Source organism: Neomonachus schauinslandi, chromosome 14 (assembly GCF_002201575.2).
Source record: "Neomonachus schauinslandi chromosome 14, ASM220157v2, whole genome shotgun sequence".
NCBI classification, from domain to species: domain Eukaryota; kingdom Metazoa; phylum Chordata; class Mammalia; order Carnivora; family Phocidae; genus Neomonachus; species Neomonachus schauinslandi.
In genome coordinates this window covers 66,097,478-66,226,944 of record NC_058416.1, presented here as the reverse complement: position 1 = coordinate 66,226,944, position 129,467 = coordinate 66,097,478, and the positions used below count along the sequence as shown (strand labels likewise).

The 129,467-nt window shown below is 42.8% G+C and overlaps 1 protein-coding gene across 2 annotated transcripts; it reads left to right on the top strand.

Moving 5' to 3' along the window:
• The first annotated feature begins 7,929 nt into the window (after positions 1-7,929).
• MAPK1 (mitogen-activated protein kinase 1) lies at positions 7,930-114,819 on the top strand. 2 transcript variants are annotated; one of them, XM_021687870.1, is made up of 9 exons: positions 7,930-8,246; positions 67,659-67,841; positions 69,637-69,826; positions 79,562-79,678; positions 86,786-86,900; positions 87,183-87,314; positions 101,019-101,128; positions 104,219-104,344; positions 110,880-114,819. In XM_021687870.1, exons 1-8 carry the CDS (start codon positions 8,125-8,127, stop codon positions 104,333-104,335), a joined length of 1,086 nt encoding a protein of 361 aa, XP_021543545.1. In that variant the 5' UTR covers positions 7,930-8,124; the 3' UTR covers positions 104,336-104,344; positions 110,880-114,819. The 2 variants fall into 2 exon arrangements, with proteins under 2 accessions (XP_021543545.1, XP_044777090.1); XM_044921155.1 differs by lacking the exon at positions 87,183-87,314.
• The last annotated feature ends 14,648 nt before the right edge of the window (positions 114,820-129,467 follow it).

Below are 129,467 nucleotides of genomic sequence, written 5' to 3'. Positions count from 1 at the left end.
GGACTCCAGGATCATGACCTGAGCCGAAGGCAGTCGCCTAACCAACTGAGCCACCCAGGCGCCCCCTTAGGATACTTTTTTATATTTTATGTAGGCGTAGAATTCAGCCTGTATTTTTATGCCTTATCAAGTCTATTATTGAATTGATCTTTATTGTTGTTTTATATGTCACAGTCTGAATGGTATAGAACATAGTTTACAATAACTGTGTTTCTATTGTATTTTAAAAAAGATTTTATTTATTTATTTGACAGAGAGAGAGAGAGAGAGCACAAGCAGGGGAAGCAGGAGAGGGAGAAGCAGGCTCTCCGCTGAGCAGGGAGCCTGATGCAAGGCTCAGTCCCAGGACCCCCGGGATCATGACCTGAGCTGAAGGCAGACGCTTAACGGACTGAGCCATTCAGGTGCCCCCATTACTTGTATTTCTAAAGATTATTGTTTCCTGTTTGATGTTGCTATGTTTTTTGGTACATTTGGTTTCACAATACCATTTTATTTTATCTTATTTTATTTTATTTGTTTGTTTTTAAGTAGGCTCCATATCTAGCATGGAGCCCAATTCAGGGCTTGAACTCACAACCCTGAGATCAAGACTTGAGCTGAGATCAAGAGTCGGATGCTTAACCGACTGAGCCACCCAGGTGCCCAGTGCCTTTCTTTACTATATGTATTTTCTAGCACTTTTTTTTTTTTAACAACAGTGCATATTCAGAGTTTGTCTTTTGATCCATTCTGAGATTTTCCTATTTTTATATGAGAACATTAGCTACTTACATTTTTCTTTCTTATTTTTTTTTTCAAGATTTTATTGATTTATTTGACAGAGAGGGAACACAAGCAGGGGGATTGGGAGAGGGAGAAGCAGAATTCCAACGGAGCAGGGAGCCCGATGTGGGGCTCGATCCCAGGACCCTGGGACCATGACCTGAGCCGAAGGCAGATGCTTAACGACTGAGCCACTGGGGTGCCCCTATTTACATTTTTCTATTTATTTACATTTGCCTTATTTGTTACACCTAGTCTAACTTCCATCATCTAATACTAATATTCTGGTGTTTTGATTTTTTTTTTTTTAACTCTTCATTCTGTGGTGAAACTCTGTCTTCAGTGATTTAAAAAAATTTTTGGGGGGGAGCGCCTGGGTGGCTCAGTCCATTAAGCGGCTGCCTTCGCCTCAGGTCATGATTCCAGGGTCCTGGGATCGAGTCCCACATCAGGCTCCCTGCTCAGAGGGGAGCCTGCTTCTCCTTCTCCCTCTGCCTGCCGTTCCCCCTTCTTGTGCTCTCTCTCTCTTTCTCTGTCAAATAAATAATCTTAAATAAATAAATAAATAGATAAATAAATAAATAAATAAATAAATAAATAAATATTTTTTTGGTGCCTGGGTGACTCCGCTCAGCAGGGAGTCTGCTTCTCGCCCTCTCTGCTCCTCCCCACCCAAGTTGTGCTCTCACTCACTCTCTCAAATAAATAAATGAAATCTTTACATATAAAAAAAGTCTGTTTTTTTGTCTTTTTTATTTGTTCATTCCTTTTGGTTCTTAAATTCCCCATATATGAATGAAATCATATGGTATTTGTCTTTGACTGACTTATTTCACTTAGCATTATACCTTCTAGGTCCATCCATGTTGTTGCAAATGACAAGATTTCATTCTTTTTTATGGCTGAAGTAAGATTTCCATTATTCCAGTAGTGGAATTACTGGATCATATGATAATCCTCTTTTTAATTTTTTGAAAAAGATTTTATTTTTAAGTAATCTCTACACCCAACACAGGGCTTGAACCTAAAACCCCAAGATCAAAAGTCACATGCTCTACCAACTGAGCTAGCCGGGCATCCCTCTTTTTAATTTTTTGAAGAACCTTTAACTTATACCATTTTCCAGCATAGCTGTACCTCAATTTCATTTCTACCAGCAGTGCATAAAGATTCCTTTTTCTCTACATCCTTGCCAACACTTGTTTCTTGTGTTTTTTATTTTAGCCATTCTGACAGGTGTGAGGTAATTATCTCATTGCAGTTTTGATTTGCATTCCCCAGATGATGAGTGATGTTGAGCATCTCTTCATGTATCTGTTGGCCATCTGTATGTCTTCTTTGGAAAAATGTCTATTTATGTTCTCTATTTTCAAATAAGATTATTTATTTTTTTGGTGTTGAGTTGTATAAGTTCTTTTGATATTTTGGATATTGACCCATTATTGGATATATCATTTGTAAATACCTTCTCCCATTCAGTAGGTTGCCTTTTTGTTGTTGATGGTTTCCTTTGCTGTGCAAAGCTTTTTATTTTGGTGTAGTCCCAATAGTTTAATTTTGCTTTTCTTTCCCTTGCCTTGAAGTCATTTTTTATGATTCTTTGCTATTTCTTTTCCATTTACAATGTGACAAAAGTGTCTGGTACACTTCTTGGTAAAGGCTCTTGATTTTTGCTGCATGAATTACATTTTCCCTTTTATCTGTTATAATAATTTATAAAACAGACGTATGGCTTCTTACAGTGAAAAATATGTGAAATTATACTATTTTTAAAATAACTTTTGGGGCGCCTGGGCGGCTCAGTTGTTAGACATCTGCCTTCGGCTCAGGTCATGGTCCCAGGGTCCTGGGATTGAGCCCCGCATTGGGCTCCCTGCTCTGCGGGAAGCCTGCTTCTCCCTCTCCCACTCCCCCTGCTTGTGTTCCCTCTCTTGCTGTCTCTCTCTGTCAAAAAATAAATTAAAAAATTAAAAAATAAATAAAATAAAATAACTTTTATATTCACTGTATGTAAAACAAAGACTTAATGACTTGCTTTTTCTACCCTATTTCTTCCTTTCTGGTTTTCATTGTATTAATCTGAGGTTAAAAATCCAATTTTTACAAAATCCTCTTACTCAGTTTTTTCTTTTGCAGTTTGTTACCATAGCAACAAAGATTATTTCAACTTATCAGCATCAAACAGTCTCTACTGAGTGGTGTTTTTATTCCGTTATCTCTCTATCTTTAGCTAGTTTCAAGGCTTATTGCCAGTTCTTTCCCCTCATTTAATCATTCATGAGTTTCTGATTCATGTCTCAGTGGCTTATTATACAATTCTGAGCAATTTTTGCAGAAAAGGGAGTTAATTGGGTAGTGTATTAATCAGAAACTCTTGTGGTTTCAAGTGACAGAAACCTACTTCAAACTGACTACAGTAAAAAAAGGAATATATTGGCTCATGATCCTGTGAAGTCCAGATTCAGTTGAATATGGCCTCAAAATGTGTCATCAGGAAATTGTCTCCATTTCCGGACTCTGCTTTCCCTATCTTGCCTTCATTCTCAAAGGGCATTTTTCACATCGTGGCATGTTTTGCTCCAACTCATACTCACTGCCCTAGAACCCCAGCAGAAAGGGAGCACTCTTTTTCCAATTGTTTCTGTAAAAGTCTGAGCCAAGTGTCATTGGCCTGGATTAGGTCACATGCCCATCCTTTGAACCAATGTCTGTGACTCTGATTGGGGAGCCCTGGGTCACATGCTTATACTTCATTTGGGGGTGGGGCCAGCCCTCCAAACCATATAAGAGTATAGAAGGGACAGTTCACCAAAGAAAAATTGGGTTGTTGCCTCCACAAGGAGGAGTTGATGCTGGGCAGGCAAAAATAACAGACACCCATGGTTTTCTAAGATTCTACAGATCTGTGAATTGTCACCACTCTAGACAGACAACATAGAAGACATCCAGGTGGTCAGCTGCCCATCTAAGCAGGGTTTTGTTGTTGTTTTTTAAAGATTTTATTTATTTATTTGACAGAGAGAGAGCATGTGCAAGAGAGCACAAGCAGGGAGAGTGGCAGAGGGAGAGGGAGAAGCAGGCTCCCCCTGCGCAGGAAGCCCGATGTGGGGCTTGATCCCAGGACCCTGGGATCATGACTGCAGCTGAAGGCAGATGATTAACCGACTGAGCCACCCAGGTGCCCCTCTACGCAGGGTTTTGTACTTAGATAGTGATTTCATATGGTCTCACAGTGTTCCAGAACCTAGTTCTCAGCTTTGTGCTTCCAAATATTTGTTGCTGTCAGTGTAGCTAGATGGTTGTTCCCTCTGGGCCTGGCTCATGCTAACCTGACTCAGCAGAGACTGATGTATATCTAATTCCCATCTTAAAATAAATAGTAATTGCCAAAGGACCTGAACAGGGCTGTCCTCTGGTTAGTGGACTTAACCTGTTGAAAACCACAACAGGCCAAACTCTCATCATAAGTTTACTGAGCACCCATGGAACCAGGCAAGAGAAGTTCTCTGGAGAAAATTAGTGGTCAGATGCATCATGCTATGATAGTGTGGTGGCTTTAAAACATCCACGAATGCTGGAAGACTAAAAAGAGAACATGTTACAGGAAGAGAGATTGGTATGTGGTGAGAATGAAAGAAAAGAGAGAACTGAGAGTAGTCCAATCTGGCCAAAACATGGAAGGTAAGGAGATTAAGCTGAGCTGGGGTGGAGGGGTGGTCGGCAAAGGCCTCACTCTGAGGGCAATGGGGAGCCACTGATTTGCTTTAAGAGGGAAAAAGACATAGTCAAATATGTCATGGAAAGATTGATCTGGGTACAAAGAGAAGCAATTGGAGATGGGCAACACTGAAAGCAGAAGGACTGAGGTTATCGTGGTACTCTAAGGTGAGAGAGTTGATGCAGCAGGCTTTAAAGTAGCAGAATGGCAGTGGGGATGAAGTGGGTACGTTTAAAACAGTGCTTTTCAAAAGTCTGTAACCATGTGTGATGCTTGGAGTTAACTAGACTTACGGTGATCATTTCACAGTATTTATACATATTGAATCATTATGTTGTACGCCTGAACTAATGTAATGTTGTATGTCAGTTATACCTCAATAAAAATAAATAGTGCTTTTCGAAGTTTAATATGCACACAAACCACCTGGGGATCTTGTTAAAATGCAGATCCTAATTCAGTAGTTCTGGGGTACGGCCTGAGATGCCACATTCCCAACAAACTCCCACATAATGCTGATGCTGCTGGTCTGGACACCATACTTTGAGTAGCAAGGATTTCAGAAATATTATTATTATCTTTATTTTTAAAGATTCTATTTATTTGTTTATTTTTAAAGATTATTTATTTATTTATTTGCCAGAGAGAGACACAGCGAGAGAGGGAACACAAGCAGGGGGAGTGGGAGAGGGAGAAGCAGGCTCCCCAGGGAGCCTGATGCGGGACTCGATCCCAGGACCTTGGGATCATGACCTGAGCCGAAGGCAGACACTTAATGACTGAGCCACCCAGGCACCCAAAGATTTTATTTTTAAGTAACCTCTATACCCAATGTGGGGCCTGAACTTACAACCCCGAGATCAAAAGTCGCATGTTCCACCAACTGAGCCAGCCCCAGGGTTTCAGAAATATTAACGAAACAGAATTACAGGAGTTTGTGATTGATTGGTTGGATGGGGGGAGAGTTGGCAACGAGGGAAAATGAGTTGTTCAGGATCATACTCAAATTTCCAGTTTGAGTATCTGGGTGGTGATGCTATCCACAGATACAAGATGAGGAACAGGTTTGGGTGGGGTACATAACAATAATAGATAACATTTATTAAGTACTTGCTATGTGCCAGGTTCTTTACATATTTATTCTGTACAAAAAACTTATGAGGTAGGTACTATTGTGATTGTCATTTTAAGAGTGAGGAAACTGAGGTCAAGGTCATACAAGTAGTAAGTGGAGCAGCCAAGATTGAAACCCTCTGGCACTCTTCCTGCAGCTAACCATGGGCAAGTTGGATATGTGGAGCTGAAGCACCCGTGGAGATATCACATAAAGATGTTCAGGTAGACAAGCTGGCCTGGAGTTCAGGAATGGGATTCTGAGCAATGGTTGAAGACCTGGGAGGAATTCAGGATTGGAGAGAATGAAACCATCCAAGGAAGGTTACAACCTACCACCTCAGAGTGCTGTCAGTCTTGTCCCATTTTCCTTTTGCTTATTACAAAGGAAGAATCTGAAAAAAACAAAGTTTTTAAAATAAATATATTTTTTTCTTATTGGATACTGTGTTTGTTCTCTATCCCTGAAATATAAGAAATTTTCCAGATTACGTCTTGAAGTTAGTTTCTGCTTATTAATTTTTCTAGATCCCAGTGAATTTACTCAAATTTCTACCTGTACTCAGATCTTTTTAGACCTAAGGAAAATTTTATTATCATATAAATTATTGCCTGTAATTGATTTACTCTGTCTTCTTTTGAGGGACGCCTATAGCTTGAATCTTCATGACGTTCTCCTACTCATTTTTTCTCAAAGAATTCCACCACTTTGAGTATTTCTTATGTTTATCTTCTATATTGCTGATTTGCTCTTCTGCATTGTTAAATCTACTTTTTACTGCATTAACTATTGAATTTTACTTTGGTTATTGTGGTTTTAATTTCATAGTACTCCCCATTTATCTTGGCCTGTTCTTTAAAAGATGCAATGTTCTCTTATAATCAAGAATAAAAATTAGGGAGCGCCTGGGTGGCTCAGTTGGTTAAGCGACTGCCTTCGGCTCAGGTCATGATCCTGGAGTCCCTGGATCGAGTCCCGCATCGGGCTCCCTGCTCGGCAGGGAGCCTGCTTCTCCCTCTGACCCTCCCCCCTCTCATGTGCTCTCTCTCTCTCATTCTCTCTGTCTCAAATAAATAAAATCTTAAAAAAAAAAAAAAAAAGAATAAAAATTAGGTGTATTCTAAAACTGGGTTCTGCTTAGTGGACTAAATATATTTCAAAGGAGTAATTTTTGGCGCTAGCACTTTTCTTATTTCATGTGTCACATATTTTTTTCCTACCAGGTTTTTACATGATTTGCCTATTTACCTTTGAGACTGAACTTTGCTGACATCTAGAAGTCCAGAGTTGAGGGCTTTCAAGATCACAGTGTTGGATAATTGAGATGCAGGATCTTACATCCCTATTCCCCCTTCAAAGATGGCCTGGGAAATGCTCAGAAGCAGTGGCTGTTTCATTGTTTTATTGTCTTAGCTATTCTTGGTATTCCCAAGCTTTAGGATTTATTTTTATTTTTCATCCTCTGCTGTTTTTGAGTACTTCAGGGCCCCAGTGTTTCTCATTTTCTCTAGATCTTAATGTTTTGGTTTTGGTGTTTCCACCTTTGCATTCATGTTTTGGTATGTCCTGAGATTCTGCCCATCTGTACCAATCTGGGTCTCAGTCTCTGATTCTCCACTACCCTCTGACCCCTTACCCTGCTTTATATTTCTTCACAGTACTTACTACAACTTGAATATTTTTTTTTACCTCTCTTCCTTCCTTTCTTTCTTATCTACCTGTCTATATCCTCACTCTAGAATGTGGATGCCCAGGAACGTAGATGCTCAACAACCCTGGTTCCTGAGTCTCTCGCTTTAGTCTCAACCTTTGTGTTTCACACTTTCTCAGTATGCAAATATCTTTCGCGGTCTCGGTCTTGCCTTTCGATTCCTGTCCTTGTCTCGAAGCCTCTAAGTTTGTGTGTGGGGTACGGAGTCGCGGAGGCCTGCCGCAGGCCTGCGGCCGGTGTGTGGCGCGTCGGCGTCCCTCACGCGCGGTCCCAGGTCGTTCCCCGGCTCAGTCAGTACCGCGCTCCGGGGTTTTCCCTGCCCCGACAGTCTCTCAGGCTCAGTGTTACGGCTCCCGTCCCGAAGCCTCGGTGTCCTTCGGCGTCTCGAGAGCCGCCTCCCGCGCCAACGCCCCCGCGAGCGCACGTGACCAAGCAGGGCGGTGACTCTGTCGCCGCCGCAGTGCTCCGCCCCGACCTCCTCGCTTCCGCTGGCCCGCGCAGCCCCGCCCCCAGACGGCGGGGAGCCAATCCGCGTGCACGCTTCTTGGCTCCGCCCCGGCGCCCTCCTCGGCGCGCGCCCCTCCCTCCGCCCGCCGGCCCGCCCGTCAGTCAGTCAGGCAGGCCGGCAGTCGGTCCGAGTGGCCGTAACCTCTTCGGCTGTCCTAAACCGTGCCCTCCTTGCTCCTTCCCGGTCGGCGTCCGCAGCTGCATCCGCAGCGGCGCGGTCCCTCCGGGAGGTGCGGCGTGGGCCGAGCGGCGGCCGCGGAACGTCGAGCCCTTCGCGGCGGAGGCGGCGGCGGCGGCCCGGCAGCCAACATGGCGGCGGCGGCGGCGGCGGCGGGCGCGGGCCCGGAGATGGTCCGCGGGCAGGTGTTCGATGTAGGGCCACGCTACACCAACCTCTCGTACATCGGCGAGGGCGCCTACGGCATGGTGTGGTGAGTGTCCGCGCCCGCCCGCAGGCCCGGCCACGCCCGCCCACCCCATCGCCCGGGGACGCAGAGGACGCAGCCGTGGCCTCGTCCGCGCCCCGGCCTCCCGGGCCGCCGCGACCCCAACTCTTGGTTTCACCGTCGTCGGTGCGCCAGAGGCCTCGGGCGGGGCCCGGGGGCTGGTCGGGGTTTGGGTGTTGCTCGCGGCGTTTCGCGGGCCGGCCTTCGCTTGCCGCGGGGAGGGGCATAGGGGGCGGAGGCCAGTACCCGGGGACCCCCAGATTCAGGCGCAGCGCGGATTTTAGAGCCAGGACCCCGGGAAGGGAACGGAAGGGGTCCCGCGTCCCCTCAACCCCCCGGTTTGCTAGCATCGTGGCCTTCTTTTTGACATCCAATTGTAGAGCTGGGAATTCCTTCAGAAGCTTGGTGGTGGTGTTGGCCGCGGTCTTAAAAGCGCTTCGCCTCGGCATGTGTGCAGAACGCCGAAATAATTACCTTCTTCCCTTCGCCTGTATTTTGAGAACGGCTTTCATTAAATATCTTCAGTAGTGCTAACGGTATTCTCCTGCGCAGACTTTCTATAAAAAGCGTCAGTAGCATCACTGTTAGTTGTGAAATATTTTAATCTTGAAGTTTTTAAAATGGATTTTAATACCCTACTGTTTGCGTTTCAGGAAGGATAAGCCCGCACTGCTCTCTTGATTTATTAAAGAGTCGTTTGGAGTTGGGCCTAATTTCACTTTTTTTCTTTACCCCGAGTGAGCTCTCTTAACAGCGTAAATGTATTCAGACGTTTTAGCACAATTGTTGTGGACTTTTCCTGTTAATGTTTTAGTGGTCAGTATATATGCAGCTTTAATGGAGTTCTTGCAGAATTACATGCACCCTCCCTTATCTTGATCCATATCCTCCAGAAACGTTCCTGGTTCTTTTTATAGAATTAGCTGTATTTTGTGCTGATGAAGACTTATGGAAGTGTAGACTCCCTTACACCTATTTCTTCTTGTGAGTGTGTCTTGTGCTGAGTGAAGGAGGCAAACTAATATTTATTGAACACTTGGTGGCAGGTACTGTACTAGGTATATTATCTCATTTTATTTGAACAGCCACCTCGAAGGAGGAAAGGTGGTGATATCCCTCTTTCAGGGGAGAAAGTATTTCGAGGTGAAGCAAATTCTTCAGGTCATACAACTAGAGAGACTGGAGATCGTAGACTGAGATCCTGTCTCAAGTGCTGCAGCTCTTTCCATTATACCCTGCTGTCTTTAAATAGTGTTATTAATAGCTTTAGAGTTTGGCATATTTTACTGTTGTAAGCAAGTCTATTTTAGAAATGTATTCAAATTTGAATGATTGTGATTATAGAAATGCCATAAAGGGCATGTTTTAATGAGTATCTTAGATAGACTAGTTAAATTTTAAAAAGAGTAATTGAATCTTGACTATTTTCATTCTCTTGAGCAAAATGCTTCACATATACAACTGTGAAAATTAATGTGAACTCAGAGGTTTAGGAGCCAAAAGAGGAATTAAATTAGGTCTAAAAGAAATAAGGCCCTAGAAAGTACTGCCCACAGCATCACTTCTCTGTCATACATCTGATTGCTATTGCACCGGCTGGTAAGTATGCTAGTAAACACGTGTCAGGAGAGGTTCAGAATTGTCCATAACGTCCTTCAGCTTTCTTAAAAAATTTAACATCTAAAATGTGGACTGAAAGAAAATCTTTAGGTTTAGGATACTTTAATTGAAAGGGTTTTTTTCTTTTTTCTCCTGAGAGATTCTTACTAGTCTGAAGATAATTTAGATAGGGTAGCTATTTCTGTCATTGCTGTAGACATACTTGATCTTCCAAGTCTCTATCGGGGGAGATGCTGAGTACTTTTACAGTAATTTTCCTTTCCTAAAATCCAAAAACAAGTATAATTGGAAGTAGAATCCTCGGTCCAGGTTATAGCTTTTACTCCTCATCTTAGTAAGAATGTAATCTATGTTGCACATTATTAGCATTTAATAAATGTTGATTAAGAATGCTGGGTTTGGGGCGCCTGGGTGGCTCAGTCTTTAAGCGTCTGCCTTCTGGCTCAGGTCATGATCCCAGGGTCCTGGGATCCCCTGCATCGGGCTCCCTGCTCCATGGGAAGCCTGCTTCTCCCTCTCCTACTCCCCCTGCTTGTGTTCCCTCTCTCACTGTGTCTCTCTGTCAAATAAATAAATAAAATCTTAAAAAAAAAAAAAAAGAATGCTGGGTTTATGGAGGGTTTCTTGAATGAAATGTTATTTAAATAGCGATATTTTTAAAAATGTAACGCTTCCAGACATTTGAAGATTTTCAGGCAATTAGGAATTTTTCCTTTTTTGTGCAGAGCCCTTTCCTAATCATTGTATGGAGGGTATTAAAAGATGAAGAGTGGAGTTTGAGTTGGGTATTTTAAGAGTGGTTATGATTTTGATGGATAATAGGCTCAAGTGACAGTTTGAGCTGTGGAATCTAATCCTGGAAAAGTAGGTAGCAAATGGTAGAGGACTCTGAAGGCAAAACTGAGTTTGATTCTATATTTGTGCAATGAAGAAGCATCAATGATTTTGAAAACAGGCAGTCATATGGTCAATTCTGAGATTTTGGGGGGGGGTAGATCAACACTGGTGGAAGTGATCTAGAAAAAACTGTGATGTTACAATTAAGCTATTGTAACTGTCTAGAGGTGAAGTGATATAGTGGTATTGGAAGGTAATAGATGGAGATGTTGAGAGACCTTATTAAGATAGAATCCATGGGGGGTGCCTAAGTGGCTCAGTTGGTTAAGTGTCCAACTCTTGATTTCAGTTCGGGTCTTGATCTCAGTGTCATGAGTTCATGCCCAGCATGGAGCCTACTTTAAAAAAAGAAAAAGAGGGGCGCCTGGGTGGCTCATTTGTTAAGCATCTGCCTTTGGCTCAGGTCATGGTCCCAGGATCCTGGGATCGAGCCCCGCATCGGCTCCCTGCTCCGCGGGAAACCTGCTTCTCCCTCTCCCACTCCCCCTGCTTGTGTTCCCTCTCTCGCTGTGTCTCTCTCTGTCAAATAAATAAATAAAAATCTTTAAAAAAAAGAAAAAAAGAATTCATGGAGTGCCTGGATGGCTCATTCAGTGGAGCATGTGACTTTTTATTTCATGGTTGTAAGTGTGAGCCCACCGTTGGGTGTAGAGATTACTTAAAAATCAAATCTTAAAAAAAAAAAATCCATATGGGCTCTTTATCAGAAGAATGGTAGAAAGACTGAATTATGGCAAGTATGGGAGGAAGCAAAGGATGATGAGATCTAGAAGGGTAAGAGTCTTAATGAGGTGGGATTTGGATTTAAGAGGGATTTCTGAGACAAGGATTTTTGAATTTGGATATGGGTATATTTGTTAATTCCAAGGCTTCTATTTTGGGAGCCTGGGAGGATGGTTTTGCTGTTATCAGGGAAGAAATACTGCAGACAAAGCAGGTTTATTAGGGAGAAATAGTGAGTTGAGACTTACTAAGTTGTGATGACTGTAGGCCATTTAGCTATTTCCAGGAGGCATCTTGAAATTTAGAAGAGGGAAGTAGAATCTGGAGATGAAAATTTATGAAAGTGGTAGTCTTGCATGGAAGAGCACATTCTTTTTTTTTAAAGATTTTATTTATTTATTTGAGAGAGAGAGAATGAGAGGGGGGAGGGTCAGAGGGAGAAGCAGACTCCCCGCCGAGCAGGGAGCCCGATGTGGGACTCGATCCCGGGACTCCAGGATCACGACCTGAGCCGAAGGCAGTCGCTTAACCGACTGAGCCACCCAGGCGCCCCGGAAGAGCACATTCTTATCTGAGGTGACCAACGAGGTGAAATTGCAAGCAGATGTGTATATTCATCTTTTTAGTAAACACTCCATACATTCAGTAGATTTTCAAAGGGATCCATTGTCCCAGAAAGGTTAAGAACTGAGGTAGAACAGGAAGACCACAGAGGTAAACCAAATTTTTTTTAAAGATTTATTTATTTATCTTAGAGGGAGGGGAGAGAGTGAGTGCAAGCGTGCGCAAGGGGGAGGGGCAGAGGGAGAGTCTTAAGCAGACTCCTTGCTGACTGGGAGTGTGACTCAGGTTTCAATCTCACGACTCTTGAGATCATGACTTGAGCTGAAACCAAGAGTTGGATGCTTAACCGACTGTGCCACCCAGATGCCCCCTTGACAAATATTTTTTTTAAGATTTCATTTGTTTATGAGAGAGCACGATTAGGGGGAGGAGCATACTCCCCATTGAGCAGGGAGCCCAATGTGGGACCTGATCCCGGAGCTCTGGGATCGTGACCTGAGCTGAAGGCAGATGCTTAACCCACTGAGCCACACAGGCGCTCCCCCTTGACAAATATTTTTAAGAGGTAGGCAAAGGAATGAGAGCCTTAGGACTGGTGAGACATATTAGAATCAGGAAAAAAAAATGTATGAGAGGAGAAACTGAAGCTGTATATGCTTGATCATTTATTAATTAAGATAAGTATTTTGAGTAAGTTGAGTTTGAAACACTTTCTGAATATGATTGCGAGATCATTGGGTTATCTCCATAGAGATACTAATTGAAATAGAGATACTTTGAGAGTGGATAAGATGGGGGCGGGGGGATGTGAGAACTGAGCCAAAGGAATGCCTGACTTTAGGTGTCAACAGAGGGCCAGTAACAGAAGAGGACAGAGGAAGTGTGGCTAGAGAGACCAGACAACCAGGAGTGCATATCATCAAAGGAGCCAAGAAGACTGTGGTCATAAGGGATTGACCTTGGATACTATAGAGGACAGACAATGCAACTTGAAGACAAGCTATTGGACTTGTTGATTTTCAACTCTCCTAAAAAAAGATGGTTGCAAGCAAAATTTCAGTGTGATCACCTTCCAAATGGTACAATATCTTGTCTTATTAAGGCTTTTTGATTATGGCAGACTAGTAGAACTACCATTTAGTCAACACTTTGTTTTATATGGGTCAGTTAATCCTCACAACCACACTGCAAACATGGTTACTTTGTACAAAAGTGAGGAAACTTGAGACAGAGAGATTAGTTAACTTGCCCAAGGATACACAGCTAGTAAGTGATAGTGCATCCCAGTCTGTCTGGTTCCTAAATGATACTCAACCAAAGGTCAAAGTTGAGAAAGTGTATGTTTTCATACACTTTTCAATAGGAAATACCTATTACCTGCTTTTGCTTGTATCACATTTTAGCCTTGTATTTTATTTTTTAAAGATTTTGCATTTAGAGAGCGAGCGAGCACAAGTGAGGGGGGCAGAGGGAGAGGGAGAGAGAATCCCAAGCAGACTCTGCACTGAGCCTGTAGCCCGACGTGGGGCTCAATCTCAGGACCCCAGGATCATGACCTGAGCTGAAACCGAGTCAGGTGCTCAGCTGTGCCACCCAGGCGCCCCGCTTTTTAGCCATTTATTTATTTATTAAAAGATTTTATCTATTAGAGAGCGAGTGCATGCGCACACACACAAGCAGGGGGAGGGGCAAAGGGAGAGGGAGAAGCTGACTCCTTGCTGAGCAGGGAGCTTGATGGAGGGCTCCATCCCAGGACCCTGGGATCATGACCCGAGCCAAAGGCAGATGCTAACCAACTGAGCCACCCAGGCGCCCTCTTTTTAGCCTCTTATTTTATTTTAAGGTTTTTAGTTTTTTTAAGATTTTACTTATTTATTTGACAGAGAGAGACACAGCGAGAGAGGGAACACAAGCAGGGGGAGTGGGAGAAGGAGAAGCAGGCTTCCTGCTGAGCAGGGAGCCCGGTGTGGGGCTTGATCCCAGGACCCTGGGACTTGGGACCATGACCCGAGCCGAAGGCAAGGTGCCCAATGACTGGACCACCTAGTGCCCCTCTTTTTAGCCTTTTATTTTTATTTATTTATTAAGATTTTTATTTATTTATTTGACAGAGAGATAGCGAGAGCAGGAACACAAGCAGGGGGAGTGGGAGAGGAAGAAGCACGCTTCCCGCGGAGCAGGGAACCTGATGCGGGGCTCGATCCCAGGACCCTGGGATTACGACCTGAGCCGAAGGCAGACAGTTAATGACTGAGCCACCCAGGCGCCCCTCTTTTTAGCCTTTTAAAAAACTTTCCACTCGGGGCGCCTGGGTGGCTCAGATGGTTAAGCCTCTGCCTTCGGCTCGGGTCATGATCCCAGGGTCCTGGGATCGAGCCCCGCATCGGGCTCCCTGCTTGGCGGGGAACCTGCTTCTCCCTCTCCCTCTCCCTCTCCCTCTACTGTTCACCCTGCTTGTGCTCTCTCATTCTATCAAATAAATAAATAAAGTCTTTAAAAATAAATAAATAAAAAATAAAAAACTTCTCACGCAAGGTCATTCACTCAAAATATTTATTGAGCACCTATTATGTGCCAGGATTTACACAGTCCCTGCCTTTTAGTATCCTTTAGTCCAAGTGGTTGGATGGAGTAGTAAAGAGAATATACCAGTCCATTCAGAAAGAATGTGTGTAGTGCTGTGAGAAAAAGAAGGCCTGAGTGATATGGGACTGTCTTTGTATGGCTTCATAGACTTTTGACCTGGGTGTTGTAGTATGACTAGGAATTCACCTTGAGATGTGCATTCTAGGTAGAGGAGAATGTACATGCAAAGGCAGCACATCAGGTCAGGAAAACCACAAGTTTTTTGGGATGGCAGGAGTGTAGCGTGTCTGAAGGACAAAGCTGTTGACAGCTGGGATGGACAGGGCCAAATCCTAAAGGACATTGTTTACTGAGGAGTAGACTTGATTTTGTAAGTGAGAGTTATTAAAAGATGGCCTTGTCTCTGCCAGTTCCTCGTCAAATTTTGTGAATTATGTTCCCCTCTTTGTGTCTCTTATGCTTTCCACCTGCTGTGCTTACTTTCTCTTCCTTCTTATCTTGGGTTACTCAGTGGGTGTAACTTCTATCCCTTTTCCAGGGGCATTTTGAAATGTATATGGGTTTTGTTTTTTGGTTGTTACATTGATTGGGGAATATTTTTTTTTTTTTTAAATATTTTTATTTATTTATTTGAGACAGAGAGAATGAGAGAGAGAGAGCACATGAGAGGGGGGAGGGCCAGAGGGAGAAGCAGGCTCCCCGCAGAGCAGGGAGCCCGACGCGGGACTCGATCCCGGGACTCCAGGATCATGACCCGAGCCGAAGGCAGTCGCTCAACCAACTGAGCCACCCAGGCGCCCTAATTGGGGAATATTATAGGCCTTCCATGTGTATATGGTGGAGGCAGGTATGCTAAACAACCTACAGTGCATGGTACAGTCCCTGTGCTGGAGAATCATCCTGTCAAGATGATAGTTGTGCACCCCTCCAGCCCACCCCCAAGAAACATTGGGCCCTGATCAGGTCCTGTGTTCCTCTAAGGCTCATCTTCTCCATAAACTTACCCTTACTACTGTCGGCTGCAGCACTCCCTCCCTTCCTGAAACTGCTGGGTATTCGTACCACCTGTTTGAAAGGCAAGACCAGCAGTAGTGTGTATCATCTCTAGAAGCTCAAGACTTAAAAGTGGATCTGGATTCAGATTCTTAGTTTTGCTTGTTAACATTTAATAAAGAAGTGTCTTGTACGATTTTGGGAGCTCAAAGATCTGAGTACACCATTTTACATGAGCAATGAAAATTCAATGTTTCTGAACAGTTTTGAGTACAAGTAGCTCAATGAAATTAATTTTGATATTAATAACATCCCTGTTGATGGTAGAAATCTGGTGGTTAGCTATAACTGATAAGCCATTTCCATGAATTTAATTTGTAGGTTTTCACTTCTCAAGTATTTATGAAAAGTTTTTTATGAAAAGCATCCAAGTTTTCTTAGAAACCATACATAATTTATTCTCTACCTTGTTCACATTAAGGTACCTGCTAATTAAAAGCTGATTCCTCGGGGCGCCTGGGTGGCTCAGTCGTTAAGCATCTGCCTTCAGCTCAGGTCATGATCCCAGAGTCCTGGGATCGAGCCCCGCATCAGGCTCTCTGCTCAGCGGGAAGCCTGCTTCTCCCTCTCCCACTCCCCCTGCTCGTGCTCCCTCTCTCGCTGTGTCTCTCTCTGTCAAATAAATAAATAAAATCTTAAAAAAAAAACAACAAAAAAACTGGTTCCCCAACAAACATCCAGATCTGTTTCACCCTGTATCCAGTTCACTCTACCCACTCATCTAACCCTGAGATGCTGTTTTTTCCCTTTTGTTTCTCTTTCACTACTTGGGGCTTCCTCACATTGGAAAGCCAGCAGGATAGATATTCTCCAAGGTCCTTTTCGGATTCTCAGTCTTAGGACAGTCTCTGTGTTCTGAATCCATGGCCAGTAGGAGCTGGGAAGTAGGGTGTAGGGGTGTGCCATGATCAATTAACTGACGTTAGTTGCATGCCTACCTTGTTTTAGGTCATTGTGGTTCCAAGTTCATTTTCATTCTCATCTTTGAGGTAATTTTTTTGTTTTCACTTTATAGATAAGGAAACCAGGTCTCATGTAATTTGTCCAAGGTTCACAGCCAATAAATATATAGCAGAACTGAGATTTATCTCGACCCCAAACCTGTGAGTGGGTTATTTATTTATTTATTTATTGGGCTTTACTCTGTTACACCAAGCGACCTGGAAACATGCTTCCTATAGCCCAGATTCTTTTTTTTTAAAGATTTTATTTATTTGACAGAGAGAGACACAGTGAGAGAGGGAACACAAGCAGGGGGAGTAGGAGAGGGAGAAGCAGGCCCCCTGGGGAGCAGGGAGCCCGATGTGGGGCTCGATCCCAGGACCCTGGGATCATGACCTGAGCCGAAGGCAGACGCTTAACGACTGAGCCACCCAGGCGCCCCCTAGCCCAGATTCTTGAATGCATTGGCACCAAAGTATGAAATGATAATCGTCATAGATGACTTGGGCCTGTAGAGAGGTAGAAGAGGGAAAAACTGGATACCTGGAAAGGATGAGAGAGGTAGGGTCAAACTTACTTTTTATCCGGAAGATAGTGTTGATTTCTTCTCATCCATTCTGCTTACCTCCGTCCGTTTCTTGATTTCCATTCACTTAATAGTATCAAGTGGGTAGTTGACCTATGTGCTAGGCAATAGGATCAAAGTGGTGAACAGAAGAGGTAGTTTTACTCTGTGGTGTTTACTGCAACAGGAAAGGAATAACTTTTACTGAGTTTGATGAGGTGCACATTGCTACTGGAGAGTATAAAAGGTGGAGCTAGGATGGTTTTTGTGTTTTTTTAAAGATTTTATTTATTTATTTGAGAGAGAATGAGAGACAGCACGAGAGGGAGGAGGGTGAGAGGGAGAAGCAGACTCCCCGCTGAGCAGGGAGCCCGATGTGGGACTCGATCCCGGGACTCCAGGATCATGACCTGAGCTGAAGGCAGTCGCTTAACCAACTGAGCCACCCAGGCGCCCTAGGATGGTTTTGAGCAGTCCAGGAAGATGTCCTTGAGGAAGCGGTATTAGCTGGGACCTGAGGAATGACTTGGAGCTAGCTAATTAAAAGGTGGTGTAAGGTGCTGGAGTGTCTCATGTACTATCTTGTAGAAAATAATTGTGGAAAGTGAGTTTATGATTAAGATTCAGGGATCTTTCTCATGGTACTGCAGGGATGGGAAGTGCAGTTAAAGCTTCAGGATACGGTTTTAACCAAGAACTAGAAAATAGACCAACTCCCCTACCTCCCTCTATCTTGATGTTTACAAAATCTTCTTGCACTCTGTATCTCTGCACAGCTGGGGATTTTTTCTTTTCTCTTTGACCCCATCCCCATGCATTTGGCAGAAGAGCGCTTATCCTAGCTTCCTCAAGGTATGTGTCTTTAGTACATTGACAACCAGAGGCTGAGAGCATTCTGAATCCAATTCCTGGGAGAGAATTTGATCCAGCTTGGGATAGTGTCCATCTCGGGTCCATTCAGCTGGTGGAGTCATTTGAAAAGGCTGAACTTCTCTAAGGTATGAGGAATGAGGTAGGGGTAGTCAAAAGATGTTTCCTATTGACTGCTGACTTGCCAGGTTCAAGTTCTTGGTGCTGCTTCCCCTGCTGTTCTCCAGGCTGGAATTTTCCCCTGCTTTTTGGAGCCTGTGGGGAAGGAAGAGAGGAGAGGAGAGGGAGAAGTAGTTGAGACAGAAGAGCTTTGCTTTGCTTTTAGGGTTCTTTTGTTTTTCTGTCTCTGATATTATGGGGTTGGCAGCTAAACTGGGTGGTATCTTTAAACTTTATTTGTTATTTGATACATATGTAGCATGTGTAAGTTAGGTAGCCTAACAGTAAACACTTAAGAACCTACCACTCCCTGAGTGACTTTTTTTTTTTTTAAGATTTTATTGATTTGCACAGCGGCGGCGGGGGGGGGGGGGGGGGGGGGGCGCAGGGGGAGAGGGAGAAGCAGGCTCCCCACTGAGCAGCGAGCCCAATGCTGGGGGGCTCAATACCAGGACGCTGAGATCATGACTTGAGCCAAAGGCAGAGGCTTAACCCACTGAGCCACTGGGGCGCCCCTCCCTCAGTGACCTCTTGACCATATTGTCTGAGGTCAACATTCTGATCTTCGGCCACAGCCTTCACTCCAAGGTTTAATTTCTTTCTGGGAGCCTGTACAGTGGAGCGGGTAAGGGCATGGTTTTTCACCATTTATATATGTGGCTATGGCAGGTTATCCAACCTGAGCCTTGTTTTCCTCATCTGTAGAAAGGGAGTAGTGCTGTACACCTCAGTATTGTGAGGATTAAATGAGGTATGTAGGTGAAGTGCTGAGTGCTCAGTATCTGGTTAATGCTCTAATTATTCCCTTGAAGTAAATGGGCCTGGCAAGACCTGGATCCTTTCTCACCTCAGTCTCTTTGAATATCCTTTTCTTTTAAAAAATATATATAGAGAGAGAGAGAGAGCGAGCGAGTGAACGCATGAATGGGGGAGGAGCTGGGGGAGGGTAAAGGAGGGGGAAAGAATCTGAAGCAGACTCTAAGCTGAGCTCATGGAGCCCGACGCTGGGCTGGATCTCATGACCCTGAGATCAGTCATGGCCTGAGCTGAAACCAAGAATTGGATGCTCAACCGACTGAGCCAGCCAGGCACCCCATGCACAAGCCTATTTTTTAAGTGGGTTATTCTTTTTATTATTAAATGAAAATAAAGCATCTCTGAGCAGTTTTTATACTAAGCAGATCATATTTGTTTTTTTCTCACATGTCCCCTAAAATAATTTTTGAGAATTTGAAGCCATCTCAAAGTTGTCCTCCCTATTTAAGAATCATATTCTATTGTAAGAAATAAAACTGTGGTTGACAACTAAAAGTTGGTAGGATAGCCTAAGAAAATTAATAGTTTTTTTCTCAGCCAGTCAGTATCCTGTACACAGATTCAAACTCCTTAGCTCAATTTTGCAACATTATTTCAATTACTAGCATTAATGGATTTGTTTTTCCAAGCATAGGTACTCCCAGAATCTCTTATCCTAGGTGTTGGAGAGATGGCCAGGTATGAATCTGATGCAGATTCTGAGAATTCCCTTTAAGGCCAACTTTGAGGGGTCAAACAAATGGACAGAATATGAGGGTTGCAGCTTCTACTAATTATTAGGGTCTCAGGTTTTGCAGTTTGGACCTTAATTTGGCTTAACAAGCTCTTTTAAAATGTTGATAGCCCCTTCCAGGATGTAGCCCTGTTCATCCTTTTATATGACACTTGATTTTTTTTTTTTAAATTGACCAAACAGCAAGCAAAAGGAGGCTGTGTCTAGCTTTCGTTCTACCTTTTATTTTTTTAAAAGATTTTATTTATTTATTTGACAGGGAGAGACACAGCGAGAGAGGGAACACAAGCAGGGGGAGTGGGAGAGGGAGAAGCAGGTTTCCCGCTGAGCAGGGAGCCCAATGCGGGGCTCGATCCTAGGACCCTGGGATCATGACCTGAGCCGAAGGCAGATGCTTAATGACTGAGCCACCCAGGCGCCCCATCGTTCTACCTTTTAAAATAGCTATATCAATATACTATAAAATTCATAATATTTTAAGTGTTCAGTTCAATCATTTTTAGTACATTTACTGAGTTGTGCAACCATCACCACAATCCAGCTTTAGAACATTTCCATCATTCCAAAAAGTTCCTCCTTGTCATTTGCAGTCAGTTCCCACTCCCACTCCCACCCCCAGGCAACTCCTGATCTGTTTTCTGTTTTGCCTGTTTTTGAACTTTCATGAAAATGGAATCATGCAAGATACGGTTTTTTGTATCTGGTGTTTTCTTCACTTACAGTGGTTTTGATATTCATCCGTGTCCTTGCCAGGATCTGTAGTTTATTGGGGGTTTTTTTTGGTCATTAAATAGTAATTACTTGGATAGATATACCAGATTATGGACATGTGGAAGTTTTTGGGTTTTGTCTGTTATGAATAATGCTGTTATACATTCATCTATAAGTTTTTGTGTGGACATTTGGTTTTATTTCTCTTGGTTACTTGGGAGTTGCTGGGTCATAGGACAAGCTCTGTGTGTGTTTTTGGGGCAGAGGATGGTAAAATGATTTTAGTTTAAACCATAATAAGAGTACAAATTAATTCATTGAACAAATCTGAATACCCTATGTACTGGCCTTATTCTAGGTACTGAGAATGGTGTGGTAAACAAAACTTAGTCCCTGACCTTGAGGAGTTAGCTCTTCAGTGAAGGTAGACTAATGTTTCACTTACTGATAAGTGCTATGAAGAAAACTTTTATAAAATACGTTAATAGTATAGAGTGGAAAGGGGAAGGCATTTTTTTTTTCTGTAAACATTTTTAATGCTACACACTTAAATTTTTTTTACATGTAACTTTTTAAACAATCTGAAATGTTTAGAAATATTGTAAGGACAGTACAAAGGTTTTTCCCTGCACCAGTTGAGAGTAAATGGTTGATACAGTGCCCCATTCTCACCAGAACACTTCAGTGTGTATTTTTACCAAACAGGGAATGTCTCCTACCTAACCATAATATAACCATCACTATCAGGAAATTAACACTGACACATTATTACTTCTTACTCTTGAGACCCTGCTCAGCAATCTTGTTTCATTTAGTTGTCCTGTCTCTTTGGTCTCCTTCTGGCTCATCAGTTCCTCAGACTTCCTTTGGCTCTAATACCTTAACACTTTTGAAAATTGTTGTATTTTTACTTTTGAAGAAACCATCAAACTATTTTCCAAAGCAGATACACCATTTTACATTTTCATCAGCAGTGTGTGAGGCATTTCATTTCTTCACAGCCTTACCAAAACTTGGTTTAGTAAATCTTTGATTATATCCTATCTATTGAGTTTATAAGTGGTATTGCATTATAATTTCACTTTTTATTTTCCTCCTGATTAATGATGATTTTTTTTTCTGTGCATATTAACCAGTTGTATATCTTCATTGATGAAGTGTCTGGTCCTAACTTTTGCCCACTTAAAAAAAAAAATCATGTCTTTCATTTGGTTTTGGTATATATAGCTCTGCTCTCTCCATGTTTTCCTTTAGAACAGGGACAGCTAAAATTTGAAGGATAATCCAAATCTAATCATGAGGCAACACCAGAAAAACCTGGTATAGGGATATTCTACAAAATAAACTAGCCTATAATCTTTGAAGATGTTAAGGTCATGAAAGTAAAAAAAAAAAAAACAAAACAAAAACCCAAGGAATTGTTCCAGACTGAAGGAATCCAAAAAGATGTGACAACTAAATATGATGGGTGAATCTGAATAGGCACAATAGAATGGGGCCTGGATTGTAAGAATGTATCAGTGTTAACAATTCTGATATTTGCAAATTGATTATGTAGGAAAATGGTCTTGTTTGTAGGAAATACACACTAAAGTATTATGGGTAATGAAGCATCATATTAGCAAATTTACTTTCAGATGTTTCAGAGTACAAATTTGATGAACTAAATTTACAATTTTTCTGTAGTTTGAGATTTAGTTCCTTTTCACCGAAGAGTTCGGTCTCTGGAAGGTGCTTGTGTGAGGGTGTGCTGAAATTTGGGGCAAGTCACGAAAGGCATCTTTCAGCCAAGTGAAAGAGTACTGGCCGGGGTGTCAGGGGACCAGAGTCTCCATCCCTGCCATCATTGGCATGTTTCGTGGGCTTATGCTAGTCACTTTGCTTCTGCAGATTTTAGTTTTTCTCATCTGAAAATTAAGGGATTAGTAAAACTCTATAAAGTCCTTTTCACCTCAAATGTTGTCATTGCCCTCAGAGACCTTCCGTGAAGTTAGCGCATATATATATACATACACACATATACGTGTACATACACATATATAAAGAAGACTCATGCACAGATTATTTCCCTGTTATTGGAAAGCTATCTATTTTAGTGTAGTTTACTGGAGAAACCTCTGGGTAGTCATTACTGAGATCTAAAAGAAATGGGGAAACTTCCTATTAAAAACTAACAAAATAGGGCAGTCAGTAAGTGGTTGCCTTCGGCTCGGGTCATGATCCCGGGGTCCTGGGATCAAGCCCTGCTTTGGGCTTCCTGTTCAGTGGGGAGTCTGCTTCTCCCTCTCCCTTTTCTTCTGCCACTCCCTCTGCTGTGCTCTCTCACTCTCTCTCTCTCTGTTAAATAAATAAGTAAAATCTTAAAAAAAAATGGAATTAAAAAAAACACCCAACAAAATAATTTCCTTTAATGTTAAGCTCAAAATTAAACCCTGAGGAAAATGATTATTTTTGTGCTCTTAAGTTGGAACTTTCTATACAGAGTACTGGTTTACCTCAAGTGATTAGATTATTCACGTGTGTTTGAAGAGAGAGTTTTTAAAAACTTGGTGACTGGGATGAATGTTAATGCTGTCATAGGCATTGGGAACAAACGGGTAATGAAAATGTAGAGCTTCAGAGATAGGAAATACTTAAATAGAACTGAGTATAAGTAAATCTTTTTTTTTTTTTAATTTTTTATTTTGGGGCATCTGGGTTGGGTGGTTCAGTCCGTTAAGCGTCTACCTTTAGTTCAGGTCATGATCTCTGGGTCCTGGGATAGAGCCCTGCAGTGGGCTCCCTGCTCAGCAGGGAGTCTATTTCTCCCTCTCCTTCCCCCCCCCGCCCCCCCCCACTTCGTGTGTGTGCGTGTGCGCTCTTTCGCTTTCAAAATCTTTAAAAAAAAATTTTTTTTTTATCTTTAAGTAATCTCTATATCCAGTGTGGGGCTCAAATTTTTAAGTCTGAGATCAAGAGTCACATGCTCCGCTGACTGAGCCAGCCAGGGGCCCCTGATTACAAGTAATTCTGAAAAAGAGAAAAGTTAGTACAGTCTTATTTATAGAAGAAATAGTTTTAACTGAACAGCGAAAGAAAATAAAGCAAAACCAATACATTTTCCCAATTAATATCTAAATTTCCACTGAACACAGGTCAGGCTTGCAAAATAGGGAGCAAAACCTACAGAATTTACTTTGGCCACGGGGTTTTATCTTGACTCAGTAACTGAGTTGAGGGTACTGCTATTTATTGTTTCAGTAGAAATGTGAAAATGTTTAGTTTGGGGCTTATTTGAAATGTTCCTTCTCTTTTCAATCTAGCAATGCTGAACTTACCTTCAAATAAAATTTTATTTCCTTCATTAAATCATCTTTGTTTCTGTCCCATAGTTGAAGCAGATTTTTTTTTTAAGATCAATGTAATCCTTTCCCGTAAGTTAATTTTTGCAAGACCACATAGGCATATAAAAATATTTGATATAATGTTCCACATAGTGAAAAACCAGTTGACAGCAATACTAGATTAATCTAAGACTTTTTTTTTTTTTTTAAGATTTTATTTATTTATTTGAGAGAGAGAGAGAGACACAGCGAGAGAGGAAACACAAGCAGGGGAAGCGGGAGAGGGAGAAGCAGGCTTCCCGTGGAGCAGAGAGCCCGATGTAGGGCTCGATCCCAGGACCCTGAGACCATGACCTGAGCCGAAGACAGACGCTTAACGACTGAGCCACCCAGGCGCCCCTAATCTAAGACTATTGCCAGGAACGTTTATCCCCTTTTTGGGCCATTCTGCCTGTCATGTATTTTGCTAATGTTTTCAAGCGTCGTTTTAGGACAACTCTGATTCCTTACCATCCATGTGATAAAAGTGATATTCTTTAGAAGTGTTGTAAATTCTTTCTTTAGTCCACGAGGAGCTGGAAAGAAAGAACATTTATGATTCTTTGTCCACTCTGATGTAACTGCTCGGAAGAGCCATTTATTTCCTGCCACCAAGAAAGTATAACACAGACTGGTCGTAAGAAGTTTATAGAAACTTCAAGAATGTGTCTGGTTAACCCAGCAGGCAGAATGTAGCTTTCAAGAACTGGTAAATGTGTGTGTAGCATCCTAGAATTTAATACTAATCTATACAAATGTAAATTGGATAATATTTTGGCCTTACGTGGTTTCTGACTTCAACAGGAAAGTCTCATGTTTCCCTACTAAGTAAGCTGCTGGCATTGGGCCAAGGTATATTTTATTTATATAAGGAAGTACCCATCACTTCCTTTTTTTGTTGGTTTTTAACATAAATGAGTGAATTTTGTCGAATGTCTTTTCTGCCTCTGTGAAGATGATCATGTGATTTTTTTTTCTCTTTAGCATTATTAAATCCATATTAATGGATTTCCTTATATTGAACCTCCCTTATATTCTTAGAATAAATTCTGTTTGGTTAAGCTGTATTCTTCTTTATAATGTACTGTTAGATTCTGTTTGCTAATGTTTGAAGATTTTTGTGTTGATATTCACAAGTGATGTTAGTCTACATATCTTTTTTTTGTGCAATCTTTTGGTAGGTGTGGGGGTTACTGTTACACTTTCTTTGTAAAGTGAATTTGGAAGTTTTCTTTTTCTGTGTTCTGAGATAGCATTGGGATTGCCTTATCTTTAAGTGGTAGAATTTCCCTAAGAAACCATTGGCCTGGTGCTTTTTTGTGTTTCCTTGAGGTTTTGTTTCTGTCTGGTCTCTTTGCCATCACTCTTGCTCCTCCAGTTTGTTCTGCACAACTACCACCATGACTATCATTTTTTTGAGAGCTTATTATCCATTAAGCACCATCATATGTATGAGTGGAATCATACCATACATATTTAACTAGCTTTTTTCACTCATTGTTATGTTTTTCAGTATAGTTACTCATTTTCATGGCTTAATAAGTCTCATGTATAAATATACTACAATTTACCCATTCAGGGATTAATGGACATTTGGGTTGTTTCTTGTTAGTACAGTGGTTCTGGTGTATAAGAGTTTCTTTAGACACATCTCCAGTAGTAGAATTGTTGGGTAGTAGGGCATATGCATAACATGTTCACTAGGTAATGCCACCTTGTTTTCCTAGCAAATTTTTGTGCTGTTATTTTGTACATCATTTGAAATGATGTGCAAAAATAATAGAAAATGATGTAAAATGATGTACAAAATAATTTTAATAAGTTAAATTTATTCCTGGGCTCCTGGGTGGCTCAGTCGGTTAAACATCTGCTTTCGGCTCAGGTCATGATCCCAGGGTCCTGGGATCCAGTGCCGGGTAGGGCTCCCTGCTCAGCAGGGGGTCTGCTTCTCCCTCTCCCTCTGCCCTCCCCCCCATTCACATTCTCTCTCTCTCTCTCAAATAAATCTTTAAAAAAAAAAATTAAACCACCCTTACAATATTGAGCAGACGCTCAACAACTGAGCCACCCAGGCGCCCCCTGATTCAGAGTTCTTAAAAGAATGGTTAGATGACTTTCCATTTTCTATTTCTTCTTAATGATTCATATTTTTCTAGGAATTTGTTTCTGTATTAATTGGAGTATTGTATTTTCTTACCTCTTAATTTTATTTTGAGGTATTCAAACATATGTACTGTTTGAAGAATAATAAGTTAAATATACGTAACCATGCAAATTATAAGCTAGAACATTGTCGGTACCTTAGGAATGCCTCCTAGGGGGCGCCTGGGTGGCTCAGTTGGTTAAATGGCTGCCGTTGGCTCAGGTCATGATCCCAGGGTCCTGGGATCGAGCCCCCCATCGGGCTCCCTGCTCGGCGGAGAGCCTGCTTCTCCCTCTCCCTCTGTCTGCCGCTCTGCCTACTTATGCTCTCTATCTCTGTTAAATAAATAAATAAAAATCTTAAAAAAAAAAGAAAAATGCCTCCTAAAATCCCCTTCTGGAGTCAACCACTATCCTCAAAATTTTGTGATAATTGTTCTTTTCAGCCTCCATCCCCTTTTTATCTTTTACTTTTATTGAAGTATAACATATATTCAGAAAAGTGCACATATCATAAGATTACAGCTTGATAAATTTTCGCAAACTAAACACAATCATGTAAATAACCAGTGTCCAGATCAACAGTCAGAACCCCAGCAACTCAGAAGCTCCCCTTGAACTCTTCTTCCCATCAGTCCCCATAGGTACATAGTAGGTGACCTGTATCCTGACATGTAGTATAGATTCATTTTGTTTTGTACTTTGAGTAGAATCATATAACATTTTTTTAAAAAGACTTTATTTTTCGACAGAGAGACAGCGAGAGGGGGAACACAAGTAGGGGGAGTGGGAGAGGGAGAAGCAGGCTTCCCATGGAGCAAGGAACCCGATGCAGGGCTTGATTCCAGGACCCTAGGATCGTGACCTGAGCCCAAGGCAGACACTTAACAACTGAGCTACCCAGGCGCCCCAAATCATATAACGTATTTGTTTTCTTTTTTATCTGGCTTCTTTCATTCAGCATCATGCTTTTGCAGTTGTGAATTATTCATTCTCATTGTAGTATTAGTATTCCATGGTGTGACTGTACCACAGTTATTCATCCTGTTAATATTCATTTGGATTCTTCCTCGTTTTTGATCATTATTAGTAGTGCTACCGTAAACATTGTAGTGCAATGTGGTTTGGTGAGCATATGTGCACATTTCTGTTGGGTACATACCTGGGAGCAGAGTGGCCGTGCCTAGGGATGCATAGGTTCAGTGGGGAGTCAGCTGTGGCTGTTGCCATACAGTTTTCCAAAGGGGTTAAATCATCTTCACACCCACTAGCAGTGTATTAAGTTTGGACCACTCCACATCCTCAACAGCATTTGATATTTTCTAAAACTGAGGTTTTAGCCATGCTGGTGGGTGTGAAATGGTATTTTGCACTGTGGGGTTTGTTTGCCATCTCCCTGATAATTTTAGCTCTTCAGATTACTTTTTGCCTAATAGTCTTTTAGCCATCTTCTTTTTTTTTTTTTTAAAGATTTTATTTATTTGACAGAGATACAGCGAGAGAGGGAACACAAGCAGGGGGAGTGGGAGAGGGAGAAGCAGGCTTCCCGCTGAGCAGGGAGCCCGATGCGGGGCTCAATCCCAGGACCCCGGGATCATGACCTGAGCCGAAGGCACACGCTTAACGACTGAGCCACCCAGGCGCCCCTTTTAGCCATCTTCTTGTGACGTGTTCAGGTTTTTTGCAGATTTTTATATTGACATTTCTTTTTTTTTTTTTTTTTTTTAAGATTCTTTTTTTTCAGGGAGAGAGAGAGTGTGCACACAAGCATGGGGAGGAGCAGAGGGAGAGGGAGAGAGGGAATCTCCAGCAGACTCTATGCTGAGCTTCATCTCAGGACCCTGAGATCATGACCTGAGCTGAAACAAAGTTGGACACATAACTGACAAATTTTTGTCTTTAGTAAATAACAGGAGTTCTTTATAGGTCCTGGACATGAGTCTTTATAGATTTATGAATTGCATATACCTTCTCCATTCTGAGAGTTGCCTTTTCATGCACTTGATGGAGTCTTTCTGATTCTGTTTTACAGATTCGGGTTCTTTATTGAACTTCATCATCTTGTCATCTATTTTCTGCTGGCTAGTTTGGTGGTGTTAGAAGAAGGGATATTTGTGGGAAGAAGGCCCCAGCGAAGGAAGAAGGAACAGGCCTTTAACAGTTGTACCTCCATTATCTCTCGTGCAGTTTTGCAGGGTGCTGTGGGAACAGATGTCACTGTAAAACCATGCCAAACTGAGTATATGTAAGAGATTTTTTTTTTTTGCCAGATAGCCTTAGCTTCTGAGACCAGTAGGAGGTAAGGTCAGGCATCTGTTAAGAGTGCATTGCATGAAGGGTCAGAGGCTTGGAAAGTGGGAAGAAAGTTTGAGACCGCTGTTTTGTGCTTGAAAGTCAGCTAGAAATGAATCAGTGGACTGGCCCTACTCCTTGAGAGCGACGACTTTGTTCCCTGATGTATCCCCAGCACCTAGTACACATATTGCACATAGTAGGTGCTCAGCAAATACTTGTGGAATCAGCCAGATATAATAGTACCAGTGATGATACATTGAGGCTGGCTAGCTCTGTGCTGTCCTTACAGTTTCCACCTTCTCACATTTCCATTCATTTCCCTGTATTTGAAAATTCCCTCAATTTGAATTCAGCGAAGAAATAAGTTCCTTACTCAACTATAAGTCTCTTTAAGAGAGCAGGGAACAGGGGCACCTGGGTGGCTCAGTCATTGTCTGCCTTCAGCTCCGGTCATGATCCCAGGGTCCTGGGATCGAGCCCCGCATCGGGCTCCCTGCTCGGCAGGGAGTCTGCTTCTCCCTCTGACCCTCCCCCCTCTCATGTGCTCTCTCTCTCTCATTCTCTCTGTCTCAAATAAATAAATAAAATCTTTAAAAAAAAAAAAATCAGCTTAGGCATTAATAGCTGGGTGACTTAGAGCATGTCATTTAACTTCTCAGAGTCTCATTTCACTTTTCAGTGAAGCAGGGATCATGCCTTATGAGTGTTGAAGTGAACACATCAACTAAATCACTATATAATCCTGCGAGCAATTTTTCTTGCATCCCAATATGAGACCAGAGAATAAAGCATTGAAATGAAAACTGGGGGATATAGTCTGGACATCTGTATAAGTAGGTAACTTGTAAGGTTGGTTTGGGGGTTTTTAAATTATTGTTTTTTAGTGGTAAAATGCACATGACATAAAATTTACCATTTTAACCATTTTGGGTTAAAAAGTATATATATAAAAGTGTATATATATAAGTATATTCACATTATTGTACAACAGATCTTAGAACTTTTTCACCTTGCAAAACTGAAACTCTGCCCATTAAACAACTGCATTCTCCCCTCCTCTCAGCCCCTGGCAACCACCATTCTACTTTCTGTTTCTGTGAATTTTACCTCATAAATGAGCATAATGTCCTCAGGGTTCTTCCGTGTTGTTGCAAATGGCAGGATTTCCCTCTTTGTTATCCATTCATCCACTCATGCACACTTGGATTGCTTCCACCTTTTGGCTATTGTGAGTAATGCTACTTTTAACATAAATGTACAGATGTCTCTGTAAGACCCTGCTTTCACTTTTTTTTTTTTTAAGATTTTATTTATTTACTTGAGAGAGAGAATGAGAGAGAGCACATGAGAGGGGGGAGGGTCAGAGGGAGAAGCAGGCCCCCCGCCGAGCAGGGAGCCCGATGCGGAACTCGATCCCGGGACTCCAGGATCATGACCTGAGCCGAAAGCAGTCACTTAACCAACTGAGCCACCCAGGCACCCTCACTTTTTTTTTTTTTTTAAAGATTTTATTTATTTTTTAACAGAGAGGGAACACAAGCAGGGAGAGTGGGAGAGGGAGAAGCAGGCTTCCCGCCGAGCAGGGAGCCCGATGTGGGACTCGATCCCAGGACCCTGGGATCATGACCTGAGCCGAAGGCAGACGCTTAACGACTGAGCCACCCAGGCGCCCACTTTTTTTTTTTTTTTTAAGATTTTATTTATTTATTTGACAGAGAGAGACACAGCGAGACAGGGAGCACAAGCAGGGGGAGTGGGAGAGGGAGAAGCAGGCTTCCTGCCGAGCAGGGAGCCCGATGTGGGGCTTGATCCCAGGACCCTGAGATCATGACCTGAGCCGAAGGCAGACGCTTAATGACTGAGCCACCCAGGCGCCCCCTGCTTTCACTTCTTTTGGATATGTAGTCAGAAATGGAATTGCCAGATTGTTTCATAGTTCTAGGTTTAATTTTTTGAGGAACCACCATACTGTTTTTCAAAGCAGTTGCACCATTTTACATTCCCACCCAAAGGTTCTGATTTCTCCACATTTTCACCATCACTTATTTTCTGTTTTTTTTGTTTTGTTCTGTTTTGTTTTCTTTTTTGTTTTGATAGTAGTCATCCTAATGGGTGGGAGGTGGAGAGCTTGTTTTGATGGGTCTTGTGCCCTGTATGTTTGATGTGCTTTCAGTCAGCAGTGGCTATTTGGCAGTTAAATGGGAGTGACTCTTTCAATAAATAGTGTTAAGCACTTGCTGGGATAAAAATATGAGTCAGGCACAACCCTTATCTCAGAGGAGCCTTTCGTAAATCAAGTTAGGCCGCTTAAAATTTAGAAGTCTGTGTGTGTATGACTGTGTGTTTTCCCTAGCATGTCCTTTGTTCCTAGACAATTATAAAAGTACTTCTCAAAGTAGTGGTCATATAGTATCACCGTGGTTAGTGAATTAATGACGTTAAACATTGAAAGTTAAGGAATATTTTATTCCTTGGGTTTTCAATGGAATTTTAAAAGACCTTATGATAAATTTTCCAATTATTCAGACTGTACTTCATAAATACTCTGAGACTCATAATCTTAGAATTTCCATTTTCCTCAGCCTTGTGATGGAGCCTTCAGGGCTTACAACCTCCCTGAGGGTGGAGAAGGTAGGCATTGCCCTCAAGTTCTTTATTATCACTTAATGGGGCAGAGGGAGAGGGTAGTACCCAGAGGGTAGTACATATTGAGAGGGTAGGGGAAAGCCCAGCCTGCTTTATCTGGGGGATGGCGGGTGGGGGGTCCAGGTAGAGGTGGAGAGGTACTACTTTCTTCCCTAAGTCTCAGAATTTTCTGCATAGAAAGCATTCTCCTTGCTGCTATAGTAAGTATGAACTTGATTATTTTTTATGGCTTCATGCATAGGATGAAACTGTCAAATTCCTTTGTGGTAGTCAAGTTTTTTATGAGAAGCCTGTAGCTGAAGAAAAGCATTAATTATGGGTTCAGTATTATTTCTAGTAACAGTAATAAATAATATTTTATCTGCTCAAAGATTTTTTCAATGATGTTTTATTGAAATACACAGTTAGCCAAGTGCTAGACGTATCTTAATTGTTCAGCCCAATGAGTTTTTGCAAACTGAACCTAGGTAATCAGTAGTCAGATCAAGAAACAATGTAATTGGCATTATAGAAGCCTGCTTGTGTTCCGTTTCAGTCACTACCCACCCCTCACCCACCAGAGTAACTATTATCCTGCCTTCTAACATGCAGATTAGTTGCCTGGTTTTGTACTTTTCTTTTTTTTTTTTTTTTAAAGATTTTATTTATTTGACAGAGAGAGACAGCAAGAGAGGGAGCACAAGCAGGGGGAGTGGGAGAGGGAGAAGCAGGCTCCCCACTGAGCAAGGAGCCCCATGCAGGGCTGGATCCCAGGACTCTGGGATCATGACCTGAGCCGAAGGCAGACGCTTAACGACTAAGCCACTCAGGTGCCCCTGGTTTTGTACTTTATGTAGATTGGTCCTACAGTATGTTTTCTTTTGTGTCTGTTTTGTTTGTTTTTTATTCAGCATTGTGAGAATCATCCATATTGTGTATGTCTGTAGTTCAAAATTATTTTACTTTTTAAGGCATACTGCTGACAGCCTAGGAAAAGTTTTTCTCATTTTTCTGTTATTGATCCTGTGGCTTTGCAGTGCTGTTAATGTTCCGTATCTGGAGGAAGTTCTTGGGTACTCTTCATATTCTTTCCCTTTCTTTTCCAGACCACATTGTATCTATAAAGTTTTCCATTATCTTGTTTTCCTCATTCCATTGCTGTGTTGCTAATCTAATGCTATGTAATAAATGCCCTACAATTTAGTGACTTAAAACAACAATAAATATTTGTTACCTCACACTTTCTGTGGATTAGGAATTGAGGAGTGGGCCTAGCTGGACAGTTCTGGCTCAGGGACTCATGACATTGCAGCCAGTTGCAGCCAAGATCTCAGTTGGGGCTACAGACATCTGAGGGCTTGCCTGAAGCTAGGAGATCTGCTTCTCACTCACATGGCTGGCAGGTTTTTTTGGGGGGGGTGGGTAGGAGGTTAGGCCTCTGTTTCTCCCCCTGGAGGCTTCTCCCTAGGCTGTTTGAGTGCCCTCACCACATTGTGGTTGGCCAGGCTCTCCCAGAGGGAAAGAATACCTTTATGACCTAGCCTGGAAAGACTTACCATCACTTCCACCCCCCAACCCCCGCCCCTTTTGTTGTTAGAGGCAAGTTACTGAGTTTGGCCTGTATTCCTTTGGAGGTTAGGACAGTCATCCACTGTAAGATTGTCATGTAATGGAATTGTAACTAACACAGCAGCTATATTTGTCTTTTTAAACTCTCCTAAATAGAATAGAGGTTTCAGAGATTGTTGGAAATATAATGTCCACCACCTTGAGTGGACACCGCATTGCTGGTTGTAGCAAAGCCATGTTAAAAAGTAAGCCTAGGGGCACCTGGGTGGCTCAGTTGTTAAGCGTCTGCCTTTGGCTCAGGTCATGATCCCACGGTCCTGGGATCGAGCCCCATGTCGGGCTCCCTGCTCAGTGGGAAGCCTGCTTCTCCCTCTCCTGCTCCCCCTGCTTGTGTTCCCTCTCACACTGTCTCTCTCTCTGTCAAATAAATAAAATCTTAAAAAGACTATTGCAGGGACGCCTGGGTGGCTCAGTCGCTTAAGCTCTGACTCTTGATCTCAGCTCAGGTCTTTTTTTTTTTAAGATTTTTATTATTTTTGAGAGACAGAGAGAGAATGAGAGAGGGGAGGGTCAGAGGGAGAAGCAGACTCCCTGCTGAGCAAGGAGCCTGATGTGGGGCTCAATCCCAGGACCCTGGGATCAATGACCTGAGCCGAAGGCAGACGCTTAACGACTGAGCCACGCAGGCGCCCCCTCCCACCTTTTTACTTTGATATTATCTTTTGAAGCACAAAGGCTTTTAATTTTTTTAAAAAAATATTTACTTATTTGACAGAGAGAGACACAGCGAGACAGGAAACACAAGCAGGGGGAGTGGGAGAGGGAGAAGCAGGCTTCCCGCTGAGCAGGGAGCCGGATGTGGGGCTCGATCCCAGGAGCCTGGGATCGTGACCTGAGCCGAAGGCAGACACTTAATGACTGAGCCACCCAGGCGCCCATCATCTAAGAATTTATTGTCAAGTCTGGGGTCATGAAGATTTACTCCTGTGATGGTTTGAATTTTTGTGTCCCTCCCTTAACCCCCAATCCAAATTTATTTGGTGAAGTCCTAATGCCAACTGTAATGGTATTCGGAGGTAGGGCCTTTGAAAGGTGGTTAGTTCATGAGGGTGGAGCCCTTGAGCTCTCCTGAATGGGATTAGTGCTCTTAAAAAAGAAACCCCACAGAGCTCCCTAGTCCCTTCCACCATGCGAGGATACAATGAGAATTCTGCAAACCAGGAAGAGGGCTCTCACCCTGATCTCAAACTTTGAGCTTTCAGAACTGTAAGAAACTGTAAGAACTTTCTGTTTATTAGCTACCCAGTCTGCGATACTTTGTTTTAGCAGCCCAACTAGACTAAGGCAACTATTGTTTTATTTTAAGAGTTTTATAATTTTAGCTCTTAGATTTAGGTCTTTAATCTGTTTTGGGTTTTGTTTTGTTTTCTCAGGATTTATTTTTATTTTTTAGTTATTTTTTAAAAAGATTTTATTTGAGAGAGAGAGCATGAGGGGGGGAGAGAAGAGAGATTATGAGCAGGGGGGAGGGGTAGAGGGAGAAGCAGACTCTCTGCTGAGCAGGGAGCAGGACTTGGGACTTGATCCCAGAACCCTGGTATCATGACCTGAGCTGAAGGCAGACGCTTAACTGACTGAGCCACCCAGGCACCCTGAAGATTTTATTTGTCAGAGAGAGAGCAAGCACAAGCAGGGGTAGTGGCAGACAGAGGGAGAGGGAGAAGCAGGCTCCCCGCCAAGCAAAGAGCCTCATATGGGACTTGATCCCAGGGTCGTGACCTGAGCCGAAGGCAGATGCTTAACCCACTGAGCCACCTAGGCGTCTCTGGGATTTCCTATATACAAGATTTTGTCATCTACAAATAGAGATAATTGTATTTCTTTTCTACTGTGGATGCCTTTTATTTATTTTTTCTTGCCCAATTGCCTTGTCTAGAGCCTCAGGTATAATGTTGAAGAGAGATGGTGAGGCCAGACTTAGACATCCTTGTCCCTTCCTATCCTTTCTTTTCCTTCCGTCCGTCTGTCCTTTTCACTTAAGTAATTTACATACCTGGTGTGGGGCTCAAGCTCACAACTGTGAGATCAAGAATTGTATGCTTTTCCAACTGAGCCAGCCGAGCACCCCTGACATCCTTGTCTTGTTCCTGATCTTAGAAACCTCCTAAGTGACTAGGGATTTGTACAATATTTCTTTTTTATTTAAGATAATAATAATTATTTTTAAATTATATTCTTTTTCAGGGGCGCCTGGGTGGCTCAGTTGTTAGGCCATCTGCCTTTGGCTCAGGTCATGATTCCGGGGTCCTGGGATCGAGCCCCACATCGGGCTCCCTGCTCAGCGGGAAGCCTGCTTCTCCCTCCCCCACTCCCCCTGCTTGTGTTCCCTCTCTCGCTGTGTCTCTCTGTGTCAAATAAATAAAATCTTTAAAAATATATATATATTCTTTTTCTGAAGTTGTGTTAGCCAATTTTATGGTGAAAAAAATTTAAATCAACAAAACAAATCTTTTGCTGTAAAACACTTATTGAAAATATCAGTTTTTGTTATTCTATCCAGTACTTTTTCATTGTTTAATTTAGTCTTGAACTTTCTTTCACTCTGCCCCAGAATCTGGAAGATGGAGAAAGGGAACCTTTTGTTCTTGCTACACTCAGATTCTCTCAGGAATGGTCTACTTCTTCCTTGCTTTCTGATACTTTGGGCTTGCTTCTTGTGTTCACTGCAGCCAGACTTCACACCCAGCACTTCATTCAGAACTGATGCTGTGTACATTTTTTTTTTTTTAAAGATTTTATTTATTTATTTGACAGAGACATAGCAAGAGAGGGAACACCAGCAGGGGGACTGGTAGAGGGAGAAGAAGGCTTCCCACGGAGCAGGGAGCCCAATGTGGGGCTCGATCCCAGGACCCTGGGATCATGACCTGAGCCAAAGGCAGAGGCTTAATGGCTGGGCCACCCAGGTGCCCCTGATGCTGTGTACATTAAGAAATGTGCAGTATTTTTCAGGGGCGCCTGGGTGGCTCAGTCGTTAAGCGTCTGCCTTCGGCTCAGGTCATGATCCCAGGGTCCTGGGATCGAGCCCCACATCGGGCTCCTGCTCGGCGGGAAGCCTGCTTCTCCCTCTCCCTCTGCCCCTGCTTGTGTTCCCTCTCTAGCTGTCTCTCTCTCTGTCAAATAAATAAATAAAATCTTTAAAAAAAAAAAAAAGAAATGTGCAGTATTTTTCAATTTTGATCCTTCTGGATTTGGTGGCTTTTTCCAGAAGGTCCCCATATCTCCCTGCCAAGATTTTGATCATTCTGGAGATGTGATGTTGTAAACCATTTCCTTTTTAAAAAGTTACCTGCGCTCTTTCCTGAAATACACTGTTTTTTAGTCTTTGACCTTTTGTTCTTGGTTCTTGGGCTTTCACGTGTTCCATACAATCTGGGTGACTTCATCCAAATTCCTATGTATTGGTGACTCCTCCACTCCTTTTAAAAAAGGTAGGAGAGCGGGCGCCAGGGTGGCTCAGTTGGTTAAGCGATTGCCTTCGGCTCAGGTCATGATCCTGGAGTCCCGGGATTGAGTCCCACATCGGGCTCCTTGCTCAGCAGGGGGTCTGCTTCTCCCTCTGACCCTCCCCCCTCTCATGTGCTCTCTCTCTTTCTCTCTCTCAAATAAATAAATAAATAAAAATCTTAAAAAAAAAAAAAAGGTAGGAGAGAATCATGCTCCCAGTTCCTTCCAGACACTGCTGTGCTTCTCTCTTCTCCAGGTCCTGCCTCCTGTTCTGCTCTCCTTCCCACATCGGGCTTTACCTCCCTCTGCTGTGCTGGACCTGTTCTCAGCAAGGTCTTTTTTTTTTTTTTTAAGCCTGCCTTATGCTTATACTATAGGATTGTGTCCTTTCCTCCCCCCCTTTTCACGTATCTATGAATCCAACATTTAATGTCAACGTAACATTAAATTTTAAAAAAAATCTTTAAGAAAAGATTTTTTTTTTTAAAGATTTTATTTATTTGTTTGACAGAGACACAGCGAGACAAGGAACACAAGCAGGGTGAGTGGGAGAGGGAGAAGCAGGCTTCCTGCAGAGCAGGGAGCCCAATGCGGGGCTCGATCCCAGGATACTAGGATCATGACCTGAGCCGAAGGCAGATGCTAAACGACTGAGCCACCCAGGCGCCCCAAGAAAATATTTTATTTTTAAGTACTCTCCACATCCAATGTGGAGCTTGAACTCACAACCTCAGAGATTAAGAGTTACATGGTCCACTGACTGAGCCAGCCAGGCACGCCAACATAACATTAAATTTTATTAAAAACAGGTAGTTTATGTAACTGTTACCTAGGCATTTGGATTGATTCAGTTTTTAACTATTTTTAAGTAATGCAGCTTAGAAACGTTTTTAGTGCAAACCTCCTTTGAGGAATTTTCTTGAAATCTATTTTTCAAAAATGGGATGACCAGGTCAAAAATAGGATTCTAGTAGTATGTGGCTAGATTGCTCTCTAGAAATAGCATTTAAATTAATGCTTTTACTATTAATCTTCTAAAGTTCTTCTCCCCTCCCCTTCCCTTCCCTCTTGCAGTGGGAACATGGTATTATTTTTTTACTTAAAATGTAATAGAAATAAGCTAGAACCTTATAGTTTCCTTGTCTGGTTTATTTTTAAGGCAAATAAACTTTTTTTCTAGGTTTTACTTATCCGGTGTTTCAGCTGTATTAAAATAATTGGACTATTTATGCACAACAAACTGGGTATTAATCCTTATTTTCTGAAAGCTTTAAAAAATTTAATCAAATTCATCAACTAATTCTTTCATATGTTGTTTTTATTGCTTCAGAATTAGTGAACTACGCTAAGGCTTTTAACCTTTAACCAACCAGTGGAGAAATTACTGTGGAGAAAAGTACTGCATTTAGATGCTTAATTTTATTTATTCCATTTAATATTTTAGGTTTTATTAGTATTTACTGCTTTCAACATAGTTGACTTTCAGTTTTCATATTAAACTTATAGATACCCTTCACTTATTATGTCTTTCTGGAACCTGTTTGTTCTATCGGTGTAGTTTATTATTTTGAACTATACCTGGTATTATAAGGCTTTTTACTCTTATTTCTCCCAGATACCTTTTTTTTTTTTTTTAAGAACTTTTATTAATTAGCCTGAGAGCACAAGCAGGGAGAGGTTCAGAGCGAGCGGGAGGGAAAAGCAGACTCCCCGCTAAGCAGGGAACCAGATGCAGGGCTTATCCCAGGACCCCTGGATCATGACCAGAGCTGAAGGCTGATGTTTAACCCACTGAGCCACCCAGGCACCACTCCCCGCTGCCCCCCACCCACCCACCCCCTGCCGCAAGATGTCTTTTTTAAATTTCTTAGCAGGGCTTCTACCTTGAGTCCTTGTCAATTTCTCTACCCTAGTGAAATGGTCTGCTAAGATTAAAAAATAGCATGAAGAGGTCTTTTCTCTCCCTTTTCCCTACCCTCAAAACTCAGAGCTGGTTTGTCTTCTTGCTTCAGGCTCTTGTGCCTTATATTGGTTGCTGTTAGCTGTCCAGAGTGGAGAGGTCTCTCACATTTAAAGTGTTGTTTTTTTTTTTTTTTAATTTGAGAGCGAGTGCATGCATGAACACAAGTGTTGTGGTGGGGGGGAGGAAGACCTGAGCCCAGGGCAGACGCTTAACCAACTGAGCCACCCAGGCGCCCCTGAAGATGGAATTTTTAAAAAAATGAGACCATGCTTTTGTGGGGTGGGAGGACATATCTGATATGAGAACATTTTCATCGCCCCAAAAAGAAACCCTGTACCCATTAGTGGTCACTCCCTTTTTCTTCCCTAACAGCCAACCCCTGTTTCTTTAATAGTACAGAGCCTGCCCTGCTGCTGTGGAGCTCTTTGAGTTTACTGTGTTACCCTTTTGCACTCTTGCTTCTTTATCTTTCCACATGCTTGTCAGGATTTACTTGTTACTTGTTTTTTGTTACTTGTCAGGATTTACTTTTCAGAGTCATTAGTTACTATTTGTCAATGACTCCATAAAATCTACTTGGAGAATAATCATCACACTTGCTTTTAATTTTCTTTAGTTGGGCAGAGGTGTGTTGTCTTTCAATTCTCTTTTTACATTCTCAGATCTCTCCCCCGCCCCCGCATTTAAACTTTGTTATTTTCCCCTTTTTTGAGCTTCTTTCTCTTAGGTTTAACCCTGATTGGTAGGCACACCCTGTCTTTCATTCTTGCCAATGATGCCCTTTGTTTTTTTTGTTCAAATTTGAAAAATATTTGATTATTTTCTTTGTGAGTCTAAGCAGTTAATCTTCATTTTGTTTATGGGCCTCTGTTATTGTAGGTTAATTCTTTTTTTAGTGATTTCCAGCTCTGATGGTTTCACTTGCTTTGTCTTCTATTTAGTTGCCTGATTTCTGTCATTGTATAAATTGTCATCTTAAAATTTTTTTTTATTTTTTTTTAAAGATTTATTTATTTGAGAGAGAGAGAATGAGAGACAGAGAGCATGAGAGGGAGGAGGGTCAGAGGGAGAAGCAGACTCCCTGCCGAGCAGGGAGCCCGATGCGGGACTCGATCCCGGGACTCCAGGATCATGACCTGAGCCGAAGGCAGTTGCTTAACCAACTGAGCCACCCAGGCGCCCTGTCATCTTATAATTTATATTCTACTTGGCTCATTCCTTTTTTTTTTAAATCCCATTCTGCTATTTGCTGCCTTCAGAGGTGTTTTAAATTATTTTGTAATATGTCATGATTCTGCAAGATATATTGTGGTCTGTTTTTATTTAGCATCCCCCTTACGTGTAACACTTTAAATGTTGTTAGTGAATCCCATTCTTTCTTTATCTCCATTCTTGTAGACTTGACTCTGCCAAGCCTTCTCCTTTTCTCCTGGGCCTTTATAGTTTGTACTTCGTTACCCCTCCCAGCTCCTGAGTTGCCCTTTAAAATATGCTTGCTGTGTTCCTTCATTTGAGTCTCATCTTTGTTCTTTGTTTGTAACATGTTTATTTATTTTCTTGGGTTTTGAAGGAGGCATTCTGTACCATTTCTCATTTAGCGCTTCCCAAAGTTCTGTTGTGTAAGACTTTCTGAGCACATTCTTGTATAATGGAAAGAACACAGTATTCAGAGAAAAGACCAAGTGTTGATCCTAGCCCTCTGGTTGGGTGACTTTGGCTGTCACTGAGACTCATCATATGATAGGACTTTAGCTCTTTTAAAGTTCTGTATTGTTGTGTCCTTAAAAACAAGTGTATTTTTTATATTTAATGGAAATGTAATGAAAATTAAAATATGCAGAGTTTATTTACAATGGCCAACAGAAAATTGATACTATTAGTAAGTGATTTAATGGTTATTTTTAAATGATAATAAAATAATAACAGATTGTTGGGGCTGGGACTCTGATTAAAAATGTTGTCTTCTAGGTGGCAATGGTATTGTTTGCATATGTACTGAATTTATGAAGTGAGTTCACAGATACTTATTCTTCCAAATAACCCTATACAGTATGTGAGAGGTAAGTAGTATTTACATTTTTCAAGGGAAGATACTGAGGTTCAGCAAGGTTAAGAGACTTGACCAGTGTTACAAGTGTGGAGTTGTGGGGCACCTGGGTGGCTCAGTCATTGAGCCTCTGCCTTCGGCTCAGGTCATGATCCCAGGACGCCGGGATCACGACCCGAGCCGAAGGCAGACGCTCAACCGACTGAGCCACCCAGGCGCCCCAATAAATAAAGTCTTAAAAACAAAAGAGGTGTGGGGGCGCCTGGGTGGCTCAGTCGGTTGGGCGTCTGCCTTCAGCTCAGGTCATGATCCCGGGATCCTGGGATCGAGCCCCGCGTCGGGCTCCCTGCTCAGTGGGGATCCTGCTTCTCCCTCTCCCTCTGCCACTCCCCCTCTGTCCCTCTCCCTGCTTGTGCTCTCTCTCTCTCTCTCAAATAAATAAATAAAATCTTAAAACAAAACAAAACAGGTGTGGAGTTGTGACAGTGCAAGATCTGGAATTCAGATTTCAGGACTTCCAAGACCAGCCTTTGTAACTTGACCCAAAATAAAACTTGGGTAGTTTTAAGGTTATTTCTTCAAATATGTGCCGCTCTATCATGTCAGTAGGTTTTCTGGAGTGAGTAAAGGCAGGAGTTTCAGCCATTGTCCTGTAGATCATCAGTTACTTTGAATGTGCTGTGGGTCAGTATTGGGAGTTATCTGGGGGCAGCCACTCTCTGGCAGTATTTCCCTGCCTTGATCTTTGATTGTATTTGGGCACAGATATATTTATGGCTCAAAGGTGAAAGTGAGGAGATAATATGGAGAGAAAAGGAACTGATTTCAGAAATAAGATTTCCACAGTAACTTGAGCAATGAAGAATTTGAATAATTTCACAAAATTCATAATTCTGCTGACCGGTATCCTACGGAATTCTTGTAGGTCTCTGAAGTCCTCAGGGGACCCTGTGTGTACACTCTCAGATTATTGAAACAAACTCAGGCCAGGACCTGAGGGATGGAGGACTAGATTGAGGAATTGGGAAGTCATCAGGAATCAAGGCAGTGCTCTTGTCATTCTCTCTGGAGCAGCCGGCCCTTTCTCTGTGGCTCTGTCTGCTTCATACTCCTCTCTCTGCAGAATGAATTGTGAGTATGCGTGGCCCGTCCCAGCATTCTCCACCCTCCAAACATACATTTTCTCAGAAGAGAAGCTAGTTGGTCCAGCTCAGCCTTTGGATGGTTTCTCCGTATGCTGGGTATTACTTCGTCAGCCTTGGCAATGGGGCAAATCTGCATAGGTGAGGGGAATGTGAGCTGGCTGGGTGCCCCTAAAAGAGGTCTCACAGAAAGTCACCTGGGGGAACTTTGTGCAAAGAGTTCCAGGCTCCACTTCCCAGACATTTTGTTCCGTTAGTAGGTGTGGGATAGAAACGGGGTGCCCACACTTTTAAAAGCTCCCTCGGTGACTCTTAATGCCTACTTAGGTTTGGAAATCACTTTATTCCCAATACATGTAAATAAATCAATATGTGTTTGCATAAGGAAATAATGGAAGTATAAACAGAAAACTCAAAGGTTTATGGGGTAGGAGTGGATAAAGACAGGCATGGGAACAAACAATTAGAAAACAAAACCCAGGGGGCATCTGGGTGGCTCAGTTGTTAAGCGTCTGCCTTCGGCTCAGGTCATGGTCCCAGGGTCCTAGGATCGAGCCCTGCATCGGGCTCCCTGCTCTGCGGGAAACCTGCTTCTCCCTCTCCCACTCCCACTGCTTGTGTTCCCTCTCTCGCTGTGTCTGTCAAATAAATAAATAAAAAATCTTAAAAAAAAAGAGAGAGAGGGAAGTATCTTATTCCTTCCTCATCTGTATCACCCTGCTCCCAGTCTTTGCTTTGTCTCTTTCCCACTCACCCCCTATAGGTAGCCTGTCTCTAGTTTCAGGTTTATCCTTATATTTCTTGTATAGATAAATAGATACATGTGTATTTCCTTATAACCCATCTCCTCTTATATGAAGAATAACATAGTATAAATTGCTTTTGTACTTGCTTTTTTTTCTTTAACTTTATATCTTAGAAACCATTCTATGATCAGTTCTTAGGGATCTTATTTTTATAGCTGCATAGTACTCCATTGTGTGGATGTACCATAATTTATTCAGTGTTCCTCCAGTATATATGGGTATTTAGGTTATTTCCAGTATTTTGAAACTACAAGTAATGCTTCCACAAATAACCTCTAACATCTATATTTTCATATTGTTGGAGGTGTATCTCCAGGGTAGACTATTAGGAGTGGGATTGCTGAATCAAAAGATAGGTATAGATACATAATTTTGTGGGTATTGCCAAATTCCTCCCCAGAAGATTGTACAGTTGGCATCCCCTTCAGCAACATAGAGTTAATTGCATACATTTTATAACTTGACATACATGTGAGAGATTATCAAATTTTGCCCAAGGTATTCCTTTCCTTGTCTGCTGCTTTTATCATGATGGGTTTTGTAAAAAAAAAAAAAAAAAAAACAGAGACAAACTTTTAACTGCAGAAACTTTTTTAATGAAAAAAAAAGTAAATTAGTTTTCTAGAGCTGACTGGAGATTTTCTGACTGACATTTTAGTTATAATTACATGTTACATTTTTCTACTTTACCTACTTTAGCATCTGTTATATAACATCTCACCACCTGCTTAGTTGTGCAGGCAGCTCCTTTCAGTTTAGATAATAATACTGTATACTTCAAGCTTAAACATTTCCCCATCTTAGTCATTTTTTTTTTCCCCATCTTAGTCATTTTCCACATGTCTGAGGCAGGTGTTTGATATTTCTGACAGTGACAGTTCATAAGAGACTTGCATTTCTCGACTCTGAAAATTAATAAAGGCACACCTTGCTAAAGTGGAGTTGGGAGGCTAGAGCCAGACAGTACTACTGGATGTCAGTTACAGGAAGAATTATCAATTACAGATCCCAACAGAAGAACTAGACAGGAAAGAATGCTTAGAAGCCCCAGCAGAGAAATATACCTCGCATCTCCTGTAAGAAAGCAACTACCTCTGCAATCAGCCAGTGAGAAACCATCCTCATCCTGGACTTTTGCTTTTCTCAAATAGACTTTTGTTCAAAACAACCCTTCCAACTTCCTGCTCCATAAAATAAAGTTTCTCTCCTTTGTCTGATTTGCCTGTGGTCTTACTATAGTTTGTATGTCCCAAATTATAATTCTCTGCTATTCCTGAATAAACCCATTTTTGGTGGTGAATTGACTCACCATTTTATTTTTAAGGGTAGCAATTCCTTTATGTTTTAGTGATGGGGACAGTCTTCTGAGCTTCTTTTTTTTTTTTTTTTTTTTTTTAATTTTTTTTTTTTTTTTTTAAGATTTTTTTTTTATTTATTTATTTGAGACAGAGAGAATGAGAGAGCATGAGAGGGAGGAGGGTCAGAGGGAGAAGCAGACTCCCTGCCGAGCAGGGAGCCCGATGCGGGACTCGATCCCGGGACTCCAGGATCATGACCTGAGCCGAAGGCAGTCGCTTAACCAACTGAGCCACCCAGGCGCCCTGAGCTTCTTTTTCTTTGACTTGACTCGTCAGGGTCCAGCTTACAAAGGTGTGCAAGGGTTGCCCTCGTGAAGTAGGTCATCCTCTTGTAGACCGTAGCTCTGTTGTGCCTTCTTTCCCCTGTGCCCCTTGGCTTGAGATCTCTATGGTTTTCCCTGTATATTAGTCTGGTCTGGCATTGGTTTGGATTCTGTCTGCTGACCTCTCTGACCAGATTCTCAACTTCTTATGATCTTTCCACTCCCATTTTACAAGAACCCACCTGTTTATTTGCCTGATCTTGCACAGGGGTAGTATGATAGATGCTAGAGACAATCACTTAATTGTCATGATTGGCACCACTGAAAATCTTTGGATTCTAATTTCTGTGGTTTTCAACATGATTTTTTTGCTTGTATCCATTCAGGCCCCTTTCTCATCTCCCTTGTGTCTGGTTTGCCTTTCTGTCTTCTGCCTTCAAGTCTACTCTCCCACCCCCACACCTCATTTTCAGCATATATTTGTCTGTTATTTCGGGGAGATGGATTTTGGCTCATCCCAAAGAACATCTAAATAGCCATAACCATCAAAACAGGTAGACCACTTTGGGAAGCAGAGCATTTTCTGTATCATAATCATGATCATTATTTTTCTTGTCTTCATTGTCTGCCTTTTTTTCAGTTGACCTGTCACAGTCTGGCTCAATTGTGGCCGTAATTTTGGTTCATCACCACTAAGAGGGCATGGCTAGTGGAGGACTATTGGTCCTTGTTTGGTGTAGTGGCTGAGAACATGGGAGGTCAGCTCACCTGGGTTTGAGTCCCAGTTCTGTTAACTATTGGTTAAGTAATTACACACAACTTACTTGACTCTTCCCATCTGCTTCAGTTTCATCATCCATAAAACAGGGGTTACTTCATAGGGTTGTGGTAAAGACAATATGTAAGGAATTTTTTAAAGCTCTTAGCACTGGGCCAAGTGCTAAGGACTATGGTCATTATGAGTAACGAGGTCCTTTCTCCTTTTCTTAGTCTACTTCAAGTCCAGAGGCACATGGAGCTGCCTGTGCTACCATTCAGTGCTTATCATTCGAAGAGACTTGATGCTCTTGGTCTTTGTTGATGACTTCTAGCTGTTATCATAGCTCACTACTAGTCATCTTGACCTGAACCATTAAAAAATTCTTGCCTATGAAGGTAGGAGAGAATAACTGAGGAAGGAAATGTAATAATCAAAAAGTAATTGGCCCATTTGCTTCATCAACGTTTCTGTCTCTTTGTCATGACAAGTTCAGAGCACAGTGGAATTACGAAGATGACTTTTTTTTTTTTTAAGTTCAACACAGGGCTTGAACTCACAACCCTGAGACAGACAAGACCTGAGCCAAGATCAAGAGTCGGATGCTTAACTGAGCCACCCAGGCATCCCGAAGATCACTTCTAAATAGCACTGCTTTCGATTAGAGTATCTATTGCAAAGAATACTAACTCTGATTTTGTGTTACCCTAACATGCTTCAACTTAAACAAGATTTCTTGGTTGTGAATTTTTAGGATGATGATAGTCACGTTGGTACCTATTACAGTACCTTAGATCTGGTAGCATAGACTCATTTTTCCTATTCCTGAGGAGAGAAATGTTAGTTTTTTGTACTCTTTTGGTAATTTGTGTACTTTTTTTTTAAGATTTACTTATTTGAGAGAGAGAGAGAGAGAATCCTCAGACTTCCCGCTGAGCATGGAGTCCAACATGGGGCCCAATCCCAGGACCCTGAGATCATGACCTGAGCTGAAACCAAGAGTTGGACGCTTAACCAACTGAGCCACCCGGGTGCCCCAATAATTTGTATACTTCAGTCCACCCAACATTTGAGGAAACTTTACAGACTATAAGTCACTACAAATCTCCCATCTTTCTTTTTTTTTTTTTTTTTTAAGATTTTTACTTATTTGACAGAGAGGACCATGACCTGAGCTGAAGGCAGACGCTTAACAACTGAGCTACCGAGGCACCCCCAAATCTCCCATCTTTCTATGTTTATTTCTATGCATACATGTGTATATACATCCATATTATTAGGTGTGGGGTTTTTTTTTCTATTCTCTTGTATGCATATTAGTTTTTTCCACTTGCTATGTTTAGAAGAAGCCTGAACACAGAATAATAGAATCTTCTCTTTTTTGTAACTTGTCCCAACACTGTCAGAGCAGACATGTAGGGCATAGCCAAGTTAGGACTAAAACTCAGACCTCCTAATTTGAAGTCTGGTGTTCTTTTCTAATGTTATTTCTTTTTTAGGATTCATGTGATAAATATAAAAAATATATATATACATATTATTTAAATATAAGTAATAAATATAATGAATAATATAATAAAGTAATAAGAATGACTTTACTTTTTTTTTTTTGAAAGCCTGATATCTTTTAGGCTTTGCATCTATTTCTGCAATCTTCACAACCCTTGGCCTTTCCTCATTTTTGATCCAAACAAATGGTTGTTCAGAGATACATGTTAGGTAACTCAGTGATGTCTCAGGAAGGGATAGGGCCAGAATTGATATTCTTTGGCTCTTGGCTCCTGTTTTATTATTGAAGAGTGAAAAATGCATATATAGACAGCCAAACTTTTTTAAGCTCTGGACAGTCCAGAGCACCTTTTCTTGAGAGGTTGCATATGTGCTAATGATATCAGATCCTAAGCTGTGATACTATATTGGAACACTGTTTTTTTTAAGGGCGGGGAAAGGGGGAAGGGCAGAGGGAGAGGGAAAGAGAGAATCTTAAACAGGCTCCACACCCAGCATGGAGCCTGACATCTCGATCTCACAACCCTGAAAGCATGACCTGAACCGAAATCAAGAGTCAGATGCTTAACCAACTGAGCTACCCAGGCGCCCCTGGAGCCTTAAAATGATGATGGTTTTATAGCTGAAATGACTTTAGACTAGCTGTTTTTTGCTCACCTAATGATTTGCACCCTCTTAAAATCTTTGCACTGGCTTTCTTGGTTAGTAAATTATGAGAGAATCAAGCTGAGGTAAGGAATACATTTTCTTTTAAAGCAGTCATTTGTATTATCTGTCTTTTTATTTTTGGAACATTAATTTGGATCAGTCTAACTTACTTAGCATCTGAAGACAAGTTAATTTTTACCTGTGAAACGAAATGAAATACTGTAGTTTTGTTCAGATAATTAAAGTTCACCAAAATGGGTAGCTTGGAGAACAGCTTAATAGCTTTCTCTAAAAATAACCCATTCACAGTTGATAGGTAGCATTTTAGTTGCTTAACAGTGTGTACAGTATATGGTGCTTGTGCATGATAAGATACCTACTTTATTTAGACAAACTTATTATCCACAAATATTATTGAGCTTCTGCTAAGAAATGACTATAATGACAGGGGATTGGGGAGGATGAGAAAACCTGAACATACCAGAAATTTTATATATATATTAAAGCCTCAGAAATGACTATGGAAGGCTGGGCATTTATTCTAATGATCCTGCCATTGCCCAAAACCTGTTTGGAACATTTCCCTTGGAATTGCCTTCAATATGAGCATATGAACCGTGAAAGAAAACCAACCATATAATTTTGTAGTACAGCTCCATTTTTTAAATCACCTTTGAGGTATAATTTATATATAGTAAAATGCATCTTCTCTATATATACAGTTCAGTGAATCTTGGCAAGTGGATATACTTGTGTAGCCACCATAGGAAAGCTAAAGAACATTACATAACCCTAGAAAGCATCCTTGAGCCCCTTTGCAGTCAGTCTTCACCTCAGGTAACTACAGATCAGCTATCACTGTGGCTCAGCTTGAGCTTTTCTGGGAGTTCATGTAAATGGAGTTTGAAAGTCTGTACTCTTGGGGCACCTGGGTGGCTCAGTCAGTTAAGCGTCTGGCTCTTGATTTCAGCTCAGGTAATGATCTCAGGGTTGTGAGATCAAGCCCAGTGGGCTCTGTACTGGGCGTGGAGCCTGCTTGGGATTCTCTCTCCCTGCTCTTTCTGTCTCCTTCTCAAAAAAAAAAAAAAAAGAAAAGAAAAGAAAAAAAAGTCTGTACTCTTTTTGTGCCTGGCTTCTTTCACTTTACATGGTGTTTTTCAGATTCATCTTTGGTGTTACATATACCAGTGCTGTAGGTGTTTCCTTTTTTTGTTGCTGAGTACACTTCCATCATGTGGAGATGGAGCAGTTTACCCCTTCCTTGTTTTGAGGAACATTGGGTTGTTCCAAGTTTGTGGCTACTTGCATAAAGCTCCTACAGACATTTGTATACAAGTCTGTGTGGACGTATATTTGCATTTCTCTTGAGTAAAGGTTTAGCAGTGGAATTGCTGGATTGTATGATCAGTGTACATTTAACTTTTCAGAAACTGCTGAACTGTTTTCCATGGTGGTTGTAAAGTTGCACCTGCAGTATGTGAGAGTTCTAGCTTTTATACATCCTCCTCAGCACTTGGTATGACCAGTCTTTTTTATCTTAGCGATTCTAATGGTTATGTGGTTTTAATTTGCATTTTCCCCTATGATTCATCAGTCATTTTTTCATGTGTTTATTGTCACAAAAAATGTTTATTTTAAATACTGGGTTTTGTCCTCTTGTTTTGAAGTTGTGAGAATTCTTTATATATTCTGAATACAAGTCCTGTGTGTTGCAAAGTTTCTTCTTCCATCTGCACAGCTTTTTTTTTTTTTTAAGATTTTATTTATTTGACAGAGAGAGACACAGCAAGAGAGGGAACACAAGCAGGGGGAGTGGTAGAGGGAGAAGCAGGCTTCCCGCGGAGTAGGGAGCCCGATGCGGGGCTCGATCCCAGGACCCTGAGATCATGACCTGAGCCGAAGGCAGACGCTTAACGACTGAGCCACCCAGGCGCCCCTGCACAGCTTCTTTTGGACCCCAGTGGTATTATCTGGCTTGCTTACCCATCTCGTTGGCCAGATCATACTTGGCAAACTTTTCAGTCTTGCGAACTTCTTCTGTCTCTGTGCCGTTGTTCTTGTACATTCGTGGGGCTTTACCGTTCCCCTGAGAAGGTGTGGTGGTTTTTCTTTTTCTTTTTAAAATTATTTTCCTGGGGTGCCTGGGTGGCTCAGTCGTTAAGCATCTGCCTTCGGCTCGGGTCATGATCTCAGTGTCCTGGGATCAAGACCCGTCTCGGGCTCCCTGCTCCGTGGGAAGCCTGCTTCTCCCTCTCCCACTCCCCCTGCTTCTCCCTCTCCCACTCCCCCTGCTTGTGTTCCCTCTCTCGCTGTCTCTCTCTCTCAAAAAATGGATAAAATCTTTAAAAAAAAAAATTATTTTCCTGACTTGGGAATGCTGCAGGTTCATAGTGCCCTTTGGCCTGGGATGCTAAATGTCCTGCAGTAGGTGGCACGGTTTTACACAGTAACTGACCTGCTGAAAGTGCCACTGATACGCTTGTTGCTTAGTCCAAGCTGCTGTTCTCTCTCACTGGTACCATTGGAGTGCTTCAAATGGTTTCTTTTTTTACTTTTTACTTTTTACAATTCATTCTGCGTATTACAGCTGGAGAGATTGTTTAAAAATATAAATTGGGCACTTTTAGTTCCCAGATTAAAGTGGAAGAATACTTAAGTTAAATCTTAAATCCTTAGCAGAACTGCCAGGTCCACTGCCTATTTCTTCAGCCTCATCCTGAAGTATACTGTCTGTGCTTAGTATGCTTCAGGCACAGTGGCCTTCCTTTGAGTCCACAAATACTCCAGCCTAACTCCTCTCTGCTTGTAGAATACTTGCTTTCTCTGCCCTTCTTCAACTTGCTTAATTCCCGTTCATCCTTCAGGTCTGTTTTAAATGCTGCTTCCTTAGAGAGGAAAAACCTTCTCTAAACCATTTAAACCAAGTTGTCTAGTTATCCATGACAACATTAATTATACCATTTGCATTTTTCCTTGGTATTCATCATAATTTATATGGTCATATAATATGTATCCTATTATGTAAATATATATTAATGCAGTCTCTTTATAGTTCCCCCATATTGTATAAGGTTAATGATAGAAGGGAACTTTCTATTTTCACTGCTGTTTCCATAGCAGTCAATGCATTGTGGATGGTTAATAGATATTTGATGAATAAATAAAATTAATTTTAACATTTGAATGTTAAACACATGTTTTTAAGGTTATCCAGTATGCCTCCTTCAAGATCCTAAACTGTCCTATCTTTCTCTCTCTTTTTTTTTTAAGATTTTATTTATTTATTTGAGAGAGAGCATGGGGGGGAGAGGGAGAAGCAGACTCCCCACTGAGTCGGGAGCCCATTGCAATGCGGGGCTCAATCCCAGGACTCTGAGATCATGACCTGAGCCAAAGGTGGGGGCTAACCGACTGAGCCACCCAGGTGCTCCTGTCCTATCTCTCTTGAATATAAATTTCTATATTAGTTTTCTATCTTTGTCACTTCCAGTGAATCTGTAAATTGCCATAGTAACAAGACTTCTTAATCTTTTTGTGCTGTGAATCTTTTAGGGAGTCAGTGGAACAAACTATGTAAGATTTTATTTTAATTCCAGTATAGTTAACATGTGTTATATTAGTTTCAGGTGTACAGTACAGTGATTCAACACTTCTATCCATTACTCAGTGCTCATCATGATAAGTTGTACTCTTAATCCTGATATATGTGCTTTTTTATTAATGCCTTAAATAACAAGATCAAGCAGCAGGTCTAATAACTACTGTAATTTCAAAGTAGTGAAGAGTATAAGTATTTCAAGAATTACAATTGTAGTCTTATCATTGGTCTTCCTGTTTCTAGGTTTAGCCCCCTTCATCACTTTATTTATTTTTAGAATTTATTTATTTATTTATTTATTTATTTGTCAGAGAGAGAGAGAGCACAAGCAGAGGGAGAAGCAGGCTCCCCACCAAGCAAGGAGCCCAATGTGGGACGCGATCCTAGGATCCTGGGATCATGACCTGAGCCAAAGGCAGATGCTCAACCTACTGAGCCACCCAGGCATCCCGTTCTTCACTTTTATACCATATTTCTGATAGTGTCACTCTCAGGGCCTGAGGATTCAATTAGAAGAAGAAAGTATAGATTTCTCAGCTTTCTCAGTCTGACATCACCCTTTGCTCTTTCCTTAGTTGGGTCCTAAGCTCCAGCCATATGGAAGGACTCAGCACTTGTACTCAGCCTTCCATGCTTTAGCTCCTACAGCTCCTTCCTACAAGCCCTTCTCATATACTGCCTATTTTTAAATTCTGCCTGCTTTTTTAAAAAATACCACCTTCTGAAAAAGATCCACAGATAGTAACACAGAGCAATGCCTGACATATAATAAGCACTCAATAAATTGTAGCACTTATTAAAAAAGAATTGTTCATAAACTTTTCATTATCACCACCACTTAGTTCCTAGTATAAGTAAACTATAAACATTTTGAGTGATGTACATGAAGGAAACAAGGCAAAGCAATATATCAGTAAGTATAAGCAAGCATAATGTAAAGTGAGTGCATAAATGATTAATACTTAGAATATTGTTTTGATCTTGGTTTGAATGGTTATCAGTTTTACATCAGAGCACAAGAGCACAATGAGAAAATGATTTAGTAGATATTTCTTATCCTTTATACTTGGTCACCCAAAAACCCACCTTGAATCCTGATAGACATGGTAGATTTAGAGTACTCTCAGTCATTTAAAAAGGCTCCACGTCCAGCATGGAGCCCAACATGGGGCTTGATCTACAACCCTGAGATCAAGACCTGAGCTGAGATCAAGAATCAGATGCTCAACCAACCTAGCCACCCAGGCATGCCCATTTTTTTTATAAAACAAAGCCATCAAGTTCTAAGAATTCTTTTTCCTCCACATTTTTAATGTGCTTTAATTGCTGATCAGTACTTACTGCTTCAAATATAACATACACCGAAAACAGAAACCTTGAGGTGGGGCAAGCAAGAGTTGAAAGTACTGTAGCAACAATGTTAACTGTTGTTGCTTTTTACACCATAGTAAATACTACTGAGAACGGAGAGGAGATGTGATCAGAAGCCGGCGGTATGAAAAGTTCTGCGGAGCAGTTCAAAGCCTAGACAGCTTGTGTTAAGAATGCAGTTAGCGAGCAGTATTGGAAGTGTAGCTGTAGGGATCAAGTTGGCTTACTGCTTGCTGAGCTTATACGGGCACTACTAGCACTAGAAAGTGGTAATAGTGTGGAGCACCCTACTTTCAGGCCCAAATGTACTTAGGAAAAAGCAGGTACATTCAAGATAGCAAGGGGGAGGGATACTAATATTATAAGAAACAAAGAAATACTGTCAGTGAAAGGAACTATACCACAAAGGTAAAGCTATCCAAATGAATAACGTCTTAAGAATAAAATTTAGTTCCTAAACTCTTAAGAACCAAATACTTAGAAATCTGAAAATATTTTAAAGATTTATTTATTTATATGCGAGAGAGCGGGAAGGGCAGAGGGAGAGGGAGAATCTCAAGCAGACTTCTCCCTGAGCATGGAGGGGGCTCGATCCCAAAACTGCAAGAGTAGACGCTTGACTGACTGAGCCACCCAGGCGCCCCTAGAAATCTTGAGATTTTGAAGTAATGCTTTTTTAAAGTATAAAAGGTACAGTTTTCATATGGCAATTTAGAGAAGGCTGTATTTTTTTTTTCTCCACTTGTTTTTCCCCCCAAAGAAGACTGTTGCTGTCAGTCCTAGTTGGCAAACAGCAGATTTGAAATGGTTCTTCTGTTTCTCAGAGTCCAGAATATATAAAAGTATTCCTGTGTGTCCAAGTGGGAATCTGTAAATAATTGTTTCCTTTTATAGTCTAAGATACATATTTTAAGTATGCAGCTGCAGCCACTCTGGGCTTTTACTTGGACGTCAGAATACATTTTCACTCTCTGTTGTAATGACATTGTCTTTCCTCTTTTAGCTAGTGCCTATTGCTTAGTTTTAACCAGTGTTGAGAGAGAACTTGTGTTTCTTTTTTTCAGTACTTTTATAGAAATAAGTATTTACTTTCTCTCAGATTTTATACTTGTGAAGGTGTTAGATTCCAATTAAATGTATGTGAAGCCACTTGATCTTGTCCCACAGTTAACTGGTGCTGTTTTTCCCCCATGCCCAGTCTTTTTTCTCTTGGTATTACATTTTGACTAGTTTCTATTGCTGTGTCTGCTAAGTCACCAGGTTTTTTTTAGTGTGTGATCTGTTCCTAATTCCAACCATTGTATTTTTTTCATCTCTAGAAATTCAGTTTGAGTCTTTTATACCTTCCATTTCTCTTTGTCATGCTCTACTTTCTTTTTCTTGTTATTTTTATAATTGTTTATATTCTTGTCTATTCTATCACCTCTAATTTCTGGGTCTTTTTTTATTATTGGCTTTCTCATTATGGATGTATTTTCCTACTTTTTTGAATATTGGTAAGTTTTGATTAGATGTAAGACATTGTGGATTTTACATTACTGAGTGCTAGATTTTTTTGGTATTACTTTAAATATTTTGGGGCTTTTTCTCTGGGATGCAACTAAGGTACAGTTCAATTCTTTCAAAACTTGCTTTTAAGCATATTTTTGGGCCTGTGTGGCTTCTTCCCCAGCCTTGGAATTTCATCATGCATGTGCTTCTGATCATTACTCAGCTGAAGACTCGAAGGGAACCCATCTGCTGATCTCCTCAACCTTCTCTGAGGTTCTCTCCTGTCCTAGACTTTGCCTGGCAAATTCTTACTTGACTTTTCCAAGTTTGAATTCTGTCCTAGACTCACCCAGGCTCCATTGGGCTTCCCCTCTATGCATTGCAGTCTGGAAACTCCAGGCAGTAAGCTGCCCTGTGTTGGCCATTGTTGGATGTCCAAAAACTTGTTTCACATACATACTGTCTGGATTTTTTTCATTGTTTAAGGTTGGAGAGTAAATCAGCCTGTGTTCCTTTGTCATGGCTAGTAGCAAAAGCCTGTGAAGGTATTTAGAACTTTAGGAATTCATTTAAATCTCAGGTTATTGCCTTATTTTAAGCTGTCTTGTTTTATATAACCTACACTTTATTGGTTATTTTTTTCTCCCAATGGAGAAGACAGAAATGGTGAGACAAAAGACAATTTAAATTATGTCTTAAATCACTCATGATGCCATCATCTTAGCTTGTTTCATAAATTGCCTCCTCTAGATATTTTTAAGCTTCAGTCTTTGATTTTTTTTTTTTTTAAGATTTTATTTATTTATTTGACAGAGAGAGACACAGCGAGAGAGGGAACACAAGCAGGGGGAATGGGAGAGGGAGAAGCAGGCTTCCCGCTGAGCAAGGAGCCTGATGCAGGACTCGATCCCAGGACCCTGGGATCATGACCTGAGCTGAAGGCAGAAGCTTAACGACTGAGCCACCTAGGCGCCCCTCAGTCTTTGATTTTATTTTGAATCTTACCTCTAGTTAATACGGTATTCATACTAGGCTTAATAGCTGCACAATGACCTGTTAATATTCCATAATGTATTAATCCTTATGTTTGGCAATACAAGCTTTGTTCTTTTAGGTAGTGCTGCAGTATATATCTTCACTTATTGTCCCTATTCTTTTTTTTTTTTTTAAGACTTTACTTATTTAACAGAAAGAGAGAGAGCACAAGCAGGGGGAGAGGGAGAAGCAGGCTCCCCACTGAGCAGGGAGCCTGATGTGAGGCCTGATCCCAGGACCCTGGGATCATGACCCGAGCTGAAGGCAGCCGCTTAACCGACTGAGCCACCCAGGCACCCTATCATCCCTGTTCTTAAGGATGCTCAAAGGGAGAAAGACAAGGTGGAATGTTTTATTTATTTCAATTTGCAATGAATAGGCTATGTTAGATATATTTATTAGTAAACGTTTATCAAATGATTGAGGTGGAATTTAACTTACAAAGTTCAATTAGGGTAGGTAGGGGTGCCTAGGTGGCTCAGTAAGCGTTTGCCTTCAGCTCAGGTCATGATCTCAGGGTCCTGGGATCAAGCCCTGCAGCGGGCTTCCTGCTCAGAGGGAAATCTGCTTCTTTCTCTCCCTCTGCCCCTCCCCACCGTTCGTTCTCTCTCTCTCAAATAAATAAATAAAATCTTTTTTTTTAATAAAAGTTCAGTTAGGTAAAGTTTTCAGTTACCTTTTTAGGAATATTTTAATTCTGTCAAACATTCACTTACAGGAGGTTAAAATATGTACTTATGAATTACTTATTAAATTTAGCCCATATTATCTACATGCTAATCACTTCATTAGCTTTGGAGTTATCATTTAGTGGAATACCTTTTTCAGATGAACTTTTTTTTTTTTTTACTTTTTCAAATAAATTATTTTTATTGAATTATACTTGATAAACTTTTATGTTGGAATAAATTTAGGTTTGCAGAGAAGTTGCAAATATAGTACAAAGGGTTCCCATGTGCCCCCACCCACTTTGTTTCTCCTGATGTTGACATCTTACATTTCTGTTGTAAGTTTATCAAAACTAAGAAACCATCGTTAGTATGTTCTAGCTAAACTCCAGACTTTATTCAGATTTCACTTTTCTGCTCTGTTCCCAAGATACCATATGCATTTAGTTGTCATGTTGGCTTCATCTCCTCGGGGCTGGGACTGTTTCTCACACTTTCTTTTCCTGACCTTGATGGTTTTAAGGAGTACTGCTCAAGTATTTTCTAGAATGTCCCTCAATTTGGGTTTATCTGATGTTCTCATTATTAGACTGGGGTTATAGGTGTTGGGAAAGAATATCACAGAGGTGAAATGCCCTTGTTTGACAATATTCATGTGTTACCACTAAGGGTATGAACTGTTATCACTTGGTGTAGGTGGTATCTGTCGGATTTCTCCACTGTAAAGTTACTGTTTCCCCCATACCAAATTCTGTTCTAATCTTATACCTCCAGCCTCAACCCCAGCATGTCCCCCCATACCCCACACTCCATTGCCCCAGGTTCCTTCAGGCCTCTGTACCTTTGCACATGCTTTGCTTGAAAAGCACTCTCTCTCATCACCCTGGCTAGCTCTAGGGGGCCTTTTCCTTTCACCTCACCTGGTCCCCCAGCCTCCGACCACCCACTGCTTTCATAACACCCTGTGCCTCTCAGTTGTTCACCTGGATTTGCTAGTTGTTCTCCTCCTCCTTGCCTTCTTTAAAAAACAGTCAGCTGGGGCGCCTGGGTGGCTCAGTCGGTTAAGCGACTGCCTTCGGCTCAGGTCGTGATCCTGGGGTCCCTGGATCGAGTCCCACATCGGGCTCCCTGCTCGGCAGGGAGTCTGCTTCTCCCTCTGACCCTCCCCCCTCTCATGTGCTCTCTCTCTCATTCTCTCTGTCTCAAATAAATAAATAAAATCTTTAAAAAAAAAAAAAAGAAGTCTCTGAGATCTTCTCTCAGGCTTCTTTAAAAAAAAAAAAAAAACCAGTCAGCTGTACTTTTCCCACTGCTGTCACCATTCCCCTCCATTTACTTACTTACACCCACATTACCACACATCATCTCATTGCAGATTCAGAAACTGCTTTGCAGTTTTTACATTTCTTAGTCTCTCCTGTTTGGAACTCTTTCCTTCCTTAGCTTCTGAAACACCACCCTCTCCTGGTTCTTGTCTGTGGTTTAGCATGTGGTTTTGGAGTTTTACAACAAGGGTTCTCATTCCATTATTACTTACACTACTTTCTCTCTTTAGCCAGTTCCTCTTCACTGTTCTGAATTCTATCCTCAGACCTCTTTTCACGACATCTCTCTCCTTAGTGCTGCCCAGTTGGCTTTTTTTTTTTAAGATTGATTTATTTGAGAGAGAGTATGCATGTGTGCTCGTGAGCAGGGTGAGGGACAGAGAGGGAGAGAGAAAATCTTAAGCAGACTCCCTGGTAAACCAGGAGCCCGATGTGGGACTCGATCTCACGCCCCTGAGATCATGACCTGAGCTGAAACCCAGGGTTGGATGCTTAACCCATGGAGCCACCCAGGTGCCCCTACCCAACTGGCTTCTGTTAAAGATTCCCATACCTTATTCTCAACTTTGATCTCTCCTTAATGCTCTTGGAAGAAGAGAACTTTCATTTCTCCATCTGAATCACTCACAAGCATTCTTAGATCTTTCAGATCAAGAAGTTCAAGACTGTCCTTGAGCCCCCCCCCCATCTTCATTGTGTACTTCTCAAACCCAGCTCTAATGTGTGCAAGACCTGTGTCAAGAATACAACTGGGGGCGGGGAGGGGAGGAACCTGGGTGGCTCAGTCGTTAAGCGTCTGCCTGTGGCTCAGGTCATGATCCCAGGGTCCTGGGATCGAGCCCCACATCCCTCTCCCACTCCCCCTGCTTGTGTTCCCTCTGTCACTGTCTCTCTCTGTCAAATAAATAAATAAAATCTTAGAAAAAAAAATACAACTGGGGGAAAAAATAATACAGATGGGAGTCCCATGTACCATATACATCAAATTAAGAAACCTTAAATATAATATAGTCTCTCCTCCTATCACACAGATAAACCTTTTAAAGACCTGTAAGGTCAGCTTCAAATTGGGGCGCCTGGGTGGCTCAGTCGGTTAAGGTCTGCCTTCCACCCGGTCATGGTCTCGGGGTCCTGGGATTGAGCCCTGCATTGGACTCCCTGCTCAGTAGGGAGTCTCCTCCCTCTGCCCTCTGCCACTTCCTCTACTTGTGCTTGTGCTCTCTCTCTCAAATAAATAAATAAAATCTTAAAAAAAAAAAAAAAAGATCAGCTTCAAATGGAAAATTCTTGAGCTTCTTGGAGTCCCGTGCCAGCAGTTCCAGGAAAGCAGGCCTCCAGCACAGCCCTTTTCTCTTCCCAGCCCGAGCCTGCCCTGCCATGAGCTTGAGCTTGTGTGTGTCTCATAAATGGGACACCCAGCTTGACATGACAGTCCAGGTGCAGTGCACACCCTGCAAACAGCTGCCCTTTGGCCACTCTGTGGTACAGAAACTGGAGGAACATTCTCCTCTCAGCAGAGCTGCTGTGTAAGAGGCTTGCACAGCCTTGGAAGCAGACTCAGGCAGTAGGGAATTCTGGGGCTTCGGATGGGCATGTTCTCCAGACCCCATAAATACCTCCTTGTGGAGAGGGGCTCAGTTGGGTGAGGGCCAGGGGTTCCCATAGATGTTCTGCTTGTTTTCCTCTCCATGTGTTACCTCTTGCCTTTCTTGGTGCCCTTGCATCTCTTTCAGAAGCCTGCTCATCCTTCAGGATATGGTTTCTATAGGTCTCATCTTTTAATCCTCTCCTAATACCCTTGTTTCCAAATCCAGCTTTGCCTTTTGTTTCAGAAGTGCTTTACTATGTTAAAGGCAGTCTATGTTGTCTGTTCCTGTTCATGTTTCTTAGCTTCTTAAGGGCAGGATCGTTACTTGTTTTTGTTACCAATCCTAACATGAAATCTCATAAATGGGAAGTACTTGACAAGTGTGGCTTGAGTCCACCACAGCTCTGGTGTCATTCTCGTGTTGTTGTGGTAACCCTATCAAAACAGGAAATGAAGTTAGTTTAGCATGACTTGTTCATAATTGACTCATGCTGGTTCCCTTTTCTTCCCTAAGTGATCACAAAACATCTGTTAAATAACCTACTCCAGAATTTTGTGGGCTTCTACTTCCACATTCACTGATCAGATATGTTTCTGGAATCTATCTGTTCCCATCCACCTGTCCCAGGAGTTGACCACATATCCAGGGAGCACATATTTAAAGTGTACAGTTTATATTTTGACATATTATACACCCATGAATCTATCAGCACAACCAAGATAAGGAACATATTCATCACTTCCAAAGTTACTTGGTCTCCATTTGTGTAGTTCTTCCATCCCACCAGCCCCCCTCCTCACCAACCCCCAGCAACCCCTATGATCTGCTTCTGTCCCTAAAGATTAGTTTGCATTTTATATGAATGGAAGTACTTTTCTGGTAGTCTGGCTTTACTCAGCATAATTATTTTGAGATTCCTCTGTGTTGTTTATATCAAGTTCATTCCCTTTAATTGCTGAATAATAGGAATTTGTTTTGAATATTGAGTGTGCTCACCTCCAGCCTTGACCTATGCCTATTCCCCACTATTTATGGATCTCAGGATTCATCTGGAAATTGAGGCTACATTTACTTAAGATGACGGCTGTCAGTAGCTTGAGTTCCTCAAGAACAAAGTACTATTTAAAATGTTTCTATACTGTTAAAATAGTCCTCGATACATAGCAAATACTAACCCCAGACTGGATAAAAGTTCCCCCTTTTTGGGGGGAGGTGTGAAAGAGAGAGAAATAATATACCCAATTCCAATTTTTTTGAAGATTTTATTTATTTGAGAGAGAGAGAGCACACTATTCTCTCAGGTGGGAACAAGGTTAAGTAAAGATATTTTGCACCTTGGGGCGCCTGGGTGGCTCAGTCGTTAGGTGTCTGCCTTCGGCTCGGGTCATGATCCCAGGGTCCTGGGATCGAGCCCCGCATCGGGCTCCCTGCGCCGCCGGAGGCCTGCTTCTCCCTCTCCTACTCCCTCTGCTTGTGTTCCCTCTCTCTGTGTGTCTCTCTCTGTCAAATAAATAAAATCTTTAAAAAATAATAATAATAAGGGCGCCTGGGTGGCTCAGATGGTTGAGCGTCTGCCTTCGGCTCAGGTCATGATCTCAGGGTCCTGGGATCGAGTCCCGCATCGGGCTCCCTGCTCCTTGGGAGCCTGCTTCTCCCTCTGCCTCTCTCTCTCTGTCTCTAATGAATAAATAAATAAAATCTTTAAAAATAATAATAATAATAATAAAATAAAAAGATATTTTGCACCTCTTTCCAATAATTATTTTTCAAGTATTTTTGTATTGGTCAGGAATTTCAAATAATTGTGCTTCCTCCTTTAAAGGTATTCCAGTATTCCACTAGTATTTCTCCTGTACGTTTTCCCCCCTAATTAAGAAGTTTGTTTGATTTGAAGAGGTTCACATGGCTCTTCAATCAAGAGGTGTACAATGAAGGGTTTTGCATAGCCTGGCATTCTGTGTCTACACCACCACTCGTATACTTCCTTGTGTATCCTTCCAAACTTCCTTTATGCAAACACAAGCAAATGCTAATATATATCCTTTATTATTTACTAGAAGAATATAGCATGTTATCCACTGCTAGACCTTGCTTTTTTTCCACTTAACAGATCTTGGAGATCTTTATATGTCATTCCTTCTCTGAGCTGCAGAGTATTTCACTGTATGGAGCACCACTCCTCTGTTGATGGATGCTTTTTTAAATTAAACTTTTTATTTTGAGATAATTGTAGAATCACATGCAGTTGTAAGAAATAATACAGAGAGGGGCACCTGGGTGGCTCAGTTGGTTAAGCGACTGCCTTTGGCTCAGGTCATGATCCTGGAGTCCCGGGATCGAGTCCCACATCAGGCTCCCTGCTCAGCAGGGAGTCTGCTTCTCCCTCTGACCCTCCTCCCTCTCATGCTCTCTGTTTCTCTCTCATTGTCTCTCTCGCAAATAAATAAAATCTTAAAAAAAAAATTAAAAAAAAAAAAGAAAAGAAATAATACAGAGAGATCCCAGTTTCCCTCTCTGGTAACATCTTGTGTTACAATCATACATTACAGCATACATTACATTACAACACAATACCATAGCTGGGAGATTGGCATTGATACAATCTGTAGAGCTCATTCATATATCAGTAATTTTATGTGTACTCATTTCTGTGTGTGTATTTTCTGTGCAATTTTATCACATATGTAGGTTCATAAACCACTATCATTCTTTTTTGACATCTTGAAATGTTAAATTTTTTCTTGTTAACATGTCTTTTTTCCCTTAAATTTTTTTTCTGATTTTTAAATTTTTTTATTTTTAAGTAGGCTCCACACCCAGCGTGAAGCCCAGTGCAGGGTTTGAACTCACGACCCTGAGATCAAGACCTGAGCTGAGATCAAGAGTCGGACATTTGACTGACTGAGCCACCCAGGCACCCTTTAAATTTTAATTGAAGTATAGTTGACAGTATTCTGTTTTTTTTTTTTTTTTAGATTTTATTTGAGAGAGAGCGTGTGCATGAGTGGGAGGAGGGGCAGAGGGAGAGGGATAAGCCGACCCCCCACTGAGCGGGGAGCCCGATGCAGGGATCAGTTCCAGGACCCTGAGACCATGACCTGAGCCAAAGTCAGATGCTTAACCACCCAGGTTCCCAACTATATTCTATTTCATGTGTATACCGTAGTGATTCAACATTTGTATACATTGCTAACTGATTAGCACAATAGGTCTGGTTACCATGTGTTTCTGTGCAAAGTTAATACAATATTATTGACTGTTCCCCATGTTGTACATCACATCCCCATGACATACTCGTTTTTTTTTTTTTTTAAAGATTTTATTTATTTATTTGAGGCAGAGAGAATGAGAGACAGAGAGCATGAGAGGGAGGAGGGTCAGAGGGAGAAGCAGACTCCCCGCCGAGCAGGGAGCCCGATGCGGGACTCGATCCCGGGACTCCAGGATCATGACCTGAGCCGAAGGCAGTCGCTTAACCAACTGAGCCACCCAGGCGCCCGACATACTCGTTTTATAACTGAAAGTTTGTATCTCTTGATTCCCTTCACCCATTTCACCCTGCCCCCAACCCCTTCCCCTGTGGCAACCACCACTCCGTATCATGAGTCTGGGTTTTGTTTTGTTGTATTTTGTTGTTTAGATTCCACTTAAAAGTGAAATGTATGTATACACATATGTACGTATATATTCATACACACACACACACACACCCCCACATCATCTTTATCCATTCATCAGCGGACACTTAGGTTGTTTCCATATCTTCACTATTGTAAATAATGCTGCAGTGAGCAATGGGTGCACAGTGCACATATCTTTCTGAATTAGTGTTTTTATTTTCCTTAGGTAGATACCTAGAGTGGAATTGCTGGATCATATGGTATTTCTATTTTTAATTTTTTGAGGAACCTTCATACTGTTTTCCATTGTGGTTGTGCTCCTTTTAAAATAAAAAAATTTAACTGTAGTAAAAACCACAACATTTTAACCATTTTTTTTATTAAATTTTTTTTTTTTAAGATTTTATTTATTTGCGAGAGAGAGAATGAGAGACAGAGAGCATGAGAGGGAGGAGGGTCAGAGGGAGAAGCAGACTCCGTGCTGAGCAGGGAGCCCGATGTGGGACTCGATCCCGTGACTCCAGGATCATGACCTGAGCCGAAGGCAGTCACCTAACCAACTGAGCCACCCAGGCGCCCCATTTTAACCATTTTTAAGTATACAGTTCAGTAATGTTAAGTATATTCACATTATTGTGCAACAGATCTATAGTACTTTTCATCTTGCAAAACAGAAACTCTGTAACCTTGCACACCATCTCCTCATTTCCTCCCTCCCCCGAGCCCTTAGTAACCTCTATTCTACATTCTGTTTTTTTATGAATTTAACAACTTAGGTACTACATATGAGTGGAATCATACACAGTACGTTGTGGCTGGCTTATTTCAGTTAATGTCCTCAAGGTTCATCCACATTGTAGCATATGATAGAATTTCCTTTTTTTAAGGCTGAATAATATTCCAGTGTATGTATATATCACATTTTTTAAATTTATCCATTCATCCATCAGTGGACATTTGTATTGCTTCCACTTGGCTATTGTGAATAATGCTGTGGTGAACATGGATGGGCCAATATCTCTTCAAGACCCTATTTTGATTCTTTTGGATATATACCCAGAGTTGGGATTGCTGGGTTTTATGGTAATTCTGTATTTAATTTTTTTTTTAGAAACTTCCATACTGTTTTGCATAGTGGCATTTTACATTCCCAACAATGCACAGAGGTTCCAATTTCTCCATGACCTCTCCAACACTTATTTTTTATTTTTTGATATTGGCAATCATGATAGGTATGAGGTGATATCTTGCTGCAGTTTTTATTTCAATGTCCCTAATAATGAGTGATGTTTAATAACTTTATCTGCTTGTTGGTCATTTGTGTATCTTGTTTGGAGAAATGTCTGTTTGACATGATGTCTAATTTTTAATGTTCTTTTTAATTGAACCATTCTTAAATTCCTAAGATTAAATACTACTTGGATATAATGGATTTTTAATGTGTTATCAAATTGTATTTACTCATTTTTTGTTGATTTTCAAGCTTGTGCTTATAAAAGAGATTGGTCTTTTTTTTTTTTAAAGATTTTATTCATTTATTCATTTGAGAGAGAGAGAGAACATGAGCAGGGGGAGGAGCAGAGGGAGAGGGAGAAGCAGACTCTGTGCTGGGCACAGAGCCTGACATGGAGCTTGATCTCACCACCCTGAGATCATGAGCTGAGCCAAAATCAAGAGTCAGATGCTCAACTGACTGAGCCATCCAGGTGCCCCTGTCTTTAGTTTTGGTTTTAGTTCTTTCTCATCATCATCAGTTTTTATTTATTGTTAAAGATTATTTGCTTTATAGAGCTGAGTTAGGAAGATTTTCCTTTTTTTTTTTTTTTTTTTTTAAGGTTTTATTTATTTGAGAGAGAGAGGGTACAAGCAGGGGGAGAGAGAGAAACAGGCTCCTTGCTGAGCAGGGAGCCCAATGTGGGGCTTGATCCCAGGACCCAGAGATTATGACCCGAACCGAAGGCAGACACTTAACTGACGAAGCCACCCAGGCACCCCAAGATTTTCCTTTTTTTTTTTTTTTAAAGATTTTATTTATTTATTTGACAGAGACACAGTGAGAGCAGGATCACAAGCAGGGGGAGAGGGAGAGGGAGAAACAGGCTTCCCGTGGAGCAGGGAGCCCGATGTGGGGCTTGATCCCAGGACCCTGGGATCATGACCTGAGCCGAAGGCAGACGCTTAATGACTGAGCCACCCAGGCGCCCCTAGATTTTCCTTTTCTTAATGTTGAACAACTTATTTAAATTTTTGTTTTTGAAAAGAGCAAGTTTATCAGTTCAAAGAAGAAAATATGAATATCTAAAATTAACTCATCCAAAAACTGTATAATCACATACTGGATTTAGATCCTAAACTGCACCCATAAGTTGTTTACAGAGACACATTTCAAGCAAAAGTTGTAGCATGGTATTAGTTGTGGGGGAAATGGAGATGAGCAAAGATTAAATTCTTAGAGGAAAGAAAAAAAAAAGTTGGTAATGCCAAAGTGATTTTAAAGCAAAAGCTAACACCAAAATGTCCATGATAAAAAGTATAGCAAAATAAAATAGAGAAAACAAAACTGAGAAATCCAAGGAGAAATGAGGAAATATAGAGTTGTTATAGAAGAGTGTAAAGTATTTGTGATCAGTTCTATGACAGATTATATAAAACAAAAAGGAGCTGGAAAACAGATAGGAAATGACCCAACTCCATGGACAGGGTCATACCTTCTTTTCAAGTGGGAACCAATGAGGAAGATCTCATGCCTTTTCACTCAAAAGGGGTCTGTTGGTTATTTCATCACTTAGTGTTGATAACAGTTGAAGGGGCACATTGACCATAACCCCCCCCCCCCCCCCCCCGCCGCAACAGTCTTATGCTCAGAAGCAAGTTTATGGCCATGTTTGACTACCCTGCTTCAATAAAATAAGAAATTTATAATGTTGATTTTAAACGAATATTTTACCCTGTATTCTCTTTTGGTGGACTCATGCTCTATGATTTTAATTATCCAAAAAGAATTTTAATTTCTAAAAATATTATCAATATTGAATTAGGTTGTTTGAATGACATATCTCTATGCCTGCCTAACTGAAAATTGGTGGTTTAGGCCCTCATGCAGCAAACCAGAGCAGAATAAGATTTGAGCAGTGATTCTTTTTTTTAAGGAAATATATTTCATTTCAAAGTATTGGGGGCACCTAAGTGCAATATATTAACAGTAGTGTGGGAGAATTGAAGTTGAGTAGAGTAAGGTGCCTCCTACAGCATAGTTTTGTGATGGAGTCAGACAAATGCATCAGTAATTCTCAGAATAAGCAGACTGACAAATACCATATAGAAGCACAAACTTGAGAAAAAAAACTTACTTTATTATTTTCTATTTCTAGCGCTTGAGGAAACAAGCAGTGTTTTATTCCCTGTCAATGTTATTTCATTGCTTCAGTCAGCGGACCAGGCACTGATACTTATTAAAATGGAAAGCTCTTATAGAAAAGATTAAATAGAATATTGATCATAAAGACAGTAGTAACATCCAAGATTAAAATGCATCACAGTGGGGTGCCTGGGTGGCTCAGTTGATTGAGCATCCAGCTCTTGGTTTCAGTTCAGGTCATGATCCTCAGGGTCATGAGATCAAGCCCTGCGTAGGGGTCCACACTCAGTGGGGAGTCTACTTCAAGATTCTCTTCCTCTGCTTCTCCCCGACTCGCTTGCTCACTCTAAAATAAATAAAGCCATCACAAAATTGAAGACATAATTACTGCTTCTGCTTGGAATTCTGTTAAGTCAGACCTTGAGGTCAACTTGGAAAGAACTGGTCCCTGTATAACAGCTATGGAACTCTTTTTTTTTTTTTAGTAATCTCTACACCCAACGTGGGGCTCAAACTCATGACCCTGAGATCAAGAGTCGCATGCTCTGCTGAGCCAGCCAGGCACCCCTGGAACTCTTTTTCTGAAGAATACTTTATAGGTTTTGTTATAAATTACCCAAATATTTTCGATAAATACCTTGGGAAAAAAAAAAAAAAGAAGGAGCCACCCTGGAAAGGAGTATGGAGGTTCCTCAAAAAATTAAAAATAGAATTACCATATGATCCAGTAATTCCACTACTGAGTATTTACCTAAAGAATACAAAAACACATGGATAAAGAAGATGTGGTCCATATATACAATGGAATATTACTCAGCCATCAGAAAGGATGAATACCCAACTTTTACATCAACATGGATGGGACTGGAGGAGATTATGCTAAGTGAAATAAGTCAAGCAGAGAAAGAAAGTCAATTATCATATGGTTTCATTTATTTGTGGAACATAAGGAATAGCATGGAAGACATTAGGAGAAGGAAGGGAAAAATGAAGGGAGGGAAATCAGAGGGAGAGATGAACCATGAGAGACTGTGGACTCTGAGAAACAAACGGTTTTAGAGGGGAAGGGGGTGGGGGGATGGGTTAGCCCGGTGATGGGGGTTAAGGAGGGCATGTATTGCATGGAGCACTGGGTGTTATACGAAAACAATGGATCATGGATCACTACATCAAAAACTAATGTATTGTATGGTGACTAACATAATAAAATTAAAAAAAAAATACAAAAACACTAATTCGAAAACACGTGCACCCCTATGTTTATTGCAGTATTGTTTATAATAGCCAACATATGGAAGCAACCCAGTTGTCCATCGATAGTAGATAAGTGGATGAAAATGTATGTATATACAATGGAATATTACTCGAGTAGCCATTAAAAAGGAATAAAGTCTTGGCTATTTGCAGTGACATGGATGGTTCTAGAGGGTATTATGCTAAGTGAAATAAGTCAGAGAAGACAAATACTGTATGATTTCATTCATATATGGAATTTAAGATACAAAAGAAATGAACAAAGAAAAAAGACAAAAAAATAGACTCTTCCTTCCTACACCACTCCCACCAGTCTTAAATATAGAGAACAAATGTTATCAGAGGGAGATGGCTGGGGGGATGGATGAAATAGGTGCAGGGGCATGTATGATGAGCACTGAGTACTATCTATATAGAATTGTTGAATCACTGTTGTACACCTGAATCTAACGTAACTGTACCTTAATTATACTGGAATTAAAAAATTTTTTTTTCCAAAAAGGAAGGCCTAGGATGCACAGAAACTAGCTTTTTTTTTTTTTTTTTTTGAGATTTATTTGAGAGAGAGAAGGAGAGCACACGTGAGTGGGGGAAGAGGCAAAGGGAGAGAGAGACTGTCAAGTAGACTCCCTGCTGAGCACAGAGCCTGTCGCTGCGGGGCTCAGTCACACAACCCTGAGATCATGACCTGAGCTGAAATGAAGAGTCAGATGCTTAACCATCTGAGCCACCCAGGTGCCCCCAAACTAGCATTTTTAACAGGAATGTCTGGTGATCCTGATGCAGGGGTCTGGGGACCACAATTTGAGCAGCACTTTAGTTGAGTGATGGGGGTTATCCACTGGTGGCAATGTATCAATGCAACATGTACCCAGATAGAGTGAGATAGAAAGAGAACTTCCTAAGAAAAGGATGTAAGGCTAAGGTACTTTGGAAAAAGAAGGCCTAGGGAGATTAATCCTTTGGGTAAATGAATTATCCTCTCTATAACTAAGGGAATCTTACCTGGACAGTGTACATGAAAACATTGCTGTCCTCTACTTTTGAAGGTATTGTGAAGACAAAATGTAATTATGTATATGAAGAGCTTTGAAGAGCAAAGTTTTTTTTTAATGTGTTATAATAAATTTCAAAACCATGTGGTATTTATCAATACCATCTTAAAAGGTGATTTTTTTTTTCCTTATGGCTTTTGTGTTTTATGGTTAAAAACCACTTTAATACATATAGAACCGTCATTTTTCTTCACCAAGAATAATTTGCTTATCATTTATATGAAGGTCAGTCCTGGAACTATATGAGCCTACATAAATTGATTACTTGAAACAGTTAAAAAAGAAGAAAAGAGTCATGTCATTTTGCAAATAAGACAAAGATGCAAGCAATCAAGGCGTCCTCTTGGGTCCATTTTTGTTAGGGCTAAAGATGTGGTTGATGGTCATTTGAATGTTTCTGCTGAGTTAGGAATCGGATACAACAATAGGAAGTTGTTTTGGAGACAGAAATGATTATTCTCACCAAAATGCAGTTGCTGTTAAAAACTGGGAAAATGTTTTGTGCATGTGTGTGTGACATAAAACCATGTTCCTGGGCTTGTGACAGTGGGCATCCACACATTTACCAGGGCTGGGCCCTCTTAAGTTTGAGATTCAGTATGTGCTGCATTGCGCCAGCTGCATCCTTCCTGCCTTGAGTCTTTTTTGTGGGTAATATACATGCTGCCTTCATGTGTATGAAACAGGTATTTACCCAGAGTGCTAAACATTTAATACTTTACCGATTTTTATTCTTTCTGCCAAAATGTTCCCAAACTATTCTAAATGCCATCTCTCTCTTCCCCCATTTTTTTTTTTTAGCTCTGCTTATGATAATGTCAACAAAGTTCGAGTAGCTATCAAGAAAATCAGTCCTTTTGAACACCAGACCTACTGCCAGAGAACCCTGAGGGAGATAAAAATCTTACTGCGCTTCAGACATGAGAACATCATTGGAATCAATGATATTATTCGAGCACCAACCATCGAGCAAATGAAAGATGTGTATCCTTTTCAGACAGCTGACTCCACTGACTGGTCACTTTGTTTAAGGAACTGTAACTTGAAATACCTGGATTTATCAGAGTAAAGGAAAATTATATAAAGCACATTAAAGGGAAAATTATAATCTGCTTGCTATTTACTAGAAGACTTGTATAATTTTTTTCTTTGATTCATTTTTTCAGTTGTCAGTAACTATTCTTAGTGTCTTCTGGCAAATCCAGTATTTTCTCTGTCCGTTTCGGTAAAGATTTTGTTTAAGTGTAGTTATGGAAAATCTTAATACCATTTCCAGTCATGTTTTTTCCATTCAAGGTATGGTTTGTTATGGTAAAAAGAGAAGGAATGAACAGTAGACTAAGAAAGAGGGTGCCCTGGATATCACCTGGTCAGACCAGACTATCCTGATCTTAGACAATGTCATTCACCTCTAGGTCTGTTTTCTCATCTTTAGAATTAAGGTACTAGCCTAGCCTTCATCATCTTTAAAGCTGACTCAGCTCTGGAATTATGTTACTAACTATCAGCAACATTTAGAAATCTGGACTAAGCAGATCCAGAGGATGCTGCCTGATTAAAGACTGCATTTGATAGATAGAAGCATTAAGTATACTGAAGAGGGTCTGCCAGAGAAAAGTTACTATTCGGGCTACTACAGCATTCCTGCCAGTTTTCCCAGTTTGCATTCTGCCCCTCTAGGGATAGGCAGTTCACTGTCTCTAGGCAGCCCTTTCCGTTTTTAAACAGCCCTGTTATCAAGTTGTAGTGTTATTTTAAGTGAAATGCCTCCTGCTGCCACCACTTGTTGTCCTCCTTTATCTTTTACTAGGGAAATCAAGTCTCTTTCAAGATGAGAAGTTTTCAATTTCTCTTTCCTCTGAATCCCATACTGTGTCTCATCTAGCATGAATCTGTAGGGGACATACAATAATAATTACACAGAAATGAATAAGAGAAATGCAAAAACACTGTTAATGAAATAATAACCTGGTGATGTTAAAGCTAAAGAGTTATAGAATTTAATTTCTGTAAGAAGGAAGTCAGCCACAGATAAAATTCTAGGTGGCTTAGATACATGGATCTAAGAAAGTAAGCAAGAAGAGCAAAACCAGCATGAGCCTCTTAGCATGACTTCCCAATACTCTCATTTATTTAGGATCTTAACCTTAATTGAAGAGTCAAGCACATAGAAGGCTGAATTTAGTAGCGATGTGTTCTAGGGCTGTATTTCCAAAGGTTTTAAAAGCCCTTTGCAGTAATCCTTGGAGAGGATTTGTTGATGGTGGACTAGGAGGTTGAGACTTAAAGATTAGCCAGTATTTCCATAACAGCATGTCTCATCTCAGTCTAGGCCTGTTATTGGTCACATCAGATAGATATTAATGCCTGTTGTTTCATAGGACCTAAGAAGGGGTTAACTAGGGGCGCCTGGGTGGCTCAGTCCTTAAGCATCTGCCTTTGGCTCAGGTCATGATCCCAGGGTCCTGGGATCGAGCCCCGCATTGGGCTCCCTGCTCCGTGGGAAGCCTGCTTCTCCATCTCCCACTCCCCCCTGCTTGTGTTCCCTCTCTCGCTGTGTCTCTCTCAAATAAATAAAATCTTAAAAAAAAAAAAAAGGGGGTTAACTATTTTAGATTCCTTCCATAGACGTATACTAATTTTTCATCAGTTTCTCATTTTCCTTGCACTCCTCATGATATAATAACAGACCGTTTGCGGAGAGGGTTCATTTTGATTTCAGTGTACTTTGCTAAGTGTAACCAGACATTTGTTATGTTACCTTAACCTGTCTAAACAGATATATAGTACAGGACCTCATGGAAACAGATCTCTACAAGCTCTTGAAGACGCAACACCTCAGCAACGACCATATCTGCTATTTTCTTTACCAGATCCTCAGAGGGTTAAAATATATCCATTCAGCTAATGTACTGCACCGTGACCTCAAACCTTCCAACCTGCTGCTCAACACCACCTGCGATCTCAAGGTCTGCCAGGTTACTTACTCTTAGGGTGATATATGTTGGAAAAAACTTTCACTGGAGCATATTTATATTGTTACTCATATTTAAAATCATACCAGAAATACATGAAGACTTTTTTTTTTTTTTTTTTTTTAAGATTTTATTTATTTGACAGAGGCAGTGAGAGAGGGAACACAAGCAGGGGGAGTGGGAGAGGGAGAAGCAGGCTTCCCGCGGAGCAGGGAGCCCGATGCGGGGCTCGATCCCAGGACCCTGGGATCATGACCTGAGCCGAAAGCAGACGCTTAACGACTGAGCCACCCAGGCGCCCCCATGAAGACATTTTTATGCCCTCCCCTATGCAAGTAGGAAGTGCTAGTCCTCTTCTTCTCCATCCAATTGTTCCTTCCTCTCCAGAGGTAACCACTATAACATATTGGTATATTTCCTTCCAAAGTTCTTGCTATTCTCTTACATATATGTGTACATTTATGCTTACATATATAAAAGCAGGATTATGTGCATTATGTGTAAGTTAAAAAAATCATCCATTTCATTGGTAACCTTTTTCTTCAATAAATTTTATACAAAGAATGCTCAGAAAACAACAGAAAACTTAACCTTAATGACTTTAGTACCTAAGACATTCCCAATAAATAGGAGAACCCTAGATCCTTACAGTCCTCAGAGTTCTCTTAAAAATGGGCAGCATTTGCATACATATATTTCTATTTTAATAGTAGCAGAGCTAAGCAAGGAGGGAAATCTAAGGATGGATTAGATATGAAGGGATGTGGATTCATCTAATAAAAATGCAAGGAGACCTAGATAAATGGAAAGATATCCAAAGTCTGGCTTGAAAGACTTAATACTGTTTAGAAGGCAGAGCTCCCCCAAATTGATCTATACAGTAAGTGTGATCCCTGACAAAGCTCTAGGTGGCTTTTTTGCAGATATGGACAGGCTGGTCCTGAAATGCATATGGAAATTCAAGAGACCCAAAATAGCCAAAATCATCTTAACGAAAGAACAAAATTGGAGGGCTTATTACACTTCTTGATTTCAAAACTTACTACAAAACTATAGTAATCAAGACACTGATATTGGTATAAGAGTGGGGCATATAGATCAATGAAATAAAATTGGGAGTTAATAATTAAACCTGTATGTTTATGATAACTGAGTTTTGGTGAGAGGGCCAAGATCATTCTTTTCAACAAATGATTGAAGTGCTGGGACAACTGGATATATGCTCATACTGTGTATAAAAATTAACACAAAACAGATCAAAGACCTAAAAATTTCTTTTTAAGATTTTAATTTGAGGCGCGCCTGGGTGGTTCAGTCGGTTAAGCATCTGCCTTTGGCTCAGGTCATGATCCCAGGTCCTGGGATTGAGCCCAGCATCATCAGGCTCCCTGCTCAGTGGGGAGCCCGCTTCTCCCTCTCCCTCTGCCACTCCCCTTGCTTGTGCTCTCTTGTGCTCTCTCTCTCTCTCTAAGATATATATATATATAAATAAAATCTTAAAAATTTGTTTTAATTTGAGAGAGCGAGTGCATGTGTGCACATGCGTGCGTACAATCCAGGGTAGGGGCAGAAGGGGAGGGAGAGGGACGAGCGGACTCCCTGCTGAGTGTGGAGCCAGTTGCCAGCCAATCCCAGGACCCTGAGCCAAAGTTGGACGCTGCTTAACCAACTGAGCACCCAGGTGCCCCTAAAGACCTAAATTTAAGAGCTAAACTAGAATAGGCTTGGAAAACCTAGGAGTGAGTCTTCACAGTCTTGCATTAGGCAGATCCTATTAGACATGACACCAAAAGCACAAGCAACAAAAGGGGAAAAAAAATTGGATTTCATCTAGATTAGAAACCTGTGTTACAGAGCAAACCATCAAGTGAAGACAACCCACAAAATGAGAGAAAATATTTGTAAATCACTTATCTGATAAGAGACTTATATCTAGAATATATGAAAAACTCTTGTAACTCAACAATAAAAGATAAATAGACCAGTTTAATATTCGGCAAAGGATCTGAATGGACATTTTTCTAAAAAAGTTATGCAAATGGCCAGTAAGTACATGAAAAATGTTTGGTATCATTAGTCAGTCAGGTAGGGGCGCCTGGGTGGCTCAGTTGGTTAAGCGACTGCCTTCGGCTCAGGTCATGATCCTGGAGTCCCGGGATCGAGTCCCGCATCGGGCTCCCTGCTCGGCGGGGAGTCTGCTCCTCCCTCTCCCGCTCCCCCCTCTTGTGCTCTTTCTCTCTCTCACTCTCTCTCTCAAATAAATAAAATCTTTAAAAAAAAAAAAAAAAAAAGTCAGTCAGGTAATGCAAATCAAAACCACAATGAGATACCAATTTATACATACTAGGATGGCTATAATCAAAAAGTCAGATAAGTGTTGGTGAGGATTTCACTCCTAGGTGTATACCTAAGTAAAATGAAAATATGTCCACACAAAAACTAGCATACAAGTAAACTAAAATAGCGTAATAGTCCAAAAGCGGAAACAATTTGAATGCCCATTTGATGATGAATAAATAACATATAGTAGATCCATACGATGGAATAAAAAGGAATGGAATACTGATACATGCTACAATGTGGATGAACTTTAGAAAATTATTATGTAAGTGAAAGAAGTCAGTCATAAAAGACCACATATTACGTGGTTCTATTTACATGAAATGTCCAGAATAGATAAATCTGTAGCACAGAAAGTGGATAAAATCCTAGGCAGGTGGGACTGGGGAGGAATGGGGAGACTGCTAATAGATACAAGATTTCTTCTGTGGTTACAAAAATATTCTAAAATTAGATGGTAACGGTTGTGTACCCTGTGAGTATAATATCAAAACCATTGAATTGTATACCTTAAGTGGGTGAATTATATGGTATGCGAATTATATCTCAAAGCTATTTAAAAAGTGCATTTAGATGTATAGCAATGATCATTTCTTGGACTTCAGTTTAACAGACATTCCTGTGAGAAGCCCTTAGGGAATACCTGGCAAGGGAGAGGGAGGAATGTCTGCCCCTGCAATCTGAAAACTGATCGGTCAGAAGTCTGATAAACAATAGATGATTGTAATAATATCTGCTGTAACTGAGATACTGACAAGAATAGTGTACAAATGTAAAGGAGAGAGGTGGGTTAGTTCTGGCTTTGAGAGGCATCAGGAAGCAGGTGGTGTCCATGCTGGTCCTTTAGAGATGGGCAGGCTTTCAGTAAGAGAGTGGCTGTGTTGGGCAAAGAGTATCATAGTAGGCAAAAGGAACAACAGAAAGGGAAGTAAGTTAAGGGATTAGTGCATAAACACTGAGGCCTGCTTTGTGTGGCTGCAGCTTTGGATGAGTAATAGGAAGTCATTGATGCTAAGCTGGAGCTGTTGGTTGGAGGTAGATCTTGGAGAACCTTCTGGAACTGTCTAAAAAAAAGGCAATGGGTTCTGTTACCAGGTGGTCGGTCAGCTTATTCCTGTCACTGAGTGTCTGAAACAGGGTGACCAGCATTCTGTGAGATGTGATAAAGGGTAGCTTCCTACATTAGATACAGTTGGGTTGGACTCTGTCACCTCTTGGGATCCTACAAAGTTAGATTCATGTCTTTCATGGGGTGTAACCAGATACTTTCCCATGGATCTGCAACTAAAAGCCAGGTGGGCACAAAAGGAATGAAGCTGCTTGTAGGAATGGCCACACTTCGTTGGCTCTTAGTGATTTTCTTGAAAAATTACAGTATTTTTATGTCTGCTAGTTCTTTTTTCTTTCTATTTCTTAGCACAACTCTGTTACGATAGATCGCTTTTGTTTGTTTTTGGAGAAACATTCTCAATCAGTATTTTCAGTATGTAATATTTCTGGGAAAAGTTGACTCCTAACTTTTGTTTGAAAATGCTCATCCTTAAGAAGAAAACAAACAGAACCAGACTACTTTGTTGTCTGTTCACGGTTCATGAGCTTGTCTTTACCTAGGGCCATTTTATTCATGCTCACCAAAATTTACACCCACATTGATAGATCTGTGTTGTTGGCCAGCTGCACAATCCATGTACTGTTTTCAAAACCCAGTATAACACAGAGATCCAGAAACACAATAGGATAATTTAGATATTTACAGCGGTACAATTCACCCACATTTTGAAATGTACATACGGGGTGTGCTTCATTCACATGGGCATAAATATTCAGGAGAGAATCTCATTGTAAAGATGAGTATGGTATGTCATCTCTGATTTGTCATGGTGAGCATGTCCCAAAGGTAGGTCAGGGTACAGTGGCAGTTTAGTTGCGTATATGAGGGTTGAGAGAGCACCAGTGAGGAAAAGGGTCTTTCTTGCTTAAGCCCTGAAATCACTGTATATCCATCACATCCTCAGTACCCTGGGGTGACCATGGTGCTTGTACCACAGAAAGATTGTAACCGGTGATCTTACCTCTTGTTATTTAGGGTTTTTTGAATTTTCAAGGAGATAGTCATGTCATTTCTTCCTTTTTCCATGGCTTCTGTTACTAAAGTATTTCTTACTCTTGAGCCCTTGGGATATCAGCTGTTATTAATGTCTTTAGACCGTTAACTTTTGACTTTCGTACTAGTCAAGGTCAACAGCAATAAGATTTCTTTCTCACTTCCATAAACATGCTTTGCACTTATTATTTGAAGCCCTGAGACAAGTAGATGGTGACCTCTTAGAACCCCTCTGGGAGCCTCTCTTGTAGACTCCTATTTTATTTCTCAGGGCCACAGAAACACAAGGATTATAGATCCTATTTGGAGATTCTGCTAGCATATTTCTAGTGGAACTACCAGGGGAATAAGGTCTCTAGAAATCCCAACTGGAGTCCCAGGGTGCTAGGATCACAGTGTTATTAGTTTGGGTTATGCCTGGGAAGGACTCTGGAAGATAGGAAATGAAACCTGAGTTTGCTGGAAGTCAATTTATGTTTCTTGTACCATATGCTACTTGTCCATACCTTCCTTTGTATGGAATTATAATGAATATTGTTTTTTTTAATTTTGTAGCCTTCATAGTTTTTAGTCAGTGCCATATAAATATGGTTAGCCTTCAATGTTGTGGTGTTTTTTGTCTGGTTTTTTTTTTTAGATTTTATTTATTTATTAGAGAGAGACATAGCCAGCTAGTTAATGCAGAACAAATAACAAAACTAGAAAAATCACCATTTTGCAACTTCCAGTGAAATAATTGGTTTATACAGTATAATCCGTGGATCCTCTGCTCACTTTGCTCAGACTCTCAGACCCTAGGTGGGCTGCTGCTGCCTCCCCACATGAATTCCCTCTTCATCTCACACCTAGACCATGCCCTGATCTGGAGCTCCCTCTTACCTCCGCTTGGGTGCCTCACACCCATGTGGGCCACTGCGGTTCTCCCAACCCCACAGAGATCCTTATGTCACACGACCTCCCCCTTAAGGGCTTTTGGACTGGATTTCCTGCAGGGAGAGGATGAGGAAGAACAACTGCACATTTAGTTTTAATCTTAAAGAAATAGCTATATTGCAGCATTCAGCATGAGAGGTTATGTTGTCCTTCCTGGTGAAGGAATACTAGGAATTCCAGTTATTAATTTTTCCTTCTTCCTCAATATTGCCACTTTGGTGTAATTTTACTAATGTTGTTTAACATAAGATTTTAACCCTGGTAACTCTGTACCCTGATTTTTATTTTTTAAAAGATTATCAGTAATTCAGATATTGTGAGAAATGGTCACCACTAGAGTCTGTGCCAATTAATCCACCCCAGTTGTTGTGCTTCCTATAAACATATAAAGTAAGTCATTTATTGACCAAACATCAAGTGTCCACCATGTATGTGACATTTAGAAATAACAGGTCAGTCAAGTGCTGCCTTTTTCTAGGGACTTGATTCTCTTTTAGCTGGGGAGATAGGCATATGCACAGCTATCAATCCTGGATTGTGGGATGTACTTTAATATGTGTCTAACAAAGTATTAGAGGAGTTTAGGGGCACCGGGGTGGCTCAGTCGTTAAGCGTCTGCCTTCGGCTCAGGTCATGATCCCAGGGTCCTGGGATCGAGCCCCGCATCAGGCTCCCTGCTCAGCGGGGAGCCTGCTTCTCCCTCTCCCACTCCCCCTGCTTGTGTTCTCTCTCTTGCTGTCTCTCTCTCTCTGTCAAATAAATAAATAAAATCTTTAAAAAAAAAAGTATTAGAGGAGTTTAGAAAAGTGAGCAGTCAGTTCTTGGGTGGAGGTGTTGTTGATGTCTGGGAAACTTCTCAGAAGGGGTAACTTTCAAGCTGGGTTTAGGGTAAGGGAATGGCATGGATAGGGCACTCAGTGGAGAGGTCATTGCATAGTTAGGTCATAAAAGCAGGTGTAGTGTGGAGTCAGTAGGAGCAGATGTGGGCAGAGAAGATGGTGGGAGAGGAGATCGGGAAGGTAGGGCTGGAATCCTCTCGTGTACCTGGCAGTTGATACTGGCTGTCACCTGGAACACCCACATATAGCCCACATGTCGGTTTCCTCCTGAGGTGGGCAGAGGGTTCCAGGTATCCCAGTAGAGAGAGAGCCAGGTGGAAGTCATGTTGATTTTATGATGTAGCCTCTGAAGTCACATAGTATCGATTCTGCTATGTTCTCTTAGTTCAAGCTGTCATAAAGGTTTGCCCAGATTCAAGAGGAGGGAAGATAGATCCTACCCTCTTGATACAAGTTCAAAGACCTTAAAAGAAGAGCATGGAGGATGGGGTTATAATGATGTGTCCCTTTTTAGAAAATAAATCTGCCATAGTTATTCCACTTATCCCGTGTCTTTGTAGTTATTTAGGAATCTAATCACCCCCTCTAAAACACAGCTTCCATTTCTTTGTCCAACTCCAAGAGGAGCATGGAAACATCAGCTTCAATACATGGCCTCCCTCATATGTGAATTTCTTATATCTGGCTCTCTCAATCTATCTGGGACTTATTTTTTTTATTTAACTAGCCGATGAAAAGCTGTGTATCAAGTCTGGACCCATCTAGTCTCTGTCACACCGGGCATGGGGGCGATGAAGGATCTTTGGCCATGGTCTGGGGTTTGTGATGGTTTTGCTCTGCTGACAAGATGCAGTATTTCTTCTCTGTACAATTCAAAATGTGGCTTTTAGGTGTCCATTTATACAACAGAGGACAGACTGAATGGTGAGCTTTGGTTGAATTTGAATCAGATGAACTGTTAGCCGTAAAAAATAAGAGAAACTATGCATCACAGATATATTGAAGAGTTCAAGCCACAGAATTAAAATGGATTGGTGGTAAGGCAACGTGGCAGGTGATAGCTCAAATGGCTTAGATGACTCGCCTCCAGATATAAGAAGAAATCATCAATAGTTGTTTCTCTGAGTTGGAAATCATGCCAAAGAGGACCGTGTTGCATGAGCCTCCTGGGCATGATTACTAGGAAGCCTTCTGCAGTTGGTGTCACTGGAATTGATAGAAAAGGCTTGAGGCGCCTGGGTGGCTCAGTTGGTTAAGCGACTGCCTTCGGCTCAGGTCATGATCCTGGAGTCCCTGGATCGAGTCCCACATCGGGCTCCCTGCTCGGCAGGGAGTCTGTTTCTCCCTCTGACCCTCCCCCCTCTCGTGTGCTCTCTCTCTCTCTCTCTCTCTCTCACTCTCTCACATAAATGAATAAATAAAATCTTTAAAAAAAAAAAAAGAAAAGAAAAGGCTTGAAAGAAACAAACAGGGTGCCAGGTACATTGAAAGCCTCAAGATCAGCTAGGCCAAAGTTAGAACTTACTATGATCCCACATAAAAGCTTATATCCATATATCAACCAGGTCCCCTGACAGGCCCATAACAATTGGAAGTGTAATGGCATCAGCAAGCAAGCCAGCTTTGAAGGTGATGGTGCTTATGGTGGAAGTTAACATAGACCGAAGTTAGGAGAGTACAGTGGCCAGAGTTAGCATCAGAGCTACAGAGCAGGACCAGGGTTTCCTCACCAGACGACTCAATACACATAGAAAATGGCCTCTGATAGAGTAACTGGGAAGCAAATACGACATTTGCTTCTTTTGAAGACGCAGTAAGTTGGTGGGAATTGTGCAGCCACAGATACATAACTCTTCCTGATGAATGGTATAGTTGAAATCTGTTGCAGGACCTATGGGATCAGAGGCACTATATGGTGATGTCGGTGTCCAAGGCTAGAGGAAGACATTTGTGAGGTGGATGGGAGCTTTCTGAAGTTGAGTTGAGACACCCAACTCTGGGGTATTTAAGCAAAGATTGATGTCCATTTAAGTCCTATGAATATCTCTTAAGCGTGTCCTTTTCTTGTCTCCATTTTTATGGCCTGAGCCCAGGCTCTTACCATTTCTTAACTGAATTAGAGCAGTAAGCCTCCAAAACAGTCTGTTTTCCAGGCTGCCTTGTCCTATACTCTGGCCTGTCTTTATTAACATGTCTCTCTCTTTCTCATGTTAGTTCTCCAGATGCCAAGGAATTAAAATATCCTCCAATTGTATGAGTCTAAGTACAGTTGACCCTTGAACAACCCAGGGATATGGGGCACCAACACCCGCCCCTCCCACACAGAATAAAAAATCTGCATATAACTGACTCCCCCCAAGTTTAATAGCCTTCTATTGACCAGGAGCTTCAACTGACAACATCAAGTCAATTAACATATTTTGTATGTCATATGTATTACACACTATATTCCTGCAATAATACCTAATTTAATTTTTTTGGTATTTCTAGGCTACACAGTTCATCTGCGAGTTTTTTCAGATTCTTGCAAATCTCCAAAAAGTTTTCCAATATGTTTATTGGAAAAAAAATCACATGTGAGCAGACTTGCATAGTTTAAACCCATGTTCTTCAAGAGTCAACTGTATATTATAGTTAAATTTTATATGTGTTGGAGTCTGGAGTAGCACCAAAGTATTGGATAGCCAGCAGGTACTTTTGTGAGTCAGGAGAAATTAGAAGCTGGATATTTAGCTAAAAAAAATCATCTTCGGGGCACCTGAGTGGCTCAGTCGGTTGGGTGTCTGCCTTTGGCTCGGGTCATGATCCCAGGGTCCTGGGATAGAGCCCTGCATTGGGCTCCCTGCTCAGTGGAGAGCCTGCTTCTCCCTCTTCCTCTGCTGTTCCCCCTGCTTGTGCGCTCTCTCTGTCTCTGTTAAATAAATAAAACCTTAAAAGATAAATTCATCTTCAGTATATGAAACCTCTTGTAAGGCTTTGAGAGTGGATTTGACTACATGGAAGAGAAGGAAGTGGGAAGAATCTTTGGAGGTACCTGCATTTGTGGAACAGGTGGAAGAATGGCAGGAAGTGAAATCTGAGAAACAAGGCAAGTGCAGGTCAAGGACCTGATCTAGCAGTGTTGATCGTCAGGGGGCCAGCAGGAGTAGGCCCAAGAAATGACCCTGGGCAGTTTCTGGTAACTTCATTCTTACCCAGAACAGTTTTTGTCAAGTGACCTAGGCAAGATTTCTGTGGGATAAGCAGATAATGAAAGATGAGGATACCTCTTAACAGACTCCTCCAGCCTGTTTCTCGTCTCCAGCATGTTGGATGGTCATCACTGCCTTCCAGGTTGTTGTAAGGATTATATAAGAATGAGTATATAGAATTCCCAGCGAAGCTTCTGCCACATAGTAATGGCAGCAACTGCTCATCATCATCATTATTGCTATTATCTTTTTTATTTTTATGATGTTTTGATATTAATTTTATTAGAGTCTCTCTAAGGTGTCCCATTTTTTTCTCTCTTAGATCTGTGACTTTGGCTTGGCCCGTGTTGCAGATCCAGACCATGATCACACAGGGTTCCTGACAGAGTATGTAGCCACACGTTGGTACAGGGCTCCGGAAATTATGTTGAATTCCAAGGTAAGGATCAGAGGTTTGCATAAAAAGAAAACCAAGAAGCGAAAGAACTTTGGATGTGTGATGCAGTATACCTCCCTCTCAGTAAGCCTGTGTCTACTAGGTTGAGGCTTGACCTGTGTGGCCAGAACGAAGCTGCTGTCTTAATCTCCAATTCAACGTCGACCTTCTGGGCCCTGGGATTTGGCCTCTCTACCTCTGCTGGAGTAGTGCTGATTTGTTGTAGAGTTGGGGGGACATGTCTGTCTGGTTGCTGTTAACAATCAATTGTCTGTGTCCTAGCCCTTGGTCAACTTTCCTGAAGTCCTACCTATGGCAGCTTTTACACCTGCTGCTGCCACAGCTGAGTACAGGCTGGGTTTGTTAGAGGTTATCCGATAGTGCATATTTTTTCTGAAGGTGGACCAGTGCTGTTAATAAAGGTCAGATTTATCTGGTAGTGAAGAATGTCTCTTCAGCAAAATTACACCGTAGTTTGAAGAAAACGTAGGTGTGACAATGAAAAATTTAAAAAACCAAACAAAACGTAGGTGTGGAAAGAATAGGAACTACTATGGATTCTTTCAAAATTATATGGTAGTCCTGCTTCCATATGCACCTCTTCATCTCAGAGTGTCTGTGGAGAGTGCATACAGGTGGGAGGCAAACATTTCTAACAATATCTGTGTCTTGGTTGTAAGAAATGATTGAATAAATTTATAAAAGCAAGAAAAAGTGAAGTATACATCTTTGTTAGGTTTATGAGCCAGGTGGCAATCATTGAGGACTGCTGTGGAGATTGAGATTCAGTATTTTTAATATATCATTTGCAAATAGTATTGAATGAAGTGCCAGATTTAAGAAAGTAAGTGGACCCAACATACTTCTATATCTAATATCTCAAAATTAGGAGATTTTGAACTTAATTCCATCTCTTGGTTTGCAAACTACCCCCAGTACAAGGTGGGCAAAGAAAACCTGAAGAGGCAGACCACTCCAGATTGGTAGTGGCAGTCTTAATATGTAAGGGAACTTATTACAAGGCTTGTCTTGGGCAGCCACAAGGTGAGTAAATCTTGGTACTCATCTGCCAAGCCTTAAAAGTTTATATAGAAGCCTTAACTGGGCTCAGTCACATATACTGCCCAGATGGTCTCAGAAACATCTATTCTTTCAAGGCTACATCCTTGAAAATGGCTCCTGCTGCAGGAACGCTGGGCAGAGCACGTATTCCAAGGGTAGAGGAGGGGGTGAGGAGCTTCCTATTGCCGGGGTCCAGCTCAGGGATCATCTGGGAGTCATGGCATTATGATGACCTTCAACACCATCTGTTGTTAATGTAATGTTAAGATACATGAAGAAAAGCAATAAAAGTAGGCATTGGGCCTTGTGTCTCAGATCTAGGAACCAGAAATCGACCCAAGAAGCTTTTTTTTTTTTTTAAAGATTTTATTTATTTATTTGAGAGAGAGAGACACAGCGAGAGAGGGAACACAAGCCGGGGGAGTGGGAGAGGGAGAAGCAGGCTTCCCGCTGAGCAGGGAGCACGATGCGGGGCTCGATCCCAGGACCCTGGGATCGTGACCTGAGCTGAAGGCAGACGCTTAACGACTGAGCCACCCAGGCGCCCCCGACCCAAGAAGCTTTAAGGGAATTAGTGAGCCCATGGGCTTCACTCTCTTCCTCCATCCTTTATAAATAGAAGGGCTTGAGATAAACACTAAGTTGCTTTGTGAGGAAATGGAATTTGTTTAAAGCAGTTAGTTATTCTTGATATACATTTGTTCAGTTTAGTTATAAAAGTAAAATTGCATTAAAATAAATTCCATTATAAAGAAGGATGTAGTGTAACAGATGTTTCAGAGAAGAAAATGCCATGTTGATTCTCATAATTCTGTATTACACATAATCCCAAATAGTAGGTTCTTTCTTTGGACTGGCCATGTGACAGCCATTCCAAACCAGAAGCATTTGCATGTGTGTATGTGTGTGTGTGCACACGCGCGCGCGTGTGCGCACTCTGCCTGCCGGTTATAAAGGAGAGAGCTGACAGTGCTTTTTATCCTGGTGCCTTGGTGGCCCTGCAGCCTCCATCCCGACTTGAGATGACTCCACTGTCTTCACCCTCTGGAGGGGAAATAACTAAACAGGATGGCCTCTGTGTTCTACAAGGTGCCCAGCACTTCTTGCTTGTAGAGTTAACTGTAATAACTGAGCGCGAATTCTTTTTATTTACAGCACCTCTAGCCTGAGAATGTTACTTCTAGGACCATATTCATTTTTTTCTTTTTATTTATTTATAACATTTTCAAACCCATAAAGAATTGAGAGTACAGTGAACACCCTTACACCCCTTCCCTGGGTTTACCAGCTATTAACACCTTACTACTCCTTCCCTGGCTCTCTCTGCCTGCCTCTCTGCCTTCTTCTCTCTTCCCTTTGGTCAAACCTTCTGACACTTCACCAACATAAACTGACTTTACTTGTAGACGCTTTGGGCCATACTAATATTCATTAAAGGCAGAGGGGTGTTTTTTCCCCACAGCCATAGTACCCTTAGCACACTTAGACAATCAGCATTAATTTAGTGACATCCCAGTTATCCCACCCAAAAGTATTTTACAACTGTTTCTGTTTTATTTTCAGTCTATGATCTAATTCACGTTTCATGCGTTGTGCTCACTCTAGAATAGTCCTCCCGCCCTTCCTGTCTTCTTCATGACATTGAATACTTTGCAGAGTACAGATTGGTTCCTTATGATTAGATTTAGGTCACACTTTTCTGGCAAGAACCCCATGGATTCTTGGAACTCATGTATATGGAGCTTCTGTTTCCCAGCAGTCTTACCCTGGTGGTTTACCGCTTGATGACCCCTTGCCTCTATCATTATATTGGGGGTTGCAAAATGGTGATTTCCAAATGTATTATTCTTTCTACATTAATTCACTGCCATTCTTATATGAAGAGCTTTCCATTTTTTTCTCTTTCTCTTCTTGTCTCCCACCTTTTTTTTTTTTTTAAGATTTAGTCATTTTAGAGAGAGAGTGTGCACAAGCAGGGGGGCGGGCAGAGGGAGAGAGGAAGCCGACTCACCACTGAGTGGGGAGCCCAGTGCAGGGCTTAATCTCATGACCCCAAGATCACAACCTGAGCCAAAACCAGGAGTCCGACACTTAACTGACTGCACCACCCAGGCACCCCTCCCACCTTTGTTTTTAAAAACATTATTATGGACTCATGAAATACGTGCTGTCCATTATCATGTTTTTATTTTTATACTCATATTGTCCCCATTTTGGCTAGAGTGCTGTGTGTGTATTTGTAACATTTTATTTTCATAGAATTTTCAGCTTGCAAGAAAAGTATAAGGCAGTGGTTCTCAAATATTTGAGCCCCAAGATTCCTTCACTCTCTTAAAAAGATTCAGAGAGGGACACCTGGGTGGCTCAGTCGTTAAGCGTCTGCCTTCAGCTCAGGTCATGGTCCGAGGGTCCTGGGATCGAATCCCACATTGGTCTCCCTGCTCGGGGGGAAGCCTGCTTCTCCCTCTCCCACTCCCCCCTGCTTGTGTTCCCTCTCTCACTGTGTCTCTCTCTGTCAAATAAATAAAATCTAAAAAAAAAAAAGTATCAAAGATTAGGGGTTCCTGGGTGGCTCAGTAGGTTAAGCGTCTGACTCTTGGTTTCGGTTCAGGTCATGATCCTGAGGGTCGTGGGATCAAGCCCCGTATTGGGCTCTGCACTCAACGTGGAGTCTGCTTGGGGCTCTCTCTGTCCCTCTGCCCCTCCTCCCTGTTCGCTCACACAGACTTTCTCTAAGATAAATAAATATATCTTTAAAAAAAAAAAGTATCAAAGACCCTAAGCAAGATTGTTTATGTGGGGTTATATCCATCAGTATTTACTATATGGAAATTAACACTGAAATTTTTAAAAAGTATTAATATCTAAATAACAGTAATAAAGGTACTGCTTGTTAACATAAGTATTTTTCATAAAAAAGTATGTTTACTTTCCACAACAAAAACATTTTAGTTAGAAGAGTGACATTGTTTTCGTTTTTCAAATTTCATGGGGCCTAATAGACTGTTGCTGGACTCTCGCCTAGTTCTACACTCAGTCTGTCCAGTAGGTTGTTTGGGTTTAAATCCATGAAGAAGAGTCTTCACATAGATACGTAATTGGGAAAGGGAGTATGTTAGTAGTCTTTTCAGCTACTTGTGACTATTCCTTTTTAATACTATGGTGAAGCTCAACAAAATGAAAGATTCATTGTGGAATCTGAAACCATGCCACTGAACTTTTTGTACAGTCTTATTAAAACCCATTGGTCTATCTTACATTCACTGATGCTTGATTTTATAATATTTAGCATTTGGAAAATACTGGTTCACTGAGTTAAGCAGATCTTCTAGATATTGTTATATTTCCTGTACAGTATCGTCACATGTTGTATAGCCTCTGGAAAAATCTCTTGTGCACTTGTGAGAGAATGAATGAAAAGGAAAACACCTTAGTAGTACAAAAGTAGTGTCACCCCTCAGATCCTTAGAGGGAAGCCACTGGGGCTCTGGACCACCTGGGAGAAATGCTGGCTAGAACTTCACTTCAGATTCAGACTCACCAGTTCTTTATCCTTTGTCTTGTTCGTTGTATCATTCTCTCTGTATACATGTGTAGATTTTTTTCCTTCTGAATCATCTGAGAGTAAATTGTAGTTGTGCCCCTTTACCCCTAAGCATTTCAGCATGTATTTCCTTAGAACAGTGTTTCTCATGTTCCTGAGGACATCTGGCAGTGTTTGGAGACATATTTGGTTGTCACAACGGGGAGAGGAATGCTACCTACTGGCATGAAGTAGTTAGAGGTCAGAGATGATGTTAAACGTCCTACGGCACACAGGATGTTCCTCAGAGCAAAGGCTTATCCAGCCCAAAATGTCAGCAGTGCCAAGGTTGAGAAGCCCTGCCATAGAAGAAGGATATTCCCTAATATGACCATGGTGTAGTAATCAAAAGTGAGAAATTAAAAAGAAAAAAAAAGGTGGGAAATGTAACACTAATCCAATATCTCATGTATTATTTATATTGGATTTTGGATATTGTCCCAGTAATCTTTATAGCTTTTCTCCCCCCTACTCCAGGCTCACACATTGTGTTGTTTCTATAGTCTCTTTCAATCTGAAATAATTCCTCGGCCTTTCTTGACCTTGATCCTTTGGAAGGGTACAGGTGGCTGTTTTGTAGAATGCACCTCAATTTTGTGTCATGTATTCTGGGCATGAGTACCACAGAAACAATATTTTGTTCTCAGTGTATTGTATCAGGAGGCATAGATAGTTTATGTCCGCATTGGTGAAATTCATGTTGATATTTTGGTTAAATGGTGTCCTCTGGTTCTTCACCATGTAATGGTGATAATTATTAGGTGAGTAGGAATTTGTGGGAAAATACCTTAAGATTGTGTAAGTTATCTTCTTTATCATACTTTCAATCACTACTTTTTTTACCATCCATTGATGATTTTGTAGCTCTATCATTCCTTCTTTGTTTTAGTTCTCTCCATTTTATTAATTCATGGTTGTCTTATTCAGTGGCTTCAGTTCCATAGCTAACATTCTGTATTTGATGTTCAAATTGTCCCAGGTTTTCTAATGGGAGCCGCTGTGACATATCCCCACTAATGTTGAGCACTTCCTTACTTTGTGGCACTAGATACTCTAGGCTTACCTCATAATATGTTCCCTGTCCCAGACTTGGAGCAGCCATTTCTCCAGGGAGCCCTGGTTCCTTTTAGTTATTTTGTGTTTTATTTATTTATTTATTTATTAAGATTTTATTTATTTGACAGAGAGAGACACAGCAAGAGAGGGAACAGAAGCAGGGGGAGTAGGAGGGAGAAGCAGGCCTCCCGCGGAGCAGGGAGCCCAACACGGGGCTCAATCCCAGTACCCTGGGATCATGACCTGAGCCGAAGGCAGACGCTTAATGACTGAGCCACCCAGGCGCCCCTGTGTGTGTGTTTTAAATGTTCCTCTTTTTTTTTTTTTTTTTAAGATTTTATTTATTTATTTGACAGAGAGAGAGAGCGCGCGAGAGCAGGAACACAAGCAGGGGGAGTGGGAGAGGGAGAAGCAGGCTTCCCGCTGAGCAGGGAGCCCGATGTGGGACTCGATCCCAGGACTCTGGGATCATGACCTGAGCCGAAGGCAGACGCTTAACGACTGAGCCACCCAGGTGCCCTAAATGTTCCTCTTTATTTAGTTTTGGCTCAAAGCAAAAGCTATTTTGGATTACAAGAATTTGGGGAATAATTATCTTGAAATTCAACCCCAGTTTATCATAGCTGCAGATCTGTTCATTCTGTGTTGATTTTTCACTATGTTTCTCTAAACTTTAATATTTGGCTGAAGTTTTTTTCTCTGTTCATTTATCACTATACCTAGCATTTTCCATAAAATTCAACTTACACTCCTTGGAGAGCTATCTTTTTTTACATTATTGTACGATTTAGATAATTATTCCAAGTCTTTTCACAGAATTCCTTATAAAAGAAAAATTATATCTGAAATTTGAATAGAAAAAGAAGACAAGAAATACGGATTGGTAAAATATGATGGAACCAGCACACAATACCCCCCTCCTCCTCCTCCGCTAGAGATGATGGGTTTTCAGCCTGACTTTTTTGAACATGATTTGCAGAATGGATAAAGATATTCTGGAAGTATAGCAGTGCCTCTTTTTTTGAGTTGGTTTCTAGGTTTTCAAAATGAATAAATAGGCCACAGATGTCCTAAAGCAAGGGCTGTTAATGTTTTTTCCTTTTTCCAGCTTCAGCTTATAAGGATGCTTTCTTTCAAATCAAAAGAATGAAGTATACTTTGGAAATTCTCATTTATTAATAAGCTAATCAACTTTGAAGAGAAATAAAATCACGTAATATTGGTTGTCCAACAACTTATAAGAAAGCCAAATTATTATGTGTATCTGCACACTCTCTTTTATTTCTGAATTATAGAGCCAAAGGAGAAGGTAAAATTCCTGTCAGCCATGTACCTGTCCTGTAGGAGGATCTTACTGTTTCCGGTAACATTACATACCATTCTCAGTCTTTTCTCCCTTCCTACTACAGGGCTATACCAAGTCCATTGATATTTGGTCTGTAGGCTGCATTCTGGCAGAGATGCTGTCCAACAGGCCCATCTTCCCGGGGAAGCATTATCTCGACCAGCTGAACCACATTCTGGGTAAGGTTACCGAACATTTTAGGGGCTAGATTTACTCAGTTCACCTGCCACAGTTTACATAAGAGTCACTTCATGAAACTAGAGTAGTTCTGACAACTCCTTAACCTATGAGTTTGTAATCTTGCTTGATTCCAAATATTAAGGATCCTTGTAAAAACTTTTAAGAAAGGTAAGCATGCGGTGATGGTGAGAAAACAATTATCAGGGCCCATTGTGCCCTGCAGCCAAAAGGTCAGTCTACCTGGGTCTGGATAATTAACAGCTAATTATTTTATGTTGTAGGTATTCTTGGATCCCCATCACAGGAAGACCTGAACTGTATAATAAATTTAAAAGCTAGAAACTACTTGCTTTCTCTTCCACACAAAAATAAGGTGCCATGGAACAGGCTGTTCCCAAATGCTGACTCTAAAGGTAAATATTTTATTTGTTGATTATTTTTCTTAGACTTAGCTTTTTGTTTGTTTGTTATATTGGTTAAATCATTAGGTCCCTAACCTGAAAAGTTAGTCTGTGGCAATTGGGTAATACCTTATTTAGTACTCACTCTGTTGCTTTCTTCCCTTTTATTTATGAACAGGGGCAGTAGGGTATGGGAATCTGGGAATGATTGTGTAGTTTTCCACCTTTGCTTTTTATTTTTAATTTATTTTTATTTTATTCTTTTTTTTTAAAGACTTATTTATTGGGGCACCTGGGTGGCTCAGTCGTTAAGCGTCTGCCTTCTGCTCAGGTCATGATCCCAGGGTCCTGGGATCAAGCCCCTCATCAGGCTCCCTACTCAGTGGAAAGCCTGTTTCTCCCTCTCCTCCACTTGGGTTCCCTCTCTCGTTGTGTCTCATTCTGTCAAATAAATAAATAAAATCTTTTAAAAAAATAGACTTTATTTATTTGAGAGAGAGAGAGAGAGGGCGCATGAGTGTGGGGGAGGGGAGCAGAAGGAGAGGGACAAGCAGACTCCAAAAGAGCATGAAGCCTGACGCGGGGCTCGATCCCACAACTCTGACATCGTGACCTGAGCCAAAATCAAAAGTCGGACACTTAATCAACTGAGCCACCCAGGCATCCCTTATTTTATTCTTTTTTAAAGTATGCTCTACACCCAACATGGGGCACGAACTTAACCATCTCAAGATCAAGGGTCACATGCTCTACCCATTGAGCCAGGCAGGTGCCCCTCTTTGCTCCTTTCAAAAAAGTTTTTTTTTTTTTAATGTTTTATTTATTTATTCATGAGAGTAAGAGAGAGAGGCAGAGGCAGAGGGAGAAGCAGGCTTCCCACCTAGCAGGAAGCCCGATGTGGGACTCGATCCCAGTACCCTGGGATCATGACCTGAGCCGAAAGCAGACGCTTAACCATCTGAGCCACCCAGGCACCCTTTTTTTTTTTTTTTTAATTATAGTTGACATATAATAAAAAATTAGTTTCAGGTATACAGCATAGTGATTCCATAATTATATACATTATTAAATGCTCACCATGATAAGTGCATTACAATATTACTGACTATATTCCCTATGCTGTGCTTTTTGTCCCTGTGACTTATTTATTTTTAGAATGGGAAGTTTGTACCTCTTAATCCTCTTCACCCATTTTGCCCACCCCTCAAGCCACCCCTTTTATTGCTACTTCTTAACTTGGATTAAGTTCACATTTTTAGGATTCAGAAAATTTGGGAGTCTGCAAAACAAATTGTACTTTTTTCATCTTGTCATTGAATAATTTTTCAAGTCAAGTTTTTTCAAAGAATAACTTAGAATAAAATTCACCCTTTTTAGTTCTGTGGGTCTTTGACTTTTAACAAATATATGTAGTTACATAACTGCCACCAAAATCAATATATGGAGTATTTTCATCACCCCCAAAAGTTGACTTGTGCCCCTTTGTACTCATTTCTCTTCTTTAGTCCCTGATTTCATTTCTCTCTGTTACAATTTGCCTTTTCCAGAATGTCCTAGAGTTGTAATTATGTAGTATGTGGCCTCTTATGTCTGGATTCTTCCACTCAGCATAATGCATTTGAGAGTTACCAATTTCTTTCCTCCCTTCCCTTTCCTCCCCTCCCCTTCCCTTCCTCCCCCCTTCTCATCCCTTCCCTTCCCCTCCCCTCCCCTCGAGAGAGTGCACACGTGAGCATGCAAGTAGGGCAGGGAGGGGCAGAGGGAGAGAGAGAATCTTAAGCAGGCTCCATGAGCCTGATGCGGGGCTCCATCTCAACGACCCTGAGATCATGACGTGACCCGAAATCAAGAGTTGGACTCTTAACTGACTGAGCCACCCAGGCACCCCAAAAGTTATTAGTATTATTGCTTATATCAGTCTCTTCAACAAATGGTGCAGGAACAATTAGACATCTATATCCCCCCCCAAATAAAAACCTAAAAATGGAACATAGGCCTAAATATAAGGCCTAAAAACTATTAAGCTTTGAGAAGAAAACAGAACAAAATCTTTATGACTCTAGGTTAGACAAAGATTTCTAGATAAATTACCAAGAGCCCTCATCCATAAGAGAAAAAGGTGATGGATTTCATTTTACTCTTTTATATTTTAAGTTAACTTGGTTTAATAATTATGTTATCCATTAGGCCTATTTAGCATGTATCTGTTAAATATATTAGGTGGTTGGTTTTTTTGTTTTTTAATAGGTGGCCGTTTTTAAAGACTTTATACTATTACAGAATTGTGGTAGGCAGAGTAATGACCCCATCCCCAAAGATGTCCACATCCTGATCGCGAGGATCTGTGAATATATTAGGTGACATGACAAAGAGGAATTAAGGTTGCAGATGGAATTAAGGTTGCTTTCGCCTGATTTTAAGAAGGAGGAGATTGTCGTGGATTATCTCAGTGGGCCCAGTATAATCACAGGGGTCCTTGAAAGTGGAAGAAGAAATCAGAATGGGAAACCAGAGAGAGAGCAGCTTGCCAGCACCTTGGTGCTTGTTCTTCCACAGCTTTCTTTATCTTCATACATATCCCTATTTTTACCTAAAATTTCCTTTCTATAAATAATTATTATATAAGCTAACATTTTTGGTAAAAATTCAAAAGTTTTAGGAATATTCAACTAAAAAGGTCAAATTCTTTTATAATTATTCCCTAAAGGTCACTGTTAATAGAATTGGTTTTTTTTTTTTTTTTTTTAAGATTTTATTTATTTATTCATGAGAGACAGAGAGAGAGAGAGAGAGGCAGAGGGAGAAGCAGGCTCCCAAGGAGCAGGGAGCCCGATGCGGGACTCGATCCCAGGACCCTGGGATCATGACCTGAGCCGAAGGCAGACGCTCAACCGTCCGAGCCACCCAGGCGCCCCTGTTAATAGAATTGTATCTGAGTGTCTTTCCATGTTAATACATAGATCTGGCTTTTCTTTAATGATTTTAAAACATTTCATCCAGCGGTGCCTGGCTGGCTCAGTCGGTAGAGCATGCGACTCTTAACCTCAGGGCGGTGAGTTCAAGCACCAAGTTAGGCATGGAGCCTACTTAAAAACAACAACATGTCATCCAGTCTTCTTTTGGAAATTCAGCTTTTTCTAACTTTTGCTCTTATGTCTGTATATGTTTACTTTAATTACTGTCAGCTTCGATGTTGAATTTGTTTTATGTACTGATCTGAGTCAAGGTTCAGAAACACTTGGTTGTTTAAAATTAAATTCATTTTTGATGTTAGAGGAACTATCTTTTAAAATATTTGATACAGGGGCGCCTGGGTGGCTCAGTCGTTAAGCGTCTGCCTTCGGCTCAGGTCATGGTCCCAGGGTCCTGGGATCGAGTCCCGCATCGGGCTTCCCGCTCCTTGGGAGCCTGCTTCTCCCTCTGTTTCTCTCTGTCTCTCATGAATAAATAAATAAAATCTTTAAAAAAAAAAAAAAATTCATTTTTTGATGTTGGAGGAACTATCTTTTAAAATATTTGATACAGGGGCGCCTGGGTGGCTCAGTCGTTAAGCGTCTGCCTTCGGCTCAGGTCATGGTCCCAGGGTCCTGGGATCGAGCCCCACATAGGCTCCCTGCTCCGCGGGAAACCTGCTTCTCCCTCTCCCACTCCCCCCGCTTGTGTTCCCTCTCTCGCTGTGTCTCTCTGTGTCAAATAAATAAATAAAATCTTAAAAAAAAAATCTTTGATATAAAGATATAGTGTGTTATCATGGGAGACAGTTTGAAGGTATAGAAAGAGTAGGTAAAAGAAACACCCTTAATTACCAGAATCCCAAAGTAATCTTTAACGTTTGCTATTCCAAGGTGCACACAGCTTTTACCTATTTAGTTATAATTCTGTAATTACACAATGCATTATAATTGTAAGATTTTTAAAAATTATACCTTCATTTGCATTGCATAGGTTACTGATTAGATTGGTTTGTATTCTGTGTTGTCCCAAGCATGTCACCTAAATCTTACTTCCTAAGTTGCCTTTTTAATACATAACAAAACTGCATAATTAAGACTTTATAATAAAAAGACCTCCAGGCTTCCCTCCTGTTTGTTTCCTCACTCTTTTTTATTGTTAGCTGTGATTTGTATCAAATTATTTGAGACTTTTAGTTAGCTTATTGTCCTTAGGTTAAAGCTATGAACTTTGAGATTGGTTCATTAGATAATAATTAACATTACTAAAATCCAGAAAGTTAATTTTGAAATGTAGGCCTTGGATGAAAATAATGAAGCAGGGAGGGGTTATAAAATAGAATAGAATAAAAAAGTGGAAAAATGGGAGTTGGTAGTGCTGGAGTGAGCAATATAGCATCATGTGTTAGAAACACGGTTTCTAACAGAAACAGAGTTTCCGTTCATAGCCAGCCACTTACTAGCTGTGTGAACTTTAGACAAACTGCTTAACCTCTCTGGGACTCAGTTTTCCCATTTATTTATTTAATTTTTTTTTTTTAAGATTTCTGTCTTTATATTAGCGTGCGTGCCGGGAGAGGGGCAGAGTGAGAGGGAGAGAATCTCAAGCTGAGATTCAAGCTGAGAATCTCTGACCTGAGCTCAGAGTCTGAGGCAGGGCTCAATCCCAGGACCCCGAGATCCATGACCTGAGCTGAAATCAAGAGTCAGAGACTTAACCAACTGAGCCACCCCTCCTATTTTACAAAATAGAGTTAGTAATAGTACTTGCATCACAGGGTCATATGAAAGTTCAGACCACTGGAATTTGTAGGTCTAGATTCTGAGATCTTAAGACTGATTTTTTTTTCATTTATGTATCTTGGAGATCTTTCTGTATCCCTAGTTACAAAGAGTGCTACGTATTACTCCCGTGTATGGATGACTCATAGTGTCTTTAACCAGTCTCATATTGGGCATTGAAGTTCACTTCAGTTATCTGTTGCTGTGTAACTACTCCACAGTCGGGCCTTAAAATGACCACCATGTATTTGTTCATAAGTCCATTGGCCTGGGTGCATCTAAGTGGGTCTGCTCAGCTTGCCTCAAGTTGCATGGTCTGAGGTGGTCTCACCACATCTTACATTTGCTTCTCCTTTGTGCCATTGCCTATCATCTTACAGTAGACCCAACTGGGCTTCTTCTAATGGCAGAAATATTCCAAAAGAGAAAGAGCAGAAACTGCAAGGTCTCAGAATAGCAGTACACTTCTGCCACAATTTGTTGGTCAAAGCAAATTCAAGGTCATCCCAGATTCAAGTGGTGGAGAAATAAATCCACCCATTGATGGGAGGAGTTGCAAAGAATTTGTGGCCATATTTAATCTGCCACCAGGTTGTTTCTAGTTTTTTACTATAACATGCATGAATTCATTTATTTAATAAATAGATCTGAGTGTTCTGTGCCATCAGGGTTCCAAGGCCTGGACTTAGAACGGCAATAAAACTGATTACCTGCCTGCAGGGAGCTAATAGTCTGGCTTTGTGCAAAAATGACATAAATAGAGGGGCACCTGGGTGGCTCAGATGGTTAAGCATCTGCCTTCGGCTTAGGTCATGATCCCAGAGTCCTGGGATTGAGCCCCGCATCGGGCTCCTGGCTCAGTGGGGAGCCTGCTTCTCCCTCTCCCTCTCCCTCTACCTCTCCCCCTGCTCATGCTCTCTCTATCTCTATCTCTTTGTCTCAAATGAATAAATAAAAAAAAAATCTTTAATAAAAAATGACATAAATAGGTGAATGGGAGACTTCAGGGAACTCACAACACTGAAACTTTCAAGCTGAAACACTGGCACTTTTAAGTCTGGTTAATGATAGTTTACAAAAAAGGAAATGTAAATATCTCAAATATTAGGAAAAGGTACTCTTTTTTTTTTTAAGATTTTATTTATTTATTTGTCAGAGGGGGAGAGAGAGAGAGAGCATGCAAGCGGGCGGAGGGCAGGCAGAGGGAGAAGCAGGCTCCCCACTGAGGAAGGAGCCTGATGCAGGACTCGATCCCAGGACCCTGGGATCATGACCTGAGCTGAAGGCAGACACTTAACTGACTGAGCCACCCAGGCGTCCTGGTACTCATTTTTATTATATGAGATATGAACATGGAAAGATCAGTAATTCCTTTTTTTTTTTTTTACCCAGTAGAAAGCATCAAAAGTTTGATGACCCACCATGTGGTCAAGGCTGTGGGGAAAACGGATGTTTTCAGAGACAGCTGATAGCATGTAAATTGGTTGAGCCTCTCTGGAGGGCAGTTTGGCAGTTTGTCACATCTTTTGTTCCAGCAATTTTGGGTATTGAACTTTTGGATCTGCTAACCAAATGGGGGAGAAGTGGCATTTTAATTTGTTTTTCTTTTTCTTTTTTTAAGATTTTATTTATTCATTCGAGACACAGAGATAGAGAGAGAGAGCACGAGCAAGGGGAGAGGCAGAGGGAGAGGCAGGCTCCCCGCTGAGCCAGGAGCCAGACGTGGGGCTTGATCCCAGGACCCTGGGATCATGACCCAAGCCAAAGGCAGACGCTTAATCATCTGAACCACCCAGGCGCCCCTTAATTTGTTTTTCTTTAATTAGACTGAGATGGCACACCTGGCATGCAACTCTTGATCTCAGGGTCATGACTTCAAGCCCCACGTTGGGCGTAGAGCTTACTTTAAAAAAAAAAAAAGCCTGAGATTGAATATTTTTCACATATTTGGTAGAAATTTCTTATTGCTGAGTCCTTTGAACAGTAGTATTGTAGATTTTTCTTCAAAGGAGTCTAGTTTAGGATTCTCTCCAAAATTACTCCAGTGAGGGGGAAGAAATGATTATTATTCAACAGATGGTACTGGGCTAGTTGAATAACTATTTGGAAGAAAATCAATTTAAATCATTACTCATACTTGAAAGTGAATTCCAGAAGAATTGATAATTTAATGCAGTTTTAAAAATCATGCCATTAAAAGCCAATGATACTTAACATATTCAGTATTTTTCTGATCTCTGAATGGAGAAAGACTTTCTTCCTAGGCTGTGAAAATACACAAACCAAGAAAACAAACATAAGAAAAAAATGGTAGATTTGATCACATAAAAGTTTAAAACTTAAAGTAGATTAGATAGGTGTGAGCAGTAGGTATAAAATGTTCCAAATTGAAAAACATTTGAAGGATCCCTGTCCTAAAACTATTAATGTTAAGGCAGCTCAGCACCATGGTTTAGGCCTTGTGCTCTAGAATTGGCCTCCTGAATTCAGATGGACCCCACCACCTCAAATCTTTGACTTTGGACAAGTTATTTAACTTCTCTCTTTCACAATTTCCTCATCTCAAAATTGGAACAAATTGCATTTCCCACCTCGTAGGGTAATTTTGGGAGAGTTACATGAATTATTAGTTTATTGATGTTAGACTCATCATTAATATTAGTCATGCCTGAAGAACAGAGAGAAATCTAAGACCTCAGTGGATAAATACATGAGCAAAGGACAAGAACACAATTACATGAAGAAAACAGTGAGATGAGGAAAAGTAGGAGGAAAATTTTAAAGAGTGGCAGTTGAGACTTTAGTTTGGGCATATTAAATTTAAGGACACCTAAAGGCTAAATGTTAACTGAATGGTTGAAGAAACTATGATGCCTCTGCTTAAAGCTTTAGAATATCATAAAGTCACTAGAAGTGATTCTTACAAAGTTTTTATAGCATGGACAAATATTAATGAGCAATATTTACTGGGGAAATAATACAGCATTTTTTTATATAAGGTATGATCTCAGCCATGTAAAAGAACATGCAGAGAAAAATTCTACAAAATTTGTCAGAAGATTAGCAGTGGTTACATTGAGCGATGGGGCTTTGGGTGCTGGGGCTGAGAGATGGGATCTTGGATGAGTCATTCACAGACTAGAGGGTCAGCTGTTTGAGGCTTTCTTGGTCCCACCTCACAAGAACCTATTGCCAATGGCTTAGGCCTGAAGAAGGACTGTGCTGGCTCTCATAACTTGACAGGTTCAGTGATGTTTGGATTCCAGAGCATAGCCACTTTGACCAGAATGTGGACCTCTCTGTCGTTCAGTGTTGCCTTCCTCTCTGTCTTTATTGTTAGTTAGCTCTTTTCTTGTGGTGACAAGATGGCCACTGGCAGCTCCAGGTCACTGTGACCTGTTTCCTGATAGTTTCAACCCCGCTGTGGGACTCACTGCTTCTTTGTATTCATCCCTGACCAGTCTTTGTGGCCAAATAAATCTTAAAAAAAAAAAAAAAAAAAGTTGAAGCACTCAGTGTGAACGGGAAGTTTGAAATGGAAATTGCTTCTGTTTATTTTTTAAAATAAAAGTGCAATTTGTGTAAGAAGTCTGTCTCCATTTCTCAGATAACCTGTTCAAAAGGCTTCCAGACTCTGTAGTTACGCCTGTAAATACATGTATTATATATTATGACCCCTGTGAATGAGGTCATAAGCTATATACTCTTTTATTGCCTGCAGAGAGTTGTATTTATCAATCTGAAACTTGGGTCAGCGCTCTAGGCTAAAGATTTAGGAATTTTTTCACAGATGGCATTTGGAATCATACAGGAGGTTGAGAGGCTAAGAAGAATGACGTGTCAGAGCTAGAGAACATGAACCTTCAATGGCCAATGGAATAGGAGTAGGAACTCTTGAAAACCAGAAAGAATGATGGACAAAGAAAATAATTAGTGCATATTTCACAGAAGCAGTAGATAGCATCATGAGAAAGTGGACATGCTCAGCAGTCTCCGTGGAACAGAGGCTTCCAATTAAGGGATCATTGGTGACTACATAAGAGTATTTGAGGGACCCCTGCGTGGCTCAATTGGTTGAGCATGCAACTCTTGGTTTCAGCTCAGGTCATGATCTCGGGGTCGTGAGATCGAGCCCCACACCGGGCTCCGCCCTCAGCCGAGAGTCTGCTTGAGATTTTCTTTCCCGCTTCCTCCCCCTCCACCCCTCCCCTGCTCATGCATGCTTGTGCACATGCTCGTGTGCTCTCTCTCTCTCAGATAAATAAATCTTTAAAAAAAAAAAAAAGTTGAAGTACTCAGTGTGAACGGGGAGTTTGAAATGGAAAGTGCAGACAGAAACAACTGGTCCAGATGAGGGGGAGCTGGCTACACGTTGTGGAGGTTTGGCTTCGAACAGAGAGAGGGTCTCCTCTTTCTACAATAAGGATATGTGTGAATCTGGTGGAAGGACATCCAGGAGGGTTGCTCCTGGGGACCTCTGTTTTCTCGGTAGCACCCTCAGTAATACCTGCACAGAGTAATGAGGTTCATATGGCAGGAAGGGTCTGACCCAAGCTGTGTGAGTTGAGAAGAATCTTAAAATAGAAAAGCAGCTGAGCAGAGATTTCCCAGAACATTGTGGGGGGGGGGGGCTTGATAAGATTAAAAATCTTGAGTTTGTGTGGTACACGGTTCTCAATAGTGTGCTCCTTAGATCTCTGAGGTATCCCAAGTCCTTTCAGGGTGTCCATAGGGTTAAAACTATTTTCATAGTAACACGAAGGTGTTCTCATACTCTCTCTGTGCTGCCATCCACACTTCGGTGCAGAAGCAGTGGTGAGCAAGACTTGCCGACACCTCGACCCAGGACAAGGCAGTGGCTGTGCCATGCCCTCACAGCTAAAAACCGGTGCCAACTGCACGTAAGCATGTCCCTGACAGAGCAGTAAAAAGTACTTGGCTTTATTACATCCCACCCTGCTTACATTGTCTTGTGCACGTTGTATGTAACAAAATGAGAACATAGACACATAAAGCATGTCTGCCACATACTGAATGCAATGGTTTTTCTCAGAGAAAAGTGCTTGTACAGTTTGAACTGTGGCTGAATTAACTGCTTTTTAAGATCAATCACCAAGGGGCGCCTGGGTGGCTCAGATGGTTAAGCGTCTGCCTTCGGCTCAGGTCCTGATCCCAGCGTCCTGGGATCCAGCCCCGCGTCGGGCTCCTGGCTCAGCAGGGAGCCTGCTTCTCCCTCTCCCTCTGCCTCTCCCCCTGCTCATGCTCTCTCTCTCTCTCTCTCTCTGTATCTCTGTGTCTCAAATAAATAAAATCTTAAAAAAAAAAAAATCATCAGTAGGTTTTAAGAGCAGGGTTCTAAGACTGGGAAGTTTGAGAAGCATTGTTGCAGTGGCACAGTTTGAACAGCTAGGTCTTTTTCTCTGGCCCTACTCAGAAATTCAGGCCAAGGATGGGAGTGACAGGTTGCAACTTTGATCTTGGATGAGACTTGTGCTGGATAGGTAAGATGGACCTGCAGTGGTGCTGTAGAGAGCCAATCATATGACTCACCCAGGTCTGGGCTGAGATGGGAAAGAAAAAAGGCTGATGTACCAGAAGGGCAGGGTCATGTTGCCGTGTACCCACTGAAGTTAAAGAGAAGGTGTGGGTTCTAGGAGGCTACCAAGGAGAGTCAGGGATTGTGGTCAGATGTAATCCCAGCCTTGAAGAGACTTCCAGTTTTTAGGGGAAATAAAACCTGTATCAGAGGAAGCATACGCACAGGCAGAGTGATTCATGCCATCTGAGCAGTGCCAGTGGATTGCTGTGTGGTGTGGGAGGAGGGAGGCCAGGCACTCTGACTGTGGGATCAGCACCTGCCAGTGGCTTCCCGTTTCTGTCCTTCTCCCCCTCTGTAGCTGTGAGTAATGCAGAAATAGCGCTAGCAATAAAAGGGAGTTGAAGATCCAGTTATTTTTCAGGTGGCAAAATAACCTATCTTCCTTTGTGATTTTTGCCTGTAGGTTTAAGGGCCTAGAATTTAACTTGAAGGAAGTAAAAGGTCTATTTTAGAGCTGCTTAAGCTGCCAAATACCAGCTGCCTTGAAGTGTTTCCCTACTTAGTACCAACAAGATTTGGAGGGGAAAAGTATCCCCCAGTGGCTGAGAACTAATGCTGTTAGAATCTGACTGTGGCCAGACCCTTCTGGATTTTTCCTGACAGACGGTGTCTAATTGGGCAAAAGGCCAAATGGCTTCTAATCTCTCAAGAAAGTTCTTGGGGAGGGGTGCTTGGGTGGCTCAGTTGCTTAAGAGCCCAATTCTTGGTTTTGGCTCAGGTCATGATCTCAGGGTCATAAGATTGAGTCCCACATCCGTCTCTGCACTCAGTGTGGAGTCTGCTTGGGATTCTCTCCTACCCCTCTGTGCCCCTGCACACACATGCTCACACTCTCTCAAATTAATAAATAAATGAAATCTAAAAAAAAAAGTTCTTGGGGAATGTCTATGATGAGTTCTTTTGTGGTGAGAGGGATGGTGTGGGGGGAGCAGTCCGTGGTTGGGAACAGTAGATAGGTTAGGTTTATTATCTGGGTTACAGATAGTAGGACTGTAATGCCCAGCAAGTGGTTATGTCATATGTTCACACATCTGCCAGGGGTTCTGTGGGACTTGCATTGGGGCCAGAGGCGCCTGAGTTATTGACCATTGTGCTACACTATCCTGACTTTTGAGAGAGCTGCCTCTGAAAGCCTGTTCGTGGGCCCCTGAGACCCCGTGTCATGGCTGCAAGGATGAATACCTCTCCTGTCCAGACAGTGCTTTAGTCAACACTCTAGATTCCTAAAGCCTCCTCTGCTCCAGAAAGTTCTCTAGCCCATAAAGCAAAATGTCACTGTTCCCCAATTTCCTATAGTACACTCATGTGTATTGAAAAGATTATAGAGGCAAAAATAGAAAATGGACTATTTGTAGAAGTGCACTATGTAAAAAACTTTTTTACAGTTTTGTGGACATGAGAAAAGTTCTGTGTTGCGTGGAATTTCTCAGGTGTCCAGCATGTGGTTTACCATATTTATCATCTCCCAGTTGTCTTGAAGATTAAGGGTGGGTGACATGCAACAAGGGAAGTCACAGTAGGAGCCAGAGCTGAGTATGCACACGCAGGCACGCACACACACACGTGCACGTGCACACATATCCTCTCATGCCTGTGCTTTCAGTCACCTGAGGCAGTAAGGTGCTGCCTCTGCGTGCTCTCCCGGGGACTTCCTGGCACACGAGCAGTCAGGCACTTCGGATTCAGACTGTGTACTGGCCTGCTGCTCTCCAGAGTTGAACAGTTTTTAGTGAGTAAATGATTAAAATGATTTTCCTTTACCATTCTACTCTCAGGACTAAGTGATATGCGCTAATTTGCAGGTGGATGAGGTCGATGATCTAATAAGTTATCACTGTAAGAAATAAGGCTTCGTTGAGATGGTAGTGTTTTCATTTTTGGTTTTGTATATTTTATTGATCATTTATTTTTTGTTTATTTTATTGATATGTTCTCTAAAAAGTGTTCTTTATATCGCCTAGTAGTTTTTCAGACTTGGAATACATTATCAGACTTGTTCCTTGGAGTCCTTAGATTTTTCAGGGGTGCCTCAGAGCTGTGAGCTAGGAATTAAGAGAGCTGGGTAGCTCCTTACTTACTCCCTGTCAAGAGCCTTCAATTTGAGGAAAGGACCTGCTACCTAAATTGGAAACCACTGTTCCAAGCATCATTAAATAAAAGCACGCATTTTTTTTTAAGAGCAATAATGACTTTTCTAGCATTTATTCTTTCTCATTGAAACCTGCTCTTGAGGGGCGCCTGGGTGGCTCAGTCGTTAAGCGTCTGCCTTCGGCTCAGGTCATGATCCCAGGATCCTGGGATCGAGCCCCATATCGGGCTCCCTGCTCAGTGGGAAGCCTGCTTCTCCCTCTCCCACTCCCCCTTCTTGTGTTCCCTCTCTCACTGTCTCTGTCAAATAAATGAATAAAAAATCTTTAAAAAAAAAAAAAAAAGAAACCTCCTCCTGATACTAAATACAGGAACTGTTCAGTCACATTTCCCTTAACCCATGTTCTAGCTGCTGTCACCCATGACCTTTGGCTTTCCTCATGGCTCGAAGTAGTGCCTGGACAATAGCTATGGAGGCCACTAGGGTAAGCTATTCATTAGCTGTCTCTCCCTCTTGGTCCTTTTGATCCCACACTTGCTTCTATTCCTCCACTCTCTACATAGAAGAAATGTTCAGCTGCTGACTACTGACCAGATCGAGAGAATACTTTGGGGGCGCCTGGCTGGCTCAGTTGGAAGTGCATGTGACTCTTGACCTAGGAGTCGTGGGTTCAAGCCCCATGTTGGGTGTAGAGATTAGAGATTACATACATACATACATAAACAAACAAGAAAGAGAATGAGAGAAAGAGAATACTTTGTTTTGGGCTTTGGAGAAAGATGTCAAGCTGCAGAGTGGGCCAGGGGGCCTGTGCTTCACACATGGATCTCAGCCAGGACCTGGAAACCACATAGGAGGACAAGTGACCATTGTCTTCTGTGACCTTGGAGGCCTACTCTGTGTGTTGAAAGATAAATTGGCCATTGCAGAGAGGGCTTTGGAGTTGACTTAAGAGAAATACATATATAACACTTTTCCTTCAGATGCCTGCAAAGCAGAATAGTGATTTAGGAAAAGTCCAGGTTTTGTAAGCAGAGTTGGATTTGAACCTTGGTCTTCCACTTTCAGCCTTTGGCTGATCACTCACCTTTCTGAGCCTGGGTCTGCGATTGTCAGATGGTCATAGTCTCAAGAAGCTCAGAGGGATAATAGGCACCCAGTGTGCGGGTTCTTCTCCCCATGGCGATGCTTAGTTCCATTGTTTTGTGGGTTAAGTTTACTTAAGCAGGAAATGGAAAGTAATTCAGTAAATGTTCCTTTGGCTTCTCACCACTGCAAAACCTTTCTCTTTGTAGCTCTGGATTTACTGGACAAAATGTTGACATTCAACCCTCACAAGAGGATTGAAGTAGAACAGGCTCTGGCCCATCCGTATCTGGAGCAGTATTATGACCCAAGCGATGAGGTAAGACCCATACTCCTGGCTGCTTCTTCAGGAATATCTATCAGCCAGCATCAGGCCCAGCCAGGAAGGGCCCAGATGTCATGCTTAGATCGATCCTGAGAGGTATATGGTGCCACACCTGGTCCTCTCAGTAGCCCACATCATCTGCCTTGGGGACTAGTGCTGCCAGCACAGCTTGAAACCTCTCCCCACCCCAACCCCCAAGCCCCTTCTATCTTAGAAAGCTTCCTCCAGGCCACCTGCAGCAGGGTGGGCCTGCGGAAATGAATGAATAAAGGGGAGCACAGATAAACAAGGGGTCCAAGGCTAGAGACCATTGTCATGGTTTGTGGCAGAAAGAGGTGCCTAAATCAGAGTGCCTGCCTGAGGGTGGAAAGGAGGCCAACTGCCTGCTTGGGGAGGGGCATTGCAAAGCGGGGGCGGGGGGCAGCTTGCACAGTTCCCACTGTGGCTTCATGACTTCGTGTCTGGTGTGCCTCCTTGGGGATGGGGACACAAGAGCCTTTTGTGGTGAGAAATGAGTCCAGAGATGGATGTGGCAGGCCTCTGGAGCATGCTGGACAGCCAGGTAAAGATACTGTGTGTCATGTTCTCTCTAGGAAAGTCCCAGTTCCCTGGCCTCTTCAAGTCTTCTGGGGCTTTATTCTCTGGACGGTAATGAAGAAAAATGCAATATAAACCAAAGTTTGGATCTTTCTAGTTGAGGCTCATGTATAGACAGCAAGCCTTCACACTCTGGTTTTAAAAGGGGGGAGAACCAAGTGGATCGTGTTAAAGGGGAAAATGGAAGATGCTAAAGAGAAGAAATCAAAAAGAGGAAGTATTTCGGGCGCCTGGGTGGCTCAGTTGGTTAAGCGACTGCCTTCGGCTCAGGTCATGATCCTGGAGTCCCTGGATCGAGTCCCGCGTCGGGCTTCCTGCTCGGCAGGGAGTCTGCTTCGTCCTCTGATCCTATCCCCTCTCAGGTGTTCTCTCTCTCTCATTCTGTCTCTCTCAAATAAATAAATAAAATCTTTAAAAAAAAAAAAAAAGAGGAAGTATTTCCTAATCAGTCCCCTTCCATCTCTGTCTCCTTCCCTCAGAAATAATGGGGGCAGCTTGCAGATACCTACAACATAGTAAATAACAGGAAAGGAGAGGAGAGTGTAAGGTTTGGGGCTCTGACTAGCCCTGTGAGCCCCCTATGTCCTAATTGCAAGCCTAGGTGGTACCCCAAACCCAGTTAGGAGGTTGGGAAGACCAGAAGGATGGCATATGTAGGACACCAGTGTGACCCCACACATGGAGCTGCCCTTCAAAGAGGGCTAGCTCCTTGTTTTTCTCTCATGGACATGAATCTTTTTCCCCCTTTCAAGAAACCAGTGCTTAGCGCAGAGTTTGGTGTCTTATGTTTCCTTACCCTAAAGGCCTGGTTGTGAGGATTACATGGATAAAATCTAGGAGTGCCTGGTAACTACTAGGCATCCACTGATTAACAGCTGGAATCCTCATCAGATTAGTTCTAGAACATTGTGTTAGTTTGGGGGTACTTAAAAATCAAAATATAAATAATATCAATTGACTGATTTCCTTTTTCATCATTATGTATATGGGAATTCCTTGACAGAGACATTTTAAATATGTACTATTTTTTTTTTTTTAAGATTTTATTTATTTATTTGAGACAGAGAGAATGAGAGAGACAGAGAGCACGTGAGAGGGGGGAGGGTCAGAGGGAGAAGCAGGCTCCCTGCCGAGCAGGGAGCCCGATGCGGGACTCGATCCCGGGACTCCAGGATCATGACCTGAGCCGAAGGCAGTCGCTTAACCAACTGAGCCACCCAGGCTCCCTGTACTATTTTTTTTTAAGATTTATTTATTTATTTGAGAAAGAGAGAGAGCAAGCACATGAGCGAGGGGGAGGAGCAGACTCCACACTGAGCCAGGGAGCCTGATGTTGGGCTCGATCCCAGGACCCTGAGATCACAACCTGAGCCGAATGCAGACACTTAACCGACTGAGCCACCCAGGTGCCCCTTAAATATGTACTTAAGCCTTCTGATTAGTTATAGAGTGTGCTGAAAAACAAAAATGAAAACTTGCAGAAAATTATGACACAGATCACTTTGTAGTCTTGTTACACAGATATTAAGATTATGGAGTATTTTCTTCTTGGTTTTATATTTCTATATCTAAATTTTTTTTAAAAAATAGGATTCATTTTGGGGCGCCTGGGTGGCTCAGTTGGTTAAGCGGCTGCCTGCGGCTCAGGTCATAATCCCAGGGTCCTGGGATTGAGCCCCGCATCAGGCTCCTTGCTCAGCGGAGAGCCTGCTTCTCCCTCTCCCTCTGCCTGCCTGCCGCTCCCCCTGCTTGTGCTCTCTGTGTCAAATAAATAAAATCTTAAAAAAAAAAAATAGGGGCGCCTGGGTGGCTCAGTTGGTTAAGCGACTGCCTTCGGCTCAGGTCATGATCCTGGAGTCCCGGGATCGAGTCCCGCATCGGGCTCCCTGCTCGGCAGGGAGTCTGCTTCTCCCTCTCACCCTCCTCCCTCTCGTGCTCTCTGTCTCTCATTGTCTCTCTCGCAAATAAATAAAATCTTAAAAAAAAATAGGATTCATTTTGTTTAACCCAAACATGCACATTTCCCCATATTAATCTTCCTTACAGCTTCATTTTTTTAATGGCTCCATAATATTTTTTCATATGAAGATACTGTAATGTATTTAATCAAGTACATTGATTTGAGTATCATGGCTTTTGATTGTATAAACGTATCACCACCACCCCAACAGCAAATTTCTGTTACCTCAACACTTAGTGCCTTAAAAATTTGAAAGTAATTTTGGGATTAGTGATAAATTCAGAAGAATGCTCAAAATGGATTTAGTTGTTCCCCATTCATTTACTACATGTTCATACAAAGTGCGCCTTTTGGAGCGCATAGATGGGACATGGGTGCGTAGATACTTTATCAGAGCTCTTGGTTTCCGTAGATGTCAGTGCTGCTGTATACATTTCAGAGTCTAAGCTACAGACATTATGAATCAGTACATGACTACCTCAACCATAACCACTCTTGTCTGTTCCATGTTCTGTGTTCTCCTATAGCCCATCGCTGAGGCGCCGTTCAAGTTTGACATGGAGCTGGATGACCTGCCCAAGGAAAAGCTCAAAGAGCTCATCTTCGAAGAGACAGCTAGATTCCAGCCAGGATACAGATCTTAAATTTGTCAGGTACCTAGAGCTTTAGCGACACGGTAAACCCTGGTGAGGGAGAGAGAATATAAATTAAATGTTATTAAAAAGAAAGATTTCCTTGAGTTCCATGTGGAAGCTTTCCATGCTTAAGTCAGAAAGTCTGGTGTACAATGCAATGATATCAGTAAGATTTTCAAAAAATTGTGTTCAAGAAAAAAGGAAATGCAGATCTTGATTTAGAGAACATGCGGAAAGAGGAGAGAGAATAGTGTGGGAACTCGACTGAGTGGTGGAGTGAGAATTATGTTCAAGTCTGCAGAAATGAGCAGTGAAGTCAAGAATTACAACCAAGGGCTGAAGCATTTTCTGGAGAAATGCTGTGGACAGACAGCCCGGAATAGGCTGGAGGTGTTTTTCTGCAGGCAGCAGTGTCATGTGCAGCCTGCCGACAAGTGGCCTCGGGGCTGCTGCGCTTGCACCAGAACAAGAGGCTTCCTGAGGGCGGGGAGAGAAGAGTGGGTTCTGTGGCAGTATGCGTCTGATAGAACTGTATCTCTGCTCCATTCTTCCTGCCCTGTCCATTCTGTTTTCATACATCAGGATCTAGAGACGATGGTTCAGGCTGAGGGTTGGCAATACCAAGGCTCAAAAGCAGAACCTGCTCGGGTGTTTCACATAGAGGGCGTATAACTGGTGAGAGGGCATTAGAAGGGCCGGAACGCAAAGAGTGGGGTTACCTGCAGATTAGTAACCCCGGGAAGCTCTTCCTGGGGGCCTTCAGCTAAAGGAGCAAAAGTAAAACAGTGTTAGCCAGGGTCCTTGATCATCACACAGCGAGGGTGCTGGGCAGCTTCTGTAACTGCAGCTGTTAGAGCATCACCATTGCTGAGAAGGGGTCACGAGCCTGTACTGCTGCTGGTCTGGGGGATCTCTGGAGCCTGAAGCTGCCATTACCATCCAGTGCCTCTGAAACCAGGAGCCTTCCTCCTCCTGAAAAGTCATGTGTCACTAAGAAGCAGAAAAAAGGAAACCTGGCTTTTCCTATGTGTGCTGGCCATTGGCAGAATCTCATCAGAAGCCAGTCACCAGTGAAGTCCAACAGTGCAGTTGACAAGCTCACAGCTCTGTCATTAAGAACAGAGGACAGAGGAAGCGTGGAAAGGATCTGAGAACAGACTTGGCCAGCTCAGCCTCAGAGAGCCGTGGAAGCCAGGCAGAGGAAGGCTGGGAACTAGTAGGGAGTGCACTCTGCTAGTGTGGGGTACAGAAAATGGGGTTTTCAGAAGTCTGGTATCTAAGCATGGAGGGTTGGAGGAGAAGACTGGGTGGGAGATGAGCTCAAAATGAATCTGTTAGCTTCCAGACCAGAGGGCTAGAGGCTTGGACGAGGGCTGTGGAGGCGAGAAGCGGTGTTTAGGAGAGTGGAGGAAAAGCAAAGTCTGAAAGACCGGATTTCCTAACCCTAGCACCTGACGCTGGACATGTCCTAAAAGACAAACTCAAAGCAAGTGAAGTGTGGAAGAAGCACGGGCTTATGGGACATTGGGAGCATGCTCATAAACAAGCCCTTGGGGAAGTGTCTGAATGAGAGAGGGAAGGTGTCAACAGGAGGCTGAGGAGGACAGAGTCTAGCAAGATTTGGATTCATTTATCCTTTCATACCTCATGATGTGACAGTCTGTTAAAGTATTTGTTATGTATAGGGCGCCTGGGTGGCTCAGTTGGTTGGGCGACTGCCTTCGGCTCAGGTCATGATCCTGGAGTCCCGGGATCGAGTCCCACATCGGGCTCCCTGCTCGGCAGGGAGTCTGCTTCTCCCTCTGACCCTCCTCCCTCTCATGCTCTCTGTCTCTCATTCTCTGTCTCAAATAAATAAATAAAATCTTTAAAAAAAAAAAAGTATTTGTTATGTATAATGATCTGCAAGGTCACTCACTGACAGAAAGTCAGACCCCAGGACCCAACCATTTTTACTCCTTAACTTGAGTCTCCTTGGGTTCTCCTTCCTGGCCCGTTTGCTTGGTGCTCACAGTGGAAGGGGTCCTCTCTCTCCCAGAGCCTGCTCTCTCCCTTCCCTGTGTCTGCACAAGGTCAGATCAGCTGCCTCAGCATTTTGTAGATAAAGTTTTATCTGGCCCTTTATAAGAACAGGTTTTCTGATCCCCTGGCCTAGCATATTGAGCTGAGCTACTTCGGTTGCTTTTCTTCTTTCACCATCCCTTTAACAGCTCATTTTCCTGAAGTCCGTTGGTGGCCTCTGTTTTTCCCCATCTTTTTTTTTGTTGAGCTCACACATACTGCATGCTTCCTCTTGGACAGGCACGTGTTAGACTCTGGGGAGCAGAGCAAACAAACCTGAACCTGGCCTCAAAGGAGCACACAGTTTAGTAGGGGACAAAGACACACACAACTGCCACGCATATTTTTAGTGTGAAAGAGAGTGCCGGGAAGGGGGCATCCTGCTCTCTGGGGAGGCGCTCAGCAGTGCGGGACCAGGGAGTCAGGCCCGTGTGGGAGGGTGAAGCCCAGGCTTACCAAGGAGCCTGCCTCTCCCTCACAGGCATCTTCAGGTTCCCGAAGCATCAGCGCAGGTGACTCTAGGGCAGTAAGGATGTTGGGTAACCTCAGAGAGCAGGTACCCTTGGGACCACTGGCGAGGCTACTGGAGGAAAAGGACAGTGCACCCGCCACAGCAGAACGAGTCAAAGGCGAGTGTGCTCCTGGGGCTACAGGGCGCAGCTGCTGGCCTGATGGCTCGTGACAGAGGCCACGGCGACTGCCAGTGTCCACCCGCGTTCTGAGAGTCCAGGACTGGGGCTTCTTACCAGGGACAGGGGTGGCAAAGACGGTCACTCTGTGTTTAGTTCACTTTCTCCACGGGAGCAAAAGGCACAGTACGTTATAGCATGACTTTTTTTCCCAACTTTTTGTTACTGAATTACAATTGACATACTATATTAGCTTCAGGTGTACAGCATAATGATTTGATTTTTATGCATCACAAAATGATCACCTCAGTAGACCTAGTTACTTCCAATGGTTTTTAAATTACTATTTTCAACTATTCTGAAAAGTTGAGTTTTACACTTACAAACCCACATTCCCACCACCTAGATTCTGTGACTAACATTTTGCCATCCATCTTTCTCACATATCTGTCCATCTGTTCTTCCATCTACCTGTCAGTCTATCTTATTTCTTTCTTACACATTTCAAAGGAGTTTGCCAGCATCTAGATTGGCTTATAATTTAGTCATCTAGAATATAAAAGTGAATCCAGAGCAAGGTGGGGCTGGGGGCATTCATTAAATTCTGGGCCAAGTTCTTTCACAAACATTTTATTTTGATGCTCACAGCAACATTGTCTGAAGTCAGCACACAGCCCATGTTTATGATTGAGGAAACTGACGATTGCACATGTTTAAGCGTTTTGCTGAAGATTATACGCTGTTGGCAAAGTTAGGTAGCTCTGGGTCTTTGGACCCAGAATCCATTTTCTTGTAAATTCTGTACACTGCCTTGGAGTAGTTCTGTGCCCTGGAAAAGGTTGAGGAACTCGTTCACAATACTATGGCACAATGTTACTGAGTTCCCAGCCTGCAACAGTGAGATTAGAAGATACAAACTGGAGACTCAGGGAGGTACAGGTGCCAGAGCATACAGGGAGGTTAAAGAAAGGTGATGTTGACTGCCCAACTACGTAAGAAAGAACTGGAAAACATGCCCACACAGGACCTCAGAGCATAGCTATGGGGCCCGTTTGCGGGAGGGGATGGCAAAGACTACTCCAGAGGAAGCCCCAGGTATCCCCTGCTTGCCTCGGCACAGGCTTTACTGATGCCCTGAGTGGTCTGAAAGGTTCAGGGGTATTCATTATATTTTGTTTAAGTGGGTCAGTTTTAGATATATGTCCACTGAAAAGTTAAAAATGTGTCCGTGGTTAGCTTTGTAACAAGCCTCCTGTTGCGTGGTTAACTTTGTGACAAGCCTCCTGTTGCGAGAGGCTGGTGAAGGTAGGTGGCCTGACTTACTTCCTTCTCTGCCTGTTGGTGCATTTTCTCAGACTGATTAATTTCTCCCAGCCAGTAGATTTGGCTGCAATTCAGAACAGCGTACCTCTAGAGGGAGGTCATTTCCCATCTCTGAGTCCATCTCCTTGTCACAGAGTTGGGTTATAACAACCATCCTTCTTGCCTTGACTCTTGAGTGGTAGATGAACTCCATCTTGCCTGAAAGTGCATTGTGAAATACCAAAGTGACATTCTGCTAGATCATACTAGCAAACATTTCACAACAGTAAGGGTCTCTCCAAAGAGAAGATCTATTTTGTTTGCATTTTGACACACTTAGTTAACCTCCCAGCCATCTCAAGCAGGTTTCCTCATCAGAACCAAGAACACAACCTGATTGGAGTGGTAATGTTTCACTTCTCCCTAGGATGATACAAAACTAATAGAGACCTAGGGTTGAACTTAATTCATTACATATAGATGCCTTAGGCAGTGGTCCTCAAAAGTGTGGTCCATCTGTGCCTTACCCTCCAACAGTCTGTGTTTTAACAAGCTCTGCAGAGGATTCTGATGCTCACCCTTGAAAACTATTAGCCTATAAAGGGTTAGAGTAGATTTGATTTGTAATATAATCTTTTCAAGTAAAATAGAGATATTACAATAACGAAGGGGGGACGTGTGTGCTTCTTGTACTTTGATGGTGTGACACTCCTAGTAGATCTCCTGCAGGTGGCCCATATTGCAGACATCTGGAGAGCCAGGTGGGCCCTGTCAAGTGTAGTAAATGAGTGAAGGCTGTCTTCAGGGTGCCACCTGCTGTCTCTCAGGGTGCTTTCCTGCAGGCCTGGTTGGGCAATAGCTGTCAGATCACCTCAGACCTAGGCGATCAGAACCATCTTCTGCTCGTGGGAACCATGCCATGGCTCCCTGCCTCACCAGAATCCAGGCCCGCCAACCTCACACTTCCAGCCAGTACTTCATTTTGCTTGTCCTTCTTTGTTGCAGTCGCAGGAAACTTGAGTGTTACAACAACACACTTGGCACTGTGTGGTTGATTTCTGTCTTAACTGGACATCCAGAGAGAGATTTGGTAAGAATAGGAGCCAGCAGGAGTGCCTGGCTGGCTCACTCAGTGGAGCGTGACTCTTGATCTTAGGGTTGTGAGTTTGAGCCCCACGTTGAGTGTAGAGATTACTTTTAAAAAAGGTGGGGGGGTGGTGCGCCTGGGTGGCTCAGTTGTTAAGCGTCTGCCTTCGGCTCAGGTCACGATCCCAGCATCCTGGGATCGAGCCCCGCATCGGGCTCCCTGCTCAGCGGGAAGCCTGCTTCTCTCTCCCCGGTCCCCCTGCCTATGTTCCCTCTCTCTCTGTGTCTCTCTCTGTCAAATAAATAAATAAAATCTTTTTTTTTTTAAGATTTTTTATTTTTTATTTATTTGAGAGAGAGAGAGAGCATGAGGGGGGGAGGGTCAGAGGGAGAAGCAGACTCCTTGCCGAGCAGGGAGCCCGATATGGAACTCGATCCCAGGACTCCAGGATCATGACCTGAGCCGAAGGCAGTCGCTTAACTGACTGAGCCACCCAGGCACCCTAAATAAATAAAATCTTAAAAAAAAAAAAAAAAAAGAATAGGAGATCGCAGACAAATGTCTTGCATAAATGTGTGGTTTTTTTTTTTTAGGATGGGGAGGGGAGAGGGAGAAGGAAAGAATCTTAAGCAGGCTCCATGCCCATTGTGGAGCCGTTATGGGGCTTGATCTCACAACCCTGAGATCATGACTTGAGCCAAAATCAAGAGTTGGACACTTAACCAATTGAGCCACGCAGACTCCCCAGATATGTGGGGTTTTTTTCCCCCGAGATTTTATTTATTTGAGAGAGAGCACGAGCGAGAGATTACAGGCAGAGGGTGGGGCTGAGGGAGAGGGAGAAGCAGGCTCTCCGCAGAGCAGGGAGCCCGACATGGGGCTCAATCCCAGGATCCCGAGATCATGACCTGAGCCTGACCGACTGAGCCACCCAGGCACCCCCCAAATGTTTGTTCTTTTTTTTTTTTTTTTAAGATTTTATTCATTTGGCAGAGACACAGTGAGAGAGGGAACACAAGCAGGGGGAGTGGGGAGAGAGAAGTAGGCTTCCCACTGAGCAGGGAGCCCGATGCGGGGCTCGATCCCAGGACCCTGGGATCATGACCTGAGCCGAAGGCAGATGCTTAACGACTTAGCCACTCAGGTGCCCCTCAAATGTGTGTTCTTTACAAAGACCTTCAGATTCTGGTTTTGACCATTAGAGTGGTGAGTACTGTACTTAATAAAAAGCGTCTTAGGAACACTGAAGCTTGCCGAGCTGCGAGTGTGCGTACATGCATGTGTTCCCGCCCCAGTGGTTCCAGGGGAAATGACTTTTTTGCAGGAGTGTTTTTTCCTTTGCTTCCCCCGCCCCTTCCAGTTTCATAATGTTGGTCCATTCTTTTCACTTCTCCGTTTTCCTAATGTTGCTGCTAATGTTGTTTTAATGTGGGTCATTCTTAACTCATAGGCTTGTTTGTTTGTTTTTCAATAGGACAAGGGCTCAGAGGACTGGACGTGCTCAGACATCGGCGTTGTTCTTCCCAGTTCTTGACCCCGGTCCTGTTTCCAGCCCGTCTCGGCTTATCCACCTTGACTCCTTTGAGCCGTTTGGAGGGGCGGTTTCTGGTAGTTGTGGCTTTTATGCTTTCAAAGAATTCCTTCAGTCCAGAGAACTGTTCCTGGCATCCCTGTGTGTGTCACCCACTGGTGACCTGTGGCAGTATGTACTTTCAGTGCACCTACTGCTTACCGTTGCTTTAGTCACTAATCGCTTTCTGGTTTGAAAGATGCAGTGGTTCCTCCCTCTCCTGAGTCCTTCCTCCGTGCTGCCCTGCTGCCCCTTGCAGTCACACCAGAGATAGTTCTTTGCAGAATGGCTCTCGTCACTGGCATCTTACTTTATGAGAGGGAAGGCTACTACCTAGGGCACTTTAAGTCAGTGACAGCCCCTTATTTGCACTTCAGCTTTTCACCATCAGCGTTTCCCCAGAGCAGGAGCGTGTGGAAACACCTGGGATGTTGTTGCAGCCTGCAGCAAGTGCTCCCGTCTCGGGAACCTTTGGGGGCACTTGCCCATGTCTTTTCTCATATCATGTTAGTCACTAGCATATTTAAGGTTTGTGCTGTTTGCCCAGCTTTTAGAAAACTCAGTCATTTTTTTTAATAAAAGAACGAAGTACTGCACCCAGCAGCTTCACTCTGTAGATTTACTGTGGTTTCTTATACCATTTGTAGACGTATAACACTTGCCCAGATGTGTTATCTGCAGTACTGTTTGCCAGGCTTACACGGAAAGATTTAAAGTGGCAGCTGCACTCGGGATTTAGTGAGAGATGGACATAGGTCGCAGCGGGGCGCTCAGGCAAGTGCGTGAAGAAGCAGCCAACAGGCCAGCCGGACGTCTCGGGGCCGAGCTGCACACGCGGGTGTACGCATACCCCCGAGCGCTTCACATGGCCTGCCATGTTCCGTGTAGCCACATGCAATGCGTCAGGATTTAGCAGAGAGGAGCCCTGCGTCTTTAAATGAGAAAGTGTACAATTCTTTTTCCTCCTACAGCATGTCAGCATCTCAAGTTCATTTTTCAACCTACGATATAACAGTTTGTAATAAAGCCTTCATGAGCTCATGACGTGAAGCGCTGTTCTGTCGTCAGTACTCTCAAATGTTTCTGATACTGCTGAGCTAAGACCATGAGAAAAAGCTAGCACTAAATCATGTTTGGAGCTCTATCCCATATTATCCTGATCTCTTTAAGTATTTGTTCCTGCCACTGTACACTGTGGCGTTGACTTGGTGTTCTGTCCCAGTGCGGTCGGTGCCTCCTCTTGACTCCCCCACTGCTCTCTGTGGTGAGAAATTTGCCTTGTTCAATAATTACTGTACCCTCGCATGATTGTTACAGCTTTCTGTGCAGAGATGACTGTCCAAGTGCCACATGCCTATGATTGAAACGAAAAATTTGTTACCTCTGAGTTTGTGTTCCACGGAAATGCTATCCAGCAGATCACTTAGGAAAACTAATTCTATTTTTAGCTTTTCATTTCTCAGCTATCCTTTTTTCTTGTTTGATTTTTGACAGCAGTAGAGAATGGGTTATATAAAGACTGCCTGCTAATATGAACAGAAATGCACTTGTAATTCATGAAAATAAATGTACATCTTCGATCTTCATATTCATGTTAAGATTCAGTGTCGATTTCCTCTGGATCAGCGTGTCCAAATGGACAGTCAGCTTCAGTCTATGCTTGGAGCAGAAATGCTTGTGGGGCTCCCCCCCACCCCCCACCCCCGGGGAACTGCCCCAACACTGGTTTACATAAGATGATTTAGAAGGCATCTCTGTAGGGTCCTAGTTTCCCTTTGCACAGCAGAGAATCAACTCTGACATGTACCTTTACTCAAATCATAGGTCTAGAATACTATGTCAAACTCTGATGAAGACTCCCAAACGTCTCAGGTTGGATTCTCTGGTTCTTTCTAAAGAAGACCTGCCTGTATGCCCCAGAAATGCTGCTGGGCATGGCTGGGTGCTGGGAAGGACTGCCCAGTGTCACTTGGCCCCACACCAGCCGGCTCAGGGTGCTGATGCTCACACCTCACAGGTTAACAGAGGACGGCTGAGTCAGCCTCAGAGATCGGAACCACATCTAGATTCTTACCCTAAAATCCGTGATTTTCATCTGCGTGCTCAGAGCTGCCATGTAAAGGTCTGCACAGCTTTGATAGGATAGAGGTTTGACTGTTAACTTGATACATTGGTGAGTCAGTTTTCATTTTCAAAGAAGCATTGACAGTTTTCTTACTCTTGTTTCTTTGTCCTTTTTAAATGGAATGTTAGTATTACGAGGTTAATCTGCAGTCCTCAAAATAGAAAGCCATGGCCTTGGTTACTAATACCTGAGGACGGTAGGCTGTCCCATCCCCCTCGCTGGTACTGTGGAGTCAGATTGGCATGAAACCACTAACTGTGTTCTAGAATCACTGTAGCCCTAAGTTGTGTGCTTTTTATTAATCATGCCAAACTTGGTTCAACAGGTCAGAGAATTATAATCAAGGTACCTGGGAAAAGTACTAGCTATTATGTGTGATAGGCTTGTCATTTGGATCTTCTTACATCTCTAAAAATGTACCACTTAGGTCATCCAGATTACTTATTGGTGATACTGAATGCATCCATTCTTAGTATGCTCAGATAAGCTTTCAGACTAATGGCTTTTTTGGTGTCTAAAAAGTAAGCAAAAAAATTCCTGTTGAAACATTCCAATCTTTTTGTTTAGTATGAGACAAAATACCTAACCAAGCCAGGGGAATGGATTTGAGAGAACTCATGACGACTCTGTGCTGACACAAGTCTTCAAAGCTGATGGAGACACGCAGACCATTTTGATGCATGGGTAGAAGAATATCATTGTGTTTGTGTGCAGTACACAGTGCGTTGTGTGTTCACAGTCTGTCCTGCTGCAGGCACAGGTGATGGGTGTGCAGGGTCCTGTCGGCTTTTGGAGCCACATGTGGCTCATCACTGGTTGTATCTCAGTAAGGAGTCACACACGTATGCTGCCCACACCACATGCCACCTAATGTTCAGACCATTCAGAGGAGACTGTTTTACCTTTATTTGCGTATATGTTAATACGGTTTTTAAATTGGTAACTTTTATATAGTACGGTAACAGTATGTTAATACACACATATGCACACATGCTTTGGGTCCTTCCATAATACTTTTATATTTGTAAATCAATGTTTTGGAGCAATCCCAAGTTTAAGGGAAATATTTTTGTAAATGTAGTGGTTTTGAAAATCTGAGCAATTCTTTTGCTTATACATTTTTAAAGCATTTGTGCTTTAAAATTGTCATGCTGGTGTTTGAAACATGATACTCCTATATTGCAGATGAGAAGCATGTAACAGTAGATATGTGGTCTCTCTCACTGTAATCCAGTTTGGCATCATGGATCGGAAATGACTGGGAATCCAGAGGGAATTCTCTGGGGTTGCACCAGGTTTACCTAAAGCTCGTTGCCTTTTTTGTGCTGTTCATCCGTGTAGAGCACTCGAGAAAGTTCTGAAACTGCTTTGTATCTGCTTTGTACTGTTGGTGCCTTCTTGGTATTGTACCCCAAAACTCTGCATAGATTATTTAGTATAATGGTAAGTTAAAAAAAATGTTAAAGGAAGATTTTATTAAGAATCTGAATGTTTATTCATTATATTGTTACAATTTAACATTTATTTGTGGTATTTGTGATTTGGTTAATCTGTATAAAAAATTGTAAGTAGAAAGGTTTATATTTCATCTTAATTCTTTTGATGTTGTAAACGTACTTTTTAAAAGATGGATTATTTGAATGTTTATGGCACCTGACTTGTAAAAAAAAAAAAACTACAAAAAAAAATTAGAATCATTAAATTGTGTCCCTGTGTTCCAAAATAACATAGTACTGTGCATGTATAGCTTAATTGGAATTTCACATGTGAACATAGGAAGTCGCCTAGTCCTTTATTACAGTGTTTCCCAAATAAGTGTGTTTGTAATTTGACTTTGCTTACAGTAATCAGGTATAGAACCAGAAGCTGGTGCTCTGAAGGCCAGTGGGATTTTAGTGCTCCATCAGGTTTTCCAGATTGTTCTTCAGATGCTTGGCTATAGAGGGGGGAAGAAGGCAGTGCTGGGAGTCCTGACACAGTGCCCATGTGCGTCTCTTCTCATCTTCCTAAACTTCAGCAACTGCTGCCAGGGCAGGTGTCCTTGGCAGCCTCTTTTTTTCAGACCAAGATGTCACGAATGTATTAGGGACTCTTGGACACTTGGTTCTTCTCAGTATTGGGCATCATGCAGTGACTTACAGGACAAAAATATTGGAAAATGTTCTGCTTTGGTGGTATAGAGAGAGCACAGGCTTTGGGCCCATAAATCTGGGTTCAAAACCTGCCCTCTGCTGATAACACAGCTGGCTTTGGGCCAGTCGTCGTGTTGTTCACTCAGACCTTCGGCTGGAAAGTGGAACCGTGCATGTCATAAAGATTGTGCAAATACATTTTAAATTTCTAGCCCAGTACCTCAAAACAAAGAGTAAATAGCAGATCTTCCTAAATGCTTTATTTATTTATTTGTTTTTACTTGTTTGTTGTAAGGTGGTGCTGAGACATCTGCTGACTGAACTGTACCCGCTTTCTATTAATCTGAGCGGGGAGGACCTGTCTGAAACTTTCTTCAGGGAAATGCTGATCTCACCTAAATTGCTGGGTAACGCTCATGGGATTATCACATTCACTTTCCCTTTAAGAGATCAGCACTCTTTGTTGTTGTCCAAATCCTGTAGAAATCAGTTATAACAATCATCTTCCTTACCCAGCACAAGGAATTAGTAGTAATCCTGTTTTTCCCACGTTAATAATGATGAGCTCCTTGCCTTGGCAGTAGAGCCTCAGACCTTGGTTGGTTCTCTGTATTTAATCAGAACCCGAGCGTTCAGAGCCGACGAGTGGCCACAGAACACCTCTCTGGGAGGAGCAGAAGCCAAGCCCAGGTCACGGGGGTACGGAGCGGGTGGAGGCAGGTGCAGGCCCCCCGGAAGCCCCAAGTGTGGAGGAAGGACAGGGATTGGGTGTGTCCACAGGGGAGCAGTGAAGGGAAGGTTTTTGTGGGTGATGGGCTGAACCACACTTGAGTCTGAGGAGGAGACCCAGAGAGGGGACAGGGTTGCTGGGCCTCATAGGCCCGAGGGCCAGGGAAGGGGTGGGTCAAGGTGGACGTGGCACAGGGGGCTCTTTCTCTGAGGCTGGCACCAAGGAAAGCTGAAGACGAAGGTCCTTTGAAGAACAGGTAGAGAGGAGGAAATGGAATGAAGTTGTGCCCTAGGACAGGTGTTTTTTAGCTGGAGTGGGAGTGAGAAACAGGGTCTCTGTTGAGAACAAGGAAGAGCCAGCAAGAGAAGGAAGTAAGAGGAATGCCTGTCACTGGGAGGCCTGACAGGTGACGCCCGTACGTCTGTCGTGAAGTACTGCTCTGTGGAGCTTGGCTGTTCTTGCCGCACAGTGGTGTCATGAGCTGCGGTGCCAGGGTTGGGCAAGACAGAGGCCCGAGGAGGCTGAGGGGAGACTGTGAGGTGATGGAGCACGAGTCCCCTCACCTGCTGGGTGTAGAGATGCTTTTCCCTTTTAGTTTCTTGGTCAGAGGAGCAGGGAAGCCATCGCCCCATTTTTAGTAAGACCAAAAGGTAACGAAGCCTCTTGTCAGCTGTGGAAATGGTGGGAGGGCACATCTGTGGGGGGAGGAGGGGCGAGGGGATGGGCAGTGACCTGGAGCACGTGGGACACCAGGGCCAAAGCTTCCAGGCCCAGGCACTGGTGGGAGGTCTGCTGCAGACTGGCGGTGTGGGCACATGAGCTGGCCGTCCACTCGCAGCGGGTCACCAAGCCTACAGAAACCACCTTGGAGAGTCCGGGACCAGTGGTCCTGTTACCAGTCCCAGAAATCCGGGTCCCCTTTTCTTCCCCTTCTAAACCCTAGAGCGTGCCTCTCCTTCCTTCCCAGAGTTGACTTCCGCACTGAAGTATTGTTCTTGGGGAGCCAGCGGGCTCTGGAGGCTAGAGGTGTGGGCTTTCTGTGATTGAGCCGACGGCCCAGGAGCGAGGACCGCACTAGTGCAAGGCACAGGATGGGGATGCACACATCCCACACAACAGTGACTTTCAAATATTTTAATCAGCCGTTTGTGAAATCCAGGAAATCTGCCCGCTGTGAATAAGCAAGGGTGGGACAGCCCAGCGCGTCTCCCTCGCGGGGATAGCCTCGTGCTTCTACCCGAGAGGAGTCCGAGATCGGTCAGAGGCCCTGGAGAGCAGAGCAAGGCCACAAAAGGGCGGCATTGAAAAGGTGGAACGGGCCCCAGGCGACCGTTAGCCCTTCCCCAGTGGGCCAGCGGCTCGGGGGTCCTCAGCGGGAGGGCCCCGCGAGTGGGTATGGGAAGGTCACCCTGGTTTGAAAGTGCAGGAAGATGAAGATCCTATGGATGAGGTTGGGTGTGGCCGCAGAGAAGAAAGATGAGCTTGTAAGGCAGCGGGGAACAAAGCCAGGGCTGACGCTGGCCTCGGGCACGCGCCCCATGAGGATTGCGGAGAACAAAGCCGGCAGAGCTGCCTCGTGGTGCCCATCCCGTGGCAGGGAAGACGGGCACTGAATAGTTTTTATAAAGTAAAACTACAAACATCAAGTGCTTAAAGGAGAACAGGAATGAGGCGCCGACTCTCGCGGCATTAGAAAAGGCACCGTCACTGCTAGATTGAAAAGTCTGCCAAGGCAGCTGCATCGGCCCTGAGTGTGTCTGTTAGGACAAAATGCGGGGATGTTAGGACAGGATGGCACCACGGGGACCGTGTGTGCATTGGGCCCCCAGAAGACCAGGACGGTACCCAGCGGGGAGCACGGGACCAGGAGAAGTCACAGGAGGGCCCAGGCTGTCAGAGTGCATCCTCTGAGGAGACAAGTAGCTACTGACGGCGACATGTGGACGAGACAGGATTTCAGGGAGAGAAGGACGGAAAAGGCAGATGAGGTCATGGCCAAAGAGGAAACAGGATGCTTCAGCCCCTGTCCTGTCCTGTTTTCTCTCTCAGATGCAGGCAGCGGCGCCTGTGTGTCCATTCTGCGGGCTCCCAGGCCCGCCAACCGGGATGCTGGGCGGGGACGGGGCGGGGGGTGGCGGCCCTGGTTGAATTCTGTCCAATTTAAGATTCAATTCGGTCCGTAAGAGCGAGTCAGACCTTCTCCTTGCTCAGCTGTGGCCATGAGACTGGCCTGCCCGGCAGACACTGGAGATACTGTCTGATGGCCGACAGCCCACCGAGCCGGCCCGGGCACCCCCTGGCACCCCGTGTTGCGCATGCTTCCCACGTGCTGCAGACGAGTGTGTGTGTGTGTGTGTGTGTGCGCAAGCTCCCGTCTTGATGTAAGAACGTGCTGTCATCAAGGTAGCATGCCCCACCTGAGATGGGAGAATACACGTTTCCCCCCAAAACCCACCCACAAAGTCGCTCCTGGAAGGAAGGCAGACATGCACCCCACCACCTGAGTGGCCCCTGTCAGATCAAGTCCTAAACTCAACCCCACTGCCGAGCAGCCAAGGGACTTCAGCCAAGGCCATTCCCCAGTCTCTGCTGGTGGAATTGGGATGGCAGCATCTGCCTCCCAGTGGCTCCCAGGACTCCCGAGGACAGGTATGTCCCTCGCCCCAGCAGCTTCCGCACCAGCGCTCTCCCTCCCCTTTCGTTTCTGTTTTTTGTTGGTTTGGCTTTGCATTTTGTTTTTCCTTGGCAGTAACAGGTATCCATTTTTGGTTCTGGAGGCCTCACCAGGCCCCCAAGGGTGCCCCCTCAGCCCTGGTCCTCGGCACCACGTCCCTGCCTCCGTCTGACCTTGCTCCCAGCCCGCTGCCCCAGCGCTCTGACCCCACACCCTTCTGGGCTCGGCCCACCTGCACCCAGCCCTGAGGGGGAATTGGCAGCGTGTGTCCACCCAGTGGCCCAAGACCACAGGCCCAAGGCCCCAGAGCAGAGAGGTGAAGCCCCTCCCATGAAGCACCTGCCACTTGGGCTGCCGGTCCCACTGCCCCCCAGATTCAGATAGCACTCCTGGTACACAGGAATTTCTAAAACACAGTTAACAGGTACCAAGAGGTTTAATACTTTGTGTTAGTCTGGCAGTTAGAGAAGGGCAATTATTATAATTAGAAAACATTGCGTGGAAGATGCCATGTCTATGACCGGGGAGGCTGCAGACAGGTGCTGAGAATTCCAGAACATTCTGTCCCCAAAAATCATTTTACTTCTTCCCATTGCTGCTTCCTTATGTTTACTCTGTGCATAAAATAGACCTTGAGCTGTGTATTTATGACTACATTTTTTGCTCCCCAGGACTCTAACACATGCATTAAATCCGGAAAGCAGTTAACTTACCCCTGCCGGAATCCTCTTGGATCATGGGACACCCTATCTCTCACTGGTGGTTCTCAAACCAGCTTAGTCACTTCCTGACCCCCGCATCTCCCGAGAGCTCCTCTCCACCAGTTTGTGCCACTCGGTCCCTCTTGCTCATATCCTTATTATTATTATTATTATTTTTAGTAGACTTTATTTAAGATTGACAATAACTGAGTAGCTAGCACGCAGAGCTCCAAGTGCCGGCCCCTCCCCTCCCCACAGGCAACCACAGACCCTTTTGCTCTGTTGTCTCTATACTTTTGCCTTTTCCAAAATGTCATGTAATTGGAAATATGAAGAATGTAGCCTTTTCAGATTGGCCTCTTTCATATAGCAATGTTGTGTTTAAGGCCACTTAATGTTGGTTTATGGCTCAATAGCTCATTTTTCCTCCAACTTTATTGAGATACAACTGACAAATAAGATTGTGTATATTTAAGGTGTACAACATGATAATTCAAAATACATTTACTTCGTGGAATGGTCACCACTACCAGGTTAACACATCCATCACCTCACACAGTTACCATGCGTGTGTGTGTGTGAGTGATGGGAACACTTAAGGTCTACTCTTAGCAAATTTCCAGTATACAACACAGTATCTTTAACTACAGTCACCGTGCTGTGCATCACATCCCCAGAACTCATGCATCTTATAAGTGAAAGCTTGGACCCTTTGACCAGCATCTCCCCCTTTCTCTCACCCCCTAGCCCTTGGTAACCACCACTCTCCTCTCTGTTTATGACAGCACATTTCTTTTCATTGCCAAATAATGCTACATTGTATGGAGGTACCACAGTTTGTTTACCCATTCACCTATGAAGGGCATCTTGGTTGTTTCCCGTTTGGGGCAATTATGTGTAAAGCTGCTATAAACCTTCGTGTGCACATTTTTGTGTAGACATAAGTTTTCAACTCATGGAGGTAATACCCACCCTGTGGTGCATGACTGTACCAGACACATACATTTAAAGGAAGAAATGATATGATTTCTCTACAGTCTCTTCAAGGGAACACACCTGATTCTATGAGGCCAGCATTACCCTAATGTACCAAAATCAGACAAAGACATTGCAAGAAAAGAAACTATAATATCTTTCATGGCCATAAGTGCAGAAATGTTCAACAAACTATTAGTCAAATCAAAAAAAAAAAAAAAAAATCCAACAACGTATAAGAATTACAGGGGAGCCTGTCTGGTTTGGTTGGTGGAGCCTGTGGCTCTTGATCTCAGGGTTGTAAGTTCGAGTCCCATGTTGAGTGTAGAGATTACCTAAAAATAAAACCTTAAAAAAAAAAGAGAAGAATTACACTCCCTGAGTAGTTAGGATTTATTTCAGGCATGCAAGACTGGTTCAACATTAGGAAGTAAATGTAATCCCTCATATCAACAAGTTAAAGAAGAAAAATCACATGATCATATCAATAGATGCAGAAGAAGCATTTGACAAAAATCCAACACCTTTCCTCATAAAATCTCAGCAAAGTAGGAATAAAGGGGACTTTTCCCAACTTGACAAAGAATATCTACAAAAACCCCATAGGTATGTGTCAACTATACCTCAATTAAATGATCAACAACTACAACAAAACCTATAGGTAACATTATTAATGATGAGAAGCTTTCCCAAGGTCAGGGACAAGGCAAGGGTGTCCCCCTGCACCACTGCTGTCAAACATTATATTGAAAGAGAAAAAAAAACACCAACCTAGGATTTTGTATCCAGTGAAAGTATCCTTCAAAAATGGAGAAATATTTTCTTGGGCAAAAGCTGAAAGAATTCAGGGCGCCTGACTGGCTCAGTTGATAGAGTGTGCGACTCTTGATCTCAGGGGTCATGAGCTGGAGCCCCACATTGGGCGTAGAGATAACTTAAAAATAAAATTTTAGGGACACCTGGGTGGCTCAGTCGGTTAAGTATCTGCCTTTGGCTCAGGTCATGATCTCACGGTCCTGGGATCGAGCCCCGCAGCAGGCTCCCTGCTCAATAGGGAGTTTGCTTGTCCCTCATCCTCTGCCCCTCCCCTTGCTCATGCTCTCTCTCTCTCAAATGAATAAATAAAATCTTTAAAAATAATAAATAAAAAATAAAAGTTTTTTTTTTAAAAAAGCTGAAGGAATTTGTTGCCAGTAGAGCTGCTTTGCAAGAAATGTTAAAAGAAGGGCGCCTGGGTGGCTCAGTTGGTTAAGCGACTGCCTTCGGCTCAGGTCATGATCCTGGAGTCCCAGGATCGAGTGCCGCATCGGGCTCCCTGCTCGGCGGGGGGTCTGCTTCTCCCTCTGACCCTCCTGCCTCTCATGCTCTCTGTCTCTCATTCTCTCTCTCTCAAATAAAAAAAAAAAAAATCTTAAAAAAAAAAAAAAAGAAAGAAATGTTAAAAGAAGTTCTTCAGAGAAAAGGAAAAGTATATAGGTCAGAATCTCAGATCTACATAAGCCTTTTTTTTTTTTTAGAGAGAGAGAGAGAATCTTAAGCAGGCTCCGTGCTCAGCGCAGAGCCCAACACGGGGCTTGATCTCACAGCCCTGAGATCATGACCTGAGCCAAAATGAAGAGTCGGACACTTAACTGACTGAGCCCCCCTAGTGCCCCATCTTTTTAAATATGCTACTCCCTCTTGCTCTTTGCATGCATGGTTTCAGACAAGAAATCTTGAGGTAATTTTCACCCTTGTTTCTCTCTAGGTGAGCTGGATTTTTTTCTTTCCTTCTGGCTTCTTTCAAGATTGTCCCTTTGTCTTTGGTTTCCTGCAGTTTGAGTATCATATGCCTAGGTGGAGCATTTATTATATTTACCCTGCTGGGTGTTAGGTCTAAGATTCCTGAATTTGTGATTTGGTTTCTGTCATTAATTTTGGAATATTCTCAGTTTGTTGTTGTTGTTGTTTTGGGGTTTTTTTTTTTTTTTTTTTTTTTATGTGTGTGTTTGGGTTTTTTGGTTTTTTCCACGATGGAGACTCACCGAGGCACTCACACTACCTTCTGGGAAGCCAGGGACCCACTCCATTTTTCTCAGCACTTCTTTTTTCTTAAGAATTTATTTTTAGGGGCGCCTGGGTGGCTCAGTCGGTTGAGCGACTGCCTTCGGCTCAGGTCGTGATCCTGGAGTCCCGGGATCGAGTCCCGCGTCGGGCTCCCTGCTCGGCGGGGAGTCTGCTTCTCCCTCTGACCCTCCTCCCTCTCATGCTCTCTGTCTCTCATTCTCTCTGTCTCAAATAAATAAATAAAATCTTAAAAAAAAAAAATTTCCTGCCCAGTAATGCCAACATCTGTGCCGTAGCTGAGCCTGGTTCTGAGGCTTGCCTTGACTCTTCAGACTGTGCCTTTTCTCTAGCATGCTTGTAATTTTTTGTTGAATGTCGGACAGATGTTGGGTAATAGATCTGAGGTAGACAGCACTTTAATGAGAGGTTTGTATGTTTTTCTGTCTAGGAATTAGACTCAGAGGCTGAGGTTTCCTCTTGTGTCCTTGTTTATGTTTCCCCTGTTGTCCTTGGACTAGAGACTCCTTCTTCAGTGGAGTCAGCCTTGCAGCAGGGCTCACTTAGGCAACACATGTGTTAAGATTGGAATGACACAGGGGCGCCTGGGTGGCTCAGTTGTTAAGCGTCTGCCTTCGGCTCGGGTAATGATCCCAGGGTCCTGGGATCGAGCCCCTCATGGGCAGGAAGGCTGCTTCTCCCTCTCCCACTCCCCCTGCTTGTGTTCCCTCTCTTGCTGTGTCTCTCTCTGTCAAATAAATAAAATCTTAAAAAAAAAAAAAAGATTGGAATGACACAGGGGCACCTGGGTGTCTCAGTCAGTTAAGTGTCCAACTCTTGATTTCAGCTGAGGTCATGATCTCAGGGGCATGGGATCAAGCCCCGCATCAGGCTCTGTGCTCAGCAGGGAGTCTGCTCGAGATTCTCTCCCTCTGCCTCTGCCCCTCCCCCTGTTCGCACTCTCTTTCTCTCAAAATAAATCAATAAAATCTTTTAAAAAAGGATCGAATGACACAGAGAAGAATAGCATGTGCAGGGATGACATGCAGATTCATGAAGAATCAACCAGGAAGGCATGGAGGCAGGGGAAGTGTCCCAGGATCAGAAAATTAGGTCTGTCTTCTCGTGTGCTTGTGGCCCGGCCCGTGATCCTCACAAATGCTGCTGCTTGGGGCGTTTTTGCCTCCTTAGATAAGACAAAGCCTACAGCGGGGCTGGAATCCCCATGTTGGATGAGGCTCTGGGGAAGTTGTATCTGTTGCTGGCAGGCCTTTTCTTTTTTTTCTTTTTTTTTTTTTGGAGAATGAACCATCTGGGCATATTTCAAATGGTTACATGTCCCCTCTCCCTTGTGTCAAACACAAAGGAATTTTGTTCCAGTCTTCACTGTGAGGACCTGCTGGGGCTCCTTGGAGGTAAAACACTTAAAAGTGTGCCCCCCCCCCTTAGCCTGGTTCACTGAGGGTGAATTTTTAATTCTCAAGCTAGTCCTTGCTCAGCCTCCAGCATTTCATGAACATTACCATTTAAGTGGTCATGTAGGTGTTTCTACCAGTTCCTGGCTCCACGGGCTCCTGCTACTGGTGAGTTGGGATACTCTGTCTTTGCCTGACTCTACAGTTTGGGGGAGGGTGTGTTGCCCCGTGACCTCAATTCTCTGATGGATCTAAGAAAAGGTTCTTGATTTTCAGTTTTTTTAGCGTTTTTCTTGTTTTTGAGGGCAGGAGTGATGACTTCCAAGTTCTCTACATGTTGAAGCTAAACCTGAAGACCTTTCCTATCTTTATGCTTGCTTCCCAATGCCTTTCTAACAAGTGCATCTAGAAGGGTGTTTATTCAGCAGGTATGGTTGGAGAAAACTATTAAGAAATAGCTCTGGGGGCGCCTGGGTGGCTCAGTCGTTAAGCGTCTGCCTTCAGCTCAGGTCACGATCCCGGGGTCCTGGGATCGAGCCCCGCATCGGGCTCCCTGCTTGGCTTCAGGAAGCCTGCTTCTCCCTCTCCCACTCTCCCTGCTTGTGTTTCCTCTCTCGATGTCTCGCTCTGTGAAATAAATAAAATCTTAAAAAAAAAAAAAAAAAGAAATAGCTCTGCATCTGATTTTAACACAGGCCAATGTGAACAACGGGGGGTTAACCACAGGAGCTGGGGCACATCTGCCATGAGTGACCAATAATAAAATCTATTTTCCAAATACAAAAAAATCATAAAAATACAAAAGCCCTGCCTCATTCCCAACTGTTAGTCAATCAAAGAGTATTATCTGCTTACATGAAGAAAAGCATCCAGTGCCATTAGAAACTAGAGAAATGCAAATTAAAGATGAAGTGTGGGGTGCCTGGGTGGCTCAGTCAGTTGGGCGTCTGCCTTTGGCTCAGGTCATGGTCCCAGGGTCCCAGGATTGAGCCCTGCTTGGGCTGGCTCCCTGCTCAGTGGGGAGTCTGCTTCTCCCTCTCCCTCTGCCCCTCCCCACCCCCCACTCCTGCTCTCTCTCAAATAAATAATTTTTTTTAAGAATTTATTCATTTGAGAGAGAGAAAGAGCGAGCGCAAGCAGGGGGAAGAGACAGAGGGAGAGGAAGAAGCGGACTCCCCTCTGAGCAGGGAGCCTGACTCAGGGCTCAATCCCAGGACCCCGGGACCATGACCTGAGCGGAAGGCAGACACTTAACCAACTGAGCCACCCAAGCACCCCAAATAAAAATCTAAAAAAAAAAAGATGAAGTGCCAGTTTGTCCATACTCTATAGGCTTTCTGGTTTTTTTGTTTTGTTTGTTTGCTCATCTGTTTTTATCAAAAGCAAAATTATAAAAGCCAAATATTGTGAAGTTGTAAGGAATCATGTGTCTTTTGGCATTGCTAATAGTGCTGTCAATGAATCTACTGAAATCTGGCAAATGTGACAAACCAGTCAGATGTGTTTTGACTCAGTAATTCCATTACTGGGATTTGGGGGGGGGGATATTTTATTCCCTAGACAATAATCCAAGAGGGAACAGTCACGCAGAGAAAGGTATTTGTACCAGCACTATTTGAAATCCCAAAAAGAAGATAAATAGCCCCCATGCCCTTCTTTAGGGAATGGTCTAGCAAACTTGTAAGTCAATACAGCAATTACAGAGTCTTCATGTCACTACCCCCCACCCCCATGCTTTGATCTTCCAACATGCAAATCCCAGCCCCCCTTGTGAATCAGACAGCTTTCTGTCCGCTTCTCCGGAATGACATTGCCCCTTCTCTTGTCCACTTGCCAGGAAGTTCCTGGAAAAGCACAATGTGTGTCTTGCTCATTTTGGTACACCTGCCACCTACATCAGGCTCTGGTACAAAGAAAGGCTCTAAAAGGGCTAACGTGGGTCACAGACCCACTGCATCACCATCACTGGGAGCTTGTTAGAAATGCAGAATCTCTGGCTTAAGAGGGTAAATTTTGTGTTATATATATATATATATATATATATATATATGTTACCATGATTAAAAATTAGAATGCAGACTCTCAGGACCCACCCCAGACATACTGCATTTCAGCAAACACATTTTAACAAATTCCCAGGTGATTTGTTTACATTTTGATAAACCCTGTATGTTGGATGTATAATTACTCTTAAAATATAAATTCCCCTCATTAGTTACTATTTCTAATCATAACGTATACTTTATTTTTCTCCCTCACTGTGGGAGGCTGCTCTTTATCTTCTCTTGGACTCCTTCATCTGCGCGAAGAATGGAGAAATCACAGTGGCAGCTGACAGACTCCAAGGACAGCATGATGCCATGGCAACGTCTTCCATCAGTAACTTAATTTCATCTCTGCTTTTACATCTTTCTCTCCTCAGCCCTGAAGCTGGGAATTTTTTAATTTGGAAAGAACCGAAGATGGCTTGTGGTTGCCATGCCGACAGCAACAGCACTCTTCCTAATGGGCTTGAATCTCATAAAGGAAACTTATCAGCAAATCAGAGAATTTTAACCCCAAGGAGCTACAGAGAGACTTGATCCCCTGCTTCGGCGAGGAGGGCCCTGGGGCTGGGAGCTGAGGCTCCCTGTCTGCTGCATGGCAGCCTGCCAGCCTGCTTTGAAGTCACCCCTAAGCAAGCTGCTCGGCCTGGCCAACCCTAGGGGTTTCGGCAGGATTTGGGGACAGAAGGCAGGCTAGAAGCCCCTTTAGGAGAATTGCTTTAAGTGCTTTTTTTTTTTTTTTAAACTGAGCTTTATGCCCAACGTGGGGCTTGAACTCATGACTCTGAGATCAAGAGTCGCAGACTTGACCAACTGAGCCAGCCAGGCACCCTGCTTTTGGTTTCTTTCTGCCCCCAAAACCCAGTGTATTCGCTTGCCTAGGGCTGTCAAAGTAACACAGGCTGGGTGGCTTAAACATTACTGTCTCACCGTTCTGGAGGCTGGAAGTCCAAGATCAAGGTATCAGCAAGTTTGGTTTCTCCCGAGGCCTTTCTCCTTGGTGTGTCGATGGACAGTCACCTTCACCCTGTGTCCTCACGTGGTCATCCCTGTGTGTGTCTGTGTCCTAATTTCCTCTTATAAGGACACCAGTCGCACTGGATCAGGGCCCATCCTAACGACCTCATTTTGACTTAATCACCTATTTAAAGGCTATCTCCAGATACAGTCACATTTGGAGGGACCCAACTTAGCATATAACAACCGGCCAGACCAGATCCTCTGGGGAGGTGGACAAAGCCCTAGCCCTCAGCCATCCCTGAGTGTGAGAGCCTGTGCGGGTCCAGCTCCAGCACATGACCGTGGACGCGCCATCGTGTTCACGGGCGCTGGAGAGTCTCCCATGGGCACTGAGACAGCTGCAATGTCTTGGATCCCATACGGCAATCCACCTTCGACGTGTATAGCCCGATCCATTCAGCTGTGTCAGGCTCGAGTCTGTAATCACCAGGCAGGCCTGCCAGCAGCTGTACAACACTGCTGAGCACCAAGGCACTGTGCCATCGTGCACCAGGGTCTCAGGGACTCTGCCGTCCCTTCTCCTCCATGGTGCTACTTCCAGTGCACTGGGCATCCCAGGGGCAAGAGCTGGGCGTCTTAGGGCTCGTTTGCTCTTCAGTCATCCTGCAGGAGTGGCTCATTCAGCAAATTATGTCCTAAGCACTGCAGATACAGCTGAGGGCAAACCAAAACCCTGCCCTCAGGTGGCTCACATACTGGTGAGAGGAGATGGATGATGAACCAAACAGAGGAAAACACAGACCAGTTGTGGTGATGTTGGGGGGGGTGTTAAGGAGGAAAGCCAAAGCTGGGTGAGGAGGGAGAGGGAATGGTGGGCAAGAGCCCCTGGTCCGCAGGGCCTGGATGAGACCACTTCTCTGGTGAGGATGCATTCGAGCAGAATCCTGAAGAAAGAGGGACCTTCCAGGGGAAGGGACAGCAAGCACAGAGTCCCCTAGAAGGGGCAGCACGGGGGTGGTGTGTCTGAGGGATAGTAAGCAAAGGGAGGTTGTAGGAAAGAATTTAATCTCACCCCCAAAGAGTGGCTTTTGCCTTCTGCTTTTGGCAGGCAGTTACCAAGCTCTACCAGGAGTGCCTGTTGGCCTGGGGGCCTTGCAATAGCCTAACAATGTGATTTCAAGTAGGGGCACGGCACCAGATGATATTCAGGCTGGAGCTGAGCACACAAGAAAGACCAGCATTGTGATGAGGGGCTGCAGACTGAGATCGCGAGGAGGACACTCAATTAATCACACCTGTGTGATGAACACCAATAAAAGCTCTGAGCACCGGGCTCTGAGGAGTCTCCCTGTTGGCCGCACTGTGTGGGCTGTCCCTCATGGGTGCCGGAGAGGAGGCTTGCGTGCAGCTCCAAGGACGGAGGCAGCTGACAGCTCAAGTGTGGCACTCCCCTAGACTCGCCCCCTGGGTGCTTTTCCTGCAGCTGGTCTTAATCTGCATCCTTCCTCTGCTGTAAACTGTAACCGTGAGTAAACAGCTCTCTGTGAGTCCCTCCAGGAAGCTGTCAACCTTAACTAAGGGTCAGCTTGGGGACTCCCAAACCTGCCGTTGGTGTCAGAAGTGGAGGTGGTCCTGTCCGGACTGGTCCCCCCAAATGTAGTTGGCCAAATGCAGGGATAGAAGTAGGAAATCAGGAGGGACGGGGAGGTGCCAAGTCTTGGGGGGGGGGCATTGGAAGGACTCTGTTTTCTTAGTCTGGCACAACGGAAAGCTCCTGGAGGCTTTTGAGGGGTGACAGATCTGGCTTTTGTTCTCAAAGAGTCAATGTGTGAAAAGTAAAGGAGGCAACCCTTGCTGCTCACCTGTGGCAGTCATCAACATGAGAGATGAGAGTGGCCCAGGGGCTGGGTGCTGGTGGCAGGAGAGGGACCTGATGAGGGGCCGCTGAGGGGCCGCCGTGGGGCATGATGAGGAGAGCCGAGGTGAGGGGCTCGGAGGTTTTGGCTGGGCTGGAAGTTTGGCTGTGCCTTTTACTGAGGTGGTAAGAGCTGTAGCTTGATTTAGGGCACACTGGCTTTGAGGTGTCTCCTAGAGCTCCAAGGGTGGTTCAGAGTGGGTAGATGGACTTGGAAACCTGGGATTTGGGGGATGTGGGTCCATGCTGAGGCACACCCTGGGAGGCATCAGGTTGTACAGAGTGCTGCTTGACCACCCGTGAGACATGGCTGAACGCAGACATGAGTTCTGGCAAGGAACAGGTGGAGCGGTTGTGGAGGGAGCCCGAGAGTGGGAGGAGCCCAGCTCAGCTGCTCCTGAGCAATCTTGCTCTTGAAGAATTGGAGAGAAGCGTGGTGATGGAGAATGTGGATACGGAGATGACACTGTGTCTCCTATCCTGATGGGACAGCCCAATAATGTGGGGATTGAGGACGCAGGAGAAAGAGGGCGCTGTGACTGAAGCCGACTGGCCAGCATGCAGGGGGGTGGGCCCCACGTGCAAGTGACATGCAGGTGTTAGAGGACAGAGCAATGTGTGCATGGTGGTGGGGGTGGGCGGGTGGAAGGTTTAGTGTGGAAGCAGCAAGGAACGTTCTCCTGCTGATGTTGACGTCTTCAGTAAAGTAGGACACAGAGCTAGTACAGGCAGAGGGCAGGGGGAAGTGTGGAATCATCTTCCCGGAAGGTGGGAATC

Excerpts from the sequence above, each read along its gene's own strand:
- MAPK1 (XM_021687870.1), top strand. The coding sequence starts at position 8,125 with ATGGCGGCGGCGGCGGCGGCGGCGGGCGCGGGCCCGGAGATGGTCCGC. Across the intron at positions 67,842-69,636 it reads ATCGAGCAAATGAAAGATGT|ATATATAGTACAGGACCTCA; the intron begins GTATCCTTTTCA and ends CTGTCTAAACAG. Across the intron at positions 87,315-101,018 it reads CCCAAATGCTGACTCTAAAG|CTCTGGATTTACTGGACAAA; the intron begins GTAAATATTTTA and ends TTCTCTTTGTAG.